This window comes from Myxocyprinus asiaticus, chromosome 49, assembly GCF_019703515.2.
Source record: "Myxocyprinus asiaticus isolate MX2 ecotype Aquarium Trade chromosome 49, UBuf_Myxa_2, whole genome shotgun sequence".
Lineage (NCBI taxonomy): Eukaryota > Metazoa > Chordata > Actinopteri > Cypriniformes > Catostomidae > Myxocyprinus > Myxocyprinus asiaticus.
This window is the reverse complement of record NC_059392.1, coordinates 26,616,116-26,760,294: the sequence shown is the minus strand read 5'-3', so window position 1 is coordinate 26,760,294 and position 144,179 is coordinate 26,616,116. Positions and strand designations below refer to the sequence as shown.

Here is a 144,179-nt window from a genome sequence, read left to right as displayed (position 1 = left end):
ACGAGAGTGTCGGATGTTGAGAAACGGATAGATTATCTGGAGTCATCGGAGAGGGAATTAGCTGCTAATCTGCTAGAGTCCAAGGCAGACTTGGAGCACATTTGGGAAAAGTTGAAAGACTTGGAGAATCGTAACCAGTGAAAATACGTCCGAATTGTTGGTATTCCTGAGGACGAAGAAGGCTGAGATATGGTGAAATTCCTAGCCAGGCTCTTCCCAAGCCTGCTCAACATAACAGGCCATAAGTTGGAAATCGAGCGAGCTCACAGGATTCCAGCTCGGAGATCAGCGGAGGGAGACAGGCCCCGATCAATTCTGGCCAAATTTCTGAGATTATCCGATAAAGATCTCGTGTTACGCGAGGCGAGGAGTAAAGGAAAGCTTTGTTGGAAGAACCACAGTTTTTTCTTGTTCCCAGACTTTGCAAATTCGACAAGAGAGAAACATGATCAATTCAAGGAATGCAAGAAACTCTTACATCAACAGAAGGTCACTTTGGCACTGATGTTCCCGGCCAAATTGAGAACGGATACTAAGGATGGCTGCAAAATATTTACATACCCACAACAAGCGATGTCCTTCATAAAGTCAATGACTGAGTAAGTTATTTGTGGTTCTCATGATGCAGCCGAGTGTGCATGACTCATTCACTTGACTGTCTGAGGAAGCGGAGTGCCTTTTTTGTTTTTTTTTTTGTGCTGGTTCCGTATAGCGGCTGGAGTTTGTTTTGTAGAATAACACACCTTCGGGACAGTTTGTGGATGAATCTGCACATTCTTTGTGCTTATGCCTCCTATTGACTGGAGTTTGTTTTATAAATTATTTTCTGTTGTGTAAATCTGTCTCACAAATTTTGTATAGAAGCACCGGACTTGAGCAATCTGACAACAAAGTTGTGGCAGGGGCTCTTTAGGCATACATGGACTGTTTGAGTTTAGAGGGATGGACACTAGTTGACGCGGTCGTGTGCAGGGTTAATGCGCACGTTTTTCTTTTTTCTGTTTTTTTATATTTTTGTTCTGGGGAATGTTCGGGGTTTGATTGTTGCACTAATGTTGGAATGTGGATGTTATAATTTTATTTTTGACACAATCTATTTTTTCTGATATGTCAAAATGTCAAATGTTAATATGAGTGGATTCTCTCTCTCCATGTGGAATGTGAATGGATTGGTGCACCCCATAAAAAGAAGGAAAGTTATTCTTTTCTTAAACATAAGAAATATGATATAGTGTTTCTTCAAGAAACTCATCTTTCCCCGCAGGAAGCTGAAAAATTTGGGAAGATATGGGGTGGACATGTTTTCTTTAGTGCTGGCTAAAGTAAGATCAGGGGAGTCATTATATTGATTAATAAACATATACAATTCAAATTTCTCAAACAGATTAAAGATAAATTAGGAAGAGTCTTTAATTGTTTTAGCGGAAACTCAGGGGCATAGGTTGATTTTGGCTAATATTTACACACCTAACGCTGATGATCAGGGCTTTTTTTATAGATCTTGAAAAGATGTTGCTAGCCACTGGCACCCCTCATGATATAATATTGGGAGGAGACTTTAATCTTTTGATGGACTCAGTCCTTGATCATAGTGAAGCAAAAGTGTGTAAGCCCCCTAAAGCAACAGTGATACTACACAGGATGTGTAAAAATCTTGGTTAGGGTTAGGGTTAAAGACATTTGAACCCGTCTGGTAGGGACTATACATTTTTTTTCAGTCCATAAGATTTATTCTAGAATAGATTTTTTTTTTTTTATATCTAAGTCCCTCATTTCATCTGTTGTTGATTGCTTAGTTGGAAACATTTTAGTCTCAGATCACGCCCTGGTGAGTTTAGAGGTGTTGCCACACACAGAGAAAAATAAATCAAATAGTTGGCGCCTTTATGTATCCCTTTTGCAAAATCCTTAATTCCAGTAAATGCTAAAGGCTGAAATCAATGTTATATGGAGACCAACTGGTCCTCAGTATCCTCTGTGGGCATGGCTTGGGAGGCACTTATGGTGGTTCTTAAGGGTTGGATCATACAGTATGCCTCATTCACCAAAAAATCTAAAGCACGAGAACTCGTGTAGTTGGAAGGGAATATTAAAAGTGCCAAGGTGGAGCTGAAGTGCCGAATGTCGTCTGATGGCCTCAGAGAATTGACCTGATTTAAATACAATATAATACTATTTTGTCACAAAAGGTGGAGTTTTGGCTATTCAGGGCAGGACAGTCATATTTTGAGTCGGGGGACAAAGCAGGGAAGCTTTTGGCTAGATATATAAAGCAGAGAGAGTCTTTTTCTATCATTCCCTCAGTGAAATCTGCTGGTGGTGAAATATTTACCTCAGCCATTAATATGAATAATTATTTTAAAGAATTATATCTTGATTTCTATAGTTCCACGTCTTTGTCCACTGATGAAGACATTAGAAACTTTGTGGAACCATTTGAACTTCCTAAATTGAAAAATGAGCAAAACAATTCTCTTGATTCTGAGATAAACTTGGAGGAGCTTGGTGAGGTAATTAATGCTTTGCATACAGGCAAGATCTTATGCTACAGAACTGGCTCCATTTTTGTTAAAAGTTTATACAGAATCATTAAAGAATGGAAAGCTTCCGCCAACCATGACACAAGCCCGGATCAGTTTGACTCTTTTTTTTGTGTGATTTTCTCCCTTTTTTTCTCCCCAATTTGGAATGCCCAATTCCCAATGCACTTTAAGTCCTTGTGGTGGCATAGTGACTCGCCTCGATCCGGGTGGCAGAGGACGAATCTCAGTTGCCTCCACATCTGAGACGTCAATCCGTGCATCTTATCACATGGCTTCTTGAGCGCATTACCACAGAGACATAACGCATGTGGAGGCTTCACGCCATACTCCGCAGCATCCATGCACAACTCACCACGTGCCCCACTGAGAGCGAATCACATTATAGCGACCATGAGGAGGGTACTCCATGTAACTCTATCCTCCCTAGCCACCGGGCCAATTTGGTTGCTTAGGAGACCTGGCTGGAGTCAGGATCAGTCTGATTCTTAAAAAGGACAAAGATCCAGGCGAATGTAAGGGTTACCGTCCAATTTCCCTGATCCAGCTAGATGTAAAAATATTGTCAATAATTCTGGTTAACCGATTAAATAAAGACATCTCTTATACATATTGATCACCTTTATTCAGGGCTGCAGCTCTTTAGAAGCCTTTATTTATTTATTGTCACACATTATACATACATTTTGTGCATATATACAGTGAAATTTCTTTTTTTCCACATATCCCAGCTAAGCTGGGATCTGAGTGCAGGGTCAGCCATGATATGGTGCCTCTGGAGCAGATAGGGTCAAGGGCCTTGCTCAAGGGCCCAACAGTGGCATCTTGGTGGTGTTGGGGCTTGAACCCTTGACAGTAACCCAGAGCCTTAACCGCCAAGCCACCACTGCCCCTAGATAACATTCCCCCTTCTGATAACATTAGGCATTTCATCAATATTATGTGGTCAGTGGCAAACGATTAGACTCCGGTCACGGACATCTCACTTTACACCAAAAAGGCGTTAGATATGGTAGAATGGGAGTATCTTTTTAAGATTTTGGAAATATATGGGTTCAGGAATACTTTTATTGGATGGATTAAGTTACTTTATAGACACCCAGTAGTGGCGGTACAAACAAATGGATTAATTTCAGATTATTTTACTCTGGATAGGGGCACCAGGCAGGGTTGCCCTCTTTCCCCATTATTGTTCTGTTTTGCCCTGGAACCATTAGCAGCCGTGATAAGAAGGGAGGATGATTTTCCAGGGGTGGTGGCGGGAGGTGTGGCGCATAAGCTTTTGCTTTACACAGATTATAATTTATTATTAGTTTCCGACCCAATTAGATCTATGCCTTGCCTCGATAGAATTATTAATTCTTTTACTAAGTTTTCAGGATACAGTGTCAATTGGTCTAAATCCGAAGCTTTGGCTCTGACAGCATACTGCCCAGTAATGGCTTTCTAGCTGGGCACCTTCCAGTGACCCAGACAAGGCATTAAGTATTTGGGCATTTTATTCCCAGCAAATTTGTCTGATTTAGTTAAGAGTAAATTTTGACCCCTTAATAAAACGGTTTTCGAGCGATGTGGGCAGGTGGGGTTCATTATGATTATCTATGATTGGGAAGGTTAATGTTATTAAAATGAATTGTATTCCAAAATTTAACTACCTGTTACAATCTCTCCCTGTAGATGTCCCCCTCTCTTATGTCAAGCAATTTGATAGCGTAGCAAAGTCCTTCATTTGGAATGGTAAACGTCCTAGATTACATTTTAATAAGTTACATAGGCCGATTGACAAAAGTGGGCTAGGCCTACCCAAGATTTTGTTTTATTATTATGCGTTCGGTCTCTGGCATTTGGCTCATTGGTCGCTTCCACCTGAAAGAGCCCCTCCCTGGTTTGTTATTGAACAGGCAGTTCTTGCCCCTATTTCGCCATTACAAAGCATCTCTAGCAAACTAATCGGAAAAGTTAAGTTACACCCCGTTATTTTGCATTTACACTCAGTATGGACTAAAGTGTCCAGATTGTTTAAATTGGACACTTATTTAAATGTTTCCTCAACCATATGGCAGAACCCAAGATTGTGTATTGGCAAGTCTCCTTTCTGCTAGCTGGAGTGGATTGTGAGGGGGGTTGCTACACTCGGTGACCTATATGAAAGTGGTGTGTTGGTTTCTATTGAACAATAAGTCCTTGCCCCTATTTCGCCTTTCTATCAAACTAACTGGAAAAGTTAAGTCACACCCCATTATCTCACATTTGCATGTGATTTGGAAAAGAGAGGCCAGAGTATTTAATTCGGACATTTATTTAAATGTTGTCTTAAGCATACGGCTGAACCCCAAATTATGTATCAACAAGTCCCCTTTCTGTTAGTCTTAGTGAATTGTGAGGGGGGTTACTACACTCGGTGACCTATATGAGAGTGGAGTGTTGAGATCTTTTGAGAATTTGGGTCATCATTTTGGGATCCCCAGATCTCAGTTTTATAGGTATTTACAGATGCACCACATGCTCTGTACTGTTTATGGGAGTAGCACACAAACCCCAAAAGCGGCAGATACTCTGGGAGAGGTTATCACTGCTTTTGGAAAAGGTCATGAGGCATCAGTGTATTACTCCCTGCTAATTCAGAGTCTGGGGGATGGAGCTTTAACTTCTATCAAGAGATTATGGGAGAAAGATTTGAACTTGGTATTGGAGGAAGGAGTGTGGACTAGTATTCTAAAAAATGTCAAGTCTGCATCTAGAGATGCAAGGGTTCGCCTTTTGCAATTAAAAATTTTACATAGATTTTATTGGACCCCCTCTAGATTATATAGGCTTGGTCTTAAAGACACACCCACCTGCTGGCGATGCCAATCAGAAGTTGGAGACACAACCCATGTCTTTTGGGGATGTGTTACGATCCAAGATTTTTGGTTAAAGGTTCAGAATATGTTGTGTGACGTTTTGGGCTCTCAACTTTTACTTTGCCCCAGACTTTGTATTTTGGGCAATGGGGCAGTTATAAGTTTGGGGGACAAATATATAAAAAATTGGGTTCTGACTAGCATGATGATTGGCAGACAAATTATTTTAAGGGGTTGGAAGTCGGACGGAGTGCCACCATTTCCGGAGTCATGTGCGGAGATGGGGAGGGTGGTGGCTTTTGAGGAGATGACAGGTAGAAGGCTGGGGTTGAGGGACTTGTTTTTCAGGAAGTGGGGTAGGTATTTGGTGGTTTGGGAGACTCTCGGGGAAGGGATGAGGAGAGAGAAGTTTAGTTTAATTAAGCATGTTTATTATATATTTTATTTTGTAAAGCATTTTGGTGTATGTGTATTATTTTATGTGACCACAGGGGTGTTCTTTGGGGTTGGGTGGGGCTGGTGTTTGGGGAGGGATATTAGTGAGGGTTAAAAGTTAAATGTTGATTCGGTGTGCATGTGTTGTGTTTTTCTCTGTTGTGTTATTTTCTTTGACTCAATAAAAAATGTTAATTACAACAAAACAAAAAAACAACCACAAAAATGACATTATCAGATTGTCATGAGGAGCGAATCAGGACATCACAAAGAAGTGCCATCGAAAGCAATTACACAAGCAACAAAACTGAAGAGACATTGTCACCACTTGAAAATGGCACAGACAACCTGGTGGGAAAGTGGTGTCTTGTGCAATACAACAATGACTTTTACCCAGAAACAATTCAAGATGTGGAAGAAGGTGATATAGAGGTTAAAGTCATGCACAAAGTGGGCAAAAACTGCTACTTCTGGCCAAGAATTGAGGACAAGATATGGTAAACAGTAGAAAAGGTCCTTACCTTAATACCTCCACCTACAAATGTGACAAAAAGGCATATGCAAATCAGCCCAAAACTATTTGATGTTGTCTGCAAGATGGTGGAGAGTAAATAGAGTGAAGTAATGGTTCAAAAATTCATAAAAATGTTTTCATTTCCAGTTTGAAGTGCAGTGAATAACATTGCTATTAATCTCGCAGTTTTAAAGTCTGCAGTTTTGTTTGTTTTCTGATTGTTCTGGTTTTAATAAAATTTTGATATTGATTTTATTTTAATAATCTGTGAAATGAGGACAAGTGAATAGATTTAAGAAAAGGTTCTACGATTGGCACAGGTGTTCAAGTATTCATTTGACAGTTTTGAATATCAGCATCAGACGGGTCTCTTGAGTATCAGCTGATGACTCTTCAATATGGCCTGTTCAATTAAGGCTCTGTTATCATTTGTTGAAGAAACGAATGTTGCAACTGACATGTTTTGTCCATTGTGTATCATTTTCAAAATGTTTTGAATGTAGCTAAAAGCTGCTTGATATGGTTTATGAGATGCTAGTGTTGGGTTCGAGTCCACATTAGTCGCATCCGAGTCAAGTCTGAGTCTTTAAACAATCGAGTCAAAGTCGAGTTCGAGTCCAAAAGGGTCCGAGTCGGACTCAAGACCGAGTCCATAACAGGCCGAGTCTGAGTAGAGTCCGAATGAATCTGTTCATGAATCTGAAATAAAATTGTAAACATAAACTCAACATCAATATTTTAAGCTTATTTTAACCTTATAAAATATAATATAAAAATATAAATGCAACAAAAAACACCTCTGTTGCATTTCATATATACATTTTATGATTAGTATCCTGCTTAACAGACTTCAAAGTGGTTTCAGAATGAAAGCATATGCTTTAGGTGTATGAAGACAAAACTGTCCTTCAGCACAATTCTTATTTCGTTCTGTTGACATTTCAATTATTTGTTTCTTTTCCCCTCCACTCAAACATACACCAAAGAAAGTGAAAGCTGCGTTAGTCATTACAACCAGAGTTATTATTGTTTCGAAATTTAATTTTGTTTTTTTTATTTCTACTTCATTTTCAATTTGTCCTTTCAATTTAGTTTAGTTTTATCTAAAATTATGGATGAAATGCATTAAATGAAATTAATTAAATACATTTAATGTGTTTAATACATTCAATAAATGGTAATATTAAAACATTTAATAATTCCCATAAAATGTAATACAACAACTTAAAAACAGAAAAGATCAGATACCATTAAAAATGTATTTTTATGGGGTCATATGATGCCATGCAAGAGGCAGACGTGTGAGAGATGAGCTCTGCACACTTTGCTAAGTTTTTAATTATTTTCATGTTATAATCTGGTGAATTTTGATACACCCAGTTACCCAGTTGATGCAAAACATGGCAAAGAAATCAAAATCCTCGGGCTCTGGAGACATTATAAGACACTTACATGTTCAGGATGAAAGCCCCAACAGACCTACAGACCGGGGACTCGATTTGGATGGCGCGGCGGGAGAAGGAATCCAGCATCAGTTGTCCAACATGTCTGTGATGTTGAGGAAGATTCTTGCTGACTTGGAGGATCTCGCTGTAATACGTCGATCGATTACGGCGATGGAAATAAAATTCTCTGAGTTAGTTACAAGAGTGACTGATGTTGAGAGACGAATCAATTGTCTGGAATCTTTGGAGAGGGAATTAACCACTAATCCGCCCATGACCAAAGTTGATTTGGAACATCTCCTTGAAAAGCTTGAAGATCTTGAGAATAGAAGCCGCAGGAATAACGTTCGAATTGTTGGAATTCCTGAACATGAGGAGGGCAGAGATATGGTGAAATTCCTTGAGGAGCTTTTCCCGAGTCTGCTCGACATAACAGGCAACAAGCTGGAAATCGAGCGAGCTCACAGAGTCCCAGCTCACAGATCTGCTGAGGGAGACAGGCCCCGATTGATTCTGGCCAGATTTCTGAGATCATCCAATAAAGATCTTGTGTTGCCCCAGGCGAGGAGCAAAGGGAAGCTTTCTTGGAAGAACCATAATGTTTTCTTCTTCCCGGACTTTGCGAGTTCGACAAGAGAGAAACGCGATCGGTTCAAGGAATGTAAGAAACTCTTACATCAGAAAAAGATCTCATTTGCTCTGATGTTTCCAGCCAAACTGAGAATAGAAACGAAGGTCAGTCGCAAAGTATTTATATGTCCCAATCAAGCAATGTCTTCTATTGAATCAATGTCTGAGTAAACCATTGGATGTTTCTCATGTGAGTGGGTCGACTCGCTGTATTTACTCTTGAGGAAGCTGGGCATCATTTTGGTTTCTTTTTTCTTTTTGCATTGGCTCCACCTAGCAGCCGGAGCTTGTTTTGTGAATAACACTTTCCTTAAAGAAATTTTGCATGGAAGTTCCCGGCCAGTTTGAGAGTGGACACTACGGATGACCGCAAAATATCTACATGCTCACACAAAGGATGTCTTTTATGAAGTTGACGGATTGCGTAAGTCATGGTATATACTTTTATGCGGCCTCTGAGTGAATTGACTCGACCATCCGGGGAACCGGGATGCCGGTTTTGTTTCTTTTTGTGTTGGTTCCGCCTAGCGGCTGGAGCTTGTTCTATTGAATAACACTCCTTTGGAAGTCGTGGATTAATTTGTTCATTCTTCGTGCTTATTCCTCCTGCTGGCTGGAGTTTGTTTTGTTGAGTTTTTTTATGGGACATTGGAATGATTACATCATCCGCTGAACTCATAACAGCTGGCTCACTGAACATTCGTTTGTCTGTCCAAGGAATCTGAACGGTTTTATATCGGCTGGAATTGGTTTGTGGAAGATCACACCTTTGAGACAGTTCTGTGAATGAATCTACACATTCTTTGTGTTCATTCTTCCTATTTGCTGGGTTTATTTTACAAAGTATTTTCTGTTATGTAATTTTGCCTCACAAATTTGTGAGGCAAAATTGAGCAATCTGATGGCAAAGTTGTCGTGGGGACTCGTGTGCGTTCATGGACCTTTTGAGTTTAGAGGGATTGTCACCAGTTGGCGCTTTCATGCGTGGGGTTAATGCACACGTTTTTCTTTTTTCTGTTTGTTTTGTTTGGGGGGAAGTTCGGGGTTTGATTGTTTCACTAATGGGGAATGTGGTCTGTATAATTTTGTTTTTGACACACAATTTATTTTTTCTACTATATCAAAATGTCAAATGTTAATATGAGTGTACTATCTCTCTCCACATGGAATGTAAATGAGTTGGGGCACCCCATAAAAAGAAGGAAGGTTATTACTTTTCTTAAACGTAAGAAATATGATATAGTGTTTCTTCAAGAAACACATCTCTCCCCGCAGGAAGCTGAAAAATTTGGCTAAAGACTAAAGATAAATTAGGAAGAGTCATTATTGTTTTAGCTGAAATTCAAGGACAAAGGTTGATTTTGGCTAATATTTATGCACCTAACACTGATGATCAGGGCTTTTTTATAGATCTTGAAGGGATGTTGCAAACCGCTGGCACCCCTCATGATATAATATTGGGAGGAGACTTTAATCTTTTGATGGATTCAGTCCTTGATCATAGTGAAGCAAAAGTGTGTAAGCCTCCTAGAGCAACATTGATGCTTCACAGGATGTGTAAAAATCTTGGTCTTACAGATATCTGGAGACTTTTGAACCCATCTGGTAGAGACTATACATTTTTTCATCAGTCCATAAGATTTATTCTAGAATAGATTTTTTTTTTTTTTATATCCAAATCCCTCATTTCATCTGTTGTTGTTTGCTCAATTGGAAATATCTTAAGTCTCAGATCATGCCCTGGTGAGTTTAGAGGTGTTACCACATATAGAGAAAATGAAATCATATAGTTGGCGCCTTAATGTATCCCTTCTGCAAAATCCTGATTTCCAAAAAATGTTAAAGACTGAAATCAATATTTATATGGAGACCAACTGGTCCTCAGTATCCTCTGTGGGCGTGGCTTGGGAAGCACTTAAGGTGGTTCTTAGGGGTCGGATCATACAGTATGCCTCATTCATCAAAAAATCCAAAGCACAAGAACTTGTGGAGTTGGAAGGAAATATTAAAAGTGCCGAGGCAGAGCTGAAGTGGCATATGTCAGCTGATGGCCTCAGAGAATTGACCCGATTGAAATACAGATATAATACTATTTTGTCGCGGAAAGTGGAGTTTTGGTTATTCAGGGCAAGACAGTCATACTTTGAGTCGGGGGACAAAGCAGGGATGCTTTTGGCTAGATATATAAAGCAGTGAGAGTCTTTTTCTACCATTCCCTCTGTGAAATCTGCTGGTGGTGAAATTTTTACCTCAGCCATTGATATTAATAATGCTTTTAAAGAGTTCTCTTTATCTTTATAGTTCCATGTCTTCGTCTATTGATGAAGATATTAGAAACTTTGTGGAACCATTAGATCTTCCTAAACTGATGACTGAGCAAAAAAACTCTCTTGATTCTGAGATAACCTTGGAGGAGCTTGACGAGGTAATTAAGTTCCTACCTACTGGCAAATCTCCAGGGTCAGATGGTTTTGCTGCAGAATTTTTTAGATCCTATGCTACAGAACTGGCTCCACTTTTGTTAGAAGTTTATACTTATTCATTAAAGAATGGAAAGCTTCCTCCAACCATGACACAAGCCCGGATCAGTCTGATTCTTAAAAAGGACAAAGATCCAAGTGAGTGTAAAAGTTACCATCCAATTTCCCTGATCCAACTAGATGTAAAAATATTATCACAAGTTTTGGCTAATCGATTAAGTAAAGTTATGACATCACTTATACATATAGATCAGGTGGGATTTATTCGGGGCCACAGTGCTTCTGATAACATCAGGCGTCTCATCAATATCATGTGGTCAGTAGCGAATGATCAATCTCCGGTCGCTGCCATCTCACTTGATGCCGAAAAGGCGTTTGATATGGTAAAATGGGATTATCTTTTTAAGATTTTGGAAATCTACAGGTTCAGGAGTACTTTTATTGGTTGGATTAAGTTACTTTATAGACACCCCGTAGCAGCGGTACAAACAAATGGATTAATTTCAGATTATGTTACTCTGGATAGGGGCACTCGGCAGGGTTGCCCTCTTTCCCAATTATTGTTCTGTCTTGCCCTGGAACCATTAGCAGCTGCGATAAGAAAGGAGGATGATTTTCCAGGGGTGGTGGCGAGAGGTGTGCCGCATAAGCTTCTGCTTTACGCAGATGATATTTTATTATTTGTCTCTGAACCTACTAGATCTATGCCTTGCCTCCATAGAATTATTAATTCCTTTTCCAAGTTCTCAGGATACAAAGTCAATTGGGCTAAATCCGAAGCTTTGGCTCTGACAGCGTACTGTCCAGTAACGGCTTTTCAGCCGGGCGCCTTCTAGTGACCCAAACAGGGCATTAAGTATTTGGGGATTTTATTCCCAGCAAATTTGTCTGATTTAGTCAGAGTTAATTTTGACCCTTTAATTAAAAGGTTTTTGAGCTATGTGAGCAGGTGGGCTTCATTACATTTATTGATGATTGGGAAGGTTAATGTTATTAAAATGAATTGTATTCCAAAATTTGTATTCTCTCTTATTTCAAGGAATTTGATAGCATAGCGAAGTCCTTCATTTGGAATGGTAAATGTCCCAGATTGCATTTTAATAAATTACATAGGCCGATAGACAAAGGAGGGCTAGGCCTACCCAAGATTTTGTTTTATTACTATGCGTTCAGTCTCAGACATTTGGCTCATTGGTCACTTCCACCTGAGAGAGCCCCTCCCTGGTTTGTTATTGAACAGGCAGTTCTTGCCCCTATTTCGCCATTACAAAGCATCTCTAGCAAACTAATCGGAAAAGTTAAGTTACACCCCGTTATTTTGCATTTACACTCAGTATGGACTAAAGTGTCCAGATTGTTTAAATTGGACACTTATTTAAATGTTTCCTCGACCATATGGCAGAACCCAAGATTGTGTATTGGCAAGTCTCCTTTCTGCTGGCCGGAGTGGATTGTGAAGGGGGTTGCTACACTCGGTGACCTATATGAAAGTGGTGTGTTGAAATCGTTTGAAAACTTGGTCCAACATTTTGGGATCCCCAGACCTCAGTTTTATAGGTATTTACAACTGCGCCACCTGCTTTGTACTATTTTTGGGAGTAGCACACAACCCCCTAAGGAGGCAGATGCTTTGGGAGAGGTGATTGCGGCTTCTGGAAAAGGTCATGAGGCATCAGTGTACTATTCCCTGTTAATTCAGAGTATGGGGGACGGAGCCTTAACTCCTCTCAAGAGAGTATGGGAGAAAGATTTCAACTTGGCATTGGAGGAAGGAGTGTGGTCTAAGATTCTTAAAAATGTTAAGTCTGTAGCTAGTGATGCAAGAGTGCGTCTTATACAATTCAAAATTTTGCATAGATTTTATTGGACCCCCTCTAGACTGTATAGGCTTGGTCTTAAAGAGACACCCACCTGCTGGAGATGCCAATCGGAGGATGGAGACATGGCCCATGTTTTTTGGTGGTGTGTCGAGATCCAGAAATTCTGGTCGAAGGTTCAGAAAATTGTGTGCAACGTGGTGGGCACTCAGGTTTCGTTTTGCCCCAGACTTTGTGTTCTGGGCGATGGGGTGGTCATCGATATGGGGGATGGCCATATAGGGAACTGGGTTCTGACATGTGTGATGATCACCAGGCAGGTTATTTTGAGGGGTTGGAGGTCAGTTGGTGCGCCCCCATATCCGGAGTGGTGCACGGAGGTGGGGAGGGTGGCAGCTTATGAGGAGGTGTCATCGGGAAGACGGGGTGGCTTGGATAAGTTTATTTGGAAATGGGCCAGGTATTTGGAGTTTTTGGAGGGCTCTCGGGTGGGGTGTGGAGAGAGTAATGTATTATAGTTAGTATGATTATTATATGTGTGTATGTATGTATGTGTATATATATGTATTTATGTTTGTATATGTATGTATGTATATGTGTGTGTGTATATATATATATATATATATATATATATATATATATATATATATATATATGTATATATGTGTGTCGGTTTGATTTTTATTTCTACATATTTTCTTATGTTTGTTAAATATTCGGTTATAACATGTAGGTTATGATAATTTGGTCGGTTGAGGGTCCATTGCGCCCAGAAACGCTGCCCAGCTTGTATTGGAGTTTAAAGATACTGAATTGTAACAAGAAAATACAATAATGTACATTTGATCAAATGTGTTTACTCTTTATATTAACATATATATATTAAAAATGACAAACAGAATGAAGATGTATTGCATTAATATATTATTTAATAAGAATAACAAGTAAGGCCCAAGTATTGTAAAAGTTCATATGTGACGTTGTTTCTGTGACAGCTCCAGAGCTCTGACGCTCGGTATATACGTCAGTGTCCGAATTCACTCACTCATTTCGTTTGATCACTGTCACTTTTTGCAACAATAATAAGTTTGCCACAAAGATCATTTGCATGTGAAAATAATGAACTCTCAATTTTTTAAAGGGTATTCAAAAGCTGTAACTGTTGACTGGAGAGGTTTTGAATCCAGTACCACTCACATGAAAAGCAAAGATCATACTACAAGACCAAATCACTGTAAAGGTTACTCCATTTTTTTTTTCTTTTATTTTGTGGTGGGGGGGGGGGGGGGTTTCATTGCGCCCAAAATACGGGAAGTCATGGCTATTACGGGACAGTTGGCAGTTGTGTACCATGATGTTTGTCGGTGGTTTCCAGAGCATTGAACAACCACAGCTTTTAAGAATGAATAAAAATAGGTTAAATCAGCAAACTAAGTTGAATAATTTAAATGTTTAATGCTTAAAAAGAACTCAGACTCAATTCTGAAGAATATTTAATACAATCTTAATATAATAATGAGGTGCAAGTCATTATGAACACCACTTCAAAGTTAGTTTTGATAAAAGGCAGGCAGATGCCACTTGCATTGACATTTTCCTATAAAACGCAATAACATTTATACATCTTTAAGTTTGACTTAAATGTCCAAATACTTTTTGGGGACACTGTATCAGAGTGTGTATGTGTTTCGCACCAGTAGTGAGAATCTGCTCGTTCTCAGCCATATCCCATCTTTCCTCTTTTCTCTGGGCTCCACTCACAATGACATAATCACAGGTGGCTGGATCTGTCTGCATCTCAATGTAGTTGACACATAAGTGACACTTCATCCTGAACCTGTGGTCATACAAAAAACACATTTTGAGTCCACAGTTCAAGATGCTTTGCATCTGGATATTCCATTGCGGTGTATGAGCTGCATCATGCACCTGTATATTGGAGTTGTGTAGTAATTCCCCACTTTCTTCTTCTCTGCATTGTATCAGACACCTTCAGAGACAAAACAGATTCACTCATTAGTCAACAAATAACTCATCACCCATATGCATGTGAAGAGGCCTTTATCTATCTATCTATCAATCTACAGTGGCAAGAAAAAGTATGTGAACCCTTTGGAATTAGTTGGTTTTCTGCATTAATTTGCCATAAAATGTGATCTCATCTTCATCAAAGTCAGAAGTATAGACAAACATAATGTGCTTATGCCAACAACACACAAACAATTATAATCTTTCATGTCTTTACTGAACACATCCCATTAAACATTCACAGTGCTGTGGAAAAAGTAAGTGAACCCTTGGATTTAATAATTTGTCGATTCTCCTTTGGCAACAATATCCTCAAATTGAGGTTCTAATCAAGGTCTAATCCACAGCCACCGGAAACGCTTGGTTGAGTGTTTCCAGTAGCTGCGGATTAGACCTGCACAATTAGATTAGATCATTCTTCCTTACAGAACTGCTTCAGCTCAGTCATATTCTTATGCTGTCTGGTGTGAACGGCTCTCGAGGTCATTCCACAGCATCTGTATTGGGGTAAGGTCTGGACTCTGACTGGGACACTCCAAAAGGTGGATTTTCTTTTTTTGAAGTCATTCTGTAGTGGATTTACTTCGATGTTTAGGGTCATTGTCCTGCACCATCATTCAACTTCTACTGAGCTTCAGCTGGTGCACAGCCACCCTGACATTATCCTGTAGGACATCTTAATAAATTCATTGGGAATTAATTTTACCCTTGATGATGGCAAGCGGTCCCCGAAGCAGCAAAACAGCCCCAAATCATGATGGTCCCTTCACCGTACTTCGCCGTTGGGATGTTTTCATGTTTGCATACGGTGCCCTTTTTACGCCATATGTAGCGCTGTGTGTTCTATCCAAACAATTCAACGTTAGTTTCATCAGTCTGCAAAACATTTTCCCAGTAGCGTTGTGGAGTGTCGAGGTGGTCTTTGGCAAACTTCAGGTGTGCAGCAATGTTTTTGTTGGAAAGCACCGTCTTCCTTCATGATGTTCTGCCATGGACACAATGCCTGTTTAATGTTTTCCGTATAGTACACTCATGAACAGAGATGTTAACCAGTTCCAATGATTTCATCAAGTCTTTCACTGTCACTCTAGGGTTCTTTTTTACCTCATTGGGCATTCTGCAGTGTTCCCTTTGAGTCATCATGGCTGGATGGCCACTTCTAGTGAGAGTAGCCACAGTACTAAATCATCTCCAAAAACTAACCCTAACCCTAACATGTATAACTGTGGACAGATGAATATTTAAGCTCTTCAAGTTAACTTTGTAGCCCTTTCCAGCTTTATGCAATGCAACAATTCTTGATCGTAGGTCTTCTGAGATCTCTTTTTTGTTAGGCATGGTCCACATCATCAGATGCTTCTTGTGAATAGCAAACTCAAAATGTTTCAGTGTTTTTTATAAGTCAAAGTAACTCTAACCCACACCTCCAAAATCGTTGCATTAATTGGATGCCAGGTTTGCCAACTCCTGACACATTAGCTTTTGTTGATATCATTAGCTTAGGGGTTCACATACTTTTTCCAACCTACACTGTGAACACATATATTCAGTATGTACACGAACAATACAACAATGTGTGTTATTAGATAAAACAGATTGCGTTTGTTCATTATTGTAACTTAGATGTAGATCAAACCAGATTTTAAGACAAATTTAGACATAAATGCAGGTACAAAGGGTTCACATAATTTTTGCCATTGTATATATCTATCTCTCTATTTATTCTCTATCTATCTGACATGAATGAAAATGCCATTATGTTCACTGCACAACTGAACAAGTTTAAAGTCTTACCCATGCCTATGTGATTTTTACAGCCATCACACCAAATATTATAGGGCATCTCAAATCTGAAAACATAAGGCACAGACAGTCAATATGAAGCAATTAAAAAGATATATATCACTTTAAATGAGTATGTGTGTTTTACCGTATGATGAGGATGCCCTGAGACAGTTTCCTGGCTCGTTCCCGATGCGGGTGAGTTTTCCAGTAGCCGTTGATGGAGCCATGCTGTGAGGAGAGAGACAGTTATATATCTGAGGAGACATCTTTGTAACACACAGGCCTGTTCAAAAAACCTCTTGTCAAACAGTGGAGAAATTCAGCTATTTTCACCTTGGCTGGATCGAAATTCGGGGGATAGTACTTGTTCACTCCCTTCCTCTCACCCTAAAACAGAGAGCAATCATTACACAACCAATGTTTCTGATGAGAAAAACAAAAACCTTATGACTGTAGAGAAGCTGAAGGAAAAAGAGGGTCCATACCATTCTGCTGGTTTGGGATCAGCTCCAGATAATATGTCAAAAAAGAAGAGGACTGAATGATCGATAAAACACAAATTATTACACATCTTAAGGATGACATCTCTTTAATTGTGTCAGCTTGTTATATATTATACATTGTGCTTTAAAAACACAGTAATATTGCATGGTATTCATGATACATGAACAAGGAAATCACTCAGTACTATAGTACATACTGAAGTAATATGTTATTACCAGGTGATCCAGTAAATGTACCATGGGTTAGGGTAAGGGAGACTAATCCAATGACAAGAAAGACTGTGAGTGTAAAAACATTAAACGTTTAACCATTGTAATATTACTCAAATTAAATGCTGTTTTCATTAGGATTGCGTAAGTGTTATTCATCGATATCTGAAACGAGTCTTGAAAAAACACCAAACCAGACGAAATACATCAAAACAAAACACCAAGCGCATGCTTTGCTAATTACACAATTCATATATACTAAACGTGCAATATAACACGTCACCATGAAAAGCGAATTCATTTCATTTCGTGCATTTAATCCTCACCAAACTCCAAATCTGTTGTGAACAACGTTTTCACAGTAAAAGCTGAACGAGTGTTTCAAGAGCGCCACGTGTTGAACGGAGATAAATAGCACTGATGAGTAACAATACTACTCCTACTGCTGCCATATCTGTCATTAGTCCAGTTTCCATCCACTTTTCGTGCTATTTTGTTATCGACATTGCGAAATTTGCTGTCTTCTGCCTGTTTCCATTCAAATGGCCTTTTATCGATAAAAATGGTGTGCGTGATGACGTCATGCCTAAAAAAACACTTTGTCGCATAAGTTTGGGTTTATCGCAAAATAAATCTGCCCTTAAGCTGTTTCTATACAGAAATGTGTGTTTATCGCTAATTCGCCTCCCAGATGTCCCTATTTTTTTCCTCTGAGGTTTTGTTAAAATGTGGAGAGCATTGAGACAATTCATTGAAATTAACCAGCTTACTGTCATTTTAATTTCACAAATAAAAGCAATCAGAAGACGAGGAATTGCAATCAAAAGGGAACAATTGCCCTTCTGATAGGACTGAATATTGGTCCTGATGTTGTGTCTATTACAGGTTGTCACCGGTTCTGACCCGAAAGCGAATCGTCATGGCCCTGTTCAAACTGGCATCCTGCACCAAGTAATGTGGGAAACATTCAGTCTTAGTATCAGGATCATCCATTGATGTATATATGCTGTGTGCACAACTATTAAAGAAACATTGATGTGGTGTAATATCAGTGTTTACATATATGATATACTCCTGATATTCAGTAGGATATTTTAAACAGTTATTTAATGTAAAGCATCACCATCACAACTAACACAAAGTGTAGAACATTCTGAGAATGTAATTCAGCTGACTTTATTCATCTACAGAACAGGGTCAAGCTCATTTAAGTTTGTGTAAAGAAAAGGCAAGTATATAGGTCTATTCATTTGGTAATTTATTTTTTTAATTATATGCTTTTTCCGTTCGGTAATTAATTTAATTTAATACAGGAAATGTGCTGGCATTTTTTCAAAAGTAAACTAAACAATAATTTAATAGAATTGGGCTGTTAGTGCTTCAAAAAAGCACACTGAAGTGTTTCTCCTAGCATTTCTGTGCACAGAAATTATATGTTTTTTGTATTTTGGGCAAATTCCATGACTGCCGTCTATTATTTTGAATGGTGTGGAAAAGCAACTTTAATAAATAAACGGATGAGATTAAATTAATCACAAACTGGCCATTAATTTGTTCTCCGTGCACTTGTCGATGTGCATGATGCAGGATATTTGTTTTGGCACTCCTGGAAGTGTCATGTTAGGGTTATAGGGTTAGGGTTAGGGTTAGGTTAGGGTTATAGGGTTAGGGTTAGGTTAGGGTTATAGGATTAGGGTTAGGGTTAGGGTTGGTTTAGGGTTAGGTTAGGGTTATAGATTTAGGGTTATAGGGTTAGGGTTAGGTTAGGGTTATAGGATTAGGGTTAGGGTTAGGGTTGGTTTAGGGTTAGGTTAGGGTTATAGATTTAGGGTTATAGGGTTAGGGTTAGGTTAGGGTTATAGGGTTAGGGTTAGGTTAGGGTTATAGGATTAGGGTTAGGGTTAGGGTTGGTTTAGGGTTAGGTTAGGGTTATAGATTTAGGGTTATAGGGTTAGGGTTAGGTTAGGGTTATAGGGTTAGGGTTAGGGTTACAGGGTTAATTGGCACTCCTGGAAGTGTCATGTTTGCAGTTGTCGGATCTATATACCGTTCAAATCAATCCATAATCACTTACAATAAATTGGTTTTCAAGTATGTATACCGTCGTCAGGCTAAGGATTGGGGTAAATTCTGTCATGTGACACTACATTTGTGCGTTAATACCAATTTTCTCAAAAAAAAAGTGTTTCCGAACCAGATTTGAAGTATCGACATAGAGTTTATGCGCTAGAGTTAAACGTAAAAATGTTATGTCGACACGTGAAATTTTAGTGATAATTTGCGTTTCCATCAGCTTTATTTTGATGCGCTAAAACTTTTATCGCAAAAACTCCTTGAATGGAAACATAGTTAGTGGCACAGAAAGTAAGAGCACTATGGCTGTATGCAATCCCGAACTGCGCTTGTTCACAGTAGCGCTATCTTTGATTTTTGACAAGAATGAAAACGAGGCTGTTAGGGATAAACTAACTGTCTCTTCAATGACATGCACTGTATAAAGCTATCAAAAAGCTCCAAGATCACATCTAATTTTCCACAGCTCGTGTTTTCTGGAGTGTTTTTGTCTACTGAAATTTCTTGGAAATATATTTGTTCAATGTTTCATCAGTGGAACGATCCAAAAACACTTTAACAGTACAGCCCATTGAAGAGACTTACGTATATCCCTCACAGCCTCATTGTCATTCCCGTCAAAAATTGAAGATGGCACTGCTGTGAACAAGGTTTACAGTATCCAGCTCAAATAGGGACTTCAGTTAAAAGTATTTTGTGATCATACCAGCATCACTGCACCATAAACTAAAATTGAAATGAAATACTACAGTGAGTACAGTAATATTTCTGTAGAATGTGCTAAAGATAAGTTTAAGTAAGGAATAATTGACGATGGACCGTTGAATTTTTGAAAAATAATGCACCCCCGAGGTGGTAATGTGGTTACGATGCACAGCGGAGTGACCGTTACACCTCGGTTGTGCATTATTTTTCAATAATTCAACAGTCTGTCATCAATTATTCTGCTTATACCACAGTTACCACACCTTAAGACATTATTCAGGGTTTTATCTCAAGACATTTTCTGTTTTTTGTACCTTAAACGCTCTTATGAGAGGAACTACTTTCTTCCACCACAGATTCAGCGTCTTTAATACAGCTGAAGCCTTGGTTGCCAATTCGAAAACTTCACATTAGAACTAGCAACAGAGGACAGCGAGGCTTGCACTGCTTCACTGGAGGACTTACTGAAGTAATGAGGTAGTGTGTTTGTGCATGTGTGTGAGTTTGTATTTGAGGGATCGAAAGAGAGAAACTCAGAAACTGAGAGAGAGATCGTCTGGGATTACCTTTTTTGTTGCAGCTCTCGTCAGAAGTAACATCGATTCAAAATCGCCAAGATGTGTGTCACCATATTCCAGTTATAAACCTTAACGACGTTTTTTCATCCCCACTGAGATGCAGGAGTGCACTGACATGACGACTCTGTTTTTCTCCACAAGTATGTTTGGGCCTTAAGTATAACCCCGGTGTCCTGGCCAAATTCCCCCCACTGGCCCTTATCAATCATGGCCTCCTAATAATCTCCATCCCTGAATTAGCTTCATCACTCTACTCTTCTCTACACCAATATAGCTGGTGTGTGGTGAGCGTTCTGGCGCACTATGGCTGCTGTTGCATCATCCAGGTGGATGCTGCACACTGGTGGTGGTTGAGGAGGTTCCCCCTATAATATGTAAAGTGCTTTGAGTGCCTAGAAAAGCTCTATATAAATGTAAGGAATTATTATTATTATTATTAAGTGTGTGCGTTACACAAATAATGTGTGTCCTCATGTGTGGGAATGTGTGTGAGAAAGGGGGAGCGCCAGGGTTTTTCACACAGATCTATTCAGATAATATAGAAACTGTTGTATATCAACTGTATCTAGCTTTGATACAGCTCAAGCCTTCGTTGCTAATTCCAAAACATAATTTTAGAACTAGAAACGAAGGATGCTGATTAGGGTGAAATACATTGAAACATTAAAAGTTATATCAGATAATAGAAATTGTTGTATTGATCAAGTCACGGGGGTGTGGCTCTATTTGTTGGTCATGACTCGAGTCTCAAAGTGTGTGTGTGTGTGTGTGTGTGTGCGCGCGCGCATATGTGTGTGTGTGTGTGTGTGTGTGTGTGTGTGTGTGTGTGTGTGAGTGTGTTTGTGAGCGTGTGTAAATGCGGGGGACACAAGGGAGTGCCAGGGCTCATTTTAACTGAAAGTGAAATTAATGCAGGATATTTTAGATATTGTTTGATGTTTTTAACCGATTTACTTTAACCAGTGACTTTGTTTTAACTGGTTATTTTGTTGTGGTATCCTGTAGGGCTCTTTGAAATAACTGAAATAATTTAGCAAATTGGTATGGAACTGTTATGCGGTCAAGACCTAGAACTACTTTATAGCCGTGCGTTTCCATGAAAAATAATTGCACACCTTAGAACGCCCATCAGCCAATCAGAATCAAGCATTCAACAGACATGTGGTATAGACCTTATTCACAGCAGCGCTATCTTTGATTTTTAATAGGAATGACAACAAGGCTGTGAGGGATAGATGTACTCTCTGTTTTTTAATCGTTCCACGGACAAAACATTGAAAAAATATCTTACTAAGAACATTCAGCAGACAAAAAACTCCAGACAACATGAGTTGTGGAAAATCAGATTTGATCAAGGAGCTTTTTACAGCTTTATACCCTGCGTGTCATTGAAGAGATGGTAAGTCTATCCCTCACAGCCTGATGTGATGGCTCTACCATGAATAAGGTCAATAATGTAGATTTAAGCATTATCAGAAGAGCAAGGGTGCCATTGTGCTGAATATCATTATCAATATCGCGGCTGAATATCGCAACACCGCAAGATAGCGCACGTACCTCTGTTAATGTCTGTATCACATTCTTTTTAATATCTGCTAAATATCTTAGAAAGAGCAGATTTACAAACATTCTAAATCTTTGCATCTTATTGTAATTTGTTTAATTTAATATTTAGTCCTTTCAGATGAAAACATTTATACATATAAATGATGTGATCCAAAGTGCATTTGAACAGCGGTGAAACACTTTCTTATGATGTGTTACATTCATACGAGCAGACAGAGAAGTACGTTTGAAGTAAGTTTGGAGCACAAGAAATACAAATAAACCTTGTGTAAATTGGCAGCTTTACGCTAAGTTAAAATGCTATTTCTAGCCATTTTACATGCACATGTTACCAGACACGATCATATTTTTATCAAGAAAATTCACATTAGATCATAATTTCTTTTTTTCTAGTAAGATCTTTGATATTAGGGCAAAAATCATATTCTTGATAATAATTTTTGTATTGTTTTCCTGTAAAAATATCTAAAAATCTTTAAAACAAGATCAGTTTGATTAATCTTGTTTTAGAAACAACACTGCATAAGATATTTGGGTTTTTCAGAGAATGTATTTTTAACATGTGTATTTTGTCTTACTGTACTGGCAGAGTTTTTATAGTCAAAACAAGTGAAAAAATCTACCAGTGCTGAAGAAGTAATCCAAAGTATTTAGATTACATTACTGACCTTGAGTAATCTAACGAAATACATTACAAATTACATTTAACAGCATGTATTCTGTAATCTGTATTGGAATACATCTCAAAAGTAACCCTCATAACCCTGGATATATACATATATATCATTTTGAGTAACTGTCATTTCAGACTTAGTGTGGCCAGCTATTTTATTAATTTTTGCTCCACCAATGAAAACAGTTCCAGAAGAAGCCAAAGCAGGATAAACAATCAAACAGTGAAGAGGAGTAATTCAAGGAATGAAACTTTCCAGTGCTAAATATCAGAACTTTTGGGACCCGTTCATCCAGTCAAATAACTGGACCAGAAATGTTTTAGGTGGATAAGTATAAAAAGAATACACAATGCACATAAATGTATCTATTACAGAACTGCTTTTAAAAACTGCACACAGAATGTTATAAACACGAGCAGATCATGGATTTAGGACTAGTTCATGAAATCAATGATGCCTCTGCTCCTACAAACAGAGGGTGAGAAATTAGCGCTCCCTGTTGTTCTGAGGCAATACTCAATGTCATTATATCCAGCAAAATTACCTTGTAAATTGTATATATGCTTTAGAATTTATTATAACATGCAGTACAGCAGAATTTGTGCAAAAGAACAAATTTACAAAAGAAACTTTAGTAAAACTACATTAAAACCTTTTCTATTTACAAAATATTCACTTCAGTGTTTTACAATAGCTTAATCATGTAGGCATTCTAGTTATCCTTAATATAAAGAGCCAATCTAATCAAAAATCTAAATAGATCAAAAATCTAATGAACACTGGGGAAACCCTCAAAAATGGAAAACTTCTTTATGTCTGGCACAGTAGGGAGCCATAAATAACATCCAATGATCTATTGGCTCACATTCACTCAGAATAACCATGGCATGTTTGCCAGTTGGGATTTCACTGGCAGATGGGCATTTACCCTTCATGAGGACTAGTGGAACATCTCTAGTCTTCTGTGAATGTGCATGCAGGTGGTCAGGATGAGACTTGAATAAGCAAGGGTTTTTGCAATCCATGTGTAGGTTTTAAAAATGATTTCAAAAAAATAAATAATCCTTTTGGAGTCTATTTATTGCAGTTCTGCAATTACATTCTGAAACCTCTTAATGCAGATAAGTTGTACTTTTGAAATTTCAGTGGCATTTTTAACCATATAAAAATACACATTGTGTAAATTAATTTATGTCGATACATAGAATTAAATAAGTGAAATAAATTCCCAATCTGGGCTGCATATCCCAAAAGCATCGCAAGCTTAAGTTGATTTTAGAGACCACTGGCGCCAATAGTTTCTACAAACTACTTAGGCTTTCGATGCTTTTGGGATGCAGCCCTGCACAATAATGGCTTAATTACAAAGAAAGGTTCGAAATTAGCTGTAAATTCACAGCATTTGCCTCTCAGTTAATAAATATAGGCTAGACATCTCAGCTGCAGGTCACTAGAGTGGAGTATATACAAAATATTAAGGTATTTTAAAGCATGCTGGGAGAGGAAAACTCCATGAAGGCGTAGTCCCCTACAGCCCAAACTGGAATATTTGTGAATAAACATATGAGATAAAGACTAAAGTGTGTTATATGCTCTACTGTGCATTTGTAAAGTGTTTTAGATAGGGGTCATTCAGCAGTGGTGCATTTGGCAGTGCATTCCGGCAGCGGCAGTCCTCCCGCCCGGCCCATATAGGGCTCGTCTACTCCGGGCAGGAATGCAGGAGCAGCGTTCCAGTGTTAGGAAGCATTCTGTGGGAATTAGTGGGGAATCTCAAACTCGCCAAGCAAGAGCTGTTTATGCTGTAAATCTGACCAGTGCACTAGAAGCTCCAGCCTCCTTCATCATGTCTCGTCCCCTCACACCATTCCAACATCATAGAATCTTCTCTGTCTCTCTGTCATTCAATGGGATTATTACTCTTGTGGTCAGAAATTGCACTGCTGAAAATTACGGACTTGCTTAGCCCAGCATGAATTTACCTGCTGGTCCAAGCTAGTTAAAAGAATATTCTGGGTTCAGTATAAGTTAATGTGGGGAATGGAGACAATCCGTAAACGTTAAAATACTCACTATTCAAAAGTATAGCCACAAGATGTTAACAATATGTGTTAATCATTTAAACAACAATTTAAACAACTTTTTAATTTTAAAATTACAATTTTAAACAACAGCTCAAATACAGGGAAATAGGCTAATTATGCGTTTAGTCTCTCTGCATACACTACATGTAGGTAAATGAAGTGGACCCACTTTATATTAGGTGTCTTAAACTACTATGTACTTCAGCATTTGATACAATCTACTTATTATGTACATACTGTATGTCGCATTATTGTACTTAAATTTAAAGTACCGGCATTTAATTACATCTGTAGTTGCCATGTTAACCTGACCTCCAAACCCTAAACTTAACGCTACCCTTCCTCTAACCCTAATCCTACCCCTAACCCTACCCATACCTCAACCTCAGTAGCAGCAAATGTGAATCTTGTGAGAATTTTGCAGAACAACATGGAGTTACAGAACAAATATATTGTATTGTATGTACACTCACTGAGCACATTATTGGGTATTGGGTATGCGATTATCTAATCTGCCAACCGTGTGGCAGCAGTGCAGTGCATAAAATCATGCAGATACAGGTCAGGAGCTTCAGTTAATGTTCACATCAACCATCAGAATGGGGAAAAATGTGATTTGGACCGTGGCATGATTGTTGGTGCCAGACGGGCTGGTTTGAGTATTTCTGTAACTGCTGATCTTCTGGGATTTTCACACACAACAGTCTCAAGAATTTACTCAGAATCATCCAGTGAGCAGCAGTTCTGTGGACTGAAATGTCTTGTTAATGAGAGAGGTCAACAGAGAATGGCCAGACTGCTTCGAGCTGACAGAAAGTCTACGGTAACTCAGATAACCACTCTGTACAATTGTGATGAGCAGAATTAGCATCTCAGAATGCACAACACATCGAACCTTGAGGCGGATGGGCTACAACAGCAGATGTATAGGTACCATAGTGTTCCTAATATAGCAATCAGTGAGTGTATTTTAATGTAAGTACATAGTAGTTAAAGACACTGATGCATGTGGACAGGCGATTTTCTTTATTTTATACTTTGCTTATATGATATTATGCTTGTAATCAATTATAATCCACTATTAAGCAATATTCATATATCCATTCTTTATATATTTATTTATCTATGCAGTCATGTATGCAGACATTATTAATGTTCTAGTATTAGTTAAGGTTATTATAAAAACTGTTATGTCTAAAATAATACTGCTTATGCAGTTTTAGGACTTGAATGTCACAACAAAAACATTGAGATAAACCAAGCTCACATGCGGAATTGTATTATATAGGTGCGGACAAAAATCTTTTCAGTTCTTCTCTCTTCGCTCTCTGCAAAGACTACATCTCTGAGGCCTCAGTCTATCTTAATCCTTTCTTTTATGTACTTTATGTTCATTAGATGAGACAACATACTATAGACTTAGTTTAATAGTTATTTAGACCTATTGTCTAAATATTCAAAATGTATTTCTTTATTATTTTTGCATTTATTCAGTGTTCATTATAACTGATTTTATTTCATTACTTAAATTTGACCGAATAACATTTTTATTCCTTCTACAAATCATCTGAGTTATTGGAGTTATTTTCCATCTGCTGGATCAGCCTGCACCAGACACCTAAAATAAAGTGGGACCAAGGAAGCTTTTTAGTATGTAAAATTCAGGCAGAAATCCAGTATAACATTCCAAACTCAGCAAAGTGATATTATACTTCTTGTCTTTAATAATAGGATATTAATAGAGTGCGCAAGGGGGGAGAATGGGGTTGTCTAATAGGCTTTATCATGTCCGTGGTTTTTGCTCTCATCAAGCTCAATAGTTCAACTCTGTTATGGGGAAAATAATTTATAGAATATAATACTGTTTTTAGCACAAAGCATAAGAACGTTGACTATAAATAATGTGGTGTGGTCCAATGATGTTTCCCAACTAAAGGCCACACAAAGGTGTTCAGTGCGGTTCAGATTTTAAGAGCCGTTATACTCTCACAATACAGTTCTGCACCGTTTTGTGATGTCTTGCCTTTACTGACTTTTCTTAGTCTTATCAGAAAACAATGAATAAGGAATGCTGAGACTTTAAGAATAAATCCAAAGGAGCATGCATAGGTGAGCTCTTGTGATTTGTATCAGACAGACAAAGCTCTTTCCATCTGATGGGCTGCAAGTCCACATCTCCTTCCCATGTCACCATGTGTTTTACAGTGTGCAAGTGTTAGAGTGTTTTTTCAATCTGTGACTTTGATATGAGATTCAGACAGTTTTGAATTCCTCTGTCAGAACATGCCAGAAGGGCTATCATATCCCCCACTGTATCCAAATCCTGCCCCTTCTCTTGATTATTCATCATTCATTCAATTAAATTCCATTTGCAATTATCATTTTATTTTAATTTTTGTGGCCTAATTTACACAGAAACCATATGAAAAACAAACCAAACAAGAACACTGCAACAGGTCTACTGTACGGCATCACTTTTTAAAAATAATTTAAAAAACTAAATAGATTAATTTAATTGATAATATATGGTAATAATGACAAAATGATGCTAGATTAATCCCTCTCTTCCTCTAAACTTTATCACTTTCATCATCTCCACAGTTCATGCAAGTTATGAATCATATTTCAGTTGAACTTGGGAGTCAAATAGGAGTGAGGAACGAAGGAATCAAAAAAGGAATGAATCATACTTTCATTTCACCAGCGAGACAAATCGCTATTTCAAATCCATTCTGTCTTATGCATGAAGTTCACTCTTTCCCATATGTGTCTGGGGACAAGAGAGCAGTCCTGCTCTGTCTCTGGCCTACATGAAGATGACAGTAGTTGAGTTGAAAGACAAAACTCACTGTAGAAGTGGACAGTTCACACTAATCTCACTATAGCGCCCCTTGTGGCAACGTTAAGAGTGCAATGCGTACGCAACAACACGTGAAATCAAGCTTGCGTTGCACGATGCCTCTGCGTTAACGTACTTGTGTAGAGTATGTTTCGGCCCTTAAGGTAACCACCTTGTTAACCATAAATGTTTTTTACTGTAATATTTTTGCATTCTTTTTTCTTTAAAATTATGAAAATCAATTATGTTTTTAACAAAAACTCCTAAATGAAAGCAGAGATTGGATTGAGTGAGGTTAAAAAAATGTTTTCCAGTCAATTTTAAAATAAGTTCACACTAATCTCGCTATAGCGCCCCTTGCGGCAACGTTGACAATGCAACACGTCGTTGCGTTAAGGTATGAATTGCCGTCTGACACGTTTCAAAACGCAAAGAGTACAGTATGTCTCAGCCATAACGCAAGAACACACGTTAAGCATGTTCAGCGGATCACGAGTTGGCATTTTGGTGGCCAAGCGCTCACATCTGCATTCACGTACTTGAGTAGAGTATGTTTCGGCTTTAATGGTAAAAAATTATAATATATTTAACAAGACAATACATGTATTTTTACAGTAAAATATGACGTTTTTTTATGCAAAATGTATACAATGACAAAACTGTTTTTTATGTTTAACAAAGGAATACAGTACATGTACTTTTATGGTAAACTATTGTTAATATTAAGGTGAAAAACAATTGCCATTGCCTGCGTCACCCATTACATTTCATTATATTTTATGGAAATAGTTATGTTTCTTCTTATTTGTGGTATCAGTTATGTACATTGGGGTGTTCTATGTTATTTTTATGATGTTAAGTTAATGTTTATTGCATTATTTTAGAGTCAAATGTGTTGTTGCCCTGATGATGTTTTGTGTTTATGTGGGTAAACATAAAATCTGTGTTGGTCATTGCTCCTGGAAGAGATGACTATATGTCATCATGTTGCCTTGTGTTGTTACTACAGTGTTTAACAATACATTTTAAAATGAAAAGCAGATTTTTATAGTTCGGCAAGGTTAGTATATTAAGTTTATATAAATAAATATTATAAACTGTAGTGTACCGTAAAATATGCAGGCATCAAAATGACATCTGGTAATGCCTGAAAGATGGTTACTGTATTATTTTACGGTAAATTTAACAGAATTGTTTGCTTTTTTTACAGTGCAACTGCACTGAATTTAAGAATCACTGTTGATTTTAGACTAAAATTAAATTTTAACTTAATTAAAAGGTTTAGAAAAAATTATAATAAATAAAACAGTATATATCCATGTAACAACAAATTTCTCCAAACATAGTTATCTGCAAATTAGAATTCTTTCCAAATGACATCATCATACATGAAGCTTAAAATGTCAGCCCTGTTAACATCATTTTGTAATAAATTATATTAAGGAGGTATTTGTTGAATTATCAGTATTGCATTCTCTTTCTAATAAGAAGCCTGTACCATCATGATCTTGAGCACATGACAAGTGATGTCTTAAAAAAAATAAAATAAATAAACTAAAAAGCACTCTAAATATCACCTTTTAAATTTAACAGTAAACTTTTTCTGTGAGTTTCTGTTACTGTCTTAGCTGAGATATTCCCGTAAGCCATGTGTATTCACTGATTCCTCCAGCATTGCAGGATTCTTGTCTTCATAGTTACATAAGGAATGAAGAAAAAATTAAATAAATAAATCACATTTTCTTTAAATCCTCAAATTTATGTTTCAGAAGACAGACATTCTTCTTGGAATTTCTTCTGTAAATAACTTCTGTCATCTATTTAGTTCTTTTTAATTATGATCTTCCATCCTTCATGCAGTTAACCCTTACTTTTCCTTGTTCCCTAATGCCACTTTTCTATATTATGTACATTACAGTTCAATGTATATGTATAGTTCAGTGATGTGCCATAACATCAATTAATCAGTTTTTCCAACATTCCCAAGTGCCAAAAATGTGACCCTTGCTATTGGTCAACTCCACGTATGTCAGCTTGACCTCAAGACATGTCTTCCCCAGTCTGGCTTGAAATAACCCACAGCTTTAAGCAATTTACCCCTATTTTACATAGTCTTATCCATTCTCTACAACATTATCCCTATGCCTGGCCTTTTGACCAAAAATTACAAATAAATAAAGTTGCCTCCAATCATAGTCATGAGACCAGGTGAGAGACCGGCAACAAAGGGGTTATTCCACCTCCCTCCCATCCTGGCCGCACCCCATCATCCCCTCCGCCCCAAAAGCTCTGACCCGCTTAGATGGCTATAAAAGAGACGGTGGCTATGTCGTGTCTTAGCAACACCTATGCTCTCATCCTGAAGAAGACAACAAGAGAAAAGAGGTGATGAACAATGATGCGTTCATTGCTTAAGATCACCGTTCTGCTGTTTTGCGTTCAAGCAGGAGAAGGACATTGGCTCAGGGCACTACTAGGTAAGGCTGGAGGTCATGACCTTTGGGTATAGGGAAACAAACTTTCTGTAGATTTATTAGAGGATTCTTGAGCATCACTTATCTAAAGCAACTACATACCTGTTTCAAATGTTAAAGAGTTTGGTATCCGAACCATTTAGTAACTATTGCTCATACTTAGGGTTAGGGTCAGGGATTTGAACAAACACCTCACCATAATTTATTAAATTTGAGCTTAACTCCTCCCATACTGTTTGTGCTGCAGACGTGAATGATACCTGAGATCAGTTTGTAAAGGTAAAGTGTGATAGTACTTTTTTAAGCAATCATATTTACAGTTCAACCTGTGGACGATAAAACAGACTTAAAGTAGAGACCAGAGCTATAATTAGGGACCAAGATATCAGGCCAGTAAGCAACCACCCAAAACACCACAGCAACTGCATCTTAACACCCTGACAACCACCTACAACACGCTAGCATGGAGGTGCAGAGTTTTGCCAGGCAAGTACCACTCACATTATCTTCAAAAAAAAGTTAGTTTTTGTTGTCTTTTTCAGAAGACCAAGGTAAGACTGACTCCCCAAAGTCGGAACTCCGTGATGAAGAGAAAAGAGGAGGTGAGAGTGAAGAAAAGGAGGGCTCTGAGAGGCACTTGAAAAGGGTGGTGCGGTTGCCCCGCAGTGTTGAGTCCCCATGCGCTCTGCACTCCATCCTCCTTCAGGTGCGAGAACTCGGGCTGGGCTACGACTCGGACGAGACGGTGCTGTTTAAGTACTGCAGCGGGACCTGCCCTCGCCTTGCCACCAACCACGATCTGACACTCACCAACCTGCTGCTGAGTGGCGTCCTGAAATACACCGGCCACTGGCATCACCAGCCCTGCTGTCGCCCCACTCACCATGAAGACATGGCCTTCCTTGACAACAACCACCGCTGGCACAAAGTGGAGAAACTCGCTGCCGCTGCATGTGTCTGTATGGGGTAGGGACAAGGGTTGCCAGTCAAGCTCTTCAACTATTTGCTTATCCTATTGGTTTAGAGACAATAAGCTGATTTTGAATTTAAACAAACGGCTGTTTTAAATACACTAATTCAGGAAGACAATGGCTCACATTCCTAAGGTTTTGATTGTAATAATGTGTATGTATTGATATGTATAATGTTGTACGTGTTTTTTTCTTTGACGACATGGCCTATTTGGCTGATATTTCTTTTGACATTGTCAGAACATTCAGGTTTGAAATGTTCAATTTTGGTTTCTGACAACACAATGACATGTTTGAGAACCCCATTTTCGAGTTTTTAAGTGAGAATGATCACTTGTTCCGAAGAATTGTCCAATCCGAACCAAAAATGGAACTTTATTTATGTATTATAAATTATTTATTTATTTGAAACCCATTTTTAAATGCCTATTAAATTATTGTTAATCTTTTTATATTTTGTGTGCCTTGAGTACAGCTCTGATTAAAAATACAACCGAAAGTTTGTCGTTTCATTCTGTGCTGAATGCTGAACTGTAATTGTCTGCTAACATACAACATAGATCCAAAAATAATAGCTAAAAAAAAATCCCAAATACCATTTCTGAAGATATTCTACAGAAAAATAACTTTGTTAATAGTTTTTGTAAATATTTGCCAATTCTAGACATTTGTAGCAATTAAATATCGCAATTAAAAGAGTAGTCTTTACCAGTACTTATTTTTAAGAAACACTTTATTATCTGTTAGTTTTAGCGTACAAAACAAAATTAATACAATCCCAGCTCCGACAAAATAATGATTCATATTTGTTCTCATTAAAGTGAGTCCTGCGCTTGTGTTTGGTATTCAACTCTGTTTGACATCTTCCACGGCCTCTTCATCTGACTCTGCCCCCCATACTTGAACACGTCCCTCCATAGCAGTCAAAAGTAGGGGCTCCGTTGGGTGAAAGGACAGTGACTGGACGACAGCTTTCCCAACAGGCAACTTTAAAGTCAAGGAACCCTAAAGGGGGAGATTACAGGATGATAATTATTAAATATGCTTACATTATACTCGTTTGTCATAGTATTGGTCATATTCTGGCTCTCTATTCATCTAACTTGAAATTCTTCTCACCTCCACCAGATCCCAGTAGTAAACATGGCCATCCTCTGAACAGCTTAATACATGTGTATCTTTTTCAGACAAACAGCAGTCAAGCTTATAGCCTTTATTTACATGGCCAGTGTACCTGTGAACGGGAACCACAGACAAATACATATGATAAAATGTACATAGAAGAGATACTTGAGGCTTAAAAGCAGAATATGTGAAAAAATCCACCCAAAAGGACATGTAATTATGCTGGATTGATGAAATCAACAAACTGTTATTCTACAAACTTTGTTTAGGGTTTTTTCAAAATCCGTAAACAGAGACCAAACATTCTAACCCTAACTCCTCCTAGAGCTTTCCAGCTACATCCATCAAACTAGGCACAGACCTTCACACTGTTCTGGAGAAGTGCGATGTGTCTTTTCTAACTGAGTGGACTTATGGTTTTCGCATAAAGGACAATCAAACATCTGAACATTTTTAAAGACTTGCATTAACGGAAATGTTCAAATGGGCCAATGGAATGTTTGTTAATTCAAACTCCAACTGTCAAAAATTCAAATGTAAACAAACCCACAAATCTACTGCATCTACTGTAAGTTGATCTCCCTATTTTTCTCTATCTATCTATCTATATGATGGTTTATCTGACTATCTACACTGCCTGACCAAAAATAAAGTCGCCATTTGGATTTAAATAAGCAAATACTTAAGAGCCTATGACTGGATCATTATTACAGTGATTAATGTTTCAGCTGGCAACAATTCTTTTAACCCTGATGAGGTGTGCAGCTTCTCATTTCTTAAACAATCATGTCAGAAGACGAATCCCATGGTCATGGAAAAGATGTTACTGTGTTTCAGAAGGGGCAAATTACTGGCCTGCATCAAACAAGGAAAACAACTAATGAGATTGCTGAAATCACTGGAATTGGGTTAAGAACTGTCCAACGCATTATTAAAACCTGGAAGGATAGTGATGAAACATCAGATTTGTGGAAGAAATAATCTTGAATGATCGTGATCAGAGATCACGGGAGCATAAAGACTGGACTGTGGAGTGATGGAAAAAGGTCATTTGGTTTGATGAGTCCAGATTTACCCTATTCCAAAGTGATGGGCACGTCAGGGTAAGAAGAGAAGTGCATACTGCCCCCATCATGCATAATGCCCAGTGTACAAGCCTCTGGAGGCAGTGTTATGATCTGTGCTTGCTTCAGTTGGTCAAGTTTAGGCTCAGCAACGTTATGCGGTAATAAAATGAAGTCAGCTGACTACCTGAATGTACTGAATGACCAGGTTATCCCATCAATGGATTTTTTCTTCCCTGATGGCACGGGCATATTCCAGGATGACAATGCCAAGATTCATCGGGCTCAAATTGTGAAAGAGTGATTCAGGGAGCATGAGGAATCATTTTCACACATGAACTGGCCACCACAGAGTCCTGACCTTAACCCCATTGAAAGTCTTTAGGATGTGCTAGAGAAGACTTTACGGAGTGGTTCGACTCTCCCGTCATCAATACAAGATCTCGGCCAAAAATTAATGGAGCTCTGGATGGAAATAAATGTTGTGAGGTTGCATAAGGTTGTCAAAACAATGCTATGACAAATGCACGCCGTAATCAAAGCTAAAAGTGGTCCAATGAAATATTAAGAGTATGCAACTTTTTTTGTGCCAAGCAGTGTATGTGACAGTGTCTGACTACCTAACTAGCTGTTTGCCTTACTGTAATGTCTGTATATCTATAAAACTTCAAAATTATAAAACTAGTTTAAACTTTCAGAAAAAGTTTTGTCAAGCCAACATCAAACTTTACCTATCTAGTTTTTAGCATTCATTTATAATAGCTATGCTCTGTACTATTCTTTTAACCGAGTAACCGCCAGTATTCACCGGTTATTAATTGGTTAACCGATAAGTCATGAATAAAAAAAAAGAGGCATGACGTTATATTTTTTTCAACAAGTCTATATTGAATGAAACAAAACAGGCTCACATGACAGATGAGCTTATTTAGCAATACATCAACATTTGAATGAACAACCGTATATTTACTTCTTAACTCGGCAGTTTAATAATGGAAGAATAAGAGGCCTGGGTATCTCAGCAAGTATTGACGCTGACTATCACACCTGGAGTCGTGAGTTCGAATCCAGGGTGTGCTGCTTGACTCCAGCCAGGTCTCCTAAGCAACCAAATTGGCCCGGTTGCTAGGGAGGGTAGAGTCACATGGGGTAACCTCCTCGTGGTCGTGATTAGTGGTTCTCGCTCTCAATGGGGCGTGTGGTAAGTTGTGCGTGGATCGTGGAGAGTAGCATGAGCCTCCACATGCTGTGAGTCTCCGTGGTGTCATGCACAACGAGTCACGTGATAAGATGCGTGGATTGACGGTCTCAGAAGCGGAGGCAACTGAGACTTGTCCTCCAACACCCAGATTGAGGTGAGTAACCGCACCACCACGAGGACTTACTAACAAGTGGGAATTGGGCATTCCAAATATCTTTATAAGATAAAATTATTTTAAAAAATATAAAAAAATAAAAATGATGGAAGAATAAAAACAGCACTGAAAGCACTGAAGTCCAGCCACGCATCGCACTCCCGTCTCCCGACCCGTACAACATATGCGGGGGCTAATAAACATATACTCTTGGAAGTCAAGGCTTGCAGATATTTGTTTTTATATGGAACAGCACTCTACATGTGCTACTACTAAATTTTAAAGTCCTATTTTAAAATTTGCAACATGTCTTCATGGATGAAACACGGATGAAACAGTGCATGCTTAATTTTTCCTTGTCATTCAACTGAGAGGAAGACAGTGGTCTGTGTGTTAACAGTGCCCTCGTGTGTACATAACATTCCCTACATGTAAAACCCATCAAATTAGGTCTCTGTTATTTCTTGAATTAACCTCTCGGTTAATTTTTAACCGATATTATTGGTCGAGCAAATTGTTAATGCTGGTTATTCCGTTAACTGGTTAACCGTCTACATCCCTACTCTGTACCAAAAGCAAAAACTCAATAAAGAGAAGGTTTCAAATAAAAAAAAAGAAGAATCAACTTAGTAGTTTGATCTGTTTTGAACATACTCTCCTAGCATTTCTCCTGAGCTTTTGTCCAGCAGACGCACAGTGGAGTCCAAACAGGAGCTTAGGGTGCACTGCCCGTCCCGACTGAAACACACACAAGTGATAGGACCTGTCAAACACATGGACACACAAAAGGCATGTGACAAACATATTGTTTTTGTAAAAAAAAATTTTTTGACATATGTGATAGATGAAATACTTACTTCCAATGAAATCGACATGAAGTTGCCCCATTCTTAGGTCATAACGCCTCACTCTGCCATCAACAGACCTGATGCATATCAAAATAGTCACTTTCACAGTTCCACACTTCAGATTACCTTATAAACTGATATCATATATATATTTGTTATATGGCACAGACACAAAATAAATTAGTTTATTTTGGCTCTGACCCGGTCAATAGCTCATGCTCAGACACCTTCAGACTGCTGATGCCATCTCGAGCCTCATCCAGAATCTGAATTGGCTCCATCCGTCTGGATCTAGTATCCCAACAACGTACTGTACCATCAATGGAGCCTGAAACATAACAATATCTACTAAGAACACAATAAAACAGCTTTACAGGTGAAGATACTTAGGTTATGATTGGACTGTTGATATTTTGTCTAGGCTGACCCACCTGACAGCACTACAGTAGCCTCTTCATTAAACTGCACACAGTTCACTTTCTAGGGAACAAGCACAACACTGGAAATATAAGACATTTTTAATGAAAACATCACAAACATAAATTATTAAAAATATATTTGGTACTATAAAGTACCATATTTAACCAGTTTCCACCAAAATGCCATAGTTACTACAGTTAATTGGTCTCATTTACTAAGTTGCGTACTTAAGCGTGCAGAAAAAGGTTCTTAAGCAAGATTCAATACTCTTGCTTTTATGTTAAATCCGGATTATTCCAAATGAGGTGTAACTACAGTGTTCCGGCAGGTTACCAAGATAACCATTGTAAGTTTTGAAATGGATGTCGTCTCAGTGGTGTTCTTACCCCAGCGTGTCCACGGAGTTTGCGTGTCACCTGCCCAGTCGCCACATCCCAGAGAATGACAGTCTTATCCGAACTGCACGAGCACAGCTGACTGTTGTCAAAAGAGCTGCAAACACAAAGACTGATGTGTTTAATACAAAACCAAATCAGGACAACTATGATACTTCTTCATAATACAGTATATAACATAAACACGCACCCATCCGCATCCAGCACCTCATATCCGTGACCGGTGTAAGTCTTCAGTAGAGTCCCACGACTGACACTCCACAGCTTCAGAGATTTATCCCCACCACACGTCAACAGATAATTCCCATCGGCTGGAAGGGAATAGATGAATAAGTGATTACCATGTATCCTCACTGAAGCTCGCATCTACAGCATTACATGAAGTCTGACTTTAAGATTTAATTAATGGTCATAAAAAAGAATATTTGGGCAGAATGGCAATTAATATGAAACAGGCCTATTAAAAATTGGACATTGTAGCTACCCATATACAGCTGAAGTCAGAAGTTTACAAACACTTTAGTCAAATACATTTAAACTCAGTTTTTCACAATTCCTGACATTTAATCATTGAAAACATTACCTGTCTTAGGTCAGTTAGGATCACTACTTTATTTTAAGAATGTGAAATATGTCCATATAAAGGGCATTGCCTTTAAATTGTTTAACTTGGGTCAAATGTTTTGGGTATCCTTCCACAAGCTTCTCACAATAAGTTGCTGGAATTTTGTCCCATTCCTCCAGACAGAACTGGTGTAACTGAGTCAGGTTTGTAGACCTCCTTGCTCGCACACGCTTTTTCAGTTCTGCCCACAAATGTTCCTATCGGATTGAGGTCAGGGCTTTGTGATGGCCACTCCAATACCTTGACTTTGTTGTCCTTAAGACATTTTGCCACAACTTTGGAGGTATGCTTGGGGTCACTGTCCATTTGGAAGACCCATTTGCGACTGAGCTTTAACTTCCTGGCTGATGTCTTGAGATGTTGCTTCAATATATCCACATCATTTTCCATCCTCATGATGTCATCTATACAAAAAAAGAATCGTCCTCTCACTTTCAACTGCTTTTATTTTCAGCAAACTTAACATGTGTAAATATTTGTAAGGACATAAAAAGATTAAACAACCAAGACATATACTGAACAAGTTTCACACACATGTGACTAACAGAAATGGAATAATGTGTCCCTGAACAAAGGGTCAAAATCAAAAGTAACAGGCAGTATCTGGTGTGGCCACCAGCTGCATTAAGTACTGCAGTGCATCTCCTCCTCATGGACTGCACCAGATTTGCCAGTTCTTGTTGTGAGATGTTACCCCACTCTTCCACCAAGGCACTTGCAAGTTCCCGGACATTTCTGGGGGGAATGGCCCTAGCCCTCACCCTCCGATCCAACAGGTCCCAGACGTACTCAATGGGATTGAGATCCGGGCTCTTCACTGGCCATGGCAGAACACTGACATTCCTGTCTTGCAGGAAATCACGCACAGAACGAGCAGTATGGCTGGTGGCATTGTCATGCTGGAGGGTCATATCAGGATGAGCCTGCAGGAAGGGTACCACATGAGGGAGGAGGATGTCTTCCCTGTAACGCACAGCGTTGAGATTGCCTGCAATGACAACAAGCTCAGTCCGATGATGCTGCGACACACCACCCCAGACCATGACGGACCCTCCACCTCCAAATCGATCCCGCTCCAGAGTACAGGCCTCGGTGTAACGCTCATTCCTTCGACGATAAACGCAAGTCCGACCATCACCCCTGATGAGACAAAACCGTGACTCGTCAGTGAAGAGCACTTTTTGCCAGTCCTGTCTGGTCCAGCGAAGGTGGGTTTGTGTCCATAGGCAACGTTGTTGCCGGTGATGTCTGGTAAAGACCTGCCTTACAACAGGCCTACAAGCCCTCAGTCCAGCCTCTCTCAGCCTATTGCGAACAGTCTGAGCACTGATGGAGGGATTGTGCATTCCTGGTGTAACTCAGGCAGTTGTTGTTGCCATCCTGTACCTGTCCCGCAGGTGTGATATTCAGATGTACCGATCCTGTGCAGGTGTTGTTACACATGGTCGCCACTGTGAGGATGATCGGCTGTCTTTCCGTCTCCCTGTAGCGCTGTCTTAGGCATCTCACAGTATGGACATTGCAATTTATCGCCCTGGCCACATCTGCAGTCCTCATGCCTCCATGCAGCATGCCTAAGGCACATTCACGCAGATGAGCAGGGACCCTGGGCATCTTTCTTTTGGTGTTTTTCAGAGTCAGTAGAAAGGTCTTTTTAGTTTTTATAACTGTGACCTTAACTGCCTACCGTCTGTAAGCTGTTAGTGTCTTAACAACCGTTCCACAGGTGCATGTTCATTAATTGTTTATGGTTCATTGAACAAGCATGACAAACATTGTTTAAACCCTTTACAATAAAGATCTGTAAAGTTATTTGGATTTTTACAAAATTATCTTTAATATACAGTGTCCTGAAAAAGGGACATTTCTTTTTTTGCGGAGATTATTTAGTGAAGTGCACCAGTCCCTCCTGCAGCAAAGCACCCCCACAACATGATGCTGCCACCCCCATTCTTCACGGTTGGGATGGTGTTCTTCGGCTTGCAAGCCTCACCATTTTTCCTCCAAACATAACGATGGTCATTATGGCCAAACAGTACAATTTTTGTTTCGTTAGACCAGAGGACATTTCTCAAGAAAGTAAGATCTTTGTCCCCATGTGCACTTGCAAACTGTAGTCTGGCTTTTTTATGGTGGTTTTGCAGCAGTGGCTTCTTCCTTGCTGAGCAGCCTTTCAGGATATAGGACTCGTTTTTACTGTGGATATAGATACTTGTCTACCTGTTTCCTCCAGCATCTTCACAAGGTCCTTTGCTGTTGTTCTGGGATTAATTTGCACTTTCACACTAAACTACGTTCATCTCTAGGAGACAGAATGCGTCTCCTTCCTGAGTGGTATGATGGCTGTGTGGTCCCATGGTGTTTATACTTGTGTACTATTGTTTGTACAGATGAACGTGGTATCTTCAGGCATTTGGAAATTGCTCCCAAGGATGAACCAGACTTGTGGAGGTCCAGCATTTTTTTTTTTCTGAGGTCTTGGCTGATTTCTTTAGATTTTCCCATGATGCAAAGAGGCACTGAGTTTGAAGATAGGCCTTAAAATACATCCACAGGTACACCTCCAATTTAGTACACCTCCTATCAGAAGCTAATTGGCTAATTGTCTAAAGGCTTGACATCATTTTCTGGAATTTTCCAAGTTGCTTAAAGGCACAGTTAACTTAGTGTATGTAAACTTCTGACCCACTGGAATTGTGATATAGTCTATTAAAAGTGAAACAATCTGTCTGTAAAGTGGTTAAAAAATGAGTTTTAATGACTTTAACTTAAGTGTATGTAAACTTCTGACTTCAACTGTAGCTCATGTCATGTGCTGTACATCTCTGAGATGTCTGATTTAGATATTTTAATCTGGAAAGCATCGCATTCTAATTAACATCTGATAAACATTTTAGAAACATCATATTTATAAACATTCTAAATCATAAACGTCTCAAAAGCATCTGCTGAATGTCTTATTGACATACGCCTTTCAGACAAAAAATACATCTTCCAGATGTAAACACATCAAGTAGACGTCTGGGTGATGTGCATGTGCTGGGTATATGTTGTATTGATATGGGGTTAACTTTGACCAAGACATGTTATCCTGAACAGGTTTCATCAGAATCATCAATAAAGCTCTCCAATAAAACAAAGTACACCTTCTTGAGGAAGCCGCTGTTCTTACACAAAAGAGACTTTATTATTAATTGTAAAGAAGACTGACCGTTGAAGCGCACAGCTCTCACAGCGCCCTGCTGACAGTCTACAGTCCGCAGAAGATGCCGCGGCAGCTGAAGACCCGGAGGACGCGGCAGAGGAAACGCCATGAGTCTATTAACAGAGCGTCAATTACGGTGAGAGCAGATAAGCGAAGAGAAGAACATTTAATTTTTAAATCATAGTTTATCTAAAGCGATGAAAACACGAGAAACCCAGGATCCCTCAAACAACTGTAAATGTAAAAACACTAAATTCCTTCAGTGGATATTTTGAAGTGAACTGCTCATTAGTGCCATCTGTTGTCTCGGAGTTCCCACAAGCGCTCATCCAAGTATTATGGCAAGCCTCATTGAGTTAAGTCTGTATCTTTTCATTCGGGTGCCTTTGAACTGATACACGGTCATGGTTTAAAATGTATTATGTTGGCTTAACGAATTTTTGGAGAGTTTAAAGGCAGAAATGTGAAACTTATCATTTTATAAAAGCTCTTACATTAATTCCTCTGTTAAAACTCATGTATTATTTCAGCTGTAAAGTTTTTTTAATTAGTCATTTTTACAGTCATTTTAGGGTTTGATGATATTACATCGTCATGGCAATGAAGTTGTACAATTGGCAATAACTTTATACAGAAACGTAAGTTTGTGATTTTATCACAGTAAAATCATGTTAACACACACATATTATGTCTTGTCTATACTCTTGAAACAGTGAGTATTTTAATGTTTACGGATTGGCCCCCCATTAACTTCTACTTTAAGTGTCTCACTGGAACACACATTTTAGCTTTTTGTATAGGACAATACATTTTTGTGGTAATCATTATGCCACTAAAGCTGTCAATTAAGCGTAATTTATATTGAACCAGGAATATTCCTTTAATTAAAAAATTCACATTTTAACAAACCCACAAAATGCCATTGAACTGCTTTAAGTTGCTGTCTGTCTAGCTGGCTGTTTGTCTTATGGTAATGTTATAAAACTAGTTTAAACTTTAGACAACGCTTTGTCAGTGCAACATCTAGACAAACTTGACCCATCTAGTGCTAAATGTGATACTCCAAGTCTTTTTTTTAATTTTTTTATATGCTTTTCTCTCAATTTGGAATGCCCAATTCCCACTACTTAGTAAGTCCTCGTGGTGGCGCGGTTACTCGCCTCAATCCGGGTGGCGGAGGACAGGTCTCAGTTGCCTCCGCTTCCGAGACCGTCAATCCACGCATCTTATCACGTGACATGTTGTGCATGACACCACGGAGACTCACAGCATGTGGAGGCTCATGCTACTCTCCACGATCCACACACAACTTACCACACGCACCATTGAGAGCGAGAACCACTAATCACGACCACGAGGAGGTTACCCCATGTGACTCTACCCTCCCTAGCAACCGGGCCAATTTGGTTGCTTAGGAGACCTGGCTGGAGTCACTCAGCATGCCCTGGATTCGAACTCATGACAGCATCAATACTCGCTGAGCTAACCAGACCCCCCCATACTCCAAGTCTTAGTTAAGGGGGGGTGCATATCCTTGCATTTGGCATTTTTACATGTGATTACACAAAACATGAATCTTATCCTATTCAGAATCATAAATGCCATATATGATGTGCCTACCCTCCAGTGAAATAACAAAAAAAATAACGCAATACATTTTTTACTCAACCATAAAACAGAGAGTGAAATACATGATCACACATAAAATTCAGACATTATGCAATGTGAACCTGTCAGATGTAAAACAGCCAGTTCCTCTTGCACAGTTGTTGCATAACTTTCTCTATGAAACTGTTATTGACTGTATGAATCAAAATAGTTATTTAAACTATGCAACCATAAAGAAATTGTGCATATCAAAAAAAGGTTAGCCTGAGTCTCGCATGTTGTTACCGTTTTACTAATGAAATTATAAAGAAAAGAAAAACAAACAAAAAGTGATAAGGTCTTAAATGAGACTTAAGAGTAAAAAACAACATGACAGTTCAAGCAGCTGAAATAAATGCTGATGTCATGAATTCAAATTCTAGCACACACCATCTTTCCCCCCCAAAATTTGTGTAATTAGGTGTTAATTCCACTCCCCCCATATTACATATCTTAAAAATAATAATAATAAATTAAGATGTGCCAAATATAAAGAAAGCAGAACAGAAATGGGAAAAAAATAATTCTGTGGTTCAGAAGCAAGTTATTTCTTCTTGCCCTTGCTGGGTTTGGCTAAGAGCGCAGGATCAATCTGATCTGGAATCAGTCCTTTGACGGAGAAAAGACGAGCAGCACGCTCCTGCAGTGTTCCTCCACACTTCATCCCTCGCTCCATCAGCTCGTTCTTCAGCCTCTCCAGACCCAGAGACTCCAGCTGCTCCACCCCACTCACAGAGAGCAAATCCAATGGACCCTCCACCTACATTGGAAAAGATATCCATCAATATAGCCCATTTATACATCCAAAAACACCTGGGAATATTGATAGAACTCAGTCCATGCAATTATGGGTGAGTCAATAGTCATGTTCCCATCAAAGTTTCAAATTTAATTCATGTGGAAAATCGGAATATTTGCAAATAAAGCAGCGTTTCCAGTCCCACGTTTTTAATCAACAATGAAAATGGAAATTGAAAAACGTATCCATCTCAAGCAAGCGTATACGTTTTTTATGCACAATCTGGTGATTTTATTTCCATCTTGGTGTTTCCATTCAGCATTTTTTTTAATGCAATATCCCAAAATTTGCTTAAAGATTTGTGGATGGAATCCCAGTTAATGATGGAATTTTCATTTTTGAGTGAAATATAAATTTTTAGCGGTGCACCGATCAATTTTTGTCTTAAATCTGCAATCGGTCGATCATGCCTAGATTCACACCCGATCTTTATTCAACTGCATCATGCACAAAATCATACATGCACTGCTACTCTAACGAATGAGCACTTGCTCGGCCTTTGAAGTATGACATTGCGGCCACTGGAGGCCGAGTTATTGGCAATTCGAAGCATTTGCGGATTTAAACTTTCAGACAGGGATGGGACAGTATATTGAATTTCTATATACTGTGAAACAAACAAAAACAAAAAAAAAAAGGACAAACCATATCGCAGCAAAACTCGATATTTCAAAACCCATCAAACATCATAACCTTTCTAGCGCTTGATATTTACCCCTAGAGCGATTTTGTTTCTACACGGTTTACAGGGTTCGCACAAGGTCCTTGAAGTGCTTCTATTTAGCTTTTAGAAATTCAAGTACTGAAACACCAGGAAAATTACCTTGTTTTGATGAAGTGCTTGAAATTAAAACGTACCATTTCTTCCATGTAATGTGTGTCCAAAGATAAAATCCATGCACTTGACTTATTATTGAATAAGGTGTCTTTAATATCCTTTCTGTTCTTTACAGTCAGATAGAAAGGTAAAAAGAAATATTATTTTTAATCTCACATAGCACAGATGCCGAGAGATTTCTCTCTCGTTAATGAACCAGAACACTGTGAAGCGCTCGTTGATCTCTTACAATGACAGTACCATTTTAGCGATTGTTATAAAAATGAACGTAAACTCACTATTATATGTTTTTACTTGTAAATTGTACACATTATTTAAAACAGTGATGGCTCATATCATTATTACATACACAACTTCTTGATATAATATTAACTGATAGAATGAAGAATATTTGTATTTTTAAAAAGCTAAATTGTGATTATAATAATAACAAAATATTAAATAAATTAAATATAATTCACTTTCAACATACTTTTCAGACAGGGTCTTGTTTTGTATTTGTATTGCTTGTTGTGCACCTGATCAGCCAGTATGTACCCCACTATTTCTCTTTAAAGCTTATTTGCTTCTGATCTTTTCTTACAGAAACAGGTATATAAGAAACTCTTATTATTTCAGCTTTTAGATTGTGCATTTATATTGTGTATTAAAGAACTTTATTTTGATGAGATATCATACATTTCACACATTTCATAAAAAAACGAAACATTTTCTGTCATTTAAGAGTTAGAATATCGAATCTAGATTATATCGAATTGTGAACCTCAATATTAAGGTGCCCATTTTCAAGAGTCATTACGGTAATAATTCTGACTCGTACAGTCAGGACAAAGACTGTTTGCAAACGGGTATAAAAACGAACAACAAATAAACATGCAAACACAAATCTGAGTATACTTGATGTAACGTGAGTCACAACACTCAGATGGTGTGTGGAGAGATAGAGACAGTTTAAGAGATTATATGCACTTTCAGTTTCAGTCTCCCCAACACACACGCTCTCGGTGTTAAACAAGCGCCCTCTCAAACTCTCATCAGTCATTCCAGTGAACTCAGATAAACACACAGGCGGCCGAAAGATTGGAATAATGTTCAGATTTTGCTGTTTCAGAAGGAAATTGGTACTTTAATTCACCAAAGTGTCATTCAACTGATCACAAAGTATAGTCAGGACATTACTGATGTAAAAAACAGCACCATCACTATTGGAAAAAAGTCATTTTTGATCAAATCTAGACACTCACATCTATGGCAAGTGCTACAGGAAGTGTGGGGTGAAATGTCACCTGAGTATCTGGACAAACTGACAGCTAGAATAACAAGGATCTGTAAAGCTGTCATTGCTGCACGTGGAGGATTTTTTGATGAGAACTCTTTGAAGTAGTTTAAGAAGTTCTGAACATTGTTTTCAAATTGTAATAGTAATTTTTCACATTATTAATGTCCTGACTATACATTGTGATCAGTTGAATGCCACTTTAGTGAATAAAAGTACCAATTTCTTTCCATAAGTGCAAAATCTGTACATTATTCTAAACTTTTGGGCGCCAGTGTATATGTTGGTCACAATACTACTAAAAACAGCATTAACAGTTTAACCTTCAATAACGGCACCGCATCCTCAGGAAGCTGCTTAATAATTAAATGATTTGCATTACTACAAAACACCAAAGATGGTAAATAAATCATAGATACTAATGATTGCTCACTTAAGTGGTTTAAGAGCTTGTAATGGACATATATTTCTTATTTTTGAACACATCTCTGCTGTGTGTGATGCTCTCATTGTTTTTACTGGTTGCCAGTACAGTATGTCACAATGATCTTTGATAATGACACCAGAACTATTCATAACTGTTTTCAATTCAAATAAATGTTAGCAATTCACAATTAATGTCATTTTAATGTCATTTTTCAGATGGGGCATTAACATACAACTGCAGCATATAACTTGTAAAAGTGTTGCAGGGGGTACTTTAAAAAGAAAAATCGGTGATCAGATCGGTATGGGCTGATCACAGTGTTAAAATTTTGGTGAACGGTATCTGCCTCAAATTTCCTGATCAGTGCACCACTACTTTCAATGTTCACATCTTTGAGAAAATCAAGAGATCTCACCAGTTCCTGTGTCTGACTGCTCTCAGCTGGGCAGTTTTGTGCTTCTGGGTTTGGCATTTGTACTTTCTCCTCTTCAGTGCTCCTGCTCGGAGTATATTCCTTCTCTGCCTCCCTCTCTACCTCCTCTGTCCCATGGCTGTCTGTTGGGGTGCAGGGTGCAAGACATGAGGAGGAGCTGCTGGTGCTGCTTGGCTGGTCCTGAGGTTCAGTTCTGTGCTGACTCCTGCACGTGGAAGGCAGTAAAGCTGGTTTGGGTACATCAGAACTACAGGAAGCTCCAGAGGAAGAGGGAGATGTTTCGCTGTCACTGTCATCACTGCCTTCACCGGAGCTACCCATCTCATCCAGTCCCCCAACGCCAGTCCTATTGGATTAATTAAATCCAAATTATATCAGGAATTACTTTATGTTAGAGGTAGACTGATATATCGGTTTTACCGATTCATCAGTGCCAATAGTTGCTTTTTAGAACTATCGTAATCGGCAAAAATATTTGCTTATATTTTGTATTTTATTCCTCCGTGGCCACTGCTGGGGGATTCTGAGTTAGAACGGGTTGATTCTACAGTATAACAGCGGCCTCTATATGTGAAAAAACAATCACGGCTGAACTGCCAAAAAAAAAAAAAAAAAAGATGATAAAGTGTAGATTTATAGTGAAAAAAAGGACTTAAATATTGATCTGTTTCTCACCCACACTTATCATATCACTTCTGAAGACATGGATTAAACCACTGGAGACTTATGGATTACTTTTATGCTGCCTTTATGTGCTTTTTGGAGCTTTAAAGTTCTGGCCACCATTCACTGGCATTGTATGGACCTACAGAGCTGAAATATTCTTCTAAAAATCTTCATTTGTGTTCTGCAGAAGAAAGAAAGTCATACACATCTGGGATGACATGAGGGTGAGGAAATGATGAGAGAATTTTCATTTTTGAGTGAACTATCCTTATAAGGGGAGACAACAGGACCTTTTGTCCTGGGTCCAGGCTTGAGGGGGGCCTGGGGTGGTGGGGGCACGTTCAGCGGGAGACGTGGATATAAACACGGAGACCGTATGCAACAGTGAAAGCTGTCGAGTAGCGCATGTTGATGGAATAACTGTCCGCAGTTACTGAAATTACTATTTTGTAAGTCCCCAGTGTGTTTATAGTCAAAAGTCCCAAGTTAAGCAACAAATCTTAAGTTGAACTGGTTATTATTTGGATTTTGGTTAAACAGCAAACTGCATCTGGGATTTTATTAATTTTGGACTCTTGTATCCTCTGTGTCTGTGCCTGCCATAGTAAGGGAAGACGAAGAACCTTTTTTAACATTCTTTAAAAATATTTTTTTAAATATCAGCCAATGAATCGGTTATCTATCTTTCCTATCACCTTAGTTATCATATCAGCAAAATCCACTATTGGTCGGCCTCTACTTTCCATCTTTGAAATAGTAGTAACACATGAATTTCATACTTCAAAATCAACCCTACTCACCAGAAACATTTCCTTTTTGCTTTCTTTTGCTTGTTGGTCGGAGTCGGACGCTTGCGGCTTGGCCCCTCGTCTGCCTGCACGAGCCCACTAGTAGAAGCCTGCATGCCTAAAGAATGAAGAATTAACTACTCAACCATGACCTTTACTGTTACATGTATGTCTTAAAGTCAACAAGAGCAACACTATAATACGAATGAACCCAGTTGTCTAGGTACCTTTCAGTACGGAGTCCTCCAGTCTCTCTGAGAGGTCGTGGCACTGCTGCTCGTAATTCGTGTCAGTGAAATAATGTTTCGGCTCGGCCAGTTTCCTCTGAATTCGCTCCAAACGACGCTGCTCCTTCTCTGCCTCACGGTCCGCCTGCTTTTTCAACCACTCTGCCATTCTAAAAACACAAACATGCCAGATGTGACACATTTGTAATTATTAAAAGGACCCAAATCCACACAGCCTCCATTAATATAAGTAAATAATAAAACATGCATGCTAGAGACAAATGTAATTATCTGCATTACTCTTTCTCGTGGTTAACATCTCGCAGTCTCCTTCCACTCAGATCCCTGCAAGCCTCACGGTTGGTGGTCTTTTCAATTTGTGCACCGAGGGCCCTTAACATAGAGCCAAATCCTATGAAACAAATATTTAAAATACAATAAACAAACCTTTATTTAGAGTTTTCAATGTACAGTATATATATGGATTAATGTACTTAAGGGAATTGTCCCGGTCAAATACAAATCTACTTTTCTCATATACTGATTCTCAAACAGAATCAATCTAGATGTCTATGTAGAGTTAATGTGTTATGGAAATGACTGGTTACCTCCTTTTCCCCCATATAACCGAGGCTCCACACGGTACAGCACTCCAGTCTGAAGCAAATCATTACTGTGAAATATGCGGCCATTACTCTTCACGTAGAAATCTGTGAAAGAGGCTCCCTGAGAGGAAAACACACATTTTAAGTCTTATTTATTCATCATCAGACCAACTTATTAAATAATAATCACCACCGAGTTCAGAACACATTAATGGATGTTTTAATCACTTTAATCACTGATTAACTTACCTCTTTAGAGGTGAAATGATCGATCAGATTACTGACAGTCGAGCCCGCAGCGATAGTTACATTAGTAAATCTCAAATGAGGTGAAATCACAAACAGCTCCATGTTTTCTTCTCCTCCGTTGTGTTGTCGCAGATGTGCGTATAAAGTTCATACGGAACTACGGAAGCCGAGAGATACTAAAAACAACATACGGAACTACGGAAGCCGAGAGATACGAAAAAACATTCCAATGTCTAAAGCATAAATTACGTTTTTAAGATTTATTTTATATAAATAAATTAATATAAATTATTTGTAATGTATAAGGATGTTTTCAAGTTATTATACTTTCTAGTTTATATTTTGGTTTGGTTGTAATTTTTTTTGTATTATTATTATTTGCATGAACTTTGCAACTAATGTAGAGCTGTTCAGATTGTAGTCCAAAAACCTGAAAGAGAATTAGCAATGTCAAACCAAGGGTTCAAGGCAGTTGTGGATTTATGAGTGAAATAAGGTCTATGGTAAACATTACTTGAAGAAACGTAGACGTTTTGTTCTACAACATAAAATTACACACAATTGTACCTCAAACGTGAATCTTGAAGCTGTTGTGTGTTTTTAAGGTATCTTGCTAAAAAGTTGCTAGATAAGGACTACAACAGTTTTCCGTTTCATCAGGCACCTTCACACAGATTTTTGTGGTATTTGTAGTCCTTATTCAGCAACTTGTTAGCAAGCATAATTTTTTTTTTAAATGTATGTTTGGAGTATGACTGTGTAATTTATGTTTTTAATGTCTCAGAGTTATGTTTACCACAGACCTTATTTTACTCATAAATCCAAAACTGCCATTATAAAAACCCACTGGAAATGCTGCCTTCACGTGCTATCGGAATTATCGTAAATACGAGTTTCCCACTCGGAAGTTGTACACGAATGACCCCTCAGGTCGTAATTACGACTGGGAAACTCGGTACCCGCAAAGCTCCCCAACAACATGATGCTGCCACCCCCATGTTTCACGGTTGGGATGGTGTTCTTCGGCTTGCAAGCCTCACCCTTTTTCCTCCAATCATAACGATGGTCATTATGGCCAAACAGTTACAATTTTTGTTTCATCAGACCAGAGGACATTTCTCCAAAAAGTAAGATCTTTGTCCCCATGTGCACTTGAAAACTGTAGTCTGGCTTTATGGCAGTTTTGGAGCAGTGGATTCTTCCTTGCTGAACAGCCTTTCAGGTTATGTCAATATAGGACTCGTGTTTCTGTGGATATAGATACTTGTCTACCTGTTTCCTCCAGCATCTTCACATGATCCTTTGCTGTTGTTTTATACTTGTGTACTATTGTTTGTACAGATGAACGTGGTACCTTCAGGCATTTGGAAATTGCTCCCAAGGATGAACTGAGCCTTTAAGCTGCTTAAAGGCACAGTTAACTTAGTGTATGTAAACTTCTGACCGACTGGAATTGTGATATAGACAATTAAAAGTGAAACAAACTATTTGTAAACAATTGTTGAAAAATTACTCATGTCATGCACAAAGTAGATGTCCTAAATGACTTGCCAAAACTATAGTTTGCTAATATGAAATCTGTGGAGTGGTTAAAAAATGAGTTTTAATGACTTAAACCTAAGTGTATGTAAACTTCTGACTTCAACAATATATATATATATATATATATATATATATATATATATATATATATATATATATATATATATTAGCATCTGCCATTAAAATACCAAAATTAGGTTCGCCATAAATTTGGCAATGGCAAGTTCTCAGACTATGGTTACTAGGTGATTTATACTATATAGAGAGAAGAGATGTAGGCAGAAGTCAAATTTGTCCTTTATTTTAATTTTATATTAAGATGCACAGCATAATAAAAGAATCTAGTGGAGAAAAATTCTCTAAATGTTCAAGCTTGAATGTTCGATTTACTTTTAATATATTTGATTAATAATTGAACATTAAATCACAGTGATAAAAGCTAAATCATACCATTGACTAAACCTCTATAAATAAAATTGTTATTGGAATGTTTAGACACAAAGGCATAAGTGGTGCATAAAGGCAAAGTTAAACTACCCTCATCAAATACACTGCATTATATATAGTATTCTAGGTACAATAACACAGAGTTAGTGTCATGCAGTTCATTACAAATTAATGCAGTTTTAATTTGCTCTCTGAAATGATGCAATAAATATTTCCATAACTGCAATTACATCTATGAAATGATATCATCATGGTCAGTTTAGTGGTGTAGAATACATCTTGCATAATGAGGATGTCCCTTCTTTTTTAGGCAAAAGCATAAGTGTATAATGGCTGTAAAGCTGTAGTTTTTGAGTGTTGATGTGTCTTTCCTTTCCAGTAGAGCATAATATGAATTTCACCAAACATCAACCACACATGCTCATGTACAGCCACTGTAGAAGAGAGGAAGAGAGGCAGTGAATCCAATTTATTTATGGACAGTTTCTAATGCATACATAATTGTCTCTGATATGTAGATGCAAATGTCCTAAAGTCAAAATGAAACAGCCTTTGCAACTTATTTTATTTTGTAATATGATGTACTAAAATTTTTTTGGATGGGACATGACTTTATCCATCAGAAATTAATTGGATCATGAAAAGTGGGTATTTCATACCAGAATGGAGCCATTGTGGACAATGTTGGGTGTATCCAATAACAAAGTAATTAGTTACTGTAATCTTATTACTTTTAAGTAAAAAAGTAGTGTAACATTACATTTTAAAGTCCTGTAATCAGATTACAGTTACTGACTTTCAATTAAACTAATTGTTTTTAAGTATATTAATTGATTAATATGTATAATACATTTAAAATCAGAATTCATATGTCCTGTACATGTGTTAGCATTTCTGTGACAGCTGAAGAGTGCGACAATGAATCAGGAAATATAAATATTTTGAATTTGAGCGAAAAACCAAAAACTTGGCCAGGAAAAGTGATTTAAAATGTAGCTTAAAAGTAAAATAATTATGTTGGCTTCAGAAAGCCAACATACTGATATTCTATTTAAACTTATTATTATTATTATTTTTATTATTCCAAGACTAAAATGTCTGACTCTAACTCCTCCTAGAGCTTTTAAGCTACATGCACCAAACTCGGCCCAGACCTTCAGACTGATCTGACTCGGATTGCTATATCTTTTCTAACTGATCGGACTGATTTTAAATTGACTCCCATTCAAGGTGTGAAAACTTTTCCTTGTAATAACTCCTTTAGAGGATTCAATCTACTTACTATCACTCCACCACTCATACTTTTTATCTATCACACCATCACTTTCTTTTTCTATCTTTACATCACTCTTTTTAGTCTTTCTTTCACTCTATCACTTTAACACCCTAGCAACTGCATACAACCTAGCAACCATTAAGTGCACCCTAGCAACCAAAACCCATTGACTGCCATTCAAAAAGGCTGAGTGTGGTATCTTCAGATCAGAATGTCCTACAGACATGAGAGTTGGCTTGTTTGAATTGGGTGAGCAATCAATCTTCAAGTATCATCATGGAAACTACTGAGCCATGCCCTAGTAACCATTTAGAGCACCCTAGCAACCAAACCCCATTGACTTCCATTTAAAATCGCTTAGATGGGTATTTCAGGATCAGAATATCGTAGAGACTTCATTGTTGGCTTGTATGACTCAGAACAGCAAGCAGCCTGCTTGGTATCTCACTGGCAACTGCCTAGCAACCAAGTAACAAATCACATATCTCTGCACCAGAACATCATGGAGACTTCAGGGTTGACTTATTTCACTCAGGATGGCAAGGAGCCATGTTAAGTATCACCTTGGTAACTGCCTAGCAACCAGATGGGGTTACCCTAGCAACCATGTAACAAATCACATATCTCTGCACCAGAACATTGTAGAGACTTCAGGGTTGACTTATTTCACTCAGGATGGCAAGGAGCCATGTTAATTATTACCCTGGTAACTGCCTAGCAACCAGATGGGGTAACCCTAGCAACCAAGTAACAAATCACATATCTCTGCACCAGAACATCATAGAGACTTCCAGGTTGACTTATTTCACTCAGGATGGCAAGGAGCCTTGAGAAGTATCACCCTGGTAACTGCTTAACAACCAGATGGGGTTACCCTAGCAACCAAGTAACAAATCACATATCTCTGCACCAGAATATCGTAGAGACTTCCGGGTTGACTTATTTCACTCAGGATGGCAAGGAGCCTTGATAAGTATCACCCTGGTAACTGCCTAGCAACCAGATGGGGTTACCCTAGCAACCAAGTAACAAATCACATATCTCTGCACCAGAATATCGTAGAGACTTCCGGCTTGACTTATTTCACTCAGGATGGCAAGGAGCCATGTTAAGTATTACCTTGGTAACTGCCTAGCAACCAGATGGGGTTACCCTAGCAACCAAGTAACAAATCACATATCTCTGCATCAGAACATCGTAGAGACTTCTGGTTTAGTTCATTGGACTCAGGGTAGCAAGAAGCCTTTTGAGTAGCACTGTATTAATTGCATAGCAACCAGATGGGGTTACCCTGGCAACGAAGTAACAAATCACATATCTCTGCATCAGAACATCGTAGAGACTTCTGGTTTAGTTCATTGGACTCAGGGTAACAAGAAGCCTTTTGAGTAGCACCTTGGTAACTGCCTAGCAACCAAATGGGGTTACCCTAGCAACCAAGTAACAAATTATATATCTCTGCACCAGAACATTGTAGACAATTCTGGTTTCGTTAATTTGACTCAGGGTAGCAAGAAGCCTTTTGAATAGCACTGTATTAACTGCATAGCAACCAGATGGGGTTACCCTAGCAACAAAGTAACAAATCACATATCTCTGCACAACAACAACATAAAGACTTCTGGTTTTGTTCACTGGACTCAGGGTAGAAAGGAGCCTTTTGAGTATCACCTTGGTAACTGCCTAGCAACCAAATGAGCTATCTATCTATCTATCTATCTATCTGATAGACTGAATGATCTTATAATCTATAAACTTTGAACTTTTAAAACTTGTAACTACTTCAAATTAAAACCTTCAAACTTCAAGCTTTTACAGCTACTTCAAACTTTCATGCTAGGCTTTCTCAAGCCAACATCAAAGTTTGTCTTGACAAACTTTTTTATCTAGTTTGTAATGTGATTACTTTTTAGACAAAGTAATCAGAAAAGTACTTGGACTACTTTTTTACATGAACGTTTATCGGCATTAAAATTACTACAACTACAAGAGTAGCCTAACTGTGATTTCTTGACTTTTAGTCAATAAGAAATAAGTTTTAGTTAGTATACTTCAAACAGGTCTTAACTACATATCCCACCATTTTGAAAGACTTTTAGGACACTTAAAAGCTAAGAGAAGACAGAAAACTCACCTCATTGATATTCAGCTCTGCAACCCCTTTTCCTTCCCTGTCCAGCTCTGTAAAAGCCTCTGTTTGAGAAGAAATGTTTATTAAGAGGTTTTAGTTGAATTTTAGAAAACAGCGTTACTATAGCAGACTGAGGCGTTGACATCAAAATGTAAATGACGTACTGAACATAGCCTCCAGTTTGACCAGGCAACAGACAAAGTTGTCAAAGTCAATCGTTTCTCCATTGGAATATCGAGCCACCAGTATCTGATGCAACTTGTTATTGAGCTTGAAGCCTGAGGACAAGAAGAAATAAATAAAAGACTATGTGTTTCCAGACTTTCAAACCAGAAACAAACTAGTCTGTCCACACACATGCCCAAAGATGATGTGATTTACAGATCTGCACTTTCACATAATAAACTTTAAAACCATGTATTACCTGCTGACTCCACAGCCAGACGCATCTCGTAAGAGCTCATGGTGCCAGATCTATCCAGATCAAATTGTCTGAAAATGCCCTGCAAATGAGAAATATAAAAATTAGTTTGGGTTACCATGCTGCCCACTATGGACCTAAGTCAGAGTAGAAGCCATATTTCCCACAAATGTAAACAAAGAGAGAACTACAGGGAATACAGCACAGAATAGCCTAGAGTATGGTCTGTTTAATATGTGTTCTTTTAAAAAAAAAAGATAGACAATAGACAACATAATCATGAGTTGGAAAACATGGGTTGTTAAAATTAAGCCCAAAGTATATTCGGTTTTGATGCGAATGCTTAGCGTCTGCATACAGTCAAACATGGGCCTGTCAAAGTATACTGCATATGACTGTGCATGCATACACTTGCTGTTGGTGCATGTGCGCTACGACTGCTTTGAGAGACTGGACTATTTCTCCTCAGGAGTTTAGACACATACAAAGATACATAAAGTTTATATTCTTCAGACTCGAGTTATACAAATGCAGGTATCTCCTGACCTTGCATACACGCGCTCTTGATTTGCACATCCACTGTTGTTGTTTCCACATTCGTCTCCTGATGTTTACCGGCGATTACATCTTCTTGTAGTGCTTCTTCATGACAGCAATGGCTCAAAAGTGAGTGTTACAAAGTTATTTTTACTCCGCACTCTATCGTCCTATATTGCTTTTATATTTTTTGGGTGCGTCGATTTTATACAATGAGGAAGGTCTGTGCACCGAAATGTCTGTGTCTATTCCCCCAAAAAGTTATATAATAAAAACAACAGTAGTTTATAATTGGAGTGCGGATCATCCCTTCAAATGCGAGTATTCCAGGCACATTCGCACACTGCGTGGTTAGAAAAATCGGGCTGCGAGCGTTCAGTGCTCGAACACTCTGGAGATGACAACATTTGTGTCATGCGTCCTGTACGCAGATGCTCAGCGTTCACGTCTGACCGAAGTATACTTTGGGCTTAAGATGTAACTAGAGCCAGGGTCAGACATTGGAGCAAAAATGTCACAGAAAGTGACAAAAGTTCCCATGTACCCTGAAATCAACACCATATTGCCAATTAACTGACAAGCAGCATCCCCAACAGACACCTTTGCATAAATTTAAATGAGTTTATCTTTCTCTGTGAAGCTACTGATATCCAAGACCAGGTCCCTTGGAAACCAGGAAGTTATTGCGTTCACATAAACAATGGTGAGAACAAATCGGTGGTTGTATTTTCGCCCTAAAATGAAGTTTTTACGTCCCTGATGGTTAGGTTTAGGGTTGGGGTTTGGGTTAGGGATAGGGTTAATAAAATAAACATTCCTGTTGACTGTATTTCATCATTTACAAGTAACAATACAACTCGCTTTTGGACACCATGTGGACATTCCACCTCATCAACACTTCCAGCTTCAGCCACTGGGGGCAGTGATTCGAATTTCAGAAAAAAGACAGATTTCAGCACAGAACTTTCCAGCTCCTGTCGCCAAATTCACAGTGTGATCAGTTAATAGCCATAATTGTTCAAATTGAGGATATTTTTGGCCATATTTAACATTAATAAATGGCATGCTCTGTGTTTACAAAAAATATGCCCCCATAAAGAGTGTGGTGGTGGCGTAGTGGGCTAAAGCACATAACTGGTAATCTGGTAACTAGTAAAAGGTTGCTGGTTCGATCCCCACAGCCACCACCATTGTGTCCTTGAGCAAGGCACTTAACTCTAGGTTGCTCCAGGGGGATTGTCCCTGTAATAAGTGCACTGTAAGTTGCTTTGGATAAAAGCGTCTGCCAAATGCATAAATGTAAATAAAGGCAAAAAAAAAAAAAAAAAAAAAAATGCCACTGAAAATCGATTTCAGGGGGAAAATATTCACACTTAATAAACTGCCTTTGCCCTTAAAATGGCATAACCCACTGAAAAGCCATGTTTACATTCACATCACATTACATGTGCCATGCTGACTGAGGTCCATATGATTTAATAGCAGTTTATGAGTAATGCAGCAGTCAGTTCCTCACCAGCCACTTTCTGATTTTATTCCACAGAATCTGAAACTCCAAAAATCCCAGTCGTGCACTACCATCTTTCTGAGAGTCAGATAAGTTAAAGCATTTAATGAAAAAAAAAAATAAAAAATAAACTTTTATAAACATTATCTTTTTACTGTCACGATTTGGCACTACTTGATAGGAACAGTAAAAGTTGCTTTCAAAAGTTAAACTAGAACAATGCTGAGATTAACTGAGGAAGGATACATCCATCAGGCTGACCATACACCTACACGACTCCATACTGAACCCATCTGTCTTAAGATCCTTGTCTGAAGAACACAGAAGAGCATAGATATTTCTCAAGAATTACTCACAGACATAGACTGGACAAAATGAATGAAACATCAGGCAAGCTTACGTTTGCACACCACTCTGTTCAGAATAGTCCTGAGCTCATGAACTGAAATCTCCATGTCCTGAAAGACAGAAAGTGTTTAGATCAGGTTTAATCTAATGAAATACACATTGTGATATGTTCTATTATCAACACAAACCAAAAGAGATAGATACATACCTCGCCTGACAGCTGAGCAAACATTGCTTTAAAAGAATCATCAATGTCCGCTTCTGAAATCTCCTCCTATAGATAAAATTACATTATATTTACATATATTACAATTATATTGTTATTTTATAGTATACTACTATAAAAGAAAATACATTCTTACTTCTTCATCCAGGTTAAATGAAATCTCATCATCCATCTCTCTAAATATGACATAAAAAAGCAAAACTACATTTTTCTCCAGTAAAATTATACTGCACATTATAGTAATTCCACACTACTAGTCCAAAAAAACATAAAGTGCCAAAATCAATAAACATTTAATGAAGTATTTGTCTTTGTACCACTTTTGGTTTATTTTTGTTGAATAGCCGAATCACTCACTGTGTTTCTGACTGTTTCTCTGTGAAGACTCTCAGGACGAAGTCGGCCTCTTTTCCAGGCTCAAATGTGGAGGGGACGATGAGGTACTCGCCCGGAGGCAGCTTGAGCCGCGCACTCACCTCACGCAAGTTAATGAACGTATCTGAGCGCGCACAAGACGATTTATGCAAGAAGAAGTCCTTCTTGAGGTGAACGCTTTGGGAACCACGAAACTAAAACAAAAGAAATGGGTGCTAAAGTTTAGTCATACCATTATGTATGTGTTTTTTTATGTAGTTTAAATGTAAATGTACTGTAGCTTGTTATTAACAATTTTTATTGATTCCATTCAACAAATTAAATAAACATCACAGAAAATGCGGAATCAAATAATGTACAATTAAACCCTTCCCCCCAAACATCCCCACCCGACACAAACACTCACCCCAGTGGTCATAAATATTTGAAAAAAAAAACAAAACAAAAAAAAAACCACGCACACACACAAAAAAAAAAAAAAAAAAATATATAAAAAGCATATTTTTAAAAGACAATCAAATTGCACACACATATTTAAACTAGAGATCCCTCTCCACTACCCCTCTCCAAAAGCCTTCCAAAAAGGCCAAATATCTGCCCCATTTCCTATCAAATAACCCCAGATTTCCCAGCCTTCTATACATCCCTTCCTCAAAGGCTGCCACCCTCCCCATCTCCGAGCACCATTCATGAAATGAGGGTGCTCCAACCGACCTCCAACCCCTTAAAATAACCTGTCTGGCGATCATGACGCTCGTTAGGACCCAGCTCTTTATGTGCAGATTTTCAATTTCGATGACCACCCCATCGCCCAAAATACAGAGTCTGGGGCAAACTGAAAGCCGAGTGCCCAATACATCACATATAAGACTCTGAACTTTCAACCAGAACTCCTGGATCTCAACACACCCCCAAAAGACATGAGTTATGTCTCCAACCTCTGATTGACATCATCAGCAGGTGGGTGTGTCTTTAAGACCAAGCCTATACAATCTGAGGGGGTCCAATAAAATCGATGTATAATCTTAAATTGCATAAGGTGCACCCTTGCATCTCTAGATGCAGACTTGACATTTTTTAGGATCCTAGCCCACACCCCCTCCTCCAATGTCAAGTTTAGATCTTTCTCCCATAATTTTTTGAGAGAATTCAAAGTTCCGTCCCCCAGACTCTGAATTAGCAGGGAGTAATACACTGATGCCTCACGACCTTTTCCAAAAGCAGTAATCACCACTCCCAGAGTATCTGCTGCACTGGGTGGGGCTGTAAATACTTATAAAACTGAGATCTGGGAATGCCAAAATGTTGAACCAAATTTTCAAAAGTTCTCAATACTCCACTCTCATATAGGTCACCAAGTGTAGTAACCCCCCTCACAATCCAGTCTGACCAACAGAAAGGGGACTTATTAATACATAGTTTAGGGTTCTGCCATATGCTTGAGGCTACATTTAAATAAATGTCTGAATTAAACACTCTGGACACTTTTGTCCATATCGAGTGCAAATGTAAAATAATGGGGTGTGACTTAACCTCTCCAGCTAGTTTAATCAAAAGGCTTTGTGGCGAGATGGGGAAAGAACTTCCTGTTCAATACAAAAACAGGGAGGGGCTCTCTCAGGTGGAAGCGACCAATGAGCCAAATGTCTGATACCGAACGCATAATAATAAAACAAAATCTTAGGTAGGCCTAGCCCACCTTTGTCAATCAGCCTATGTAACTTATTGAAATTTAACCTGGCACACTTACCATTCCAAATGAAGGACTTCGCTATGCTATCAAATTGCTTGAAATAAGAGGGGGACATCTACAGGGAGAGATTGTAGCAGGTAGTTAAATTTTGGAATACAATTCATTTTAATAACATTAATCTTCCCAATCATAGATACATTTAATGAAGCCCACCTGTCCTCATCATTCGAAAACCTTTTTTATTAAGGGATCAAAATTAACTCTAAATCAGACAAATTTGCTGGGAATAAAATTCCCAAATACTTAATGCCCTGTTTGGGCCACTGGAAGGCGCCCGGCTGGTAGGCCGTTACTGGACAGTACGCTGTCAGAGCCAAAGCTTCGGATTTAGACCAATTGACTCTGTATCCTGAGAAAAGGAATTAATAATTCTGTGGAGGCAAGGCATAGATCTAGTGGGGTCAGAGACGAATAATAAAATATCATCTGTGTAAAGCAGAAGCTTATGCGGCACACCTCCCGCCGTCACCCCTGGAAAATCATCTTCCCTTCTTATCACGGCTGCTAATGGTTCCAGGGCAAGACAGAACAATAATGGGGAAAGAGGACAGCCCTGCCGAGTGCCCCTATCCAGAGTAAAATAATCTGAAATTAATCCATTTGCTTGTACCACTGCTACAGGGTGTCTATAAAGTAACTTAATCCAACCAATAAATGTACTGCCGAACCCATACATTTCCAAAATCTTAAAAATATAATCACATTCTACCATATCAAACGCCTTTTTGGCGTCAAGTGAGATGGCAGCGACCAGAGACTGATCATTCACTACTGACCACATGATATCGATGAAATGCCTGAAGTTATCAGAAGCGCTGTGGCCCCGAATAAACCCCACCTGATCTATATGTATAAGTGATGTCATAACTTTACTTAATTGGTTAGCCAGAATTTTTGACAAAATTTTTACATCTAACTGGATCAGGGAAATTGGGTGGTAACTTTTACACTCACCTGGATCTTTGTCCTTTTTAAGAATCAGACTGATCCGGGCTTGTGTCATGGTAGGAGGAAGCTTTCCATTCTTTAATGATTCCATATAAACTTCTAACAAAAGTGGAGCCAGTTCTGTAGCATAAGATCTAAAAAATTCTGCGGCAAAACCATCTTGCCCCGGAGCCTTGCCTGTAGGCAAAGCCTTAATTACTTCATCAAGCTCCTCCAAGGTTATCTTAGAATCAAGAGAATTTTTTTGCTCAGTCGTCAGTTTAGGAAGATCTAATGGTTCCACAAAGTTTCTATTATCTTCATCAGTAGACGAAAACATGGAACTATAGAGATCAAAGTAGAATTCTTTAAAAGCATTATTAATATCAATGGCTGAGGTAAATATTTCACCACCAGCAGATTTCACTGAGGGAATGGTAGAAAAAGACTCTCTCTGCTTTATATATCTAGCCAAAAGCTTCCCTGCTTTGTACCCCGACTCAGTCTTGCCCTGAATAACCAAAACTCCACTTTCCGTGACAAAATAGTATTATATCTATATTTCAATCGGGTCAATTCTCTGAGGCCATCAGATGACATACGGTGCTTCAGCTCTGCCTCGGCACTTTTAATATTTCCTTCCAACTCCACAAGTTCTTGTGCTTTGGATTTTTTGGTGAATGAGGCATACTGTATGATCCGACCCCTAAGAACTGCCTTAAGTGCTTCCCAAGCCACGCCCACAGAGGATACTGAGGACCAGTTGGTCTCCATATAAACATTGATTTCAGTCTTTAACATTTGATGGAAATCAGGATTTTGCAAAAGGGACACATTAAGGCACTAACTATATGATTTCTTTTTCTCTGTATATGGCAACACCTTACACACTTTTGCTTCACTATGATCAAGGACTGAGTCCATCAAAAGATTAAAGTCTCCTCCCAATATTATATCATGAGGGGTGCCAGCGGCTTGCAACATCCCTTCAAGATCTATAAAAAAGTCCTGATCATCAGCGTTAGGTGCATAAATATTAGCCAAAATCAACCTTTGCTCCTGAATTTCTGCTAAAACAATAATGGCTCTTCCTAATTTATCTTTAGTCGGTTTGAGACATTTGAATTGTAGATGTTTATTAATCAATATAATGACTCCCCTGTTCTTACTTGTGCCAGCACTAAAGAAAACATGTCCACCCCATATCTTCCCAAATTTTTCAGCTTCCTGCAGGGAGAGATGTGTTTCTTGAAGAAACACTATATCATATTTATTTATAAGTAATAACCTTCCTTCTTTTTATGGGGTGCCCCAACCCATTTACTTTCCATGTGGAAAGAGACATTTTGATATAGTAGAAAAAATAAATTGTGTGTCAAAAACAAAATTATACAGACCACATTCCCCATTAGTGAAACAATCAAACCCCGAACTTCCCCCCGAACAAAACAAACAGAAAAAAGAAAAACGTGCGCATTAAACCCACGCACGAAAGCACCAACTGGCGACAATCCCTCTAAACTCAAAAGGTCCATGAACGCCCACGAGAGCACTCGCGACAACTTTGCCATCGGATTGCTCAATTTTGCCTCACAAATTACATAACAGAAAATACTTTGTAAAATAAACTCCAGCCAATAGGAAGAATGAACACAAATAACGTGTAGATTCATTCACAGAACTGTCTCAAAGGTGTGATCTTCCACAAACCAATTCCAGCTGATATAAAATTGTTCAGATTCCTCGGACAGACAGCCAGCTGTTATGAGTTCAGCGTACGTAATCATTCCAATTTCCCATAAAAATACTCAACAAAACAAACTCCAGCCAGCAGGAGGAATAAGCACGAAGAACAAACAGATTAATCCACAGCTGTTCCAAATTAGTGTTATTCAATAGAACAAGCTCCAGCCGCTAGGCGGAGCCAGCACAAAAAGAAACAAAACCGGCATCCCGGTTCCCCGGATGGTCGAGTCAATTCACTCGGAGGCCGCATTAAAGTATATACCATGACTTACACAATCCGTCAACTTTATAAAAGACATCCTTTGTATGAGCATGTAGATATTTTGCAGTCATCCGTAGTGTCCACTCTCAAACTGGCCGGGAACTTCAATGCAAAAGTAATCTTTCATCAATGCAAAAGTTTCTTTAAGGAAAAGTGTTATTCACAAAACAAACTCCAGCTGCTCGACAGAGCCAACGCAAAAAGCAAAAAGAAACCAAAATGACGCCCAGCTTCCTCAAAAGCCAGAGTAAGTACAGCGAGTCGACCCACTCACATGAGAAACACCCAATGGTTTACTCACCCATTGACTCTATAAAAGACATTGCTTGATTGGGACATGTAAATAGTTTGCACCGTCCTTCATTTCTATTCTCAGTTTGGCTGGAAACATCAGAGCAAAAGTGATCTTTCGCTGATGTAAGAGTTTCTTACATTCCTTGAACAGATCGCGTTTCTCTCGTCGAACTCACAAAGTCCGGGAACAAGAAAATATTATGGTTCTTCCAAGAAAGCTTCCCTTTGCTCCTCGCCTGTCGCAACACCAGATCTTTATCGGATGATCTCAGAAATCTGGCCAGAATCGATCGGGGCCTGTCTCCCTCAGCAAATCTGTGAGCTGGGACTCTGAGCTCGCTCGATTTCCAGCATGTGGCCTGTTATGTTGAGCAGACTCGGGAAAAGCACGTCTAGGAATTTCACCATATCTCTGCCCTCCTCATGCTCAGGAATTCCAACAATTCGAACTTTATTCCTGCGTCTTCTATTCTCAAGATCTTCAAGCTTTTCAAGGAGATGTTCCAAATCAACTTTGGTCACGGGAGGATTAGTGGTTAATTCCCTCTCCGAAGACTCCAGACAATTGATTTGTTTTTCAACATCAGTCACTCTTGTAACTAACTCGATCGATCAGTTAGTCGATCGACGTATTACAGCGAGATCCTCCAAGTCAGCAAGAATCTTTGTCAACATCACCGACATGTTGGACAAGTGACGCTGGATCACCTCTCCCGCTGCGCCATCCAAATCGAGTCCCCGGTCTGTAGGTCTGTCGGGGCTTTCATCCTGAACATGTAAGTGTCTTTTAATGTCTCCAGAGCCCGAGGATTTTGACTTCTTTGCCATGTTTTGCCTCAAAGAGCAAATGTGCAACTGGGTGTATAAAATTTCACCAGATTATAACATGAAAATAATTAAAAATTTAGCAAAGTGCGCAGAGCTCATCACTCACACATCTGCTTCTTGCATGGCGTCACGTGACCCCTGTACTGTAGCTTGTAATTTATGCACAACTAATGGCACCAAATGGAATTGCAAAAATAATCCCTGGGTGCTTCTCATTTCTGAAAGTGTGCATCCTCATTTCCTTTCCTTGCATACTTGCTCCACCCTCTCAGGAAACGAGGAGAAATGTGAGGAAAGGAGACCTCACCTCCCCGCGGTGCATTTCGAGAACTGACAAGTTATGATTGCGGACTCTGATCGGTGTCCTGATCACAGGCACGAGCACCGAGCAATGTTGTGATAGTGCTAGTGTTAGGAGTCATTCAGACCGAATACGTTATTACACTAAAAGAAGCTAGACGCAGCGCTTCCAATATAACAGGGGTCTGTTCCAAAGGAATGTTATTCAACAGAACAAGCTCCAGCCGCTAGGCGGAGCCAGCACAAAAAGAAACAAAACCGGCATCCTGGTTCCCCGGATAGTCGAGTCAATTCACTCGGAGGCCGCATAAAAGTATATACCATGACTTACACAATCCGTCAACTTTATAAAAGACATCCTTTGTGTGAGCATGTAGATATTTTGCGGTCATCCGTAGTGTCCACTCTCAAACTGGCCGGGAACTTCAATGCAAAAGTAATATTTCATCAATGCAAAAGTTTCTTTAAAGAAAAGTTTTATTCACAAAACAAACTCCAGCCACTCAGTAGAGCCAACGCAAAAAGAAAAAAGAAACCAAAATGACACCCAGCTTCCGTTTCTCGAGACTTTAATTTTAACTAGACACGGCATCTAAAAAAACGTGGTCGTCCTACGCACGATACTGAAAAAACATCAAGACACAGTGCAATAATCCAAGACAGCCGTCTAGTGCATGTTAACATAGAAAAACAATTGAAAAACAGTGCAGACGGATGCAAAAACGCATTCGGTGTAAATGGCCCCTTACACTTTTTGGGAAAATCACCCTATTAATGGCTTACTGATAGTTGTCTCTGCATATGAAGCTGATACAGAAGAAATGACACACTTCACCTTCAAATATACAGTATATGATACTGAAAAGGTTCCATACCTCTTCTGGCACCTAAAAGTTAGGAAAAAAGAAAACAATTATTAAGAAATGTACAAACATTTTCAACAAATTGTGTGAATTTTTTATTTTCAGACTTTACCCTCTGACCTCATATAAGGCAAAGCCAATGGTGTGCATGTCCTGTCCCTGCTTGCGGTATCGTCGCCTGCCCTTCTGCATCAGAGCCACCAGGAAGCTGCAGGCCACCTCGTCATCCTCAGGATCGTCATCTTCCTCCAAGAGGGTGATCTTATACTGCGGGTTTATCCAGAATGTGTCTGACATCAAATAGAAACATCAAACTAAGTGTGAATGACTCTCACTGGGTTTGTTATAAATGAGTGAGGCCCCATCCACACATAAATGGTGTTTAGGACACTAAAAACGAAGGTTTTTGAAAACACCTTCCCAAGTGAAGACTTTCCAAAACATTGATGCGTGTGGGCAGGTGAAACAGAGATTTTGGAATGTGGTAACAATGTAAAAACAATATGCGCATGGCAATGGTTGTATCTAAATATTGGGCATATGCTGGAATTTGACAGCGAAGTTTACAAGTCAGCCTACAATTGCTATATCACTACACCACTATACGGAGGCATATACAAATACTGCGTCCGTTCTTTACAAGTAAATCTCTCCAGATGTGAAAAAGGAACTTCAAAACACATGCACATAATGTTCTTCTGTGGGGGTTTTTTACATGCTTTACGGCACAATATCGCCAACTTTTTTGCATTGTCATATGGACGAAAAGATTTCCTTAAACACTGTTGGTGTGGACAGGATTTTAAAAAAATGTAAACATAGGACGAAAACTATGTTTTCAGAAATGTCAGTATACGTAAGGCTTGAGTGTGTGAATGGGTCTTACTGGGGTGGTTCCTGCAGCCCCCTGCTGTACTTCCTTTCCTCCAGGTGCCATTAAACTTAATGGTGTTCCAGAAATTTAGAGTATCTTCACTCAGAGCATCTGGGGATAGATTACAGATCTCCAGCCGAGAAAACTGACGTTTGAACTCCTCAAATGGCATCCTGACATGGCCAGAGAAAAAACATTAATAACATTTTTCTTCAGTGCACGGAATACATGATTTCAGGTGGAAATGTAAAAACTGTGAACATCTGCAGGCGGTTGCAAGAAACTCCTTAAGTTAAAGATGAAATGTGTCATTTTGAAGCCACTAGCTGCATGAAAGAAGCTTGTTTACAGTGGCATGAGCGTTCATGCGAGAACTAGGGCCAGCTAAACAACGCAAGTTCTCCACTGTGAGAGAGCTTCTCTCACAGAGCTAGGTTAGGGTTAGAAAATCAAGATTTTCACTGAAAATGTACTTAAATTCCGGTCTGTTTCTCCTCAAACCCTAACGTATGCCTTCAGAAGACCTGGAATATGACACACTAGTTGCTTGGATGGATTTTATGATCATTTTAGGGATGTCCCGATACTGATACCGCATCGGAATCAGGTCTGATACCGCACTCATGTACTTGTACTTGTGCTTGTAAAAATAACAAAATACTCCGATACCAAAAACCAATACCATCTGACGTAAGAATGTCTTACGTAAACACTTAGCACACAAATTAAAATCACGTCATGTCCTAGTGAGATTATTTAGCCACAAAAGCTGCGATTTAATGACATAAATATATAGTTTGCATGAGCTGTGTGCTTCAAATGTGAGCACTTGTGAATGTGTTGAGACTGTGCTGTGCCGACTGCTCATACCTTTTAACAGTGTTCGTATAGATGCTTCAAAGTTGAATTCAAGGACTTTTAAGGACTTTTCAAGCACATTTTTATTTGTTTTCAAGGACTATGCTTGAGATGCCATTAAAACAAATTCTTTAACTGTTAATTTTAAATAACATTTATTTTTTATAAAACACCACTTATTGCAAGTACAACATATCTCAATGTGCATCTTTAATGACACATTCTCACAGTAACAATTCTTGGTTCATTCAAAAATGAAATTGATGTGCAATTGTAGTGTGCTCCCTTAAAATGCACTTCGCTTTCCAACAAAAGTGAATAACTGTGTAAACAGAAGTCCGTATGACTCATGTGCAGTGTTCCATGTTTTCTAAAGTCACACAACAGATTTATGTGAGGAACCTACCCAAATTGCAAGTGGGCTTTCCAACTTACAAAATATTTAAATTTTCCGTTCAGTTCAGTTTTTGCCCATAAACACTGAGGGTAAACATTTTATAACATGATGACATTATTTTTGTTCATAAAGGACAACTTGACTGTTATTCTTTCTTTTATTGTTCAATTTTGTTTCACGAATGAAGCAAGTTAACACTAATGAGGGTTAAATGGATTACAACACCACATTTTGTGTGAAAATATTACAGTTAAAATGTGAATTAATAACTTTTTAACATGCTGGGAAAAATCACTATATGCATATTTAAGCAGCCTCTGAACTTTGACCTTAAAAATTCTTTTCCACAACTTTTTGTATTTTTTCTTTTTTTTTTAAACATAATATAAAAGGTTTTAACATTGATAACACCAATGCTATGAAATCAAAGGACAAACATTCTTTTTAAATTGTTTAAATTACTAATAATAATATTGTTTTGCAATTTTGCACACTTGTTCAGCCTTGCACTAATGCTTTTATTAAAAATAAGTACAAAATGAATACATAAATGACTTTAAATGTCATAGAAGTGGTGTACCTGATGAAGGGGACAAGGATTCTTTTTCCAGACATTTGCTAATTTAAAATATATTATCTAAAATGTGAAAAACAGAGTCAAGCCATTTCATATCATTAAAGGTTATGTTCTAGAATGATAGCTTTAAAAAAAAAAAAAAAGCTTTCTTTACAGCAGGGGGCACTAGACGACTCATAAAACTGAATCCTCCATTGATCTGCATTCAAATCTCTGAACGTTTTACATCTCATCTCATTGTAATTAAAACTGATAGCTGCAAGGATTCATACTTGTTAAATCCACCACAGCAGTATCTATACAATATTTTTTTTTAATTCTCCAGTAACACTTGATTGTGATTGGCCCATTCTGAAAAGTGCTGCCAAAAGTAGTATGTGCCATGTGACTAGTGTTGGGAAGTCCGATTAATTTCCATGAACCGGTTCAAAAATCGATTCAGCGGTTCTTTTACATCATCATGTAATGACGTCTCTAGCACATAATTCTAACATCCCAGAGTCATGGTTTTCACGCTCAAACACTGAAATAAAGACATATGTGAATGCACACTGCTGATTGTTACCTTTTATTCAATTAAGTTATAATAAAAATGACGTTTATTGTCATCAGTGTTTCATTCTGTGATCCTGCATGTTGAATTCGACTGATATTGATTACATCTTGGATCATTTTTCTACACTGAAGTTTTGCACCTAAAGCGCCCAATACAGACACGGTGCACAAACGCGGATATGTTCTTCGCATCTTTAATTTTATTTAATAAAACTAGTCATAAGAATATTTCCAGTACGTTTTGGCTGAAACTTACAGTTCGCTCCATGCTTGTTCATGTCCTCGGTACACGGTCCCTATCAGCAGCTCACTCTTCAGACTCCTCTGTAATCCTCTGCAAACTTCGACAGTTCGTGGACCGGCTCTTTCTGTTCTTTTTGAGTCGGACACGACCGAAGAGATGACTTCATGGCATTGTGTTTTTCCAAAAATAAATAAATACATTTAATTTATTAAATGATTTAAGCAACGTATTTAATGATTTTCTATAATTCAAGCACTTTTTAAGCACCTCTTGGCAAAAATGGCTATTTTCAAGGGTTTTCCAGTACTTACATTTGAAAAAGCCAAATTCAAGTACTTCAAGCAATTCAAGCACCTTGTACGAACCCTGTTTTAAAGCTCCTCCTTCAATAATACATGGAAAACACCATCATGAGCATCACGCATTCTGTTTGTGGCAGATGACAGCGAAAAGATCACTCACGTTGTAGCATGAGGCACATATAGAGTGCATACTTTTTTAATTAAATAGCAGCCTTTTGCAGTTTAATAATCACTTTGAGTCACATAGCGATCAGCTTTTCCAGATTGACCGTCATATCAACTCAGAAACACTTCAAAATTAAAGCTCAATTTAAATGAAAAAGTATGACAGGAATATATTACTACTGTATAGTTCTGTAATACTCACTGTAATACTACTACTTCTAACAATAATAAATCAATAGTAATTTTATTACATTTAAGCAATATCTCACATCAACATTATGTTGAAAATGTTATATTTTCATTTGATTAAAGTTGTAATAAATTCATTTATTTAAACACCATTTTGATGATAAAATTGAAATAAACTTGGGAAATAAACCCAAAAAGGAAGTATACAGTTGAAGTGAACAGCTGTGGATTAATCTGTTTGTTCTTCGTGTTTATTCCTCCTGCTGGCTGGAGTTTGTTTTGTTGAGTATTTTTACGGGACATTGGAATGATTAAGTCATCTGCTGAACTCATAACAGCCGGCTCACTGAATATTCATTTGTCTGTCCGAGGAATCTGAATGGTTTTATATCGGCTGGAATTGGTTTGTGGAAGATCACACCTTTGAGACAGTTCTGTGAATGAATCTACACGTTCTTTGTGTTCATTCTTCCTATTGACTGGGTTTATTTTACAAAGTATTTTCTGTTATGTAATTTTGCCTCAAATTTGTGAGGTAAAATTGAGCAATCCGATGGCAAAGTTGTTGTGGGGACTCGTGGGCATTCATGGACCTTTTGAGTTTAGAGGGATTGCTGCCGGTTGGTGCTTTCGTGCGCGGGGTTAATGTGCACATTTTTCTTTTTTCTGTTTGTTTTGTTCGGGGTTTGATTGTTTCACTAATGGGGAATGTGGTCTGTATAATTTTGTTTTTGACATACAATTTATTTTTTCTACTACATCAAAATATCAAATGTTAATATGAGTGTACTATCTCTCTCCACATGGAATGTGAATGGGTTGGGGCACCCCATAAAAAGAAGGAAGGTTATTAATTTTCTTAAACGTAAGAAATATGATATAGTGTTTCTTCAAGAAACACATCTTTCCCCACAGGAAGCTGAAAAATTTGGGAAGATATGGGGTGGACATGTTTTCTTTAGTGCTGGCTCAAGTAAGAGCAAGGGAGTCATTACATTGACAAATAAACATCTACAATTTAAATTTCTCAAACAGATTAAAGATAAATTAGGAAGAGTAATTATTGTTTTAGTTGAAATTCAAGGGCAAAGGTTGATTTTGGCTAATATTTACGCACCTAACGCTGATGATCAGGGCTTTTTTTTAATAGATCTTGAAGGGATGTTGCAAGCCGCTGGCACCCCTCATGATATAATATTGGGAGGAGACTTTAATCTTTTGATGGACTCAGTCCTTGATCATAGTGAAGCAAAAATGTGTAAGCCCCCTAGAGCAACACTGACACTTCACAGGATGTGTAAAAATCTTGGTCTTACAGATATTTGGAGACTTTTGAACCCATCTGGTAGAGACTATAATTTTTTTTCATCAGTCCATAAGATTTATTCTAGAACAGATTTTTTTGGATATCCAAGTCCCTCATTTCATCTGTTATTGATTGCTCAATTGGAAACATTTTAGTCTCAGATCATGCCCTGGTGAGTTTAGAGATATTGTCACATATGGAGAAAAAGAAATCATATAGTTGCCACCTTAATGTATCCCTTTTGCAAAATCCTGATTTCCAACAAATGTTAAAGACTGAAATCAATGTTTATATGGAGACCAACTGGTCCTCAGTATCCTCTGTGGGCGTGACTTGGGAGGCACTTAAGGCAGTTCTTAGGGGTCGGATCATACAGTATGCCTCATTCATCAAAAAATCCAAAGCACAAGAACTTGTGGAGTTGGAAGGAAATATTAAAAGTGCCGAGGCAGAGCTGAAGCGCCTTATGTCAGCTGATGGCCTCAGAGAATTGACCCGATTGAAATATAGATATAATACTATTTTGTCAGGGAAAGTGGAGTTTTGGTTATTCAGGGCAAGACAGTTATACATCGGGGGACAAAGCAGGGAAGCTTTTGGCTAGATATATAAAGCAGAGAGAGTCTTTTTCTACCATTCCCTCAGTGAAATCTGCTGGTGGTGAAATATTTACCTCAGCCATTGATATTAATAATGCTTTTAAAGAATTCTACTTTGATCTCTATAGTTCCACGTCTTCGTCTACTGATGAAGATATTAGAAACTTTGTAGAACCATTAGATCTCCTTAAATTGACGACTGAGCAAATAAATTCTCTTGATTCTGAGATAACCTTGGAGGAGCTTGGCGAGGTAATTAAGTCCTTACCTACAGGCAAGGCTCCCGGGCAAGATGGTTTTGCCGCAGAATATTTTAGATCCTATGCTACAGAAGGCTCCACTTTTGCTAGAAGTTTATATGGAAACATAAAAGAATGGAAAGCTTCCTCCAACCATGACACAAGCCCGGATCAGTCTGATTCTTAAAAAGGACACAGATCCAAACGAGTGTAAGAGTTACCGTCCAATCTCCCTGATCCAGCTAGATGTAAAAATTTTGTCAAAAATTTTGGCTATCCGATAAAGTAAAGTTATGACATCTCTTATACATATAGATCAGGTGGGGTTTATTCGGGGCCACAGATCTTCTGATAACATCAGGCGTCTCATCAGTATCATGTGGTCAGTGGCGAATGATCAGTCTCCGGTCGCTGCCATCTCACTTGATGCTGTAAAGGCATTTGATATGGTAGAATGGGATTATCTTTTTAAGATTTTGGAAATGTATGGGTTCGGAAATACTTTTATTGGTTGGATTAAGTTACTTTATAGACACCCTGTAGCAGTGGTACAAACAAATGGATTAATTTCAGATTATTGTACTCTGAATAGGGGCACCAGGCAGGGCTGCCCTCTTTCCCCATTATTGTTCTGTCTTGCCCTGGAACCATTAGCAGCCGCGATAAGAAGGGAGGATGATTTTCCAGGGGTGACGGCGGAAGGTGTGGCGCATAAACTTCTGCACAGATTATATTTTATTATTTGTCTCTGACCCCACTAGATCTATGCCTTGCCTCCACAGAATTATTCATTCCTTTTCCAAGTTCTCAGGATACAAAGTCAATTGGTCTAAATCCGAAGCTTTGGCTTTGACAGTGTACTGTCCAGTAACGGCCTTCCAGCCGGGCGCCTTCCAGTGGCCCAAACAGGGCATTAAGTATTTGGGGATTTTATTCCCAGCAAATTTGTCTGATTTAGTCAGAGTTAACTTTGATCCCTTAATAAAAAGGTTTTCGAATGATGTGGACAGGTGGGCTTCATTACACTTATCGATGATTGGGAAGGTTAATGTTATTAAAATGAATTGTATTCCAAAATTCAACTACCTGCTACAATTTCTCCCTGTAGATGTCCCCCTCTCTTATTTCAAGCAATTTGATAGCATAGCAAAGTCCTTTATTTGGAATGGTAAACATCCCAGATTACATTTCAGTAAGTTGCATAGGCCGATTGACAAAGGTGGGCTAGGCCTACCCAAGAATTTGTTTTATTATTATGCATTCGGTCTCAGATATTTGGCTCATTGGTCGCTTCCACCTGAGAGAACCCCTCCCTGGTTTTGTATTGAAAAGGAAGCTCTTGCCCCTATTTCGCCATTGCAAAGCCTTTCGATCAAATTAAATGGAGAGGTTAAGTCACACCCGGTTATTTTGCATTTACACTCGATATGGACAAAAGTGTCCAGAGTGTTAAATTCGGATATTTATTTAAACGTAGCCTCAAGCATATGGCAGAACCCTAAACTATGCATTATTAAGTCCCCTTTCTGTTGGTCAGATTGGATTGTGAGGGGGGTTAATACACTTGGTGACCTGTATGAGGGTGGAGTATTGAGATCTTTTGAAAATTTGGTTCAAAATTTTGGGATTCCCAGAACTCAATTTTATAAGTATTTACAGCTGTGCCACCTACTCTGTATTGTTTTTGGGAGTGGCACGCAGCCCCCCTAGTGCAGCAGATACTCTGGGAGTGGTGATTACTGCTTTTGGAAAAGGTCATGAGGCATCAGTGTATTACTCCCTGCTAATTCAGAGTCTGGGGGACGGAGCTTTACATTTCCTCAAAAGATTATGGGAGGAAGATTTAAATTTGTTTTTGGAGGAGGGAGTGTGGGCTAGGATTCTTAAAAATGTCAAGTCTGCATCTAGAAATGCAAGGGTGCGCCTTATGTAATTTAAGATTCTACATAGATTTTATTGGACCCCTTCTAAATTGTATAGGCTTGGTCTTAAGGATGCACCCACCTGCTGGCGATGCCATTTAGAAGATGGAGACACCACCCATGTTTTTTGGGGGTGTCATAAGATACAGGAGTTCTGGTTGAGGGTCCAGAATTTTATGGGTGACGTATTGGGTACTCGGATCTCCTTTTGCCCCAGGCTCTGTATTTTGGGTGACGGGGCAGTCATTGATGTAGGTGATAAGTACATGAAGAATTGGATCCTGGCCGGTGTTATGGTGGGCAGACAGGTTATCCTTAGAGGATGGAAGTCAGCTGGGGCCCCCTCGTTTCGTGAGTGGTGCAAGGAGATGGGCAGGGTGGCAGCTTGGGAAGAGTTGTCATATAGAAGGCTAGGCAACATGGATATGTTCATCAGGAGGTGGGGCAGCTATTTTGCCTTTTTGGAGGGCTCTCGGGAGGGGCAGTGGGGGTAGACGTGTTGTTTTAAATGTGTATGTTGTAGCCTTTTTGTTTTTGAACATATACTTTTTTTAAATATATTTCTAAATATTTTCTTCTGTTTTATTTTTTGTTTGTGTGTCTTTGTCAATTGTGTTCGACCACTGGGGTATCTGTTTGTGTTGGGTGGTGGAGTGGTTAATGTTCGGGAGGAAGGGTTGTAAATAATACAATGTGATTCCAAATATTGTGTTATTTTTTTTATTTATTATTATTATTATTATTATTATTATTATATATATTATATGGAATCAATAAAAACTTTTAATAACAAAAAAAGTATACAGTTGAAGTCAGACTGTTTACATACACTTAGGATGAAGTCATTAAAACTAATTTTTTTAAACACCACAGATTGCATATTAGCAAACTATCTACTATCTAGCAAGTCATTTAGGACATCTACTTTGTGCTTGACACGAGTAATTTTTTCAACAATTGTTTACAGACAGATTGTTTCACTTTTAATTGACTATATCACAATTCCAGTGGGTCAGAAGTTTACATACACTAAGTTAACTGTGCCTTTAAGCAGCTTGGAAAATTCCAGAAAATGATGTCAAGCCTTTAGGCAATTAGCCAATTAGCTTCTGATAGGAGGTGTACTGAATTGGAGGTGTACCTGTGGGTGTATTTTAAGGCCTACCTTCAAAACTCAGCACCTCTTTGCTTGACATCATGGAAAAATCAAAAGAAATCAGCCAAGACCTCAGAAATAAATTGTGAACCTCCACAAGTCTGGTTCATCCTTGGGAGCAATTTCCAAATGCCTGAAGGTACCACATTCATCTGTACAAACAATAGTACACAAGTATAAACACCATCGGACCATGCAGCCATCACACCTCTCAGGAAGGAGACGCATTCTGTCTCCTAGAGATGAACGTAGTTTGGTGTGAAAAGTGCAAATCAATCCCAGAACAACAGCAAAGAACCTTGTGAAGATGCTGGAGGAAACAGGTAGACAAGTATCTATATCCACAGTAAAATGAGTCCTATACTGACATAACCTGAAAGGCTGCTCAGCAAGGAAGAAGCCACTGCTCCAAAACCGCCATAAAAAAGCCAGACTACAGTTTACAAGTGCACATGGGGACAAAGATCTTGCTTTCTGGAGAAATGTCCTCTGGTCTGATGAAACAAAAATTGAACTGTTTGGCCATAATGACCATCATTATGTTTGGAGGAAAAAGGGTGAGGCTTGCAAGCCAAAGAACACCATCCCAAAAGTGAAGCATGGGGGTGGCAGCATCATGTTGTGGGGGTGCTTTGCTGCAGGAGGGACTGGTGCACTTCACAAAATAGATGGCATTATGAGGAAGGAAAATTGTGGATATATTGAAGCAACATCTCAAGACATCAGCCAGGAAGTTAAAGCAAATGTGTCTTCCAAATGGACAATGACCCCAAGCATACCTCCTAAGTTGTGGCAAAATGGCTTAAGCACAACAAAGTCAAGGTATTGGAGTGTCCATCACAAAGCCCTGACCTCAATCCGATAGAACATTTGTGGGCAGAACTGAAAATGCGTGTGCGAGCAAGGAGGTCTACAAACCAGACCCAGTTACACCAGTTCTGTCTGGAGGAATGGGACAAAATTACAGCAACTTATTGTGAGACGCTTGTGGAAGGATACCCAAAACATTTGACCCAAGTTAAACAATTTAAAGGCAATGCTCCCAAATACTAACAAAGTGTATGTAAACTTCTGACCCACTGGGAATGTGATGAAAGAAATAAAAGCTGAAATAAATCATTCTCTCTACTATTATTCTGACATTTCACATTCTTAAAATAAAGTAGTGATCCTAACTGACCTAAGACAGGGAATGTTTTCTACGATTAAATGTCAGGAATTGTGAAAAACTGAGTTTAAATGTATTTAGCTAAGGTGTATGTAAACTTCTGACTTCAACTGTAAGTAGTCGTACTCAAAACAGTTGTATTAGGGCTTTTTTAAGCTTTAAAGTAGAGGTCGACCAATAGTGGATTTTGCAGATACTGATAACTAAGATGGTGGAAAAGGCATTTTAAATGTTAAAAAAAGTCTAAAAAAATCCCCACGAGTAGTCATTGTTTGTTTTTATTTTACCTATAGAGGTTGCTGCTATACTGTAGAACTCCTCCAGTGCTGGCCACAGAGGAACACAGAGGAATATAAAAAAAACTATCTGCAACTATCGGCATAGCTTTTGCAGATAACTGATAGTTCCAAAAGCAACTATCAGCACAGATTAATTGGTAAAACCGATATATTGGCTTACCTCTACTTTAAAGTGAGTCACTATCAACTGCTATTGTATTGGAAAGATGGATAAGGATATTCCTTAAAAATAATCCATTTGTATACTGCATAAAAAAGAAATACATACTGGTTGGAACGACACGAGGGAGAGCAAATTGTGACCGAATTTCATTTTTGGGTAAACTATTCCATTAAGAGGGGATAGCAGAATGTATTTTAATATCAAGAAAGTTACAAACTTTATCTTTAAGAAAACTCTTAGTGATAATATTCTTACAATTACTGTATAATTTAAGGTATTTTTAAGTGTTTGTTGCAACTGAGCAGATTTTTGAATCAGGAAGATTTACCAGAACTCGCCATCCTCCATGTGGTTGTTCATTTCCTCTCTCTCTGCAGGGTCAATTCCATTCCACTCAGAAGAACTGGATAAGAACAGTTTTATAGTCCTTATATCTCTATAATCTATTAAGCACCAACTGATTTGGAATTCTTTCATTCTAAATTGGCTGACTCACTTGTCACTCCAGGCTCCAGTCCATTCAACTTGCCCCCAAGGGTTACGGATGCGGATGAGCCTCTCTCTGCGGCCACGGAAATTTACCTAAAATTACAACAGTTAAAGACTGATCCCAAAACACTGTTTATACCCCAAGAAGTCCTATGAAAATGAACTAATTTTTAAAGGTGATGAAACTCTGACCCTGACCTCTCTGAGACCTGTGACGGAGTATGCATGTCCCTTCACCAGCTTCTTAAATGTTACAGCCTCCATGTCGAAGGCACTGGTGATCTATCAAACACACAAACACATACAAATTACTGAGAAACATGAACCAGGAACATCTTTTTTTGGGTAAATCAAAGTATTCAGTCTCTAAACCTTATGATAAAAAGACATGTAACAAAAAATTAAATCAGCCAAAGTTTTGAATTGTTGCACATGTAACATTTCCCATGTGTGTTGTGTTGTTTCTCCAGGCCTGAAGGTTGCACTGTGGGGACTCACATCAATAGAGCAACCCAACAGTGAGCCTCTCTCCAAGGCTTTGGCAATGATGCGGTGCAGGTCTTTTGGAGCTTTACACAGCTCGTACATCTCAGCCACCCCACCTGTGAAATCCTCAAAACCTTCAGTGGTGGAACCACCAGACAGAGCTTCATATGAGCCATTCAGCCTAAATACAAATAGATATACACATAACCATGTCATGATCCTTACAGTTCTTTTATAAATTAAAGAGAGAAGAGTGAGGAATAGACTTACTTGGCATAGGCCTTCTCCAGCAGGGCGCTCCAGAATTCATTTCCCTCTGCTGAGTGAACAAACATCAGCTCTCCATCCTTCACAGGCAACCGGTCGTCAATCACAACATCCACCCACTCACCAAACTGCCAGAACTGTAAAACAAGTAAAGTAAGTGAAGTAAGTGAAGTAAAACCATTGTAATTCTGGTCATAAATATATAACTTCAGTTTACAGTGTAAGAACTTTGTATCGTATCTGTGTTTATGTGTTCTATGATTCTGTGCACCTGAAAGTGGAAGATACCCGCATACTCGTCAGTAAAACTTTGTCCATGAGGCACAACTCTGTGAAGAAGCTTGTCGTTTAAAGTCAGGGATGCTATGGCAGCCAACAGCCAGCAGTCACCTAAGTAAAAAGAAATAAGATGTCTGTACTGCAAAATGCATATCTGAATATTTACAGCTAAACTAGGTTCCCCTAGTGTTTATTTTAACATCGAAAAAAGTATACACTTCTCCTTTTAGACCCTAAATACTGTTACACTGAATGGTCATTTTGAAACATGCATAAAATCATGACCACTAACATGAGATGAAGACTCTAGTCATATCAGTAACCTTATAAAAGCTGCTTTATTCTACATGGAGAGGGTCTCCTCATAGGGGCAGCCATGTTAGAATCACATGACCAGCAGAATACTACTCGCTTAATCTCAGTAACTCCCCTGTTATTTCACTCATGGATTAAATTAATCATGGTTTACTGTGAATAGTGAATTTCTACAATGGCATTGATTACTAAAAACTAGGGCTGTCAATCAATACATTTTTTAATCAAATTAATTACGACATGCCGATTAATTAAATGAAATTATATTCAAATAATCGCATATAGAATTATTTGCTGAATAAGGCCTCCAAATAAAAATAATTCATTATAAATAATACATAATAATTCAAATAATTATAATATGTAGGGTCTATAATACATATATAATATAATTCAGATAATCAAAATGAAATATACTGCATTATTGTGGCAAACGAGTAAAGCATTGATTAGACAATATGTCCTGTTCTCCCAGAATGTGTTCTTGCATTTCGTCTGCAATATATTTAATCCTCGTTTGGTGTATGGGTCATTTTTGACACATGTATTTTTTTTTTTTTTACAAAAAATTGTCTCTGTCTAAATTGGGTCAAGGCTAGGTTACTTTTCCTACATTTGCCATCTGAAAACACCAAAAAGTTACAAAAAAAGTAAAACTTGTGGTGTTCCGAGTCATTTTTGACCCACCATAGGAAATTAATGGGAAAGACTAAAACACAGAGCAATTTTTTTTTTAATTATCAAATAACATACATCAATCAGCCACAATGCAGAACACATACACATAGGCTGTGTCTCGTTTGGAAGACTGCATGCTAGGTAGGATGCGTCCTTTTGAAGGCTGCAGTATACTGAGCATCCTGCTTTAAACATGTCTCGTTTAAACAAGACAGCCTTCATAGGACAAACGGAAACAGAGTGTATCACGGTTGCTACGACAGCACTTTTTTTTTAGACATTTCCGTTGAAGCAAATAATTGTGGGTTTTGAGTGCCCACGAAGGATACACCACATGCATCCTCCGAATTCCCGTGAAAGAAGGTCGCATTGGAAGGCTGTATTCGAAGTGTCCAAATCGCTTTTCTGAAACGAGACAGCCTCGATGACGTATGCAGCCGACAAATGCAACTTCCGGAGGACACAGCCTCCCAAACGAGACACAGCCATAGAAATTAAAGGGTGAGACTATAGCACATCCTGTGTGACCGACTCTTATTCTATGGCTAAGCTGCTTATGAGGTTTGTTGGGGCGTGCTGACTTCCCCCTGCTGACGCAGCTCATAAAAACAAATGTACTTCAAACTTGAATTGCTCCTGTGGTAGGAACATATGTATTTATTTATGGAATTAAGGTGCACTCAGTAATTTTTTGAAGTATGTCGAGGTGGCTTGCATTGGCTTACACTGGTACCTAGTGGCCTGAATGCAGCATCATTCAAACACAGTAGTTTCCAGTTACCAATGTTATTGTAGAAATTTACTATGCACAGTAAACCAGGATTAATTTAATCCATAAATGCAAGTGTCCAATAACAGGGCAATTACTGAGATTAAGCAAGTAGTATTCTGCTGGTCATGTGATTCTAACATGGCTGCCCCCATGTGCGGACCCTCTCCATGTAGAATAAAAGAGCTTTCATAAGGTTACTGCTATGACTGAACTCTTCATCTCACATCAGTGGTCATGATTTTATACATATGTTTCAAAATTACTATTAATTTCTTTAGAAGTAAAACTTTTTAAATGAGTAAACAAATACTGAGTGAAATTTTAGCATATGGGTCAGGGCAGGGCAGTACATTTTTTATACTTTTTTTCAATTAATTGCACTAATTTAACACATTAAATCGACAGCCCTACTTAAAGCTATTGCATTTTAATGATTCTGCATCCATACCCCTAGGGGTCAGTGTAAGACGACACAAACAAAAAATTAATTACTAAGTGCACCTTTGACAATTTTTTACTTAGCATATTTACTTTAAAATTATATAGTGAAATCTTACTATTTTTGCTATCATTCAAAGGTGAAATCAGTATTTCTTCTATGTTAAAATACTTCTATAAAGTATGGCTACTATGGTAATTTGGCAGAAACTATGGTTTCCATGATTAAACTTTGTAAGAGGAAGTACCACATTGATTCAGAAGGGGGAGTCATATACACACAGGGAAAGAGGGGAGGAAAATATGTATGCATGTGTTTGTACAGTGAGATAACTGTGCAATAAACAGCACTGTACATTTTCTCTCAATGAATACTCTTTTATCTCAAAATACCCTTAATCTCAAGGCACAAACCCATATGTTTGTTGGCAAACTGTGTCCTAGCTAAAAGGTAAAATGCATTTCTGCGATAAGCTTCCTCATCTTCCTCCACCCAGTGTTTGCAGAACAAACACACTTTGTTTGACGCTAATGAGTGCACACTCTGAAATACACACACACATACACAAGCATGCTGTGGGCTGTGGCAAGCAATCCCAGAGTTCCCTTACGACTCAGTACACTTGACATTGCGTTTATTAACGCATAAGGGGAGTGCCTTCCACAAGACCAAGTTGAAACCTCTCGACAACAAGGGCAATATTCTAATATTCATGCACTTATTGCATTTTATATTGCATTTATTTGAGTGCAAGACACAGAAACAACATTGTGAACAATATTGTGGACAACAATATTCCTTTCCCGACCAGCAGTAGTGGGGAGATGGGGAACAGTGTTTTGTGTCTCCAATTGAGCCTTTTTTGGAGCAGACCCGGAGGGAACCGCGGGCTCTGCTTTCTGCTTCAAAGGGTTGTGCCCGTCAGGAGCGCTTTTGCTGCGCGTGCTGATATGCAGGTGCCGGTGAGGCAGCAGGTATGGGGCTTTTAGTCGGGCGCTGACTCGAAACAGAGCAAGGGCGAACTGGCTGTGATGTGCTCCGTTTGGGGATAAAGTGTCTCACAGCCTGTGACTGCTGTTGAGTTGTGACGTAACACTCAGCACACTTATTCACAGAGCCGCCAAAGAGGCCTGCTGGAGACACTGGAGCATCCAACAGAGTGACTTTTTCCTTATCACTCATTTCTGTGAAGGTCAGCCATATATGTCGATCCAGAACTGCCAGGTTGCCCATGGACTTTCCGATGGCCTGCGCAGTGACTTTTGTGACATGCGGAGCTCTTTGAATGTCTCTGGATCAAAGCCGTGCTCGTCCATTTGCTTGAGGAGCTTGGCTTGAAATACCTGGAGCACCGCCATTGCGTGAAGTGCTGATCCAGCGTGTCCTGCCGCTGAGTAAGCTTTTCCCGCCAATGCGGACATTTGTCGACACAGTATGGAAGGATGTATGGGGCGCGATTTCCATGGCCTGTTACTCGCTGGGCAGAGGTGTGCCGCTACCGCCTCCTCCACAGGATGGCATCACTGTGCAAGCATGCTGAGAAGGACGCACGGCAGGACTTTGACAGTTTGTTATGAACGTCGGGGAAGAATGGGGCAGATTTGTGGGATGTTGCCATCTGACGGCATCTGGACTGCAGGAACCATTCATCGAGGCGAGACTGTTCAGGTTTCTCTGGGGGAGACCACTCAAGGTGAAGCTCTTCGACCACCCTTGTAAGGATGCGGAGCATCTCCCTGTAAGTTGCGCATGCACATTCCTCACCCTCGCTGGGGGTAGGGGCAGCAGCATCATCCACTGGCCGCACGCCTGATGCAGCGAGAGACATGACATCGTCATTATTATCCCCAGCATCAGAACCACTGAATGAGACGAGGCCGCCCGCTTTTTCAGAAGGCCGAGAGCTCGTCTCGCACATATCATATCCGAAAGCATGCGCTTCATAGAGACTGAGGGCCTCGCGGGGCGTGTGCCGCCACGAGGACCACCTCAAAGTCATCCTGCTCGACCTCGCGGCCCACCGTGCCTCCTCGTGTGAATCCTCGGGTATCACAGAAGAGGCAGGTGGGAGGGCACATGAGGCTGAATCGTCCCTCAGAACTAGGGTGATTCGCGAGAAGCACCTTGAGACTCATGCCCTCACAGTGAGGACAGTCTGTCTCCATGAGAGCTGTTTCTGCGTGGGCATGGCCCAGACAATAAACGAAGCTCTCATGCTCCGTCTCTCACATAAAGAACACTTATGGAACAACATCTTTAAAAAGACGCGAACACATAAGTGACTCTTTTAGATATATAAAAATATAAATAATATAGCATTCATTGCAAATGCACGAGATGCTCACACATTCTCAATAAAGAGCACTTTTCCTCTTCAAAGCACACATATTATGCGCAACCGTTTCCCTATAGTGAGCGACGCATTATATCATACGGTAAACTAACCAAATTGCCCACTGTCCCGTTAAGCGGACGCGTGGCAAGCCCTAACGGGTATTTCAGAATGGGTGCAAAAAACAATCAAACATGGTAATAGGATCCAATTTGCATGCCAGCCACCGTGTTTCCATGGTGTTCTGTCTTCCACAGTTTCATCCGAAGATGTGCCAGTGTTACGAGCCGAAATACACAATCTCCTCATGAAAAGCTTGATAGAGATTGTGCCAAATTGTCAAGCCCAAAAAGGGTTTTACAGCCGTTATTTGCTTGTCCCAAAGAAAGACGGCAGGATTCAGCCGATCCTGGATCTGAGACATTTATATTGTGCACTCACCAAGTGCCCTTTCAAAATGATTACTCAGAAATGGATCTTATCGAATCTACGCCCACACGACTGGTTTGCATCGATAGATCTGAAGGACTTTCATATCCAAATTGTATGACATCAAAGGATGATTTGAGATTCGCGTTCGAGGGAACAGCGTATCAATTCAAAGTCCTGCCCTTCGGACTGTCTCTGGCTCCTCACACATGCAAAAGGTGCATCGATGCGGTTCTCGCCCCTCTGAGACTGAGCAGCATGCGCATCTTGAACTACCTCGACGATTGGCTGTTACTGGTGCAATCAGGGGCTCTGTTATGCCAGCACAGAGACTTACTGCTTCAGCATTTAAACAGCCTGGGCCTCAATGTGAACTGGGCAAAGAGCACGCTCTCCCCAGCCAACAAATCTTCCTTTTGGGAGTCCACTTCTGTGAGCGGGCGCACACACCTCATGAGCGAGCACGGTCAGGCCATTCTACAGTGTCTGTCTCAGTTCAAACTGGGGAGAACACTTCCACTGAAGCTGTTTCAGAAAGCATTGGGATTTATGGTGGCGTCATTCCATTACAATTCCACTGAAGCTGTTTCAGAAAGCATTGGGATTTATGGTGGCATCATTCCATTAGGTCTCTTACACATGAGACCTCTTCAGTGCTGGCTGAACCACCATGTGCCAAGACATGCTTGGCGCCAAGGGCGCATGTGCATCACTATATCCTGCCGCTGTATAACTGCTTTAGCACCATGGACAGCTCCTGCGTTTTACCAGCGAGGTGTCAAGCTGGGGCAAGTTGTCAGGTGGAAAGTGGTGACTACGAATGCTTCCAACACAGGTTGGAGGGTGGTGTGCGATGGATGGCCAACTTTCAGCACCTGGACAGTGTCCCAGGCCGCCTGAATTACAGCGTGGACCTACTGTCATGCCAAGGGGTGATACCGGGCGAATGGAGACTTCACCCTCAAACTGTATTTAGGATTTGGGAAATATTCGGCAAAGCATAAATTTATCTATTTGCCTCAGTAGGGAATACCCACAGTCCCCTCTGGTACTCGAAGTCACAAGCCCAGCTGGGAGCAGACACAATGGCACACAAATGGCCGGTGAAATGCAAATATGTATTTCCCCCGGTATGCCTGATTCACTCTATCATACACAAATTCCGAGAGGACAAGGAAACAATTCTATTGGTTGTGCCGAAATGGCCCAACCAGCCATGGTTTCCGAAAATGATAGAGATGCTGTACAGCTCGCCATGTGAAATACCGCTGAGGTGGGATCTCCTCTCTCAGGCGCAAGGCACAATCCCAGCTGTGGAACCTGCATGTGTGGCCCCTGAACGGAGTGTGCTAAACGCATCAGAACTGACACATTCAGTCATTTTACAGGCCAGAACGCCATCCACGATACACCCCTACATGCTAAAATGGAAGGTGTTTACTGATTGGTGTCTCTTACATGACAAAGATCCAGTAAACTGCCCCATACATGAAATTTTCATATTTCTTCAAGAGCGATTAGATGCAGGACTCACTCTATCAATGCTCAAAGTGTATGTGGAAACTATATCTGCGTATCACGCACATGAAGCCGGTGCCTCTATAGGCAAGCATGATTTAATCATAAAGTTCCTTAAAGGAGCAAGACGATTAAACCCACCTCGGCCGGCTACAGTCCAGACTTGGGACATAACTTTAGTCCTAAAAGATCTCGCAGGCCCCCCCTTCGAGCCTTTGGACTCTGTTGATCTGCGTATGCTCTCCATTAAGACCGCACTACTGCTGGCTCTGGCCTCAGTAAAACGGGTCAGTGACTTACATGCACTATCAATCGACAATTCATGTCTGAAGTTTGGTCTGCAGTCTTTCAAGAGCCACTGTCAAACCCAGAAAAGGCTATGTGCCTAAGGTGCTAACCACGCCCTTCAGAGCGAAGGTGGCCTTCAGGCCTTCTTTCCTCCTCCATTTAATTTGGATGAGGAACAATCACTGCATTTGTTATACCCTGTGCAGGCACTACATGCATACTTTGGGCGTACACACCAGTTCAGACTGTCTGATCAGCTCTTTGTATGCTATGGAGAATGCACAAAAGGAATGTCCATCTCCAAGCAAAGACTTTCTCACTTGATTGTCGATGCAATTGCCCTGGCTTACGAGTCACAGGGTAAGACTTGCCCAATTGATGTTAAAGCACACTCAACTAGAGGCATGGCCTCCTCATGAGCATGGACGAAATGTGTGTCTTTCAAGACATATGTTTTGCAGCAGGATGGTCCTCTCAAAACACATTCACAAGGTTTTACAACCTAGACTTAACTTCCCTCTCTTCACAGAGCGCTTGCAATCCATTGGCCAAATATATTTACTTATGCTCCTCCCTTTTGGGACAAGCTCCCCATCTTTTACACAACGGCCTGCATTAGGCCGTTGCAATTTACCATAAGTCACAAACACTTATAAATAAACTCCCTTCCCGACTGGGTTTGTGAAGGAGTTAATTCAAACTATATGACTATAGTTCACATATTCGTCCTGAGTGCTCCCCTCCTGGCCCAACACAAGGGTCACTCACTGCGGCATACTCATGTCGGTCACTGTCCCACAAGACTGCAGCGTCATGCTTCCTTTCTGGGAGGTTATGTCATGTAGTGCGGCGTGATGGGATTCTGTTCCCCATATGCGTTAATAAACGCAATGTCAAGTGTACTGAGTCGTAAAGGAATGTCTCCGTTATGTACGTAACCTTGGTTCCCTGAGACAGAGGAAACGAGACATTGTGAATGCTAGCCGCACTACAAGACTCAGAGTTTTTGAGGTACGAGCAATGCGCTCCTTGTTCTCAGTCAGACATTCTGAGGAAATGGTGTTTGTGCACCTGCTTTTATAGTAGACAGCTTTGCGCCAAAACAGGCGGGGCTCAAACACCATAGACAATATTAGAATATTGGTGTTATTGTAGAGAGGTTCCAACTAGGTCATGTGGAAGGCACTCCCCATATGCATTAATAAATGCAATGTCTCGTTCCCTTCGTCTCAGGGAACCAAGGTTACGTACATAACCGAGATGTTCTCTAATGCTACATCACACCCGTGCATCCTGTGTACAGAGTGGTAGTGGCGTAGTGGGCTAAAGCACATAACAGGTGGTTGCTGGTTTGATCCCCTCAGCCACCACCATTGTGCCCTTGCTCCGGGGGGGATTGTCCCTGTAATAAGTACACTGTAAGTTGCTTTGGATAAAAGTGTCTGCCAAATGCATAAATGTAAGAATGTAAATGCATCTGTGACTCACCACTTTGGCATTAAGTTTAACCACTCCCCACCAGCCAGGAAACACACACACAGATGTAGCCCGCTAACACACATTTCCTCTTAAAAGAAAACACTCTGACTTGCAATCGTAGTAATGTAATGAGTCAGATTTACTTTTAGTAATATATAAATAGTCCTGGATGCTAATACAGCATTCTAGCTATGCTAAAATACACACTACTGTAACGGCTATGACGCGAAACATCCATTAACCTAGCTGTTGTGTACATCACTGCACTGTAGCCTGTTAGCCTAGTTTACATGTCACAGACAATATTTTATAGTGTAGTGGGTCTCAAATGGTGGGACACAATCCCAAAATGTGTTATATTGCGAATATAGTGTCAACTAAATGGGTTGCAGGCATGACAAGCTAACAACGCCCTTTAGCCATTGCTATATATTCACAATATAGCACAGCCTATCATTCTTTATTGAGTAAAGCTTTAATATTACATCATATTTACATGTTAAAGAATCTGCCCTGTATTGCTGTACGAATATATGTTGCTTAAGTGCTTATTTTTAACTACAAAAACACCCACATTCAACAGAAGATCTAAGATTTTCTTAATTTCTGTGGCATTTGAAAGCATTGTCTGTGTTCACAGACATACTCTGCTTGGTTTGGATTTAATCTATAGGATAACAAAACTGCAGTGAAGCGCAACAATTGGTGTGCTAACGTGTGCTAGCATGCACAAACATACACACCCAGCCTCATACAGTACATACTCACCAAGAGCCCCCTGGCAAATATCTGTCCGTGTGGCTCCACCCACTATGAACTGAGGGTTGTTTGACAGGTCCTGCAAACATTATGCAAACGTAAACAACACATTTCAGCAACACTCATAGACTGTAACAATTTTGTTGTTGGTCACTTCACCAAGTGTGCAACTGATAGCAGGAAAGGGTTACAGATCAAAACAAAACAGCTGCTGGGTTGGCTATAAATCAATGTATAATCCCACCAACTTCAATATATATCATAAAATGCCACATAGCATAGCTGTTCTCACACTTAACTGTTGTCTATACTAGAGCGCAACAGTCTTGTTCAAGAAGTCAAAATCGCATAAATTTTTTCATGGTCAAATTCATTTTTAATGATAACTTATAAACCTTTAAAGACAGACCTACCGTGAGCTCCAGTGAAGAACTACATTACCCATGATCCTGAATAGAAAGATCCACCAATCAGAGAATCACACCAAACAAGCGCTGCAGCGACCGCCCACAAACTAATTATATATTTGCAAATATATGGCATTTGCCACAAACTCTCGATTTTTGTAAGGGCTCGTTAAAGACATTAAGTACACAGTCTTGTACCTTTGTCATTTTGTCAGATTTTCAAATACTTTTTTTGCTTCAAATTAAAGTTTGTAACGTTGTGATTAACCTCAGAGTGGGTTGGATGGCTGAAAAAGTGGGCAGGCACTGTTGTGCTCCGTAATATATAGCAATATGGAAAGGGATTTTGGACCAATGAGATTTTACTGTAGGCAGGGCTAATCGACACAATATTACAAAAATATAAAACAAGTGACTGACAAAATGTTTTGTACTTTTGGTTAGGGCAAAAACTTAGTTTAACATGGAAAGGATAGCTTTCCTGCCCTGTGAGACTCACTGTTGGTCTTATCCACTGCACACCGCGTGTTTTGGCGGAGTGCGGCGCGAGTTCCTTGAATCCCAGTGATTCTGGCACGGCAGGAAAGCAGGGGTCCTCAAACAGCCTCCCGCTCTCCACACACTCTCTCTTCAGCTCCTCGTAGTCCTGGTTCAGGAACTTTACCGCATTCTCATTGGTTCCCATCCCTTCTGCCTGCAGACGCTCCTTCTGGATTCGCGACGACACCCCACCAAACGAATACATACTGTATCCCATCAACAAAAAGTATATTAGTATTCATTCAAATAATTTGAGGTTAAGTGCCTTGCTCATGAACACAATGGTCACAGCCCATAGCTTGCTTCTTGCGGGGATCATACCAGCAACCTTCTGATTACCAGCCCCAAGCTTTAACCGCTACACCAGATAAAAAACGAAAATGGTGTGTGTGGGGATTGGAGACTGGTTAAAAGAATCTAGCATATAAACAGCACCAATTATTTGACAGCGCTCATTCAATGTTAAATATTAAAGAGGCATTCAGTAGTTCTCTAGCTAGCATTAGCATTGCTCTTCTTCGTGTACTTTCAGTACCGATTTGACAGTGGGGTTTGACATAGTACTGTCATCTATCGACATGGATCAGCATGATAGTCTCTGCTGCCCCCTCCAGCTCTGGAATACCATTTGCATCTGGAAAATGTCGGAGTTTGAGGTCATTTCTAAAGTTATTTATTAATACTATAATATAATTTGCTTTGTCTAAAAACAAACATCAGAAATCAAGCGAACATGCTTCTACTGTTAAGGATAGATTATTATTGTCCTTCATATCAATAATCTTTGGAGACTATCTACATTTCACATTAATGTTAAAGACAGTTATTATCTTTATCCTTAACTTTTAACTGCTAAGCGTAAAATAAACCTTAATTATCTAGCGATACAGAATGTCATGGTAAAGGAAAATTGTTTTTGATGATTAAATTTAGCATGTCCATGAATACTGTATTTGAAGAACTCATTTTATTTCCAAGCAACAAAGTCATGGTTTACACAAAATCCAAAACAATCGCTGTGCCAAGCTACTTTGCAATAAATGAATGAAGACGTAGATGCCTTACTATTACCGATGTTTACTCTTGTTTTTTGCCTTTGCCGGTCTTTCTGTCTTCTTGCTTGAGCAAGTTGCTTCAGAATTTTTTATTTTTTTTTTTACAGCTAGTGGATCTCCCATTGTCTCCGCTGCTAAAGCATGATAAATAAGTATGTTCCACTGTGTTCTGTCACCATGACAAATTCCTTGTGTGTGTAAGCATACTTGGCAATAAAGCTCATTCTGATTCTTTTCGCTCTTCGCATCACCAAACAACACTGTTCTAAGCATAGCCAAGAGGATCTACACAGGCGGCAGCCAATGAGCATGAGGATTTTCTTCTTCGACGTTTAGTGAAACACCGCAGGTCATGTGATTTCAACATGGCGAAACACATTGACGGGGGTGACCATGTGCTGTATAATAAAAACACTTTTTATAGAAAACTATTATGAGTACAGTCTTCATCTCATGTGAGTGTACACAATTTGGATCAAAATTCACAAAAATACAATTAATTTGTTAATGTGTGATACTTTTTAAATTGGCTCCAAACTACTGAATGCACCTCTAAGCATGTAATTTCTGCACCACTAGCGTCACCAGATGGAATTGCAAACTTTGTCAAACATTCCCCCTTCTGCCGTTGATCGAACAAACAGATAGTCCTGCCCCAAACTAAAGCAATGCTCAATTCAGTGTTGCTGTGTCGAATTGGACAGGCCACACATTTCTGAAACAGACGATGGCAGGGGAAGAGTCATTCAAATTTATAAGTAAACCCCTATCAGGTTGGTTAGGTTTAGGAGTTAAGTTAGGATAGGCTTATACTTTCTCTGACCAATCAGGTAGAGCTTTCCTGATGAATATTACTAAATCATCCAATCAGCTATCACTTGCCTCATAGATATAAATGACTCTTCCCCTGCCGTCCTACGTTTCATAAATTCACGGATGGGCCGCTTAAACAAAGCAATTTTTAAAGCACAACTGAGACACAGTGTTTACATATTTTAAGAAAATCAACTTACTTATTGTTGTCTATGCATATTACACTGGGATATAGGAGAAAGAATTTTAACATCGATAGCTTTAAATGAATATATACTGTACTGTATTCAACACCGGATTCAATACAAGTTAAGCTCAATCAGCAGCATTTGTGGCATAATGTAGATTAACACAAATAGTTTAGGCCTTTTCTTTAAAAAAAAAAAAAAAAGAAGAAGAAGAAGAAGAAGAAAAAAAGAGGCAAAAATCAAGGTTAGAGTGAGACACTTACAATGGAAGTGAATTGGGGGGCCAATTTATAAACATTAAAATACTCACTGTTTCAAAAGTATACCCACAAGACATAAACAATATGTGTGTGTAAACATGATTTTACTGTGATGAAATCACAAACTTACCTTTCTGTGTAAAGTTATAGACAATTGTACAACTTCATTGCCATGACGATGTAATATCAACAAACCCTAAAATGATTGTAAAAATGACTAATTAAAAAAACTGTACAGCTGAAATAATACATGAGTTTTAACAGAGGAATTAATGTAAGTGCTTTTATAAAATGATAAGCTTCACATTTCTGCCTTTAAACTCTCCAAAAAAAAAACAAAAAAAAGTGCTCCATTGACTTCCATTATAAGTGTTTCACTGTAACGTAAATGTTTCTTTTTTTTTTTTTTCTTTTTTTTTTAAGAAAAGGAGGGATGAGTCAAAATTATTTTTTGTGGTAATCAACATTATGCCACAAATGCTGTCGATTGAGCTTAACTTTATTAAGAATCATTGTGGGGATCGAACCAGCAACCTTCTGGTTACTATTCCGGAACTATAACCACACACCTCAAAAGAAAAAAATGAAAAGAAAGTGTGCATATGGGAACTCTAGATTGGTTACTAGAAGCTAGCATAAATATAAATCATTCAACAGAGCACATTCAATGTCTTTCAGCATTTTCCGCAAAGTGCTGCTGCTAAAAGTCCAGATTGCTTACAATCATTAGCACTGAAGCTAGCAGCATTCAGGCAGCTCTTATTCCAGCATGCTGAGAGAAATGCCCTCTACACCAGACTCTCGATTAGTGCTCTATTGAGAGGATTAGTAATGAGGACTCTGGGTAATTCCATGATGTCTTGTAATATGGTTACCAATCAGCTCTGTGGAAATAACCATAGCTAAAGCTTTGCATCCTGATGACTTACATTTGTTGTGATTCAAGGATCATTACAAGGAGGGCAGTTCTCTGAGCTTTGGATAAAGGACAATATTTAGGCCCAGATGAGGGAGCTATGCAAGCGTTAATAGTTTTGCTCAGTCAGCAAAAAAGGGAACGAGTTTCATTCCTTTCTTTAAACTAAAAACTACATATGAGAGCACAAGTGTATACCTTCAATTCCTTGTATGGGCTGCAAGCTTGGGGGAAAAAAAGTTCATTTATAAATATATTGATCAGAGGGAGAAGATCAATTTATTCATGTCAGACATCCAGAGATTAACATGAACTGATGATTATGGTGGTTCATAATGTGTGTTTCAGTATATACACTGATGAGCCAAAACATTATGAACACTTGCCTAATATGCTGTTGGTCCTCTGTGTGCCGCCAAAACAGCACCGACCCACTGAGGCATGGACTCTATAAGACCCCTGAAGGTGTCCTGTGGTATCTGGCACCAAGACATTAGCAGCAGATACTTCAAGTCCTGTAAATTGTGAGGTGGAGCCTCCATGGATCAGACTTGTTTGTCCAGCACATCCCACAGATGCTCAATCGGATTGAGATCTGGGGAATTTGGAGGCCAGGGCAACACCTTGAACATCATGTTCCTCAAACCATTCCTGAACAATGTGTGCAGTGTGGCAGGGCACATTATCCTGCTGAAAGAGGCCACTGCCATCAGGGAATACTATTGCCATGAAGGGGTGTACCTGGCCTGCAACGATGTTTAGGTAGGTGGCACGTGTCAAATTGACATCCACATGAATGGCTGGACCCAGGGTTCCCAGCAGAACAATGCCCAGAGCATCACACTCCCTCCTCCGGCTTGTCAACTTCCCACAGTGCATCCTGCTGCTATCACTTCCCCAGGTAAACGCCACACATGTACACGGCCATACACATGATGTAAAAGAAACTGGGACTCATCAGACCTTCTTCCACTGCTCCAAGGTCCAATTCCAATGCTTGCGTGCCCATTGTAGGCACTTTCAACAGTGGACAGGAGTCATCATGGGCACTCTGACCGGTCTGCGTCTATGCAGCCCCATACACAGCAGGGTGTGATGCACTGTGTGTTGTGACACATTACTCCCGTAACCATCATTACATTTTTCTGTGACTCGTGCTACAGTAGACCTTATGTCGGTTTGGACCAGACAGGATAGCCTTCGTTGCCCCTGTGGATCGATGAGCCTTGGGTGCCCAACAGCATGTCTCCGGTTTGTGGTTTGTCCCTCCTCGGACCACTGTCGTTAGGTACTCACCACTGCTGACCGGGAGTACCCAACAAGCCTTGGCGTTTCAGAGATGCTCTGACCCAGTCGTCTGGCCATAATAATTTGGCCCTTGTCAAAGTCACTCAGGTCTTTACTCCTGCCCATTTCTCCTGCACTCAACATGTTGACTACGAGAACTGATTGTTCACTTACCATCTAATCTACCTAGACCTTGACATGTGGCCTTGTTAGGAGATGATCAATGTTATTTGCTTCACCTTTGAGTGGTCAAAATATTTTGGCTTATCAGTGTATATATAGCTATATACCCTAGCATTACAATGGTACATTTTTGCAGTGTTTGCATAGAAGTGTGTAAATATATATATAACCCATCACTATTAAATCTACAATGGCAAACAACCTTCATCTCTCATCATACTGTATTATACTATGTTAGTGTACACTTTGGATGGATCTCATTGAGTGTTTGATACAGGTGTGTGATGTTCTCAGCCTCATAACTACCTATATAACAGTGTATCATCCTCAAACTGTACACAACTACACTTTAAATAAAAATGATACTGTATACTGTAAATAAACAACTAACTTTTTGCTAGTCTGCAGTTTTCTTTGAGGTGCAATGGGACAGATCCTGCTCTTTGTAAACACAGCATTGCCTACTGATACTAAATGTCAGCTGACTTGGTGATGTGAAATCAATAGGCCAGACATGAGCATCAGCACTCTAGCGTTTGTTGTAGATGATGAATGAACACACCCTCTACAAAATAACACGAGTAGGCCCATCTGCAACTCATGCAGGCTTCATAGACTAATATTATGCATCATTATATATTGCATACAGTCTGACAGTATAATTATACACAAGCTGTATTTATAAGACATTGAGTTTGATATGAGAAAATTTTTATTTATGATATTGTGAAGTCATTTTTGGTACAAATAATGGATCTGCTTTTACAGCTAGATTTGCTACTATATCCAACTATTGTCTAAATTAACATATTTAGGTTTTAGATACACACCCTAAACTCATGAATAATTAATGTACACTGTATATTATGATCGCCATACAGTACAATATGCAAAATGCAATTATTATCGTTTCACGCGCACCGTTAGATATACATCAAATACGCTATTTTGAAACAAGCCGATGTAGTTTAATCATTTTTGATTAGATTTATAAGGAGGAGGTTTTTATATATAAACAGATGTCTATCGCATGCGGTTAATAGGGCAAAAGTTAAGCAAAACTTACCACCGTTAAGCTGTCGCAGTCTTTACCAGTTCACCGCGTGCGTTACAATTAACGGAAAAGTAGAATGATGATGAACTGATCAGTGCCGATGGGACACAAGAACAAACAGGGTACCGCAGTGCACGGCCACGCCCATAGGGAGGGACTGTCTGATGATTGACAGCTGAGATGCCAAATGAATAGCGTCTGTTCACGGTCTCACAGAGCCTTAAAGGCACGGGAAGTGCCATTATAGTAACTGACAGCCATACATAAAAATACAAGTTCATACAGTTTTAAAAGTGTTTAATAATGTCATCTGGAAAATTTAACAATACATACACTTTTTTATTACATAGTGGTAAAGACTGGTTCAACAAATCAGCTTGCATTTGTAAACGAAATTAGTGTGGTAATGACAAGCACTTCTAAAATCACAAAATAATTTTTAAGACTGATAGAAAGCCCCAAACACAGTTAAAAATAACAGGTAAATTAAATACCAATCTTTAATATTTAACGCATGTAATTTTTCTTTAATGTTGTGGTCCGGTGGCAGGTTACCTAAATCATGGTAAAGTTCAGCCACTAAAGGAAACAAAGAAATGTGTTACAAAATAATATAGATTTTTAACATATAGAGAATTAAAAGCATGACAAACTGCATTAACGTCTAACCTGCTGAAAGTCCAACTCAATGAAGCCAGTCTTGTGGGGATCAAGCTTCTTGAAAACCCCTGGAGAGGAGAGGCATACATTCATGTTTATATAAGATTACAATCAGGCCCAAAAGAATCTGCAGCCTTTTTTATTTATTTTTTATTTTTATTTTTATTTTTTTTTTTTGTGATAAAATATTTTGGAATCGATTTCAATATGGTAAAATGTGCTAAACGGAGTTCAGGCTAGAGCTGGGAGTTAAGGCTATATTGCTATCTGAAAGCATAATCAAATAAGGCAAAATAAGGGTTCCCACTCTTTTTGACCAATTAATTTCCATGACTTTTCCATGCATTTGTGATTAGTCGATAGGCCTACATTTTATTTTCTCTCCTTTTTTTTCCCCAATTTGGAATGCCCAATTCCCAATGCGCTCTAAGTCCTCGTGGTGGCGTAGTGACTCGCCTCAATCCGGGTGGCGGAGGACGAATCTCAGTTACCTCCATGTCTGAGACCGTCAATCTGCACATCTTATCACGTGACTTGTTGAGCGCGTTACCGCAGAGACCTAATAGCGCGTGTGGAGGCTTCACGCTATTCTCCGCGGCATCCACGCACAACTCACCACGTGCCCCACCGAGAGCGAACCACATTATAACGACCACGAGGAGGTTACCCCATGTGACTCTACCCTCCCTAGCAACCGGGCCAATTTGGTTGCTTAGGAGACCTGGCTGGAGTCACTCAGCACGCCCTGGATTCAAAGTCGTGACTCCAGGGGTGATAGTCAGCGTCAGTACTCGCTGAGATACACAGGCCCCCAGGCCTACATATTTTTAAAATAATTTTGATTTGACTGATTTGCTCACTCTTACAAAAAATCTAGAGTTCTGACAAACTTGCAGCAAACTTGCCGCAGATTTCCCACTCTTTATTTTCACATGCAAATGAGCTTGCGAATTAGCAAAATATTTGTCAGAGGTTTACAGCTCTTCACCGGTAGTGGTGAACCTACATCAAACCTTTGGCGACAATGAAGAGTTTTCCGTAAAGATAATGTGCATGTCAAAATAATGAGTGGCAAATTTGCAGAAAATGTGCGACAAGTTGGCAGCAAGTTTGCCAGAGCTCTCGATTTTTGTAAGGGTAATGAATCATTGAGACCGTTTCGACTAATTCATTGAAAAGAACTGACACAAAAGAACAATTCAGAGAGCGATTCGCTTACAATTGGACAACACTATGACTTGCAAGCAAATTTTACTGTACTCAAGAGCAATATCTATCTCATGAAATATTTAAAAGCATATAAAAAATATATTTATTCACTGTAGAAACTTCTATGACTTTTCCATGACTTTGGAGTTTTTATGACTTTTCCAGGCCTGGAAAACACACTTTTAAAATTCCCTGACAAAATAAAAGTAACTCTCAACAGAGCACAAAACTATAGAAGAGAGTGCTAGATCGTCCAAACTAACAGTTATTTTGGGTGACAAGGTTTACAGATTGGCGGTAGACTTACGGAACATCATCTCCAGTCGCATGAGACAGGCCACAAAGTTATCAAAGTCCAGGGTCATATCTGTCTCAGCGTAGCGTGCCACCAACTGCTGAAATATAGCATTATTAAGACAGAAACCTAGAAGAGAGGAGAGAATGTACTTTACAATATGCCAGCAAAAAGTTATCTTTGCAAATGAGAGACTTCATGTAAATGTGAGTGGTGCTAGTAGTTGAAACAAATTGGCTTGACTAACCGGCCTCTTTCATTGCTATACGCATCTCCGGAGTGCTCATGGTTCCAGAATTATCCATGTCATTCTTCTTGTAGATTCCCTTGAGAAATTGTAAAAGAAAACAAAACACATTTAAAAATTATCTTAAATGTTAAATGCTTCTGGTTTCCTAAAGCAGAAAGAGAAATTAAAGCCGTGTGGTGGGTCTCTTACGAGGTATCTTTGCACTTTCTTCCACAAAGTGGCAAACTCTCCCAGACCAAGTTTCCCATTCCCACTGTCCTGCGATGATATTAAGGGAAACTTACAGTTCAACAACATATAATGCAGCACTTGCATTAACAAATGCTTGTTAGAGTGCAACGCAGTGCTCAAAACACAGCGTCAGATGGCGCAATGGCCTAAGATGTCCATCTGGTGCATGTGTACATAGACCAAAAATGTACAAAAATTATAGATGGAAACCAAGAATGCATCCTGTGTGATCAGCCCCTTAAAGAAAATACAGATGGCACCCTGTGTTATTATGTAACATTATGACAGCTGACAATGCTTTACGTGGATTTAATGCAAATGAGCTACAAATCAGTGCTGAAGCTACCAATAGGAATGAAGACAGTACGTTTACATGAGCATTTATAATCGAACTACAATGTTTTTTGTGTAGTCGGGCTACAGTCTTCATCTGTCTGTCCCAGTAAACATGATGCGCAATCACATATTTAAAGGAAGTGTTAAATACACATCGCATATAACCTCTGTTTTGTTTTGTTTTTTGGAGCATGCTCACAATGCCAAGGCCAATTGTGGTCTGATTAATATGCACACATGCTAGACGAAGCCAAGCTGTAATACAGCCTACAGTAGGTCTGTTAGTCTGACTTTGCAAAAATGTGACTTTATTCGGACTAAAGTGTTCACATGCCTTTTCTAAAAAGACAAATTATTGTTTTAGTCCAACTGAAATCGAACTTTTAAAGTGCATGTAAACGTACTGAATGAAATGTATTGATATAATTGGATAATGTTGTCGAATAGGAATGCACAATAGCAACCAACTACTGTATACAGGTACTTGAAATAACGCTGTCAATGTGAACAAACTTTTACTCTGTTATGAACGTTACACTAACTCGCTATGTGGAAGAGTTTTGCCAAACATTAAATTCTTGTCATTCCTGGCCCATGCACATGCATCACATTAACACAAATACACAAAATGTTTGTAATCTGTTACAGTTGAGAGGATACATCCATGAGGTTCACCATGATGCGACACGTATCCAAACTAAACCCGTCTGTCTTTATGTCAGTTCCTGCAAAACACCACAAAACATAACCCTTTAGAAATATGGATTCTTTTTTATTCAGTGTGAAAAAAAGGTGCAAAAATACGTACGTTTTGCGATAATTTTGTTTAAGATAGTCTGGAGCTCTGTGGCTGAGATTTCCATGTCCTACATAGCAAAAAACAAGGATTGGTTGCTCTACTTTGAATCTATTATACATGTTTACAGCATATAGCAAGCTATCGCCACTTACATCTCCAGCAAGTTTTTTAAACAGGCCCCTGAAACCAGCATCAACTTCAGCATCTGAAACAGTCTCCTGAAAACAAAAGCAAGTACAGCTAAATGATTTGTTATTTTCTTTGAGTACATATGGTAACATTGACTGTTAATTGTTTAGGAGATTTATAGCAAAAATTATCATATGTCTCTTGCTTACGTCAGGTAATTCAGCATCCACAGGGTCATCACATGGTCTAGAAAGGACAAATTAGGCATTTAAATGAAGGCAGACAACAAAACTATTTGCATTCAGATGTATTCAGTGTTCTATTATTTTTGCACCATTGTGTAAATGTTAACTTTTTGCACCCCACATTTCTTATTAGTTAGCTAGCTAGCCAGCTTTCTCATTCTGCTAGCAGACTCATTATATTAACCAAGCTAATAACTATGCTAGCTAACATGAGCTAACTTACGGTTATATAGATAATTAACCAAAAATCACCAAAAATTTGCATGATACTTTACTTATACATTATCAGTATCCGCGACTTCCCTGATTGGTAGAACTCTGTTTAGGATTATGGGTAGTGTAGTTCTTCAATGGAAATTAGCAATTAAATGTGATGAAGCTTGTGGCTTCTACAAAAGCATATATCATTGCTTCATAAGCTCAGAGCTCATGGTGGGTCTGCCTTTAAAGGTTTACATTATAGTTAAAAATTGAATTTACTGTGGAGAAATGATTAGGATTTTTACTTCTATTTAAAAAGCTTTCAAAAGGATAATAGGTATCATTTTAAAAAACACTGCATGAAACTAGGGATGTCCCAATACCATTTTTTTGAGAACGAGTATACCGAGTCCGGTACGTTTGTTTTTTCTGAACTCCATATCAACAGTTTATTTCAATTTTATCATCAAAATGGTGTTTAAATAAATAAATGTATTAAAACCTTATTCAAATTAAAGTATAACAATTAATTTTCAACATGATATTGTATTTTTTTTTTATCAGATGAAGTGATTTTATACAGAACCTCACAGCACAATCTAAAATACAACACTGGAGTTATTTTTGTCAAATAAAGTGCTGCATTACAGAGCATTACAGATGCGAGATATTGCTTAAATATAATACAATTATATATATTGATTTATTATTAGTAGTAGTAGTAGTATAACAGTGAATATTACATAACTTTACAGTAGTAATATATTTCTATCATAATTTTTACCATTTAAATTGAGCTTTTATTTTGAAGTGTTTCTGTGTTGTTATGACCAAGGAGCTCTTGCATTATAACAGCAGCTTCCCACTCCAGAAAAGCTGGTCGTTACATGAATCAAAATGATTATTAAACCGCAAAAGGCTGCTATTTAAAAAAAGAAATATGTAGTCTGTACGTGCCTAACGATGCAAAGTGAATTAGCGCTCTGCTCACTGTCATCTGCTACAAACAGACCACGTGATGCTCATGACGGTGTGTTCCTTGTATGGTCAAGGAGCTCTGAAAGGTATGAGCACTTTCTGTTTTCATATCAGCACAACACCGACTCCACACATTCACTTTGAAGCGTGCGGCAAATGTTTAAATATACAGTTCAATCGCAGCTTTTGCTGTTAAATAATCTCACTAGGACATAGCATGATTTTAATTTGTGAATGTTTACGTAATGACATTCGTACGTTAGATGGTATAGTTTTTTGGTATAGGAGCATTTTTATGATCATGAGTACATGTACATTAGTGTGGTATCGGACCTAAATCCGATACCAGTATCGGTATTGGGACGTCCCTACATGAAACTACTACTTAAAAAGTCAGTCATAGATTAACCATAAATTGAATGGCATATAGCCACAGATGTAGCAGTTCAATGCAGTGTCATATGAGGACATGAAAATGTGCAGGAAACTTCACACAAGTGTGAAAATATTACAGTGTCTCTGTCTGTTTCTCAGAGAACACACGCAGGCAGAAGTCTCCGTCCAGGTTGGGTTCGAATGTTGAAGGCACAACGAGGTATTCGCCCGGCGGCAATCTGAAGCGTGTGCAGACTTCTCTCAGATTAATGAACGTTTCAGAACGAGCTTTCTGTCCGTGTGTCAAGAAGAAGTTCTTATCCAAGTGCACATCCCTCTGACCACGAAACTGACAGGAGACAATAACCAATCAGAAAAATGCTGCAACTAGTATAAATAAACAGCATTCTCAGATGTGATTGTTCAAGCTATGCCCCTCTACGTAGTTCAACACTTACCTGTGGAGGAACCTGTGGAAACCAAAAAATAAGATTAGAATAATGGGATTGTAGGGATTTTTACAATTAGATTTTAAAAAACTTGAGTGATGCTAGGGTGTTCCAGAGCGTTGAGTTTTAGCACATTGCTATGTGGTTGCTAGGACATTCTGGGTAGTTGCTAGGGTGTTTGCTTGGTGGTTTCTTACTGGCTCAATTTGTCAGCTCTATGGAAATTCATGAATCTCCCTTTCCTTTCCAACTTTCACATCCACCCTGTTTAGATCCAAAGCTCCATCGCATCGTGTCTCCACCCACCTCATAGATAGCAAAGCCGATAGTGTGCATATCCTCCCCCATTTTTCTGAGACGCCGTCGGTTCTTCTGTATCAAACCCACCACGAAACTGCAGCCCTCTTCATTATCGTTTGGATCATCATCGTCCAGCTTTATCACATACTGAGGATTCATCCAGAATGTGTCTATGGAGCAATGAGCTGATGTTAATAATAATAAAATACTCAAAAACATAACTTAAAGACCCCATGACATCAGTACTGGAGTTTTGTGGTTTCAGTCCATGTGTAAGATTTGAGGACATCTATATGCTAGAGTACTTCTAAAAGTTTAGCAGTTTATACATGTATTTAAAATTTTAAGTCTTTCTCTTTAAGGAAAACGGACCAAAAATACTCATGACTCATCTCACATTACACATATTTTTGTCCAATCAAATGCTCTCTAAAATGAAAATTTCCCGCCCTTAATACCACCTGCAACCGAATGGCAAGTAGCGAATCATCGTTGTGACATGACTAAAGTATTTATGTAAAATAATTATGCTAATAAAATACTTTAAATTAAGTGTCATTCTAGTATAAACAGCTGAAGTTAAATAAAAAACGGTCATGACCGTAAGGTCTAAAGGCCCCGAAATACTTAATACGAAATCAAAGAACGAACAGGCGTGATGTCATTTAGAACAAAATCAGGCCTAAAAGAAGGTGTTCTTGCTTTCGATTTCGGTGGTTCGTAACAGCTCGCCTGGGCGAACTTTTAGAAAAAATTCTTACCAGCTGCTATATACCATCTTACTGCCATTAGTCCACGTCATCATTAGGTGTGACCTAGAGCTCCACCTACCTTGACGCCGACAGCTAATTCTGTTTATTTTGTTCAGTCAGTCAAAATCAGTCAACATGAACACATCGGCGTGTAGTGTTATTAGAGGGCTGGTGCAATGTACCTACATCTGTAAAACCGTTCGCTTAGAGACATTTCCAAGACCATGTCATGTGATTTATTGTTTTGTTTAATTAGTCTACAAAAGGAATCAAATCTACTCAAATACTCTCAAGTGGCCTTTCACTCTTTTGTTTTATATGCTGCTTCACTCATGTGCCTTCAGCAGCAAAAGCCATTCACATATCTGCCCAAAGTAACCCTTACAAAAAAACAAACTAGCCGCAAACTTGCCGCAAACTTGCCTTTCGTTATTTTGACATGCAAATGAGCATTTGATTCACCGCAAATGTTTGCCAGAAGTTTGCAGCTCTTCGCCTGTATTGGTGAACCTCCGGCAACAATAGACAATTTGCTGCAAGTTTGCCATGAACTCTCGATTTTCATTAGGGAAGATATGCCTATCATCATTCTTTGTCTGTATTTTGCACATTAACACGTTTATACACCCATCTTTGCAGTTGTATCAGTGTCATCATAAATTACATAGTGCGTTAGCGCATTAGCATCATAAATTCAGAATGTAAATTTTTTTACTGCATTTACGTATATTAATTTAAATAATAATTGAGTGGTTAAAACAACTTCTTTTACTGACTTCATGTGAATTCTACTCATATAATGAGGCATAAAGTCATTAATGGTAAGGTAAACATATTGGTAAGGTTTTACTGAGAGTCCTCATATTTAAATGTATGTCTAAACACCTCCCACAGTGGTGTGACCAGTGTCTGAATGTTTGCAAATAGTATACTGTTGCTCGACTGTTTAAAACGTATTTTTACCCCTGAACAAAGAAAGAAGAAGAACTTCTCTGGAAGTATTTCGGGGCCTTAAGGGTCACCTTTACTTTAAGATTTAAGACTGCATCTCTTTTAAGGTGTTTTAAGACTGCAGTTGTTTTGTATGTGTTTGTTGTGCTCACATGGGTTGTTTCTGCAGCCCCCAGCGGTGGAGCCTTTCCTCCAGTTACCATCATGGTTGGTCACAGCCCAGTGTTTAACAGAATCACTGGTGATGGTGTCAGGGGTCAAAGTGCAGATCTCGATACGAGAGTAGTTGCTTAGGAAATCTGAGAAAGACATCCTGAACAAGCACACACAAATCAATATCAGAAACATCCAGAAGCAAGAGTCCTCTTTTCTAGATTTCAGAGTTGCGGTTGTTACTCTGACCCAATACACTAAAACTGGATCCACAGATTTTGTAACAAATTTGTAACGCACCAGAATTCTCCATCCTCAGCACTGGCATTCGGCCGCTCAGAAGCTGCCACAGCGTTCCATTCAGATGAACTAGAGGGAAGAAAAAATAAACAATTCAGATCATCGATAACAGTTAGCAGTTAGTGGTCACACTGATGTACTAATGTTGTCTTCTCCAAATAAGATTGCTCCAAAGCAACTCCATAGACTGTTTTACTTTTATTACAGGTGCCATATTCTACATTTGGAAGCATTTTAACAATGTTAATCAATAATGAAAATAATTAGCAATAATGCTAAGAATGCTAAGAATGTTAGCCAAGGGTCATAATTTAAGTTTTTCATGATATTTTGTAATTATTATTAATATTTGATTAGTTTACAACCTTTTTTCTCATTAATAATCATCTGAAAAAAAGATTTTGTGAGTTTTCAAAGTGGGATCAAAGCGCACTGTGCTTGCGTCACGTTGCACTAGGCATTTCTAGGAAGCTGTGTCAAGTTAAATGCAGTTTGAAACTTTGAAAAATGCATCTCGAGACCCCTACATTTGGAGTTGTGCTCCGCCCAACTGTCTTTGAACATCTTTACTCATGTTGTACTGCCTTCTCTTGGTAAGTTTGTTGCCTGTACAGCTGGAGTTGTGCTAACTGCCCACTGCTGACTGCGAATTACAAAAACTTGAAAGTGGTACTTCAAGTCAAGGTTCTCTGTTTACATCCCGCAAGACAACAAGGAACACCCACTACACGCCCACTCCAAGTAATGCCCCTCTTGGATCATGAAGCGATTCTATTGGCTAAAATAACTTTTAAAATCCTGTGCAATCGCTGTATGATTCATGTTGTCTTAAATGTGTACATTTGACATAGAAAAACTTTTCAATTATATTTCACATATCATATTATTAAACTGAAGATATAAATGGTTGGTGACATTGAACATTTCTCTGTTCTGTTTTCTCCTATTAGCTTAGCAGATGCTAGCTTTTTCCCCTCTTCATTTTCATCACATTTCCCCTCAGTGTCGCCACCTAGTGATATGGCAGTATGATTGTATTCAATAGAACTCTTAAGCTGTGGTATATTTAATAATTTTACAAACTTTTCAGTTTTTAATGTTTGTGGTTAGGGTTAGGTTTAAGGGTAGGGACAGGTGTAGGGTTGCTGTGGTACTCAAATAAAAACAGTATATGAATGTGACATCCAACTGATGCAAGACTTTAGCATTTCGCCTGTAACTTGAATGGGGCGTAACTTGCAATAGGCGTGCCTTGTAGTAGGCGTGTTTTGTAGAAGTCTTGCAGGATTTAGACAGACCCTTCTCCTTCTAGTTTTAATCGCTCAGTTGGTAGGAAAAATCTTTTAACTGAATTTACATAGGGTCAGGGAGCATGATTAAGTGTGTTATTTTTTCAACACATTCTTTAAGTATAATTAATCGCACTGAATGAACGCATTAAATCAACAGCTTTAAATTATATTTTTACATTGATGAATTCATCTGTATATTGTTCTCTGGTTTCTACTTTAATTGAACCATACTTGTCACTCCAGGCTCCAGTCCACTCCACCTGCCCCCAAGGGTTCCGCATACGAACCAGCTTCTCCATGCGGCCACGGTAGTTCACCTGAGACAAAAACAACATATGCTCTTATTACACAATGATAACAACATGACAATATGTATTAATTCATCACTTACACAAAAAAACAAAAAAAAGCCATGCCAATAACTCATAGTCATACCTCCGTAGCACCAGTTAGTGAGTAGGCGTGACCTTTCACCAGCTTCTGACGAGTGACAGCTTCTGAATCAGCAGCACTAGTTATCTGATACCATACGAAATAGAAATATAATAATCAAGTAAAATAATAAGCATTAAACAGGGTTCTCTTAAAATGGCCGGGGCTTAGCACCCCAGAAGTTGTCTCTGATTGGTCAGGTATGATGGGCCTAAATAATAATTCTCCACTTTCAACATATCACGGTCAATGACGGTCAACTTTTCACAGCACCATTATTTAAGTGAACATTTTAGTCCAGACTACTGTTGAAGTAGCATATTGATGCTGTTGTCATGTGATACCTATTCATTTTCTCATCGCTGATCAGGATGGACCAATTGCAGGCATTTGTGATTACATTGGCCATATGAAATTAGAAAGAACAATCCTCTCTGCACATATTTGGATGACTTACACCTCTGGTTGCAGCGATCTGAATCCTAATACGATTAGATTAGCATTCCATGATGCTGGACACTGTACTAGATCACTAGATAAGGTCATCTGATCCAGGAAAGCTAATGTGTTTTTAGCCAAATAACACATTATGTGCTGTGTGCACATTGTGCTTCATGTGGATTATCTATTAATTTATTCATCCGATTAAGTTGTGTTTGGGCTCATTTTAACGTGAATCTGCTCTTCTAAGTAATGGTATATGATATTTTATATTCTGTTTATTTTTTGTGAAGTTAGAAGTGAAAACATGGCTTATAAAACAACACCTGTTAATATGTAACATATGTCAAAAACATGAACTTAGCTATTACTCACTATATTTTTTATGTCTGTGAGTAAAACAAATAGGCGGGTTGTATTCTACTCTTTGAGATCTTTCCAACAACATATGACACATGACTATTTGATCAGTTTGATGTTTTTACTGATTACAATAATATGTGTAGTACATATCATTAATAAATTATCAAAACAAAACAATTCTGATTTGTCTGCAAATTTCAAAGCACTTGTTCAGTTTTGGTTGTAATGTCTGCATGTACTGTAAAGTATATCTTCTAAGTTTTCAAACGATACCTATTTTGTGTTGGTCAAGACTGTAGTTATTAACATTTTGATAATCATTTTTTTCTCAGTAGGCCCAAGGTAGGGTTAAAGTGACAGCAGCAAAATAACCTGCCTGTTTAATTCGAAGGGTTCGAAAGAGAGTGGTAAATGGTCATGAAAAACTAAATTTTCACTGTTTTTGGTGAACCCCCCCATTGTATGACCATTGTAAAGTTTCATTTTTTATATATAAATGACTTTGCTAACCTCCTGGCTAACTACTAGTGTAGTTCACACTGTAATTCCAATGATCTAAATACACACAGATCCATGTGAAAAACTACTACAACCGATTATTTATGAGTGTAATAAATGCAGGCAGAGGAATCTCACATCGATGGAGCAGCCCAGCAGAGCTCCAGCCTCCAGAGATTTCTGGATGATCTGAAACATGTTTGAAGGCGCTTTCTTCAGATCGTAGTTCTCAGCGATTCCTCCAGTGAAATCCTCAAAGCCCTCCGTGGTTGAACCTCCAGACAGAGCCTCATAACATCCATTCACCCTGACAGAGACCACAAAATATACCATGAGAATTAGGAAACAACTCACATGCACATCTTTAGCCTGACTAAAAGAAACTATAGCCAGGCCTATTGAAAGACAGTCTCAATTCGAGAATGCTTTAGTGATATTTTATGAAAATATTTGGAATTTTCTTTATTGATTGCTGTCAACACACCCCTTTTCTAGGAATCACCTGCTGTGTGTAAACCTGCTGTCCTTGTATGCAAAGTTCAGTAAATAACCAGGACCAGACAGAATCAGAGATTTAATACTGTATATTTTTGTGTGTACATATATGGTATAAAGCATATATATACACTACCGGTCAAAGTTTTGAAACACTCATTCTTTATTATAATTTTTTCACATTTTATAATAATAGTAAAGTCATCAAAACTATGGAATAACATAAATGGAACTATGGGAATGATGTTGTGACTAAACAAAATCCAAAATAAATCAAAACTGTGTTATATTTGAGCATCTTCAAAGTAGTCACCCTTTGTCTAGAATTTGCAGACATGAACTCTTGACATTTTCTCAAGCAACTTCTTGAGGTATCACCCTGGGATGCTTTTAAACAGTATTGAAGGAGTTCCCATCTATGTTGGGCACTTATTGGCTGCTTTTCTTTATTATTTGGTCCAAGTCATCCATTTCAAAAACTTTTTTTTTTTATTATTACATTTTAGTTTTATAATGAAATAAATTAATATGGTGGCACAATTATATTTTTGTCTACAAAACTAATTTCAAACATTTAAGCATATGCCTTCAGATCAAAAGATTTTTAAGATCATGAGAAACATTTCAGTCAAGTGTTTCAAAACTTTTGACCGGTAGTGTGTGTATATATAGTATACTGTACATACTGTATAGTGCTGGCAACACCAGAAAAAAGAAATATCTTATGCATTTTAATTAATGTGCAACATGCAAAATCTGCTTATTTTGTCAACACCTTCACTTGTCAACATTTTCTTTAATTTTCTGTCTGACGGACGTCATTTCAATAGATGGTGCTGAAAACCAGTTTGAAACCATCCTATATTCCCAATTCATTCTTAATTGTAGGTGAATGCTACATTTGTCAATATACTGTGTGTATAAAATAAATATTTGGTATGACAGTACACATTAACTTTGTATCTGGCGGCTGTGAAACATTTCGATTGATAGAATTAAGAATTATTTTACAGCACAACAGAAAATATGCAATTATCGTATTGTCTGTTCTTAGGAAGTAAATTCCACAAATAAGCTGAATTTCTGGTTGAGGCAGTTTGATGCTAATTTCTATGAGCACACACTGCAACACACAAACACAAGAAACAGCACAAACAAATACACAATGACATACTTAGCATAGGCCTTCTCCAGCAGGGCACTCCAGAACTCATTTCCCTCCTCAGAGTGCACAAACATCAGCTTGCCATCTTTCACCGGCAGGCGATCATCTATGACAACATCCACCCACTCGCCAAACTGCCAGAACTAAAGGATGAGGGTGAAAAATGCAGTACAATATTTACCTGTTCAATCTCAAGATGTGGTCCAAACCACTAAAAGGCACTTTTACAAACTCATTTAAGGGTCATACTTTGCATTACAGTTACTAACAAAAAGCACCAAATACCATGTTTTAGGACATGTAAAATGGTATTAGCATGTTTTTGGATGTACAATGGTATTACCAAGTTTTTGGGCATGGTACAATGGTAATACCATGTTTTCTGTACATGTACTAGGGTATTACCATGGTTTTTTTTTTACCCATATTACCATGATTTTTGACCCATACTAGTGTTTTTTGGACATGGCAACATGCCATGCTAATAACATAGTTTTGGACATACAACTACAGTATTACCAAGTTTTGTGGACATGTACTATTGTACATGGTACCATGGTAATGGGGCAGTGGTGGCTTGGCGGTTAAGGCTCTGGGTTACTGACCAGAAGGTCTGGTGTTCAAGTCCCAACACTGCCATGATGCCACCGTTGGGCCCTTGAGCAAGGCCCTTGACCCCATCTGCTCCAGGGGCACCGTATCATGGCTGACCCTGCACTCTGACCCAAGCTTAGCTGGAACATGCAAAAACTACTGCATTTGATTGGCTCTGTACCTGTACTCTGCACAATGACAATAAAGTTGAATCAATCTATCTAATACCATGTTTTTGTTTAACCCAAACTATGGTATTACTATGGGTTTTTTGGACATGGCGCAATGGACTTTGGACATGTACTATGGTAATACAATGTTTTTTAGACATGATAAAGGTACCATGATAATATCATATTTTGGATATAATACCATGGTATTAAGTTTTTGGACATGTACTATGGTTTTACCATGTTTTTGGACATGGTACTATTGTAATACCATGTTTTTTGGCTATGTACTATGGTATAAACATTTTTTATTTTCTTTATTTTTATTTATTTTTTGGATATGGTACTAGAGTATTACAATGTTTTTTTACCCATATTACCATGGTTCCTGATCCATACTATGGTATTACTATGGGTTTTTGGATATGGCATCTTGCCATGGTAATAACATAGTTTTGGACATACAACTATGGTAGTACCATGTTTTTGGACATGAAATAGGGTATTACCATGTTTAAAAAACAAAAACAAAAAACTATGGTATACTATGGGTTTTTTGGAGTATTATGGTATTACATGTACTATGGTAATACAATGTTTTTTAGACATGGTGCAGGTACCACGGTAATATTATACTTTTGTATATAAAACCATGGTATTATCATGTTTTTGGACATGTACTATGGTTTTAGCATGTTTTTTTGTTTGTTTTTTTTTGACATGGTATATTGGTAATACTTTTTTTTTTTTGGATATGCTGTATGGCAGTACCATGGTATTATTTGAACTACCAAAGAATACCATTTAAATATCAAATTTATCTTTCAGTACCATCATATGTATCACATCACAATAATTGCCATGTACCTCCACTGCGCTTTTTTGCAAAGCGTGACCTATTTACTTTAACAGTGTAACATGCACATACCTGAAAATGGAAGATTCCAGCATAATTGTCACCAAAGCCCTGTCCGTCAGGTACAACTCTGGCTAGAACATCTTCATTCAGGGTCAGGGAGGCAATGGCCGCTAGCAGCCAGCAGTCACCTGAGAGACAGAGAGAAACAGGAAGTGACTTCTGTGTTGTTTACAACTGCTCTGTGGTGTACCAGGCGACCTTCTTCCACTGCTCCAAGGTCCAGTTCCGATGCTCATGTGCCCATTGTAGGCACTTTCAACAGTGGACAGGAGTCATCATGGGCACTCTGCATCTATGGAGCCCCATACGCAGCAGGGTGTGATGCACTGTGTGTTGTGACACTTTCCTCTCGTAACCATCATTAACATTTTCTGTGACTTGTGCCACAGTAGACCTCATGTCAGTTTGGACCAGATGTGATAGTCTTTGTTGCCCTAATGCATCGATGAGCCTTGGGCGCTCAACACCCTGTCACCGGTTTGACCACTGTCAGTAGTTACTCATCACTGCTGACTGGGAGTACCCAACAAGCCTTGGCTGTTTCAGAGATGCTCTGACCCAGTCGTCTGGCCATAATAATTTGGCCCTTGTCAAAGTCGCTCAGGTCTTTACTCCTGCCCATTTCTCCTGCACTCAACATGTTGACTACGAGAACTGATTGTTCACTTACCATCTAATCTACCTAGACCTTGACATGTGGCCTTGTTAGGAGATGATCAATGTTATTTGCTTCACCTTTGAGTGGTCATAATGTTTTGGCCCATCAGTGTATTTATTATTGGCATCAGTCATTCATTGTTAAAGTCATTTGTTTACACATTGGGAACAAATGGCGCCTGTTTTAGAATGACTCTTTCTTTAAAAGATATGGAAATGGAATTTGTTATAACCATATTTGTAATGCAAAATACACTTAAGGTAACTATTTTTAAAGTTTTATTATTCAAAAAGCCTCCAGATAAAGGAGATCAGGCACAATTTGTGGAAGCGCATGTAAATAACGCTCATAAACTGGAACAGAACCAGCCAATGAATGTGGTTGTGGTTTGCATATCATGCAAGTGGTGAGCTGCAAGTATGATAAACCAGACGCATTCGTTTATGCTTGAAAGTATGTGCAGAGGCTTGTGAGAATATGTTCTCGTTCAAAACAAAGACAATAAGCTATGCTTTTCCTGCAGTCTACCACTTGTATCATATTTAACTTGCATGGTTTTAATGCGAGCAGCAGAGATCAACTTTACCATGACAATTCCAGCCAAGTCTTTATAGCCTCTTAAAAAACAAAAGCATTTTTGTTCAGCCCCCTCGGCTAGTTTCCGTGTTCACGTGGTTTACATTATGAGTTTGGCTCGGCAAATTGGCTAACAGTAAATATAGAACAGGAAGGAATGAGAGCAAGAAAAGCAGTGAGAGATGTATAGTAAGGGAGTGCTAGTGCAAAGCCACTAGAAAGAAACAAACACTATGAGTACTAGGTTAAAAACATTCTTCAAAAAGTAACACACCCTTTTTCTAGGAATTGCATGGTGTGTCTGCTGTTTGCTTGCATTGTTAAAGCTTAGTTGGATTAACGTTTCAGCATCTAGACATGTCAATCAACCCACTTTAAACACCACAGGCTGCATGACACAACGATTAAAGTTATATATGACAAAACATATTTAATAGTGTTTTCTGAAAAAAACAAAAACTTTAAGGAGATATTTTTACCTGACCTAACCCTTAAACATTATTTTTGTTGGGTGTAGTTAGGTGTTAATTCAGTCATATTAAATAACATTTTAGGCTTGAATAAAACCAATTATTTTAGATGTTACCACATGAAGCACATTTTAGGTTATCTGTAAGATAAGAAAATAGGCATCACAAAACAGCTAAGCTGAATTTCTGGTTGAGGCAGTTGTAACATTTGCAAGCAATATCCACAAGTAGGTATGTTTAAAGAGGTGAGATAAAGAGAGGAGGAGTAGAAATATAAAAAGAAATATGACTAATATAACTTTGCTTGACTACTCGGAGACATTGTCTGTATAAAGAACAGGTTTACCACTTTACATTTAGACAAATATAGAGAATTAACAGGCTGAATCTGGTAAAGAAGATCTTCTAAACATGTATAAATCTTTAATTTCCCTTTACCTAGGGCTCCTTGACAGATATCCGTCCTTGTAGCTCCACCGATGATGAACTGTGGTTTTGAGCACAGCTCCTGTACAAGACATCAAGAAAAGTGTGTTTGAAATGCGGAAAAGTTCAATAAAGAAGTTACTACCTTCAGTTATAGGTGTACTTATCAATATTTTTAATTAGGAAAATAAACTGATTCACATTTTACCACATGGAGCACATTTAGGTCATCTGATAAGACTCATTTTATGCATGATTTTTACTGTGCTAATGAAACATTATATAATAATTGATTTAAAAAGAAAAAGAAAGGATATAGACAAGCCATATGGACTGATGTTGACTGATGTGTTACGGTAATAAGAATTAGCCGGTAAAATGTGCGTAAGTGTCCTGAAAATAATACATGACAATCTTAATTGTCATAAATGAAGGCTTAATATTTTCTATGCACTATACAGTATATATATATATATACACACACACACTAATAAAATGATTTTGCGGTGAAATATAGCAGAAAAGATTAAGTACTTTCTCCATTGAATAAGTTAAAGCATGAACTTGAAAATATTAAGTAAATACATTTGTTCTACATTCAAGCATGTAAAAATGAATGCTCTAGCTTATAAGTAAATATTATTTATCATTGTTTGTTCTCTTTACAATGTGTCATCATGTATCAATCCTAAAGTAGAAAACCTTGTTAAATTTATATGCTAATTCGAGTCAATTTAATTGGTAAATAAAATACAGTAAGTACATTTTACTTAAAGCTGAAGTATGTAATTCATGCAACACTAGCACCACAGAATGGAACTGAGCCTTCGCTAAGCCCCATCCTAAAAGCGTTTCTTACAAATCCTATCTTAGCAACTGTTGCCGTGCGCTATTTCTCTGACAAGCACTTGCTTTTCCCCAGTTTAGGTCTATGAGAGTAATGTGTGTTTGAGTAGTTTGAAGTGGAATTTTTATAGAAATTATCCAAAAAATAAAATAAAAACTTTGTTGCTGGGTATTAGAGGGACACGAGGTACCTAGATACACGCAGAGCTAATAACTTAACATTAATTCATTCATGTATTGATTCAGGTATTAATAAAGGCGATAGTAAATAAAGAGTTCACAGCATCAAAGTGAGTGTGTTATTTAAGAATATTGTCAATTTCGTGTAAGAGAATATTATGCCAAAAGTTCTGCAAAGCTTGTCAGAGTCATAGATATACATACGTAGATGCCTCATTCGAATACGTCAACCGTGGCTCCATCTTGGAACGGTCAACAAGGAGAACTGTTTGGATGTAAGTGAATGGAGAAGAAGCCTCAGACCGCTGCATAAACTGCTTTTGTGTGGAAACAGTTCATCATGTAATGAACTGACTGACTGGGTGCTAATTTTCAGTATGTTTGCCATGATATATTCAATTGAAGAGGACTTTATTTGCAGTTTGCTATGGGGAACAAAAAAACCTGTTTTAGAAGTGAAGTCAGGATTTTTTAAATCATTGCCCATTGTTTATGGAAAATCAGATAATTTAAAAGTTGGCTGGAAAAGACAATAGACTTTAGCAGGCCGTATCTGCCAATTTACTTTCATGTGTTGACAGACGGCTCTTGACTTATCCAGTATGGTGGACGTGCCGACGTATCGTGGTTTAGAGAAACAGCTGCTCATAAGGTATCTATGTATAGATATCTATGGTCAGAGTGAGCAGCGGTAACCAAGGGGGGCGGAGCTTAGCAAAGGGTCAATTGCAAAAATAAACAATGTTTTCAAAGCAGCTTTCCGAATACACTCCTCGTCTGCAAATGTTCAAACAGTCAGAAGCCCCATTCACACATGCAACCAGGTAAATTACAGGAAAATCGTTGCCTTTACTGGTAAATGTACCAAATGTGCTGTTCAGTGTTCACACATACCATCAATAAGGAAATGTATAGGTAGTGATACAACTTCGCATTAAGGAAAATTGCCAGAACAAAACTGACCAGTATTTTCAAAAGGGTTGTTTTCACACATGACCTCTAAACTGGAAATTGTAGGTAATTATCTGGAAAAGGCTGCATTAATGAATAATTAATGAGCTTGCATGATTTCACTGTTTGCGAGTTTATTTACATTGTTTTATAGTTGATTTTGTGGTTATGTTTGGCAGTTTCTTGTTTTGTAAAGTCTGAAGTTAATTTTCTACTTAAAATTAGTCGTTCATGAACAAAAAAAAAAAAAATGATCTGTTGACTGTTACCATCATCGTATTTTGTGCACAAAGTGTTGAGGTCTGTGCGCACAAGTTCAGAATATGAAATGTTCACATTAAACGTTTAAGTATCATATACATCAGATTGTGTTAACTGAATGTTTTAAGTTAAATTTACTTACTTTAATCAATATTATGTCCTGAAGATTTCACTTAATTTTAAACCATTAAAAATGTACTAAGAAAACTGTGGAAAAACTTGTGAAATTAAAATTAAGGATGTCTTCAAAAATAATGACATAAATAGTTTTCATTTATCACTTAACATCATACAAAGTCCAGTAGACATAAAAAAGCTAAATTAATATTTGGTGTGACCACCTTTGCCTTTAAAACAGCACCAGTTCTCCTAGATACACCTGGATACAGTTTTTCTTGGTTGTTGGCAGACAGGATGTTCAAAGCTTCTTGGAGAATTCACCACAGTTCTTCTATTTCAGCTGTCTCAATTGCTTCTGTCTCTTTATGTAATCTCAGACTGACTCAATATTCAGTGGGGGGTCTGTGGGGACCATGACATCTGTTGCAGGGCTCCCTGTTCTTCTATCTATTTCAGCTGTCTCAATTGCTTCTGTCTCTTTATGTAATCTCAGACTGACTCAATATTCAGTGGGGGCTCTGTGGGGACCATGACATCTGTTGCAGGGCTCCCTGTTCTTCTATCTATTTAGTCTCAATTGCTTCTGTCTCTTTATGTAATCTCAGACTGACTCGATGTTCAGTGGGGGACTCTGTGGGGACCATGACATCTGTTGCAGGGCTCCCTGTTCTTCTATCTATTTAGTCTCAATTGCTTCTGTCTCTTTATGTAATCTCAGACTGACAAGATGTTCAGTGGGGGATCTGTGGGGACCATGACATCTGTTGCAGGGCTCCCTGTTCTTCTATCTATTTCAGCTGTCTCAATTGCTTCTGTCTCTTTATGTAATCTCAGACTGACTCAATATTCAGTGGGGGCTCTGTGGGGGCCATGACATCTGTTGCAGGGCTCCCTGTTCTTCTATCTATTTAGTCTCAATTGCTTCTGTCTCTTTATGTAATCTCAGACTGACACGATGTTCAGTGGGGGGCTCTGTGGGGACCATGACATCTGTTGCAGGGCTCCCTGTTCTTCTATCTATTTCAGCTGTCTCAATTGCTTCTGTCTCTTTATGTAATCTCAGACTGACACGATGTTCAGTGGGGGGCTCTGTGGGGGCCATGACATCTGTTGCAGGGCTCCCTGTTCTTCTATCTATTTCAGCTGTCTCAATTGCTTCTGTCTCTTTATGTAATCTCAGACTGACACGATGTTCAGTGGGGGGCTCTGTGGGGACCATGACATCTGTTGCAGGGCTCCCTGTTCTTCTATCTATTTAGTCTCAATTGCTTCTGTCTCTTTATGTAATCTCAGACTGACACGATGTTCAGTGGGGGGCTCTGTGGGGGCCATGACATCTGTTGCAGGGCTCCCTGTTCTTCTATCTATTTCAGCTGTCTCAATTGCTTCTGTCTCTTTATGTAATCCCAGACTGACACGATGTTCAGTGGGGGGCTCTGTGGGGACCATGACATCTGTTGTAGGGCTCCCTGTTCTTCTATCTATTTAGTCTCAATTGCTTCTGTCTCTTTATGTAATCTCAGACTCACTCAATATTCAGTGGGGGACTCTGTGGGGACCATGACATCTGTTGCAGGGCTCCCTGTTCTTCTATCTATTTAGTCTCAATTGCTTCTGTCTCTTCATGTAATCTCAGACTGACTCGATGTTCAGTGGGGGCTCTGTGGGGACCATGACATCTGTTGCAGGGCTCCCTGTTCTTCTATTCTATCTATTTGCAAAAGTAATATTTGGGAGTTTAACATTTATATTTCCTATTGACACACTAAAGCTGAAGATATAAATAACCATCTTAAGACAAATGTTTTTGTGAAACATCTTATGTGCCTAAGATTTTTGCACAGTACTGTGTATATATATATTACATTTATATTTTAATGTAAATGACATTTTCTTCACAGATATCGAGAGAATCACCCGTGAACGCTACTTAGATTGTATGCAAGGAAGGATCTAACCATTTGTATTAACCCGTTCCTGAACAAACGATTATAACAGCCCTATACAAACTCAACAGCATGATAAATAAATACAAAATAAAAACATCACATGATTCCTCTTTTAATGAGGGAAACTGCTCATACTGAAACCGTTAGAAAATCCTACCCCGGGTCTTTTCCACACTAATCCTCTGGTTTTGGAAGAGCTGGGTCCCAGTTCTTTAAAGCCCAGAGATTCGGGTGCGGCTGGGAAAGTCGGGTCTGAGAACAGGGTCCCTTTACTGCGACACTGACTCCTCAGTGCCTCAAAGTCCTGGTTAAGATATTTAGTGGCATTGGCGTTAGTTCCAAACCCTGCAGCTTTCGCTCTATTCTTGGCTAGAGTAGAAGCTATTCCCGACATTTCCGCTTTTGAAGGATACAAATTCCAGATGAAAGTGCAGATGTCTTGATCCTTCAACTTAAGTTAACTGTGATTCTCCGCCCCAAACTCTCCAGGCGTGGTCAGGCTGTCAAGTGAGTTTTGGGGCGTTTTTACTCACTCAGTGAAGAACAGGAAGAGTATAATAAAAAGTGCAATGGCAAGAGGTTTCTTTGACATACATACAATGACAGCTACTACAATTATAGCAGAACAATAGCATGCTATATTTGGCTGATTACGAATAAATGTTGCTGCATATAGCCTATCATACTGCAGAAAAAAACGACAACGTTTTCTTTTATTATTATTTTTTTATTGTCTTATCACATGAGACCAAGGGACAATTTCTCACTCTCAGCACAACACTGCGGTGAAATAACTTTATCTATTAGATTATAATGAATACAGTTACTTTGTGTTAATAGCTAATTGTGCGCATCAAGGAGCTGGAATAGGTGCGCTCAGTATTTTTAACATTCAGGACAGTGCACATGAGCTCGATTATTTGCTCAACAGCACCATCTGCTGGAGCAGCGTTGGTTTTCTATCTGGCTGTGTCGTCAAATATCGTCCCGCCTTTTTCATGGTTCACGATTTGGCATTTCATTTAATTTCTTGAGCATTGAATTACATTTTTAAATATATTGTAGCCTGCTGTATAGACCAAAATCAAATGCAATCTGTGTTTCATTTTCTTTTTGTTACAGTTTATGTAACCTAAAAGGAATAGTTCACCCAAAAATGAAACTTCTCTCATCATTTACTCACCCTCATGCCATCCCAGATGTGTATGACTTTCTTTCTTCTCCAGAACACAAATGAAGATTTTTAGAAGATATTTCAAAAATCTCCCAAAATCACATAAGTCAGCATAAAAGTAACCCATAAGACTCCAGTGGTTTAATCCATTTCTTCAGAAGTGATATGTTAGGTATGGGTGAGAAACAGATCAATATTTAAGTCCTTTTTTACTATAAATGTTTCTCCCCATCCAGTAGCGATATGCACAAAGAATGCTAATCAGATTTATAGTAAGATTTATAGTAAGATTTATTATAGACTTAACTAATGTTCTGTTTCTCACCCACATCTATCAGATCACTTCTGAAGACATGGATTTAACCACTGGAGTCTTTTGGATTACTTTTATGCTGCCTTTATGTGCTTTTTGGAGCTTCAAAGTTCTGGCCACCATTCACTTGCATTGTATGGACCTACAGAGCTGAGATATTCTTCTAAAAATCTTCATTTGTGTTCTTCAGAAGGAAGAATGATGACAGACTTTTCATTTTTGGGTGAACTGTTCCTTTAATAATGTATATAGAAACTGAAACTGAGAGAAGACAACTTTATTTACCCCTTGTGGGATGGGACGTTAGTGTGGAAGCAGTAAAAATAGTTAAAACTACTAAAATGTCAATAATAATATAAAATAGGATATACAGATCATACACAGAAAAATCCCCAGTGTTAAATGTATACTCCTGGTGTTAATGTGGTTCTCACTCGCTGGTGTTAAAAACTAACACTGAAGCAGTGTTGAATCTACAGCAGATAATTAAATAAAGTAGATACACTCTCTAAGAGTGATGATTTATCATTAGTGATGACACCTGATGTTAACAAGCAGAGTCTACTGAAGGAAAGAGGAACAACAAGAACAAGAAAACAAGAGAACAGACCAGCACACACCACAACAATTAAATCTGTTTTACAGCCACACAACATTAGATGTACATCAACTGCAAATAAAATATGCTCTTGACAACAAATGAAATGTCTCAACATCTCACGGGAGAAAGCTTGAAAATGCTCAAAATACAACATTGCTATGTTCTATTATTATAAGTAACTTTGGGATTTTTTTTTCATGTGTGTAAAAGATTATCAGAATGAGCTTTATGAGCTTTATTGCCAAGTATGCTTACACATACAAGGAATTTGTCTTGGTGACAGAAGCTTCCAGTGTACAACAATACATAAACAATAAAAAAACAGCAGCAAGACATAGATAATAGTAAAAAATAAAAAATAATTATACACATACGTACAGACACACACATACATACATACACACATACACATGAGTAGTGCAAATCTAATACAATCTGTTATGTACAGTGTAAATACAAATCTGTTATGTACAGTGCAAATGTTTTTTTTTTTTTTTTTCAGAGGAATGAAATGGCAGAAGAGGTTGGATGTGTTGGATAAATATAAGAAAGACTAAACTGTGTATTGCACATAGTTATTGCTCAATGGGGCAATTTAACTGTTCATGAGATGGATAGTCTGAGGGGAAAAACTGTTCCTGTGCCTGACGGTTCTGGTGCTCAGAGCTCTGAAGCATCGGCCAGAAGGCAACAGTTCAAAAAGGTAGTGGGCAGGGTGAGTGGGGTCCAGAGTGATTTTTCCAGCCTTTTTCCTCACTCTGGAAGTGTACAGTTCTTGAAGGGAGGGCAGGGGGCAACCAATAATCCTCTCAGCAGTCCGAACTGTCCTTTGTAGTCTTCTGATGTCTGATTTCATAGCTGAACCAAACCAGACAGATATTGAAGTGCAGAGGACAGACTCAATGACTGCTGAGTAAAACTGTATCAGCAGCGCCTGTGGCAGGTTGAATTTTCTCAGCTGGTGAAGGAAGTACAACCTCTGCTGGGCCTTTTTCACAATGGAGTCAATGTGGGTCTCCCACTTCAGGTCCTGTGAGATGGTAGTGCCCAGGAACCTGAATGACTCCACTGCTGCCACAGTGCTGTTCAGAATGGTGAGGGGGGTCAGTGTTGGGGTGTTCCTCCTAAAGTCCACAATCATCTCCACCGTTTTGAGCGTGTTCAGCTCAAGGTTGTTTTGACTGCACCAGACAGCCAGCTGTTCAACCTCCCTTCTGTATGGAACAGAGAGTTGGTGTAATTTAGTCCGGAGAATAGCTGGGATGATGGTGTTGAAAGCCGAATTGAAGTGCACAAAAGGATCCTTGCATATGTCCCTGGTCTGTCCAGATGTTACAGGATATGATGCAATCCCATGTTGACTGCATCATCCACAGACCTGTTTGCTCGATAAGCAAATTGAAGGGGATCTAGAAAGGGTCCAGTGATGTTCTTCAGGTGGGCCAACACCAGTCTCTCAAATGATTTCATGACCACAGACGTCAGGATGATTTTTGGTTTCTTTGGGACAGGAATAATGATTGAGCTTTGAAGCAGCATGGGACTTCACACTACTCCAGTGATCTATTGAAGATCTGTGTGAAGATGGGGGCTGGTCAGCACAGGATCGAAGACACGCTGGTGAAACGTCATCTGGGCCTGAAGCCTTCCTCATCTTTTGTTTCCGAAAGACGTGTCTCACATCATCTTCACAGATCTTAAGTGCAGGTTGAGTAGCAGGAGGGGGGAGGAGGGGGGTTACAGGAGGTGTTGTGTTTGTGTGAAGTGAAGGTCAGAGCGGGTGTGGGGTGTGAGATTGGGCCTTTCAAATCTACAGTAGAACACATTCAGGTCGTTAGCCAGTTGTTGGTCCACCACAGGGTTGGGGGTAGAAGTCCTGTAATTCGTAAGTTATTTCATGCCACTCCACACTCATGCAGGGTCATTAGCTGAAAACTTGTTTTTCAGCTTCTCAGAGTATCTTCTTTTAGCCATTCTGATTCCCTTATTCAGTGTGTTCCTGGCCTGATTGTACAAGACTTTATCCCCAACTCTGTAAGCATCCTCTTTGGCCTGACGAAGCTGTCTGAGTTCCGCTGTAAACTATGGTTTGTCGTTGTTAAATGTTAAATAAGTCATAGTAGGAATGCACATATCCTCACACAAACTGATATATGATGTAACAGTATTGTTGTTCTGTGTCTGTGATTTGATCAGTCAGCTGTTGCAGCGCCGCATTCAAACACGTGTTTGGTGCGATATACACACCAGAATAAACAAGGAAAACTCCCGCGGCGAGTAGAAAGGCTTACAGATAATAAAGAGCGGTTTCAAATTAGGACAGCACATCCTCTTTAACGTGCGGACCTCCGCTTTTAATTCCGGGAACGTGGAGGAGACTAAACAAGCCAGTTATGCCCTCCAAAAAATCAGAACAGCAAAACGCCAGTACAGGAACAAGATTGAAGGACAGTTTAACACCACCAACTCTAGAAGCATGTGGCAGGGAATTAACATCATCACAGACTTTAAAGGGAATAAAAACTCCGCCATGAACACCGCTGCCTCTCTACCGGATGAACTAAATACTTTCTATGCTCGTTTTGAGGGAAATAACACCGCCCTCGCGGAGAGAGCTCTCGCGGCCGAAGCTACAGAGGTTAGTTCACTCTCCGTCTCTGTAGCGGATGTAACCCGATCCTTCCGACGGGTGAATATCCGCAAAGCCGTGGGCCCAGATGGCATTCCGGGCCGCGTCATCAGAGCGTGCGCGAACCAGCTGGCTGGTGTTTTTACGGACATTTTCAACCTTTCCCTCTCCTTGTCTGTAGTCCCCACATGATTTAAAACATCCACCATTGTGCCTGTACCAAAGCAATCCAAAATCACTTGCTGAAATGACTGGCGTCCTGTTGCTCTGACCCCATCATCAGCAAATGCTTTGAGAGACTAATCAGAGATTACATCTGCTCTGTGCTGCCTCTCTCTCTTGACCCACTGCAGTTTGCTTACCGCAACAACCGCTCCACTGATGATGCCATTGCATCTACAATACACACTGCTCTCTGCCACCTGGAAAAAAGAACACTTATGTAAGAATGCTGTTTGTAGACTACAGCTCAGCATTCAACACCATAGTGCCCTCCAAGCTAGATGAGAAACTCCGGGCTCTGGGCTTAAACAGCTCGCTGTGCAGCTGGATCCTGGACTTCCCGTCAAGCAGACGCCAGGTGGTTAGAATAGGCAGCAACATCTCCTCATCACTGACCCTCAACACTGGAGCCCCACAGGGCTGTGTTCTCAGCCCACTCCTGTATTCTCTGTACACACATGACTATGTGGCAACACATAGCTCCAATGCCATCATTAAGTTTGCTGATGACACGACGGTGGTAGGTCTGATCACTGACAATGATGAAACAGCCTACAGAGAGGAGGTGCACACTCGGACACACTGGTGTCAGGAGCACAACCTCTCCCTCAACGTCAGTAAGACAAAGGAGCTTGTGGTGGACTTCAGAAGAAAAGACAGAGAACACAGTCTCATCACCATCAATGGAGCACCAGTGGAGAGAGTCAGCAGCTTCAAGTTCCTGGGTGTCCACATCACTGAGGAACTCACATGGTCCGTCCACACTGAAGCCATTGTGAAGAAGGCTCATCAGCGCCTCTTCTTCCTGAGACGGCTGAGGAAGTTTGGAATGAACCGCCACATCCTCACACAGTTCTACACCTGCACTGTAGAGAGCATCCTGTATGGCTGCATCTCCGCCTGGTACGGCAATAGCACCGCCCACAACCGCAAAGCACTGCAAAGGGTGGTGTGAACTGCCAGACACATCATCGGAGGTGAGCTTCCCTCCCTCCAGGACATATATACCAGGCAGTGTGTGAAAAAAGCTCGGAGGATCATCAGAGACTCCAGCCACCCGAGCCATGGGCTGTTCTCACTGCTACCATCAGGCAGGCGGTATCGCAGCATCAGGACCCGCACCAGCCGACTTCATGACAGCTTCTTCCCCCAAGCAATCAGACTTTTGAACTCTTGATCTCCCACGATCAAAATACATCAACACTGCACTTTATTACTCTTACTCTGATATCTCACAACAGACTGTCATAAATTATATTATTATTATATTATGTTCTCTCTTAACAACTTACTATCAACTGACAGCCTGAATGTCAATACAGTACAATACAACCTACTGTACATTTATATATACTATATATACTTTTTTTATTGTATAATGTGTATTCTATATTGTGTGTATTGTATACTGTACAGTGTATGTTATTATTTGTATATTGTGTTATGTGTAATTATGTGTATATTAGACTTTAAATTGTGTTGTGTTAATTTGATGTTATTGTAAATTGGTATATGTCTCATCACTGTCACGATTGCTATGATGATCGGAACTGCACCCAAGAATTTCACTTGTGTATATGGCTATGTGACAATAAAAGTGATTTGATTTGATTTGATTTGTTACATCCGTACACCAACTTTCATTGATGTAAAAGCATGTTCCACCGCCTCTCGTTTTCCGCGATGTGTTCCGCTCTGAACAGCTGGAAGCCCAGCAGATGTAATGCGCTGTCCGGAATGGCTTCACTCAGCCAGGTTTCTATGAAGCACAAGGCAGCAGAGGTTGAAAAGTCCTTGTTTGTACAGGTGAGGAGATGTAGTTCATCTGTTTTGTTAGGGAGAGAGCGGAGATTTGCTAGATGAATGGATTAGGAGTTAATAAAGATTTAGCTTCATTTAGTGTTGCTGATTTTGTGTTATTTTATTTTTTATTTGAAGTCACCATTATGGTAATTAGTGTTAACTTTGGTTAGGCACTTGAACCTTATTCTATATTATCAAATTCTCTTTTAACCAGTGCAATAAGATTTCATCAAAACAAGTGTAATTGTGCTGTGATGAGAGAGAATACAATTAGCTGAAAGCAGGTTTTTCTTATTTTGAAAAGGGTCAGTTAGAAGTGTGATGCAATGGTTTCTTTTGATGGATACTCACTGTAAATAAAATTAAAGCTACATTATTCATACCAATAGCAATAAATATGAAAGTTACTGTAACAGATATTTGTCAAGTTGAGAAGATCCTGCCAGAAAAAAGAAAACTTTTGCACAATTAGACATACAGACATCAACACTCGGTGTGCAAAACTCATCAATGGTGACAATCAACAAACTCGTTTTTAGATCCATGCCGCAATGCATGCTGGGTGCCATTGTTGAGTTGTGTACTTTGCGAACACCCATAATGCACTGCAGCATGGATCTAAAAATGAGTTTGTTGATTCTTGATGTCTGTGCGTATCATTGACAGCTCATAAATTATCCTTAAGAGACAGTTTCTGCTCATCTTATCACAGCATTAAATTCACCCTTTTTATTCATATTTTTCCATAGTATTTCTGAAATACATATGATTTTACTTTTAATGATGATACTTCAGATGAGATCTCTCTTAAATGTACCAGCTAACATACAGGTGGATCTTCTCCATCACAGGATTTTGTACTTGAACAGCATTACACTGTCCTGCATATAATCAAGTTTCAGGTATCTAACCAAAGAGAACAATAATCACCATAATTAAACAACACAATGACATCAGCAACACTAAATAGAGACAAACCTCTATTAATTCTCAGTAAATAACCTTTGCAGACATATAAAAACAAACATCCTCACTCAACATATTGAAAGATTGTTGTCTAATAACATATTTTATTTGCAGTTGATGTACATTTAACACTGGGGATTTTGCTGTGTATAGGGTGGAACAGGGCAAAAGCCAAGTGTGGAGTAAAAGGCCCCCTCACCACCTTTTTAAAAAATAACAAATAATTTTGATAAAAACAACCTTCAGTTATCATTTGTGTTCACACAAATTCTGTTGCTTCATCAATATTCAATAACAAATTCGTTTTTTAATCTTGATACACTTTGCGATCAGAAAAAGGCACATTTCCTTAAAAAGGGCATTTAGCCCCTAAAATGTAAAATAAATAAATACAGAAAATTCCAAATGGTAATTATGAAAATGCTTGGTTATATCATTTGAGCATCTGATTTAGCCTGTTATTTGGGAGTTGAATGTAATTTCCATACTAATGCATCAATCAATTTATTTTATTTTGAATATTAAATTTTTTTGAAAGTGACTAAATGGTCTTTGAGGAACTGTATAGGTCGTGTGAAGCAACGCTTTACACAAAAGAAGTCTGTATTTAGAGTGTTTATAAAGACTGTATTGAGTCACCCTTAACACCACAGTGTTCATGTTACATTGTAATTACATTGCATCACATAAGTTATAATGTAATACTAATGGACAACATGTTCTGTACTTAAATGTAAGGGAGACAGGGGCTTATAACATAGGGAAGTTGTCACTAGGGCTGTTTATCAGTAACTGCAACATGTTAAAGGTGCACTCAGTCATTTTTTCCTCATTAATAAAGTTGAACTCCTAAAGACATGAATTGTAATTTGACATATGTATAAAATCATGATCACTCACATTATAATGAAGACTCCAGTCATATCAGTAACCTTATAAAAGCTGTTTTATTCTACATGGAGGGGGTCCGCACATGTTAGAATCACATGATCAGCCGAATACTACTCACTTAATCTCAGTAACCGTCCTGTTATTGGACACTTTCACTCACTGATTAATGTAATGATGGCTGACTGTGATTACTAAATTTCTACAATGGCATCTGAAACGGAAAACTATTGATTTGAAATGATGCTGCATCCACACCGCTATAGATGTCAGTGTAAGTCCAAGATGACACAAAGACAAAAGTTACTGAGTGCACCTTTAAGTATTAATTCCAGATGCACAAATGTTTGTTTTCTGTAGCAGTGATTGTGTTTATAATATTAAAATTCCAGTATTATCATATGGTTTAATAGCTGTTGTTTAAAAAAGTTAATACAATAAAACCACACTGGGGAACATTAAGAAATGGGTCCTCAATGTAATGAATGTAGATTTTAACCCAAAGATTGTTTTCTCAGGACAAATGTCAGGTTGGGGCAAACTGTCACATTTATATCAAGGGAAGTTGTTACATGTGTTTTAAATATTGTAATTTTATTCAGTTCTTGTTTGATCATTTTTTTTTTTTTTTCATGAATTACTGTGTTTCATAATTGTTTTACTGTTTACATTTAGCTGAAAAGCCATTTAATAACATTAATTTCTCAAATCAGTGTCAATAAACAGCTGGTTCCCATTGTGAAAATATGCCCTGCAAAGAGGGTGTCTTTTTCCTGCACACACCAAAAATGATTTTTGCTGCTTGTTCAATTTACTTAATTAAAATGAACTAAAGCAACACAATCCTAGGACATTTTGTCACAACTTGATTTCATTGCGTTATATCATTTACATTTGTAAAATGGAAGTTTAGTTGGGAATACATGAAAACTGTTTGTGGTGTTAATATAGCACTGATGAAACTGGGTAGGAGATTTCCATTTCACAGCACGATAGGGAGAGTAAATGTTCAAATTAAGTGTTATTTTATGTGTTATTGTCCAAGATAAATATAAAAGGGGATACATGCAAGTTTTTAATGTTTTGTTATGTTGAGATTTAGATAAGTTTCTGTCATGTTGGAGTTTTAGGGGTTATCATTATGGTGAAGAGTGAAGCTTGAGCTGAGGATGAGGACAGGTAGATGTCCCAAATGAACCTGATTGCTCGCTTTGCATAGTTACTAAACTACACTCTGTAGTGCTTCCAACCAGCATATATTCAACATACTAACATTCACTGTCGCTAGTTAGTACATAAAGTGATAAAAGGGATTTACTTCGAGTTTCATTTGAGAGACTTACACCTCTAATTATGTTGGGTTTACCTAATTCAACCAGGTTACACAAAGTATTTGTGTTGAGATTACATAGTAATTTTAAGTCAAGAAAATTAATTTCAAACATGTGGAACCACTGTCCACGAATGAATCATCAAAACTTTTTTTGAGTGTGGGCAATAATGGTTAAAACATTGCTTTAGACTAAGGTATTTGTCTATAAAGAAACGATATAGAGTCAAATGTGTCACAACTAGACCTGGTTTCCCATATCTAATGTGACTAAATCAATGGACTCTGATGACATCCTGTGAAACCAAGCTTTAAACAAAAAACAGCTGCGTTTAGAGTGTTTGATGTTATGGTATTGAGTCTCACTTTACTCCACAGTACTCATGTTACAGTGTAATTACATAAGTACTGGTAATACTAATGCACAACATATACTTAAAATATCATTGTTTTGTGAAATTGCACATGTTTTGAAGAAATCACTTATAGTGTGGTACTATAGATAAATTAATTGTTCTTGGTTAAATACAAGTTAAGCTCAAACAATACTTGTAACATATTGTTGATTACCACAAAAAATAATTTCACCTTGTCCATCATTTATTTAAAAAAGCATAGTTACAGTAAGGCGATTTTAATGAAAGTCATCATCCAAATGTGTAGTCACAAGACTATATGCGTTAAAATGATTTTAGCATGTTATATCCAATATTGGGATTACAAAGTTTAGTTACCATGGCAACAAAGTTGTAATATTGGATTTATCTTATAAAAGATTTTATTTTATAAAAACTGTATGTTTTACACTAGTGTGAAAGCAATATCTGCCCCTATGAGCTTATTACCTGCACACAGGTGATCGTGACTCCACCCCCTCACACCTTTCAATGCATCAGTCTCATATACACACAGTCACACAATATACAGACTCCCAAACCACAGTGCATACCAGTTTAACTCAGACACTTGAGTAAGAGGCAGCATGTCTAATATAACAAAAGTGCTTTCTAAGAGGCAGGATAGAGGAGAAGGAGTGGGAACCAACGAAAATGCAGTTCCCTTTAACAAGCAGGACTTCCAGAGCCTACAGAGCGAGTATTTGGGGAAAAGAGCCCTGTTCTGTGACCCGACCTTCCCGGCTGACGCGGAATCTCTGGGCTACAATGAACTTGGACGGTATTCCTTCAAGACCCGAGGAGTGGAGTGGAAGAGACCTAAGGTAATGTCCTGTAAGTGTGTTTGCTTTTTCTGTACAGGTGGAGTGTAAGTAAATATTAAGGTTTGGTTTTGCCATCCTTCTGTGTTGAAGAAATAATTGGAAGTGAGTTATAATAATAATAATACACTTTCATTACACTGTAAAAAGTTCAATAGCTGCCTTGCACGTTTAAATAAAGTCATAATGATGCCTAAGTTGTAGTAACTTACAGTATTAAGTTCATTGCACTTTTTTTGACAACTCTAAATGTACATATTGTAGAAGAAAAGAAGTTCAAACTGAAAACTAGAGTAGAAATTATATAATAAAAACATGTATTGTTCTCTATGTATGCGTGCATATTTGAATGTGTGTGCAGATATAAATGCTCACTATGGCAACAGCTCAGGTGTCTAATGTCTGTGTGTTGTTGATACAATAACAAGAGTCATTTTCCTATTGGTCTGCATTGTTATATACACAAGACAGTTTTATCTCTTTTAAAACACAGTAGCCAGAGCATATGGAAAGTTTAACGCATATATAATGTCTTATTATTCAGGTGTAGCATTAAATAAACAGGGCAATGCTATCAGTTGTAATTGTGCTTTCATTTTCCATGTTTTTAAAGGAGCTGTGCTCAAACCCCCAGTTCATTGTTGATGGAGCCAAACGGACTGACATCTGCCAAGGAGCTTTAGGTGAATTTAAAATACATATCATGGTCAGAATTGTTGGCTTTGTTTGGTGTTAGGGGTGTGGTCTGTAGCATAATACACCATGCATCTTTTATGAATTCCACTAAAATGGTGATCAGTACAGGTTAGGACACTATCACTCAGGTAGTTTCAAAACACTTGCTGCTTATGTGCAGTATTTGCAATCAGCTAGTTTTTTAATGATTTATTATTGTATTTATTTAGGTATTTAGTTAATCATAGATGCTGTACAGTTGATCTGTCTACTGTTATCTTGACTCCCAAATCAGTCTGCTGTCCTCCACCCCAAATTTACACAGACCCATACTAGGCGGAGCAAAGCACAATGAGAAAGCAAATAAAACCTCCGTATGAAAAGGTTTGCCAACTGTCCTGAATTAGCTGGGATGTCTCATATTTTGCCAAACCGGCAATAATATGAAAATGATGTCACAAGACCAGCAGCTATACTGCATACTGGCATTTCTTATAAGTAGGCGGTACGGTGTCCTGCTCTTGTGAAATGCTCAGGAGGAGGGTTAGGGTTAGGGTTAAATCGTAGGTTCAAACACGTTTACATTACGTTTTCGGTAATGTGCAGAATGAGATGCGCACAAAGGTTTGCTCAAATCCCTAATCCATAGTAAGATCAATAATAATAATACCGTTTGCCTTGGCAATCATTTCTAATTAGGGTTACTTCACACTGCAAGTACACATCTTTTGTCACCCTAGTCTCCTAAAGTAAACGTTACTATAACTAAATTTTTGCAAACCAACTTTTTACGTGCTACTTTCTACGTTTCGCTGCAGTTTCCTGGTGAAACACTAGAGGCGCTACAACAAAACTGTGCGTTTTGTTCACCTTCACACAAATCACGGGTACTATGGCTGTTTATGACTGTATAAACACTTATTTTTTGCACTATTACTCACACCATTCTATGTTATTATAAAAAAACACTTTTATTCGAACACATCATTTGAAAAACTATACATTTTAACACCTGCATTACAGACCTACATTTACACACGTATTACAACATGATTCGCCTGCGCTGGAGCTCACCTTATAGAGTGTTGGACTTTGAACTCGGAGACTGAGTCTCATGCCCAGCCAAGGACGCTTGAAGTGAAAGTGAAGCAAAAGTGTCATAGAAGTGACACGAAATGACGTGGTTGCTTCAGTAAATGTGCTTTTCATGTCGAATTTGCTTTTAAAACACTTTCGGTTAGGTTTAGGTGTTGGTTTAGGGTAAGGATGTCTGCTTTGTCCACCTATCATTTATCTTTTTGAACACTATTGGTTAGGTTTAGGTTAAAGTTTTAGGTTACAGGGGCATATTAGGGTTAGGTCAGTGCAGTGGTTCTCAAACCTGTCATGGAGGCCCCTCAACACTACACATTTTGGATGTCTTCTCAATCAAGCACACCTGATTCAACTCATCAGCTTGTTAGTGGAGACTCCAAGATTTCAATTGGGTGTGTCAGAAAAGGGCAACATGCTAAATGTGCTGAGCTGGGGAGCCTCCAGGACCAGTTTGAGAACCACTGGGTTAGGGGGTTAGGGTTAAGGTTACTTACATCCATTTAATATTCACCTTAAAAACCTCATCTGATTTTAACATAATTTCACTCACGTTTGGCGCCCCCCGCTGGAGATTTCACTGGGAAACTGCAACCAAACGTGTAATGAAGCATGTAATTTTGGTTTGCAAAAATGTTGCCATTGTCTTATAAATTTCATGAGATCAGGCTGTCTTTTGTTGTGGAAAAAACATATTGCAAGACCTGGAGATGGTGTAGCTTTGTGATTAAAGATTTAGGCTGGTAACCCACAGGTTGTAGGACCACACCCCACAATGCTTGCTTTGTAAACTATTGCCATTATGTCCTTGAGCAAGACACTTAAGCCCAGGTTGCTCTAGGAGGACTGGATCTGTAATAAGTGTATTGTAAATCCTTTTGCAGAAAAGCAACATGTCAATGAAGAATAACCAGGTTATGGGTATCTCATTACCTTTTGATCTCTGTGCAGGTGACTGTTGGTTGCTGGCAGCTATTGCCTCTCTGACTCTTGATAATAATATTCTGGAGCGTATAGTTCCACCTGGACAAAGCTTTACGGAGGACTATGCCGGCATCTTTCACTTTCAGGTCAGATTTACCAGAACATATACAGTGGGTATGAACATGAGTCCACACTGGAAATCTGGAATTCAAATCTAATTTAAACCTGAAAGTAAACTAAATGTTTTAGGATAGTTAAACATTCTAAATAAAGAATGATACAATAAATGCTTTAGAACATTCTTAAATCATGCTGGAAAAAAATGGATCATCAGGTTTTGCACAAACTTGTGGAGTCCATGCCAACTCTAGCGCATGCTTTCAATTAAGCAAAATGGGGCCCATACCAAGAAATTCTAAAATTCATGTTAATTTTTCAATTCAAATTTTTACTCTGATAAATGTTGTGCTGATAAAATAATTTGTAATGAAAACAGTTGTATTACATTAGAAAAATTCAAAATAGCATTTCACTAGAGGTATCAGACTTTTAGGTGACACTGTAATGTATTACAACCAGTGTTAGGTACAGTAAGTTACTTATAAATAGTAATCTACTACAAATGAACTATTATTACTATTAAATTGTAATCAGATTACTGTACTGATTACTTCATGGACAATTAATCACATTACAAATTATGTTACTTTTAAGTTACTTTTCAAAACAATTTTCACAGAAAAGTTTTTAGTTTTTTTGCTCAACACATTCAAAATAATGTCTAGATTATGTCTATATTTCCTCGTTCATTGTCGCTGTCACAGAAACACAAACAGACGTACATGTGAACAAAACTCATGTTTTAAATGTATTCTACATAAATAATATTATTTTAGAAATGTGCAACCCAAGTAATGTACTTTAAAGTAATTAACTTGATTGAAAGTCAGTAACTCTAATCTAATTACAAGAATTAAAATTGTAATGCATCACACTTTTTTTTAACTAAAAGTAATTACATTAACCAATTACTTTGTAATCAGATTACTCACAACACTGATTACAACACCATTTTTTATTGTAGAGTATTGCGGTCACAATTGTTCTTTAATTATAACACAACTGTATTGTGTTATACTGTAGTATTGCTTACAACACGATATATGAGCATATTAAACATCTATATGTGATTGGATGAGCCATGTTCAAAACTAAAATAGCTGATATACACACCCGTGACATCATACTGAATTCTATATTAAGGTAAGGATGATGCATTAAATGGAATATGTCAGACTGAATACTGGTGTTGTTGTCTTCTCCATAGTTCTGGCAGTATGGTGAATGGGTGGATGTTGTCATTGATGACCGGCTGCCCACCAGAGATGGAAAGCTGCTGTTTGTTCACTCTGCTGAAGGGTCAGAGTTCTGGAGTGCTCTGTTGGAAAAGGCATATGCAAAGTGAGTGTGCATGCATGAATATGTGTGTGCAACTGAACATTATTATTCATTATTCAAGTACCTGTTGGTAATAATGACCTGAACTACAGCGTAGAACAGGATGGTATCTGAGTCATTTGAAATGCTCTGTAAACATTACTTTGTGCCTGTAGCCACAGCCTTCAAAATACACAGTTTACACTGCCTAAAACTACACAATGCTGATTGCTTATTACATTGACAGTGGCCCCAAGACATATTTGGACACTTAAGCCACATTTATAGTAAAACCATATACATTTCATTGGTACACATGCAGTTTACAAAAATCACATTTATTTCTATACATCGCATATATTTATTTATATATCACCAGTATTTCTGCCATTTTCTGAAGGGTAAATGGCTCATATGAAGCTCTGACGGGAGGCTGCACGACTGAAGGTTTTGAGGATTTCACTGGAGGAATTGCTGAAAACTACGAACTGAGCAAAGCCCCTCCATACCTGTTTAAACTCATTCAGAAAGCACTAGGGCTGGGATCCCTGCTGGGCTGCTCTATTGATGTGAGTAGTTGCGTTACACATAAAGCAAACTTTGACAATGACAAGATAACTGTTACATACATTGACATATAATCAAAATATCAATACAAGTAAAAATCTTATGTTGGAGCAATGGTCTAGCAGTTAGCACACTTGCTTTAGACACGATTTTCTAAGATCCCAAAATAAATGGTACTAATTTACTTGTGCAATCTAATAAATTGTGTGTACACTTTGCAGGTATATTGTGGTTGATTTGCTAAGAACAATTGCACAAATAGCCACACATGTAAATTGGTTGGACACACCTATATTTAAAGAATGCTTTTGTGTGTGGTAAGACCAAATGTTACCCATGCAAACTCCCTAAATGCTGCTAAATACCAGTTGCCAGTTGCAACAAACCCCTTAAAGGGATAGTTCACCCAAAAATGAAAGTTCTGTCATCACTTACTCACCCTCATGTTGATTAAAACCCATTTAATTTTCTTTCTTCTGTGGAAACGTGTTGTTTTTAACAGATTACCAGTGCGTATGAGACAGAAGCAGTTACCAGCCTGAAGCTGGTGAAGGGACATGCCTACTCACTCACTGGTGCAGAGGAGGTTAGTCATTTTACCCAAATGCCAGAATGATAGGAAAACTTCACGGAGCCCTAAACTGATTGTTCTCTGAATTGTAGGTTCACTTTAATGGGCAGCCGGTGCAATTGGTGCGTATCAGGAACCCATGGGGAGAGGTGGAGTGGACGGGTGCTTGGAGTGATAAGTGAGTTTTGTCCCCACACTAAAGGGAATACATTAGTTCAACCAACAATGATGTCCCTCATGTCATTCCAAACACATATGACTTTCTCTTTTCCTTGGAACATAAAAGGGGCATATTTTAAAGAATGTACTGATCGCTGTCTTATCCAATGTGAGATTTCTGAAAACAATATTTTGCACTTTCTCAGCTCTAAAGAGTGGGACAGCGTCCAACCAGAAGAGAAAACTAAACTGGATTATTCAGCTGAGGATGGGGAATTCTGGTAATAAATGCAATCTTTTTACTCAACAAATCAAGAAATAATTTTGATTATTTGCATGATTTCCAGCTCTTCCTCTTCTTGTCAGGATGGCGTATTCTGACTTTGTGAAGCAATTCTCAAAGCTGGAGATTTGTAATCTGAGTCCAGACAATCTGACAAGGGACGAGGTGAGCCGCTGGAACTACTACCAGTTTGAAGGCAGCTGGAGGGTGGGCTCCACAGCAGGTGGCTGCAGGAACAACCCAGGTATATTTAACCTTCATTAACTTGTCCTGGAGAACTTGTTGGTTGCAAGGAGCATCATCTGAATAAACCTCCTTCTAGTCAATGGCACAATGAAGCTGTTCATTGTGTGTTAATTTAATGACCCAGTCCTTGCCCAATCCATGCCTTCTACCTTTGTACATGTTGATTATGGAGAAATATAATCAGAATAACTGATTATTATAGACTTGACCCAAACGTGCTTAAAACCAAGGTGTTTTTGATTTTGCAAACAAAGTTCATTTGGTTACCCAAACAGAGATAGTTCTCAGATGCATCTCAACACTTCTCTCATATTTCTCCACTACAGCAACATTCTGCTCAAACCCTCAGTTTGTGATCAAGCTGGAGGACGTGGATGATGATCCTTATGATGGAGAAGATGGCTGCACTTTCCTAGTGGGACTGATGCAGAAAGATGGACGTAAAGACAAACGCTTTGGACGTGACCTTAATACCATTGGATTTGCCATCTATAAGGTAACATACCACTGGTTACAAATAACCAGTAATACTATAATAACAACTGACACTAGTCTTGCCACCAATATCACCACTAACTTACATCTTACAACCATAATTACCACCAACAGTAAACCAACATTACAAAAAACTAAACCACCAACCTTGGCACCAATCTTCCAACCATCATTAACACCAATACACCAAACTAAACAACCATTCTCAGCACCAGTCTTACAACCATCCTTACCACCATTACAACAAACTAAACCACCATTCTCAGCACCAGTCTTACAACCATTATTACCACCATTACAACAAACTAAACCACCAACCTCAGCCCCAATCTTCCAACCATCATTACCGCCATTACAACAAACTAAACCACCATTCTCAGCACCAGTCTTACAATCATTATTACCAACATTACAAAAAACTAAACCACCAACCTTGGCACCAATCTTCCAACCATCATTAACACCAATACACCAAACTAAACCACCAACCTCAGCCCCAATCTTCTAACCATCATTACCACCATTACAATAAACTAAACCACCTCCGTTAGCACCAGTCTTCCAACCATCATTACCGCCATTACAACAAACTAAACCACCAACATCAGCACCAATCTTACAACCATCATTACCACCATTACAACAAACTAAACCACCAACCTCAGCCCCAATCTTCTAACCATCATTACCACCATTACAACAAACTAAACCACCTCCCTTAGCACTAATCTTCCAACCATCATGACCGCCATTACAACAAACTAAACCACCAACATCAGAACCAATCTTACAACCATCATTACCACCATTACAACAAACTAAACCACCAGCTTTAGCACCAATCTTACAACCATTATTACCACCATTACAACAAACTAAACCACCATTCTCAGCACCAGTCTTACAACCATTATTACCACCATTACAACAAACTAAACCACCAAATTTAGCACCAATCTTACAACCATTATTACCACCATTACAACAAACTAAACCACCAACCTCAGCCCCAATCTTCCAACCATCATTACCACCATTACAACAAACTAAACCACCAACCTCAGCCCCAATCTTCCAATCATCATTACCACCATTACAACAGACTAAACCACCAACATCAGCACCAATCTTACAACCATCATTACCACCATTACAACAAACTAAACCACCACCCTTAGCACCAATCTTGCAACCATTATTACCACCATTACAACAAACTAAACCACCAACTTTAGCACCAATCTTACAACCATTATTACTACCATTACAACAAACTAAACCACCAACCTCAGCCCCAATCTTCCAACCATCATTACCACCATTACAACAAATTAAACCACCAACCTCAGCACCAATCTTCCAATCATCATTACCACCATTACATCAAACTAAACCACCAACCTCAGCCCCAGTCTTCCAACCATTATTACCACCATTACAACAAACTTTAGCACCAGTCTTACAACCATTATTACCACCATTACAACAAACTAAACCACCAACCTCAGCCCCAATCTTCCAACCATCATTACCACCATTACAACAATCTAAACCACCAACATCAGCACCAATCTTACAACCATCATTACCGCCATTACAACAAAGTAAACCACCAACATCAGCACCAATCTTACAACCATCTTTACCACCATTACAACAAACTAAACCACCAACATCAGCACCAATCTTACTACCATTATTACCACATTACAACAAACTAAACCACCAACTTTAGCACCAATCTTCCAACCATCATTAGCACCATTACAACAAACTAAACCACCAACATCAGCACCAATCTTCCAACCATCATTACCGCCATTACAACAAACTAAACCACCAACATCAGCACATATCTTACAACCATCATTACCACCATTACAACAAACTAAACCACCAACATCAGCACACATCTTACAACCATCATTACCGCCATTACAACAAACTAAACCACCAACATCAGCACTAATCTTCCAACCATCATTACCACCATTACAACAAACTAAACCACCAACATCAGCACCAATCTTCCAACCACCATTACCGCCATTACAACAAACTAAACCACCAACATCAGCACCAATCTTACAACCATCTTTACCACCATTACAACAAACTAAACCACCAACCTCAGCACCAATCTTCCAACCACCATTACCGCCATTACAACAAACTAAACCACCAACATCAGCACCAATCTTCCAACCATCATTACCGCCATTACAACAAACTAAACCACCAACATCAGCACCAATCTTACAACCATCTTTACCACCATTACAACAAACTAAACCACCAACTTTAGCACCCATCTTCCAACCATCATTACCACCATTACAACAAACTAAACCACCAACATCAGAACCAATCTTCCAACCATCATTACCACCATTACAACAAACTAAACCACCAACAAACATCATTACCACAAATATTAACACTAATCACTTGACTGCAATTGAGCAAATGTGAATATTTTGCAACCATGTAACATAATATGGATTTGAATATTCGATTAATATAGAATCTTCTTTGATTCTTATTTTTCAGGTTCCACAAGAGGTGAGTATGTAGCTGTATGTTTACTGTAATTCATAATGTTTACAGGGCATAATTTTAAATGCTAAAAGTCTTCACCATTTTTTCTCTCTTTTGTTTTTAAAATACAGACATTGATATGAGACAAACTTATCAGATACCATGTATCTATCTTGATTACTTCATTGAATGTATTTTTCTTGCAGTACAAGGGTCGCAGTAATATTCATCTTGGCCCTGATGTACTGCTGCGTCAGCAGTCCGTTGCGGGGAGCAACACCTTCATCAACCTGCGAGAGATGTGCGAGCGTTTCAAACTGCCTCCTGGTGAATATGTCATTATCCCCTCCACTTTTGAGCCACACCGCAAGGGCAGCTTCATACTGCGTGTGTTCACTGAGAAAGAAGTTGATGCCAGGTTTGTTCAAAATGTGTTTTGTTTTTTTGTTGTTGTTAACAATAAGAGACAGCTGGTGTGTATGTGAATACTGCTAATATTTTAGCTGTTAAGATTAGAAATAATGAGTTTGTGTAGTTCTTGTTTTACACCACATGATGGTATTATTGCACAGGTTATTTTCCATCTAGAGCAGATATGAACCCTTACAACCACCTCAACAATACACCCAAACCTTTAACCAAGAAATCTGACTAAAACGTGACCCAAACTCTAAAACCAAGTCCTAAGTCATAATTTTACTTTCTTCTGTTTTTTAACTGAACACATGATGGATGTATTTCTGGCTTTTTCATCCCTACAGTCCGATGGATGCGGAAATCAATGCAAATGTGAAAAAGGTAAATTAATCTACCTATTCCAAACACAACATGTATTATTGTTAGATGTAAAGAACATACAATGGGGTCAAAATTCTGAGATCACTAGTGAAAAGTATTCTATTTTGCATTTCTTTTCTAATTTAATACATTTTTTTTTCTTTACAAATTATTATGCTGATCAAGGATGTAACTACATATTCAGGATTAGGGGGGATCATATGCAATAATTTAATAATGAACCATGTAAAAAAACATATCAGTAGACCACTATTATGAATATTGGGGGGGACATGTCTCCCTCAGTGTCTATGGTTGTTACAGCCCTGATGCTGATTATATAATTTGTAAAGAAAAAAGAGAAAAGTTGAAAAATTTACATGAATTTCAGAATTTCTAAGTATATTTTTCTCTAGTGAAATTGTAAATTATTATTTAATTCTAAATGATTATTAATATTATTAAATGTAATATTATTCTATTAAAATATTAATTATTATTACATTCTAAAATTAATATTTAATAATTTATTAAATAAAAACAATTCTCTCAGCATTACATATCCGAGAGTGAAGTGGACCCACATTTCAAACACCTTTTCTCGCAGTTTGCTGGAAATGTGAGTAAAATTACAGATTTTTCCTTTTTTATCATAATCATTTAATTTTCATGTACTGCAGATTTAATTGATCACAATATTTTTCACCAGCCTGTTCTTGTTTTATCTCCTCAGGACACAGAATTGTCTGTGTTTGAACTAAAGCAGTTACTGGACAATGTTGTGTCTAAAAGTAGGAAAACTCATTTTCTATTAATATAAACATACAGTAGGCCCATACTTAAAATCTGGTTTTCGAAATCTAATTTAGACCTGGAAATAAATGGAATGTTTTAGGATTTTTAACAATTTAATACAAAGAAACATTGTTTAAACAGAAAAGTGTTCTAACAGTGCTGGTCATGCTCTCAGTAATGTTCTGTATTGTTTCATCCAGGAACAAATGTGAAGACAAATGGATTCAGTATGGAAACATGTCGCCACGTTGTCAGCCTACTAGATGTATCCTTTTCTCACTGGATGATGTGAATGGATTTTTAAATACAACTTTTGGGGCAGTTGCTAAGTAAAAAATGGTGGGAGGGGGGCCCTTGGAGATAATTGGTCCTGGGACCTTTGCAAGTCATAATCCATCCCTGCAGATAACAAATATCAAATATTCTCATATTTTGAGATTCTCAACATTGGTGTCCTTCCTATTGTAAGACCATGGCAACAGAATGCAGTATTGATCACATGGTTATCATAACCCTTGACCTCAGTTCAGAGAGACGGCAGCTCCAAACTCGGCCTGGTGGAGTTTCACACACTGTGGATGAAGATTCAGATATATTTGGTATAGATATTTGATATTTGACACAGCAAAACAATAGGCCTACTCTTCATCTGTTTAAAATAAAAGGCAATGTACACATGTTTTTTTGGGAGTGACAACCACAGCTATATTTTCCAACTTGGTCTCATAGAATAATGTTACTATACCTACATTTTTGACTCGTTGTATGTATCGCAGCAGTTTTCTAGTGAAATGAACACTAGAGGCACTACAACAGCAATTACTTTTATTCCCTTTCACACAAATCATAAGTAAAACGCCAGATTATCAGTTCATAAACACTTACTTTTTAAACTGTTCCTCACACAGTGCTTTCTTATGACATCTAAACACTTCTACTATAGTGCATGACTTGTAAGGCGATACATTTTAACAGTTGCATTACATAACCAACTATATTCCCAAGCTTAAGTGCGATCAAATTGCGTGGTAGCTCAACTGATAGAACGTTGCACTTGCGATGTAAAGGTCCAGAGTCCTGAAGAGCACACGAGTCGATAAGTGAGCCGAAAGTGCCATAGAAGCACATTTCATTTACATTTGCTTTTTATGACACTATCGGTTAGGTTTAGGTTCAAGGTTCAGGGTAGGAAGGAATGTTTTCTTGAGTTAAAACTCAATAAAGCATTAACCTTAAAAGCCTAAATTTAACTCGTTTGTAGCGCCACCCAGTGGACATTTCCCCTCAAAATTGCTGCAATGCTGCCTAGTGCAATTAATGTTGTGCTATTACAACCCAAAAAAGCATGTGAATTGTATTAAAAAGAGATGTTGTTTACATTTTTGAGCAATGTTTTCTTATAATAAGAATAATATGTTTTTCTTTTTAACCCCCACCCCAAATAAATGCATTTTTGGTCATACCTTACCAGGACATTTTTAAGAAGTACGACAAAGACAACTCAGGCACTGTGAGTTCCCATGAGATGAGAGATGCGGTGAAAGAAGCAGGTAATAATTGTTTAGGATTGTTTAGAGTAGGTTGAAGTATAAGTCAATAATTTCTTCTAAGGCTACATCCATTAATCCGGATACATTTAAAAATGGCATTTCCTTTTTCTAAATGTTCTCCGTCCACACTGCCGTTTTCAAGCGTTTTCCAAAAGTTTCTCGTCCACTCTGAAACGTTTGAAAACTCTTAAATCCCTTTACTGCGCATGCGAAAAATTACTGTAACGTACGGTCTGAAATGCAATTATCCTCATGTTCCATCTCCGGACAACAATTCCGAGTAAACTTCCCATCGCCTTTGAAGGAATGCAATGTGAAGGTTGTATAAAGTAACTTATCTTTGAAAATGCTCTTAAAGTGAATATCACGCACAGCTACGCCACTACAACATGGGTCGCCATCTTGATGGTTTTGGGTTGAATGGATCACACGATTGTCTCGCATGACAACAAATAAGTCATCGTTTTCAGATAGCTCCTTTTTCCTTGTCCACACTACAACGCGAAGACGGCATTTTTAAATTTACCCTTTTGGGAGAGCGTTTTCAAAAAGCTCAGTTTTCGCTGTCAGAATCGCCATCTCAGTGTGGACGGAAGGCCAAAACAAAGAGAAAAAGATGTGTTATCAAACAAAAAAAGCATTAGTGTGGACGTGGCCATAATGAAGAGTGAAGTAACAATTCTGTTTATTTTTCTCTACAGGATTCCAGCTGAACACCGAAGTACTACAGGTGATAATTTCACGTTATGCAAACCTGCAGTGTGCCATTGACTTTGATTGCTTTGTAGGCTGCTTGATCCGCTTGGAGATGCTCTTCAGTAAGTTTTGCTGTTGATGTGACAGGAAAGGTCCCATGTCCCATTACTAAGTATTAGATACAGTTTAATATTTTAAATTGCCAAAAAACAATTATTAGAATTGGGATTGTGAAAATTTTTTACATTTTCATCTGTGCCCTTCACAGAAATGTTTAGAACATTTGATAAGAAGAACACTGGGAAAATTGAGTTGGATATCCTGCAGGTAAAGCGGTATAAATTTGTGTTGATTTTTGTATCTTATCACTGTAGCATTAGAAATTTACAGATTGTGTTTTTGTCTATGTTGCAGTGGCTTTGCTTGACCCTCAGTTGAAAATCCACTCATCGTCTTTGCAGCAGACCAAGAATTCCCAAATTGCCCTTCCCAAAAGATGGGTAGTTTGGCTGGCAGAGGAAAATCAATTCAGGAAGTGCATTTAAACTTTGATTTCTCTTCAAAAAATAAATTAGTTTATGGTGCTGTTCAATTAAATAAAACCAGTTGCAATAATAAAGACGAATAAATTGCATTCTTTCTGTTTAAAAGTCTTTAATTTTGATAATATGGTTTTATACTTCCCTTAAGAAAGTTGACCATTATTCTCGACCCAAATAGATAAGTACGGTTAACTGCAGTTATTGTTACTACTGAAAACCCATAATAAATTAATATGGGATCTTTGACTCACAAAACGTACTGTGCCGGTAAATAGGTTACCATAGTACTCATTTATAACTATATTTATGATTATTGTATTAACATGGTACTCCAACGTACTTTAAACAATACCATGGTACTTTTTTGTAATTGCTGCCTTAATCAGTGAGCCTTCTGAATCAATTTTAATTTCTTTCTTTTTTGTGGATGATAGTAGTGGGTGACCAACTGTTTTATTGTAGTACATTTTGTAAGGGCTGAAATCGGTCCATTCTTACATCAGTGGTTACTCTCACAACAACCCCTTGGTTATACTTTCTCTTTAGTGTGTACTATGGTCACGCCCTCGTCATTTAACTCGGTGCTCTCAGGTGGGCGCTACTGTTTGTTGTTACGGACACGACGAGATGTCAGGAATTGCGCCGAAGCTCCAGAAGAACCAGCCGGAGGCAGCGGGCATCGGTACCAACCAGTGGCGTAGCAGTCATTTCATAGCTGTCAGTAGGTGGCTCTCACTGACCCAACACAGTATTAATATATTACAGTATATATTAATATATAAGTATTATATTAATATAAACATATTATATATATATATATATATATGTTTTGGTTTTTTCTCCCCTTTTCTCCCCAATTTGGAATGCCCAATTCTCAATGCGCTCTAAGTCCTCATGGTGGCGTAGTGACTCACCTCAATCCGGGTGGCGGAGGACGAATCTTAGTTACCTCCGCGTCTGAGACCGTCAGTCCAAAGCATCTTATCACGTGACTTGTTGAGCCCTATTTCGTGGAGACATAGCACGTGTGGAGGCTTCACGCTATTCCCTGCAACATCCACACACAACTCACCACGCGCCCCACCGAAAGTGAGAACCACATTATAGCAACCACGAGGAGGTTACCCCATGTGACTCTACCCTCCCTAGCAACCAGGCCAATTTGGTTGCTTAGGAGACCTGGCTGAAGTCACTCAGCACGCCCTGGATTCAAACTCACGACTCTAGGGGTGATAGTCAGCATCTTTACTCGCTGAGATACCCAGACCCCCATATTATATACTTTTAATATTTGTAGTATTTTAAAGATTCAAGTATTGCAAATAATTGCAAAATTGAGCTAAATTAGCTGCAAAAATAAAGGGCATCTTGTGGAGCACTTGCTTCTGTTTCACACATGACAATAAAAGACCGAGCATAAACTGGTCCTGAATAAATTATTTAATCAATTACAATAATGATATTTGTGCATGTGCACGATTTTATTTTTTACTCTGTGCTTGTGCATTGTGGGATTTAAATGTATCCAAGAGGCTTCGGATCCATTTAATGGTTCAGTGACCATTTCTGGTGATGCCAGAAGGTGGCGACAAATGAGCAAATCTTTCATTTCCCTTCAGTTTGTGACCTGCTGAGCAAGAATTTTATCATTAGACAACAATAATAGTCTTATAATAATTATGAGTTTCAATAACATCCATATGTTTTCATTTATAAAAAAGCTCGTCTACATATCTATTCACTTCAGTAATATGCCTAAGCGTTTTAAGAACACAGCAGATTTGTCAACTGCACAACAACATATAGTTAAAAAACAGGAGCTAATATTAAAAATAGCTTTACATATTTAACACAGATCTTGTAATCTGCTTAAACTGGCAAAAAAAAAAAAAGAAAAAAAAAAACCTTTTTTATCAAACTATTACCTCACAAACATAATGTAAGAAGTATAACATAATGAAGACTCATGCGCTGATATAAACTCCACTAACAATGTGTGCTTAAAAGAAGGATTGTCCTTTGTATTGTTTTTCCTGCAGTGCATTTCCTGAAATGCTGCCAATCAAGAACGATATGCCGATAAATAACTCTCATTTATGAGTTCCTCATCTATAGATTATTAATTTAGATCAACATCAATGCAGATGAAAACATGGATAAATGAGCATTGTTGAAAGCAGTAGAAATGAACAGAGCCGTGTTGATTAGACTGACTGTCTATTACGTCAGGGTTCTTTCAGCTCATGAAACTCACCTGTGATTGGCTGCATGTTGCTCAATCAGCCCAAAGTAACAAAACACAAAGAATACTGTATACAAATCCACCATGTGTACTCGGGATGGGTTTAGCTTGAAAAAGTGCGGGGGACAAAATCACCTTTTTAAAGAGTGTGGGGGATGTGTGCCACACGTGCCCCACGGCTGCTACGCCCTTGGTACCAATGCTCAAGCAGTCAAATTCCTCAATGAGGATTATGAAGCGCTCAAGTGGGAGTGTCTGGAGTGTGGACGCTTGTTCCAGGACGACACTTTTGAAGCCAATACAACCGCACTCAGGTTCAAGCAACTGGGAAGGCACTCCTCCAAAGTGTGCAGTGTTGAATGGATGAGACCAACGGTGAGTGTATTCAAATAATTAAAAATTAATACATGTAATAAAGCATTGAATAACTATTAGTTATATATATATATATATATATATATATATATATATATATATATATATATATATATTTGATGTAATATTTATTTGGCATTGATGGACATTTTTCTTATTTGCATGGTCGAACTGTTCACACATGTTGGATGGCTGTGGTTCATAAAGAATGGTGTCGGAGCATCTTCTATCCCTGTTTTCCCACATACATAGAGTCATTCAAACAATCATTTTTTAGAATGAATCTGCTATGAATCAGTCTCAGTCATGAATCATGTTCAGTGAAAATCTGGAAAACATAAATCACAAAATGAAATAAAGAGAAATAGTGGAAATAAAGTGTAACAAGCTTAAAATGGGAAAGGAGGAGGCAAGAACCGGCTGAACAGTCAAAGTAATATTTAATCAAACAAAAAGACACACAACACAAACACACACATGGCAGCTGCATGTGTCTCTCTCTCTCTCTCGAACTGCGGCGTTCCACTGCACTTATCCCTCTCCTCAGATGATTGGCCCAATTGGGACCCGCCCGGCCCCGCCCACTTCCTCATCACACTCCTCCCTCCTTTGCCTCAGGCCGGGGAACCCCCGGCATGACGTACATCTGCCCCCCTCTTTTCCGGGGGGTGGGGGGCACTGCCCTTCTGGCCCTGCCTGCCGGCAGGCTTTTCCCCGCCTCTCTAGGGCTGGGGAGGGGGACGAGGGGAGGGAAAAACAAACAAAAAAATAAAAAAAGAGGAGAGGGAAAGGGTAAGGCGGAGCGACAGTGAGAGAGAGAGAGGGGAGAGTGAGAAAAAAAACTTGCTCGCCGGTTCCCAGACATGCCGTCGCCTGGTCCTCGATCACTCCTCCACCCTCTGGCGGACGACAGTCACTCCTCCCCGGGCGGACTGGAGCCAGTCCTCGGACCTCTGGTGGATGGAACGCCCCTCCACTCTAGGCCAGCAGCGAGCCCCTCCTCCCCTCGCAGACGGCGGCATTCCTCCACGTCCAGGTGGCTGGCAGCAACTCCTCCATCCCCCGGCGGATGGCCGCGGCTGCTCCTTTGGGTGGATGGCAGTGGCGAGGACTTCACGATAGCGCATCCATCCTCCTTCCCGGGTATCGGTACCAATGTAACAAGCTTAAAATGGGGAAAGGGGGAGGCAGGGAACCGGCTGAAGAGTCAAAGTAATATTTAATAAAACAAAAAGACACACAACACAAACACACATGGCAGCTGCGTGTGGCTCTCTTTCTCTCGAACTGCCGTGTTCCGCTGCACTTACATTTACATTTTTTACATTTATTCATTTGGCAGACACTTTTATCCAAAGCGACTTACAAAAGAGGAAAACATAAGCGAATCATCTTAAGGAGACAGTGGTATGAAAAGTGCCATATTACAAAGTATCACTAGCATCATAATTGTATTCAAAACAGAATAAATTGCAACAGGAATTTGTTTTTAAAGACGTGTTTTAGTTGTTTTTTGAAGACAGAGAGTGAGTCAGCTTCACGGATGGAGTTGGGAAGGTCGTTCCACCATCGTGGTATGATGAAGCTGAAAGTCCGGGAAAGTGTTTTGGTGCCTCTTTGTGTTGGTACAACAAGGCGACGTTCCTTAGCTGACCGCAGACTTCTAGTGGGCGCGTAGCTCTGCAGAAATGGTTTTAGGTATGCTGGAGCAGACCCAGTGACTGTTCTGTATGCCAGCATCAGAGCCTTGAATTTGATACATGCATCAACCGGCAGCCAGTGGAGAGAGACAAGGAGTGGTGTAACATGCGCTCTCTATGGTTCATTAAAGACCAGACGTGCTGCTGCATTCTGGATCATTTGCAGGGGTCTAATTGCACATGCAGGGAGGCCTGCAATGAGAGCGTTACAGTAGTCCAGTCTAGTTATGACAAGTGACTGGACAAGCAGTTGTGTGGCATGTTCAGAGAGGAAGGGTCTTATCTTCCTGATATTGTAGAGTGTAAATCTACATGATCTTGTGGTCTTTGAGATGTGGTCTGTGAAATGTAGTCTGTTGTCGATGGTTACACCTAGATTTCTGACCATTTTGGAAGGCGTTACTGTAGTTGCACCCAGCTGCACGGTGATGTTGTGTTCAACAGCAGGGTTGGCTGGAAAGACAAGGAGTTGGTCTTGGCTGGGTTCAGTTGCAGGTGGTGTTCCTTCATCCAGGCCGAGATGTCCGCCAGGCAGGCAGAAATTCGAGCAGTCACTGTGGTGTCGTTGGACTGGAAAGACAAGTAGATTTGCGTGTCATCAGCGTAGCAGTGGTAAGAGTAACCATTTTTACTTATTCATTTATCCCTCTCCTCGTCACATAGAGATAATCTGTGAAATCTATAACAAACTCCTATCTTGCCGGTAAACCTGTGATCAGTAGCGGATCCTGGCATAGGCGATATAGGCAGCCACCTAGGGCGGCAATGCTATCTGGGGCAGCAGAACAGGGCCCCACAGAGCTTGCAAGATCGTGATATATATATATATATATATATATATATATATATATATATATATATATATATATATTAGCTTAATTTCTATATTCATTTTCTAGTTATTTTTATCTAAAGCGACAGCTCACCCAAAAATGAAAATTCTCTCATCATTTACTCACCCTCATACCATTCCAGACACATGGCTTTCTTTCTTCGGCAGAACACAAATTCGGATTTTTAGAAGAATAAAGACATTCAGCAAGTGAATGTTGGCCAGAACTTTGAAGCTCCAAAAAGCACATAAAGGCAGCATAAAAGTAATGCATATGACTCCAGTGATTTAATCCATGTCTTCAGAAGTGATATGATAGATGTGGGTGAGTAACAGATCAATATTTAAGTCCCTTTTTACTCTAAATCTCCACTTACACTTTCAGACGTGAAAGTGAAACTAAACAGGCATCAAATGTGACTTTCAGATGTGACTGATCAGATACTGATCTGTTTCTCATGTTGTTGTTGTTGATATTAATGGGGGCACCAAGTAAGCCAGAACTCGCTACTGCCTGTGATTCATGTCGTGGAATGCATGTTTTGTGATCTAGCAACTGATGTCCAACCCAACATTCATAAGTGGAGTACGAGCAGAACTGACATCTGCCAGGGTGCTCTGGGTGAGTGAAAACAGTCTGTATTTACTGTAGCTGTGGTATTAGTCAAAGAATAAATGAAGACAACAAAGGTGTATAGAATCCTCTCGTCATGAATATACATCTCCCAGTAGTAAGCCAGCCATTGAAATGACAATGAAACCTGAGACACAAGGTTTCTGGTTTACAGAGTTTCTTTGGATGGTTAATGGAAGACATTAACAATCAGCAGATTTGTGCAGTGACAGGGGAGGAAACACCCTGTTTGAACAATCCTTTTTTTCCTGAAAGACTCCATAAAATACTGTA

General features: G+C 38.8%; 6 protein-coding genes across 6 annotated transcripts; 2 read left to right on the top strand and 4 right to left on the bottom strand.

Moving 5' to 3' along the window:
* Positions 1–30,147: 30,147 nt before the first annotated feature.
* LOC127438103 (persephin) lies at positions 30,148–31,193 on the top strand. The gene is made up of 2 exons (XM_051693372.1): positions 30,148–30,226; positions 30,766–31,193. Exons 1-2 carry the CDS (start codon positions 30,148–30,150, stop codon positions 31,191–31,193), a joined length of 507 nt encoding a protein of 168 aa, XP_051549332.1.
* A 716-nt stretch (positions 31,194–31,909) lies between these two features.
* Positions 31,910–41,721, bottom strand: wdr83 (WD repeat domain containing 83). The gene is made up of 9 exons (XM_051694175.1): positions 40,238–41,721; positions 36,592–36,712; positions 36,393–36,498; positions 36,018–36,066; positions 35,788–35,914; positions 35,596–35,663; positions 35,393–35,501; positions 32,314–32,428; positions 31,910–32,199 (listed from the first exon to the last, which is right to left on the bottom strand). Exons 1-9 carry the CDS (start codon positions 40,338–40,340, stop codon positions 32,041–32,043), a joined length of 957 nt encoding a protein of 318 aa, XP_051550135.1. The 5' UTR covers positions 40,341–41,721; the 3' UTR covers positions 31,910–32,040.
* A 154-nt stretch (positions 41,722–41,875) lies between these two features.
* On the bottom strand, positions 41,876–48,341 carry LOC127438526 (replication stress response regulator SDE2-like). Its single transcript, XM_051694170.1, has 7 exons — positions 48,187–48,341; positions 47,941–48,058; positions 47,633–47,744; positions 47,333–47,502; positions 47,118–47,223; positions 45,634–45,997; positions 41,876–42,638 (listed from the first exon to the last, which is right to left on the bottom strand). Exons 1-7 carry the CDS (start codon positions 48,286–48,288, stop codon positions 42,423–42,425), a joined length of 1,188 nt encoding a protein of 395 aa, XP_051550130.1. The 5' UTR covers positions 48,289–48,341; the 3' UTR covers positions 41,876–42,422.
* A 1,672-nt stretch (positions 48,342–50,013) lies between these two features.
* Positions 50,014–92,353, bottom strand: LOC127438535 (calpain-1 catalytic subunit-like). The gene is made up of 23 exons (XM_051694180.1): positions 92,228–92,353; positions 89,890–89,915; positions 86,419–86,665; positions 85,522–85,591; positions 76,496–76,614; positions 76,228–76,361; positions 75,970–76,138; positions 75,670–75,753; positions 75,479–75,564; positions 75,311–75,385; positions 64,856–65,016; positions 64,090–64,259; positions 63,982–63,993; positions 56,979–57,190; positions 56,758–56,797; positions 56,604–56,669; positions 56,448–56,505; positions 56,294–56,358; positions 56,057–56,125; positions 54,007–54,085; positions 53,747–53,860; positions 53,586–53,644; positions 50,014–50,609 (listed from the first exon to the last, which is right to left on the bottom strand). Exons 3-23 carry the CDS (start codon positions 86,662–86,664, stop codon positions 50,583–50,585), a joined length of 2,115 nt encoding a protein of 704 aa, XP_051550140.1. The 5' UTR covers position 86,665; positions 89,890–89,915; positions 92,228–92,353; the 3' UTR covers positions 50,014–50,582.
* Positions 92,354–92,495: 142 nt separating this feature from the next.
* On the bottom strand, positions 92,496–114,122 carry capn2b (calpain 2, (m/II) large subunit b). Its single transcript, XM_051694182.1, has 21 exons — positions 113,792–114,122; positions 109,340–109,409; positions 107,207–107,325; positions 105,524–105,657; positions 103,993–104,161; positions 102,556–102,639; positions 102,352–102,437; positions 100,829–100,897; positions 100,528–100,688; positions 98,679–98,842; positions 98,382–98,393; positions 98,061–98,272; positions 96,334–96,370; positions 96,148–96,213; positions 96,005–96,062; positions 95,857–95,921; positions 94,819–94,887; positions 94,627–94,705; positions 94,392–94,508; positions 92,885–92,943; positions 92,496–92,794 (listed from the first exon to the last, which is right to left on the bottom strand). The coding sequence occupies exons 1-21, from the start codon at positions 114,026–114,028 to the stop codon at positions 92,771–92,773; spliced, it is 2,091 nt and encodes a 696-aa protein (XP_051550142.1). The 5' UTR covers positions 114,029–114,122; the 3' UTR covers positions 92,496–92,770.
* A 10,365-nt stretch (positions 114,123–124,487) lies between these two features.
* capn8 (calpain 8) lies at positions 124,488–138,200 on the top strand. The gene is made up of 21 exons (XM_051694181.1): positions 124,488–124,779; positions 125,390–125,459; positions 127,495–127,613; positions 128,795–128,928; positions 129,305–129,473; positions 129,974–130,057; positions 130,135–130,220; positions 130,408–130,482; positions 130,568–130,728; positions 131,057–131,226; positions 133,776–133,787; positions 133,970–134,181; positions 134,525–134,561; positions 135,094–135,159; positions 135,274–135,331; positions 135,536–135,600; positions 135,866–135,934; positions 136,807–136,885; positions 137,587–137,703; positions 137,850–137,908; positions 137,996–138,200. Exons 1-21 carry the CDS (start codon positions 124,543–124,545, stop codon positions 138,017–138,019), a joined length of 2,103 nt encoding a protein of 700 aa, XP_051550141.1. The 5' UTR covers positions 124,488–124,542; the 3' UTR covers positions 138,020–138,200.
* Positions 138,201–144,179: the final 5,979 nt, after the last annotated feature.

What these genes read in the sequence shown, in the direction of transcription:
- LOC127438526 (XM_051694170.1), bottom strand. Translation starts at nt 48,288, where the DNA reads ATGGAGCTGTTTGTGATTTCACCTCATTTGAGATTTACTAATGTAACT. An exon ending in GGAGGACTCCGTACTGAAAG is followed by an intron (nt 47,224 to 47,332) that starts GTACCTAGACAA and finishes TTCATTCTTTAG; the next exon opens with GCATGCAGGCTTCTACTAGT. An exon ending in GCAGTCAGACACAGGAACTG is followed by an intron (nt 42,639 to 45,633) that starts GTGAGATCTCTT and finishes TTTCCAATGTAG; the next exon opens with GTGGAGGGTCCATTGGATTT.
- capn8 (XM_051694181.1), top strand. Translation starts at nt 124,543, where the DNA reads ATGTCTAATATAACAAAAGTGCTTTCTAAGAGGCAGGATAGAGGAGAA. An exon ending in CATCTGCCAAGGAGCTTTAG is followed by an intron (nt 125,460 to 127,494) that starts GTGAATTTAAAA and finishes ATCTCTGTGCAG; the next exon opens with GTGACTGTTGGTTGCTGGCA. An exon ending in GGACAATGTTGTGTCTAAAA is followed by an intron (nt 135,332 to 135,535) that starts GTAGGAAAACTC and finishes TGTTTCATCCAG; the next exon opens with GAACAAATGTGAAGACAAAT.
- wdr83 (XM_051694175.1), bottom strand. Translation starts at nt 40,340, where the DNA reads ATGGCGTTTCCTCTGCCGCGTCCTCCGGGTCTTCAGCTGCCGCGGCAT. An exon ending in TCAGGAGAAATGCTAGGAGA is followed by an intron (nt 32,429 to 35,392) that starts GTATGTTCAAAA and finishes TCCCGTTCACAG; the next exon opens with GTACACTGGCCATGTAAATA. An exon ending in ACTACTGGGATCTGGTGGAG is followed by an intron (nt 32,200 to 32,313) that starts GTGAGAAGAATT and finishes CTCCCCCTTTAG; the next exon opens with GGTTCCTTGACTTTAAAGTT.
- capn2b (XM_051694182.1), bottom strand. Translation starts at nt 114,028, where the DNA reads ATGTCGGGAATAGCTTCTACTCTAGCCAAGAATAGAGCGAAAGCTGCA. An exon ending in CTGGAGAAGGCCTATGCTAA is followed by an intron (nt 104,162 to 105,523) that starts GTATGTCATTGT and finishes GGTCTCTGTCAG; the next exon opens with GGTGAATGGATGTTATGAGG. An exon ending in TATAGCAATGAAAGAGGCCG is followed by an intron (nt 94,509 to 94,626) that starts GTTAGTCAAGCC and finishes CCTCTCTTCTAG; the next exon opens with GTTTCTGTCTTAATAATGCT.
- LOC127438535 (XM_051694180.1), bottom strand. Translation starts at nt 86,664, where the DNA reads ATGTATTCGTTTGGTGGGGTGTCGTCGCGAATCCAGAAGGAGCGTCTG. An exon ending in ACTGGAGCCTGGAGTGACAA is followed by an intron (nt 75,386 to 75,478) that starts GTGAGTCAGCCA and finishes GTTCTTATCCAG; the next exon opens with TTCTTCTGAGTGGAATGGAA. An exon ending in GGGCTGCAGGAACCACCCCA is followed by an intron (nt 64,260 to 64,855) that starts GTAAGACCCATT and finishes ATTTGATGTCAG; the next exon opens with ACACATTCTGGATAAACCCG.
- LOC127438103 (XM_051693372.1), top strand. Translation starts at nt 30,148, where the DNA reads ATGCGTTCATTGCTTAAGATCACCGTTCTGCTGTTTTGCGTTCAAGCA. An exon ending in TTGGCTCAGGGCACTACTAG is followed by an intron (nt 30,227 to 30,765) that starts GTAAGGCTGGAG and finishes TGTCTTTTTCAG; the next exon opens with AAGACCAAGGTAAGACTGAC.